General features: G+C 36.4%; 5 protein-coding genes, 4 long non-coding RNA genes and 1 pseudogene across 30 annotated transcripts; 6 read left to right on the forward strand and 4 right to left on the reverse strand.

Annotated features, from left to right (window-relative positions):
• The first annotated feature begins 8,645 nt into the window (after nucleotides 1-8,645).
• On the forward strand, nucleotides 8,646-9,904 carry LOC113046360 (uncharacterized). The gene is made up of 3 exons (XR_003276073.1): nucleotides 8,646-8,737; nucleotides 8,955-9,011; nucleotides 9,370-9,904. It is a non-coding gene; the product is annotated as an uncharacterized LOC113046360 (long non-coding RNA).
• An 11,101-nt stretch (nucleotides 9,905-21,005) lies between these two features.
• On the forward strand, nucleotides 21,006-29,511 carry LOC113045308 (stonustoxin subunit alpha-like). Its single transcript, XM_026205603.1, has 3 exons — nucleotides 21,006-21,050; nucleotides 21,538-21,635; nucleotides 24,941-29,511. Exons 2-3 carry the CDS (start codon nucleotides 21,542-21,544, stop codon nucleotides 26,971-26,973), a joined length of 2,127 nt encoding a protein of 708 aa, XP_026061388.1. The 5' UTR covers nucleotides 21,006-21,050; nucleotides 21,538-21,541; the 3' UTR covers nucleotides 26,974-29,511.
• A 10,474-nt stretch (nucleotides 29,512-39,985) lies between these two features.
• Nucleotides 39,986-64,655, reverse strand: LOC113045317 (uncharacterized). Of its 3 annotated transcripts, none has more exons than XR_003275975.1 (3): nucleotides 64,463-64,655; nucleotides 47,525-47,621; nucleotides 39,986-40,721 (listed from the first exon to the last, which is right to left on the reverse strand). It is a non-coding gene; the product is annotated as an uncharacterized LOC113045317 (long non-coding RNA). The 3 variants fall into 3 exon arrangements; XR_003275974.1 differs by having other exon boundaries at nucleotides 39,986-41,263; XR_003275976.1 differs by having other exon boundaries at nucleotides 39,986-41,263; nucleotides 64,588-64,630.
• On the forward strand, nucleotides 49,266-52,413 carry LOC113045309 (frizzled-8-like). The gene has a single exon (XM_026205604.1). The coding sequence runs from the start codon at nucleotides 49,992-49,994 to the stop codon at nucleotides 51,717-51,719; it is 1,728 nt and encodes a 575-aa protein (XP_026061389.1). The 5' UTR covers nucleotides 49,266-49,991; the 3' UTR covers nucleotides 51,720-52,413.
• Nucleotides 52,502-55,819, reverse strand: LOC113045311 (tripartite motif-containing protein 16-like). Its single transcript, XM_026205605.1, has 7 exons — nucleotides 55,719-55,819; nucleotides 55,041-55,629; nucleotides 54,873-54,967; nucleotides 54,522-54,756; nucleotides 54,192-54,333; nucleotides 53,423-53,482; nucleotides 52,502-53,315 (listed from the first exon to the last, which is right to left on the reverse strand). The coding sequence occupies exons 2-7, from the start codon at nucleotides 55,623-55,625 to the stop codon at nucleotides 52,786-52,788; spliced, it is 1,647 nt and encodes a 548-aa protein (XP_026061390.1). The 5' UTR covers nucleotides 55,626-55,629; nucleotides 55,719-55,819; the 3' UTR covers nucleotides 52,502-52,785.
• Nucleotides 56,418-64,469, reverse strand: LOC113045310 (tripartite motif-containing protein 16-like; annotated as a pseudogene).
• Nucleotides 64,656-66,718: 2,063 nt separating the features above from the next.
• LOC113045314 (delta-like protein C) lies at nucleotides 66,719-68,691 on the forward strand. Its single transcript, XM_026205627.1, has 5 exons — nucleotides 66,719-66,982; nucleotides 67,087-67,326; nucleotides 67,716-67,776; nucleotides 67,939-68,178; nucleotides 68,394-68,691. Exons 1-5 carry the CDS (start codon nucleotides 66,932-66,934, stop codon nucleotides 68,597-68,599), a joined length of 798 nt encoding a protein of 265 aa, XP_026061412.1. The 5' UTR covers nucleotides 66,719-66,931; the 3' UTR covers nucleotides 68,600-68,691.
• Nucleotides 68,692-69,560: 869 nt separating this feature from the next.
• Nucleotides 69,561-102,790, reverse strand: LOC113045312 (muscleblind-like protein 1). Of its 19 annotated transcripts, none has more exons than XM_026205607.1 (11): nucleotides 102,625-102,787; nucleotides 88,969-89,139; nucleotides 88,371-88,613; nucleotides 87,734-87,973; nucleotides 86,271-86,324; nucleotides 85,287-85,440; nucleotides 83,931-83,966; nucleotides 74,661-74,752; nucleotides 74,103-74,147; nucleotides 73,463-73,534; nucleotides 69,561-72,349 (listed from the first exon to the last, which is right to left on the reverse strand). In XM_026205607.1, exons 1-10 carry the CDS (start codon nucleotides 102,646-102,648, stop codon nucleotides 73,478-73,480), a joined length of 1,116 nt encoding a protein of 371 aa, XP_026061392.1. In that variant the 5' UTR covers nucleotides 102,649-102,787; the 3' UTR covers nucleotides 69,561-72,349; nucleotides 73,463-73,477. The 19 variants fall into 19 exon arrangements, with proteins under 19 accessions (XP_026061392.1, XP_026061393.1, XP_026061391.1 ...); XM_026205608.1 differs by having other exon boundaries at nucleotides 74,103-74,129; nucleotides 85,287-85,443; XM_026205606.1 differs by having other exon boundaries at nucleotides 85,287-85,443.
• Nucleotides 75,452-79,615, forward strand: LOC113045316 (uncharacterized). Its single transcript, XR_003275973.1, has 4 exons — nucleotides 75,452-75,721; nucleotides 76,414-76,457; nucleotides 79,067-79,163; nucleotides 79,349-79,615. It is a non-coding gene; the product is annotated as an uncharacterized LOC113045316 (long non-coding RNA).
• LOC113045315 (uncharacterized) lies at nucleotides 93,184-98,699 on the forward strand. 2 transcript variants are annotated; one of them, XR_003275972.1, is made up of 5 exons: nucleotides 93,184-93,920; nucleotides 94,757-94,804; nucleotides 94,964-95,124; nucleotides 95,645-95,787; nucleotides 96,495-96,558. It is a non-coding gene; the product is annotated as an uncharacterized LOC113045315 (long non-coding RNA). The 2 variants fall into 2 exon arrangements; XR_003275971.1 differs by lacking the exon at nucleotides 96,495-96,558 and adding an exon at nucleotides 96,654-98,699 and having other exon boundaries at nucleotides 93,185-93,920.
• Nucleotides 102,791-111,156: the final 8,366 nt, after the last annotated feature.

Raw genomic sequence — 111,156 nt, forward strand, 5'->3', positions numbered from 1 at the left:
TTGTGAACTGGATCAGTCTGATTCATGAAAAATCCGAGACTAACGTCAAGTGGTTCCCTGAAAAGATCTGACTCATTGCAACTCAAATTGTAAATACATGGTCACATACACTGCATTACTTCATGCAGTATAACCTGTGATTTGGTTTAATGTTCAGTGTGCTCATCATCAGACCATCAGTGGGAAACTAAGCAATAATCAGTAAATAACAAGTGAATAAAAATTAAATACATTTGAGGTAAATCAGATCTGATCAATTTGTAATGTCTGAATGTGTTATTGTGCTTTCCACACCCTTAAAACCTGGGATTAGAAATTCTGAGGTAAGGATGCATAAATACTCTGTTATCCTTAGTCCGATACATTTTTACCTCTTAAAACCAGAGTTGCATGTCAGTCAGTGTTTACAATCATGACTGTGTGAATGGATAATGCACACATACACATACACCAACATGCACGTACACACAGACAGGGGAGTGTGTGCAGTGCTGATGACTCATATTTTCTGTGGTAACACTCACACTGTTTGTATTCAGGCTAGCCCACATGCTCTCTTTCATTCTGACAAAGATATATTTTGCAACATACTCGAAATCACAGAGATTATTTTCATGGCAATTCATGACAACACACATAAACACTAGACAACCAATACAAATAAGTTAACCACAAATGCACAAAAAAAACAAAAAACAAAAACATGCAAATTCATATAGACAAATTAAACAGTCTAAAATGACAAAATTGTACTCACTCTAGGCACGGTTCAAAACACCTAGTGTGAGTACACCCTTAATCACACATATTCCCACAAACTGCACTACACCCCACCACCCCCCCCCCCACCCCCCAAAAAATAAAATAAAACTTTTATTTGTGTTATGTGATTATGTGATTTTGAGTACTACACCGTTGTTTTGGCACATTGTAATTTGAAAAGAAAGTAAACATAGATGATGTTGGAAGTGACCTAGAAAATGTGTGAAGAAAAAGCTGTATGAAGCTATAATATTCACAATGTATTTGTAATAATTTTACAAGCAATCCATTTCACAATTCAAAACAAGATTATTTTGCAGCATAATGCACAAATGTTCAAATCTCTACACGTGGTATACATTACAATCTAAATAATGTAATAATAATATTCCTATTTGTTTATATGGTACATAAAATAATCTGTTGTTAGTGAAAAGCAGACTGAATATATGTTTTGGATATTTTTACTCTATTTATTGAATTAAACCTTTTTAAAATCTATTTGTCAATGCTTATTTGGTTAAACCTATTGGTCCTTCTAAGCCATTTCAGAGCAAATACACAAATATTGATCATGTGACTGATTAAAACACACATCATTCAACATTAAAATGCCGTAGGCTGAATCTCACCACAAACACATTTGTTAACAAGAAGTCACCTCAGGGAAAACTTTATTGTGTTAGTGTGCCATTTTCCCATGATCCCTCATATTGAGCCTCACATAACTCATTGCTAATGAGATGGAATTTAAATGAAGTAAACAAAGCTGTACAAGACATCACAGGTTTGAATACTCATGTGAATTTATGTGAGAGCATATTGTTCTATTACTAGACTAGTGAGACTCTCACACGTGTGATTGGGAAATGTTCTTTATAAGGGATTGACATTGCAAAATTGAAAACATTATGAAATTTGCATCATTATTGTGTCTCATTGTGTAGGCCTTTTGCCTTTTGCATTGTGTTTGTTTTGTGATTTGTTTCTTTGTGGTTGTGTGGATGTCTGTGAAAGGAATAAAAAAAAAAAAAAAAAACATGATTGTGTGTAGTACGTGTGTCTGCTCTGTTCCAGCTTGCTAATGTTATTATGTAATAATGTTCAGCAAGCATATGCACACCTAAACCTGTGAGCAGAGGTGGTGTTAATAGCTGACTACATGTAATATGGATTATGAAATCGGATTCCTAAAATGAAGTACTTGTAATGAGATTTAAGTTAATTAGATAGCAGCTCTCAGTGATATGTGTCTGGTCCCTGCTATGATAGCAGCAACATTCACAAATATTTACAGAATAAGCGGGAACACAGTGTGCTTGTAGCTTTCTCTATTTCTGTTTTATCACGTGACAGAATGTCTAAGGCCTTCTCAAACCGTACATCTGAGCGTTCTAATCTGAGGCCAGTTATGTATCAAACTAAGATTATTGTAGGACAAAAATTAATGCCATTTTTAATGCCAAGTTAGCATTTTTAGACATTTGCTCATTAACATTTTTTTTTCTGATCAATGATTAATAACCACAAACATCCTGGATTTTATGTTTTTTAAACGAAAGAATACAGCTGCAGTGCAAAGGCCCTCAATGAAACGGCTCCTCCTAAGTTTACTATCATGCCTGTCTGCAGGACTTTAAGTGGGGTTGGAGGTGGAGCAGCTCTATTTAAAGATGTCTATCAATGCAAGCGAGTGTCATTTTGTTCAGTACTTGTCTTTTGTATATCTAGGTATTGTGCTGAAAGGTGCTCCAAGCATTCTGTTTATCATTATTTACAGGCCTCCAAAATACTCTCCAGCATTTGTTGAAGAGTTCACAGAACTGTTATCAATGATTTCCTCACGAGTTTAACTGTTTTGCTATTGCAGTGGATTTTAATATTCACATATATAATTCAGAAATAAATTATAACTTTTTTAAACACAGTATGTGCATGGACCCACACATAATAGAGGACACACTATAGATACTCATCAGTAAAGATCTAAACATTTCATCCATTGTTATTAAAGGAGCACTATCTTCTCACTTCTGTATTTTCTTTGAGATATTGATCTCCGCTACCACTGAATCCAGATCTGTCTCTGTCAGAAAGAGATGTATTAACGAGAACACTAGAGCGCTGTTTTATGAAGACTATATCTTTAACATTAAGCATTTCTGCAGACTCTGTTGATCATCTCCTTGATTCCTTTAACTCAAAAGTTAAGAATGTTATTGATGACATTACACCTGAGAAAGTCAGCAAGAAGACTTGCAGACAAAAATCACATTGGAGAAATCAACAGCAGTACAGAGTATGAGAAGACAATGCAGAAAAGCTGAGCGGATGTGGCACTGGTCACAGCTAGACAGACCTTAGTTTCAGTTGTAATCAAAGCAGGAACTAAATCAGCATACTTTCATCTCAAAAACACTGAAAGAATCGGATGTTTTGTTTCCAGTCAAAACTTGAAGAAACTTGTTCATGCCTTTATTACCAGCAGGGTGGACTATTGTAATGATGTGACGAGTGGGGCGGGGCCGAGAGGCGTGGGAACAAAGCGAGACCGGTGGGTCAAGCAGGCGTCGCTCATCTCCAATCACTCCACCTGCCTCACCCGTTCACGCGGCCCTCGGCCCCGCCCCACTCATCACAAATGGTCTCCTCACCTGCTGCCAGGATTCTGACAAGAAAATCTGAGCATATCACACCAGTCCTCAGGTCCTTGGATTCCAGTTACATTTAGGATTGATTTTAAAGTACTTTTACTTGCTTTTTCTTCACCTAGGACCTAAATGCATTGCAGATGTTCTCAGTGAATATAAACCTAACAGACCAATCAGATAATTAGGATTGAGTCAGTTAAAAACACCAAGGGTTCACAAAAAACTTTTAGCTATTATGCCACCGGGTTCCAGAAGAGATCCGATATGTTACAACATTAACCACATTTAAATCTAGACTCAAAACTCTTCTGTTAGCTGTGCATTTATTGAATGATCACTGTGTGACGTCCGAACTGATTGCACTGTATTTTCTGTATAAATGTTTATTTTTTAACTGTTTAAAATTCATTTTCCATTTATCATTCAATTTAATTCCTTGTTTAATTGTTGCAATAATTTCTTTATGATTATTTTACTTTCTTTTATGTAAAGAATTTTGAATTACCATTGTGTATGAAATGTGCTATATAAATAAACTTGCCTTATATTTTAAAATACACATAATCAGACTATAGTTACTTTTATATGGATTACATGATTACATATTATTTCTGTCAAGACAACTCTCATAGGGACTGGCATGGTAATGTACATGACAATGTTAATGTGTTTGGTCTTGGCGGAATAGATCTACTAAGTTTCTGCTTCTGCGGCAGAGCAAGTACCGAGATTTGCTACTGCCAATACATCCACAATGGCTGCTGTAAGCATGTAATAAATATTGCTGCTGCACATATAACACATATGAATCCCGCCATAGCAGATCTATACAGGTGGAGCTGGGGAAGGTGAAGGGTTTCTGCAGTGCGCTGCAAACTTCTACAGCAAGCAAATGCCAGGTATTTGAATATTAAGCAGAAAGCTCATTGGCTACCTATACAGGAAACAACCAATCAGCTGCCATGTGACAATTATGTTACCAGGTCAGATTGAGCTAGACCTATCGGACTACGCCATCTAGAGTTTCATGCCAGAACTAAAATAAAATATTTTATTCAGAATTGATTGATTCTTCCTAATTCCTCTTTTCCATCATTTACATTTTCCTTTCTAAAATAGCCGACCACTTGAATACACTCAGAAAGGCTTCCAGTTTTGTGCACATTTACACAAAGACTTATCAGTGTTAAATCTTATTGTGTCATATCATACTGTACATTTTCCTTTCAAAGACTCATTTGTTTTCAGACTAATAAAAGAAGAAAATAACAACCAGTCAAATGGAGAAAGAGAGAGTTACTGAAAATAAGTTTACCACGAGTCAGTCCTCTTTCATTGAGTCTAACAGAAGTGTCGTGTTTATACATACACCAGGGACATTGAGCATAATTCAGCACATTTTTCAAATTAGTGTTAGAGCAGTTATTGAGTGTTTGGGCTACATCCTTGAATTCAGCTAGTCCATTAAACACATACATACTGCTACACACTTGATCAGACTTGTTTAAAGAGGGCGTTTTGTACTTTCATAAAAGTACATTCCTTTTTTGTAGCAGCTGTTTTGTTTTGGAGGTAATTAGTCTGTACTAGAAGTAGATTTATGCAAACATACTGTAAATACCTAAAACGCGAGACATTCTCTTGTTCTGTTATTACTCTAGTCCTAGACTTTAGAACATCCACTATAATAATAAATGTGGTTCCAGTCTGGGCTTGCCATCATAAAACACACAGAACCAGTTAAGTTGCCTTAAGAGAAATACCTCCTTTTGTGATCCGAGGCTTCACATCTATCAAAAGAAGATTGTGTGGATGTTTGAGAGCTAGAAGTGGCTGTAATGTAAGGACGGCTTAGAAAATGTTCATTTCAGATTATTTCATGTCATCTAAACATTTCTTCAACAACATGAATTGACCTGTAATTCTCTCCCTGCTAATATTTTTAAATACACAATATTACAAGAAAACCATTAATTTGAGAACAGCAGAGAGAAATGAAGAACTGTGAGATATTTTTGATTCCATAGTGGAAAAACAGAATTGCAAGATGTAAAAAAGGGAGGGGTGGGTTAGGCGTATTCAAATATTTATATTCTGTATGCAAAGAAATGCCTGAATTGATGTGAAATGTGCAGTAGCCTGTACAAAAGGGCACACTGCTCTGGCTTCTGTATCACACAGTGCAATGCACTTGTCTTAACCGTCCATTTCGAGTGTGATCTGGAAGCAATATTAGCAACATTAATTAAATACTCATTGATTGAACAGCCAAAAATGATATCAAGATGCATTTTAAAAGCTACCTTGTTTAAAAGAACTTTATCCTCTTTTATTTATGTCCATTAAAAGTGCAATTTTAACGTAATTAAAGTCTATGTCTTTAGTCAGATTAAACACATGTAAAGATGTCTTCATGATGTAATTTTGACTCAAAACTGTCATATGAAGTTCTCATAACCGTCATAGTTGTGTTATGTAGTTTTTTTCTCCTGAAAGAATAAATCAGAAATATTGTTTTGTCAGCTACTCGTAAACAACAGTAGGCTACAATCTATTAAATGTACTACTTCTATCCCTCACATTCAGTCTGGTTTTCATGCATTACAAACTAAACAGGGCGCTACCCTGACTAGTCTATAACAAGGCAAGGCAAGTTTATTTATATCACATTTCATACACAACGGTATTTCAAAGTGCTTCACATAAAAGAAAAGAAAATAATAATAATAATAATCACAACAATAAAACAAGGAATTTAAAAACTTTGAAATTGATTTAAAAGGTTTAAAATTAATTTAAAACAGTTAAGAATTGAAAATGATTAACAAGGCAATTTGTATAGAAGTTGCAATGCATAGTCAGCGTTGCAATGCATAACTCAAATTGTTTACTTATTATTTTATACGATATCTTTCAGGATGATATGCTTTGATGTTCCTTCATTGAGTCAAACACTGCCGTTATAAAAGAAACTTGTATTATTTTTTTAGGAAAGCTAAAGCGTTTCCAAGAATCCCATCGACCCACACGCAACGGGCATGACAATGTTCTCCGTTAACCTTCTGAATTTCCTAGAATACTGTATGTTGCCATCTTGTTGCCATGCAACTTTTTGTACAATGAACTTGTGCCAACTGGCCCGCAGCAATGGGACAGACAGGTGCTGACAGGTGCACTGAATACTACACTACAGCAGAAATAACAGGACTCACTGTCCCGTACCCTCACAGTCTGAAAAACTGGTGGGATGGATCGTGTAGTCATGTTTCTCAAACGTTATAGTCTGTCTGTCTGTCTATTTATCTATCTATCTATCTACTGTATGCAAATTGCTCCTCTAAAATGATTAATAGAATCATACTAATCACACTATTTTGTGGATATGCCTGCCCTCAAGCAATATCTCAGTGGTGTGTGTTGAGTAATCAGAAAGTTCAGTAACAGCATGTTCTAGTTCAGACACCTCACTGTAATTGTCCTAATGGAAGCAAGATGAGCTATAAAGCAGCCCTGTGTGTGTGTGTGTGTGTGTGTGTGTGTGTGTTTGTTTGTTTTCTAGAGGGGGAGAGAGAGGTGATGACACATCTCTCTCTCTCTCTCTCTCTCTCTCTCTCTCACACACACACACACACACACGTTTTTGTGAAAAGTGGGGACATCCCATAGGCGTAATGGTTTTTATACTGTACAAACTGTATATTCTATGGCCCTACACCTAACCCTAACCCTCACAGGATTTTTTTCTGCATTTTTACTTTCTCAAAAAAACTCATTCTGTATGGTTTATACGCATTTTGCAAATTGGGCACATGGGTTATGTCCTCATAAGTCACCCTCTCCTTGTAATACCTGTGTCACACCCATGTCATTATACAGAGTTGTGTCCTGATATGTCACAAAAACAAGAGCACACACACACACACAACACACACTGTGTATTTTTTATTTTTTTTTTACTGGAATTACTGTCCTTGTTTGTTCCATAATGTAGGGAATACACACACACACACACCAGAGTCATCAATAAAATGAGAAGCTGAAGCTCTAACAACACTGTGTCTGTCTGTTGTAAATATTTCTCACTCGTAATCTGTTAATGTGTCTTTAATGTAAATCAATGACATAAAAGCACAAATAATATTAATGTTGGATAAATAAATACAACAAATTGTGATGATGATGATGATAATTAATATAATTTTTATTGTCAATTTATTTGTAACCTAATATACAGTATTATTTAATAATTTTTTATTTGTTAGTATTGCTAGTGGGGTTATAACTAAACCTAAAACCCATTAACAAACAAACAAACAAACAAGTAAATACATGAATAAATACTTATACTTGACTTAAAAATTAAAAAGTACTAAAATAACAAAAAGTAAATATACAAAAATTAATAATATTAATAAGTAATAACAAAATTACAAAAACACAATAAAATGAATGCAACTTTAAACCTTAAAATGAAAAAAGAAAATATAAAAATAAAATGTAATTCAAAATATTAAAAACAACTATAATAGTACATCAATGATAGGCTACTAAGTTACACGTAGATAAGTTACACTGTTGGTATACTGTTGATTAGTTTTTTTTTTTCTCATTCATTAATTGTCAGATGGAGAATGTCTCATAATCAGAATTTTTGGGTCTTCTGTGTTTGGGCATTGGTATTTAATTTTTTACATACATTAACGATGGATGATTTCCATGCATTTCATGTAGCTAAAATGAATGGAGTTTTCAGAGGTTTATTTCAGGGAACTGGCGCCCTCTAGTGGGTCAATATTGTAATTTTTTTTATTTAACCTTTATTTTGGAGACTAAAGTGGAGTGGAGCTCTTGCCAGTAGTAGGTGAAGAACTTCAAGTATTAACAAACATAAAGATCACAGGAACTAATCTACACTTTTATCTCCTAAAAATATTTATATTTATTTGCATTGGCTTAATGAATTTAACCTATAAAAAAGAATTACTTATTATATGGTCCCTGCGACAACATTGCTTGATATTCATAAGTGCATTAAGTGAATTTTATTTTTGTTATTTTTTATAGAAAACACTAAAGCTGGCAGTTAACACATCTTATATAAAGATTGATCTGAATAGGAAATGTTAAAATACCCAACCTCTCATGTCCTCCACAACACTGCAGTCTCATTGGCTGATCAGTGACAGCATGTCAAATTACAGCATTCCCCCCTCTCAGCACTGTATAAAAGTGCCTTACTCTAGTAGTTTACACACACACACACACCATCTGCATCTGGAGGAGCCAAGACACAAAAACACTACTGAAGTACCAAGAAGAAACGGGTATGTTGTGTATATATATATATATATATATATATATATATATATATATATATATATATATAATTCTATTGTATGCAAGTTCTACAGCCCATATTTTTGATAACTCTAATAAGGAAAATGACTGCTTCAATTTTAAGAACTAAACATCTGTTTACTACTACTGAATATGCAGCATATATCAAATTTTTCATAACACAAGCATCAATTTCTCCTTTAGGACACAGAAGGCAGAAACTGAGAAATACCCGAGGAAAGAAACATTCATCAGTATACGGTAAACTTTATAGCCTATTTTATGAAAAATACTATATAACATTTCTTACAGTAAAAAAAAAACAAAAAAACATGCACTTATGACCTCAGAAAATGGCATATTAATTGCAGTTTTCTTTCTTTAAAACAATTCTTTTAGAATTCTTTTTTTATGATTTTTTTTTTCATTTAATGGGAATTTTAAAGTAAGAAAAAATATGCAGTGGGCTTCCATGAACAATTCAAATCTTGGCCAAATTTCAGAAATGTCATTTTGTTGCAGCATATTTAAAGCACGTTTTAATGTATTTTGTGAATTTCTAATACTTTAATGAACAAATGTTCCTCTCTCTAATGGTATAACATCTTTCCATCTTCAGAAGACTGAAAATGGGAAATGATAACTCGGGTGAAACGAGGCAGCGTAGGAGAGCTGAACAAGCTGAGGCGGAAAAGTGGAGAATGCAGGAAGACTATAGAAGACTGCAACAAGATGCAGAAATACAGAGACTAAGACAGGAGCAAAATGCAGCGGAGGAAAGATTGAGAATTCAAGCAGAAAAACAAGAACTCCAGGAACAATACCAAAAAGTTGAAAATGAAAGAAATATACAGAGAATGAAAGAAGAAGAGAAGCAAAAAATCTACAAAGAGAACAGATTTAAAGAGGAAGAAGAAAGGAAAAGAATTCACATAGAGAAGGAAAATGCAGAAAATGAAAACAAGACAGTTAGTTAAACTGTTTGTATAGTTTATTAATAGGGGACATTTTCATCATACAGAAAGATATGTGCACATCTCCTAAAACATTTTTTAGATTTTTCTTATTCCATACATCTAGTGTAAAGCACTTGGAAAACTTTTTGTTTTTAAAGATGCTATCAAAATAAAGTTCTACATCTTATTTTCACCACCACACAAGAGTATGTTTTTTTTTTCACTTAGGTTTTGAATTTGTTTGACAGGCATTAGAACTTTTAGACTTTCAACAGATTTGTTTTGCAATTGACCTAGGAGCTGAACCTGACACACACACAAAATCATAAAAGACAATGGTTTATTATTTGGAAAATGCAATTTACTTGCTGCTGATCAAAAAAATCAATTTCAGATGTTCTTTTCCACATCCTCTTATTAGACTGTAAACTACTGGAAGTATAGTGTGCACTGCTAAGCACTTGGTAGAAATAGTATCTAGCACTGAAAATGATTGTGGTTTGTGAAGTAAGTACAAAAATACATCTAATAATTATATTTAAAAAAAATATAAAAAAATAAATGAAAAGACAGGCGGGCAAGTGCATAGCAGTTTCTGTAAAACATAGTGTTTGTTAATGTATAAAGAAACTACATTTAAAAAAAAAATCACAAAACTTGTTTCAAATTATTTTTGAGTAATGAATCGTCTCATTTTTAAATAAAATGAATAACAAAATAAATGCATAAAAAGTGAAAAAGAAAAGCATTTATTCTAAATTAAAATCTTTACTATCATATAATACTATCATATATATCTACTACTATAATATAATAATATTTCACAATACTGTTTTAGTGTGGCTTTGATCACATGAACACCTTGATGAACATAAGATCCGTCTTTTAAAAAAAAAATCTTAACTGATCCCAAACTTTTTCATGCTGCCCACTGCTCCGGGTGTGCGTGTGTGTGTGTGTGTGTGTGTGTGTGTGTGTGTGTGTGTGTGTGTGTGTGTGTGTGCACTCTGGATGGGCTAAATGCAGAGCATGAATTCTGAGTATGGGTCACCATAATTGGCTGAATGTCACGTCACTTACTTTATACTTCTCTTCAACTCTTGGTAACACTTTATTTTACGGTGTCCGTTACAGATGTTACATGTACTTATACAAATACTGTATACAGGCCACCCAGGCACCATACAGACTTTATTAAAGAGTTTGTGATTTTATATCCAGGTTAGTGTTGGCTGCAGATAAAGTTTTAATAGTTGGTGATTTTAATATGCATGTTGATAATGAAAAAGATGCATAGGGATCAGCATTTATAGACTCTGTGAACTCTATTGGAGTTAGACAACATGTTTCAGGACCTACTCATTGTCGAAATCATACTTTAGATTTAATACTGTCACATAAAATTTATGTTGATGGTGTTAAAATTATGCAGCCAAGAAATGATATCTCAAATCATTATTTAGTTTTGTGCAAACTTCATAGCTAAAACTGTAAATTCTACTTCTTGTTACAAGTATGGTAGAATTAGAACCATCACTTCTACCACAAAAGACCAGGCACGTGCACACATAGACATCAAAGGGGGCTTGAGCACCTGCCCTTTTTATTCCTGGAGAGAAAGTGCCCTTTTTTCTGGGGTGCTTTTTTTTTTTTTTTTTTTTTTTTTTTTTGAAAAAATAATATATATTCCTGTTTGCGCACAGCTTACCTGTCAAACAAATATATTTATTGAAGAATAGTATATCTAAATATCAGGTCAGGAGTTCTGAAGCACTCATTGAGCTGATGATACTGCGCATGTGTGATTCAGTGTGAAGCAGACTGACTCACAGCTCGTCTGAAACGAACTGGTTCTTTTGGTGATTGATTCTGAACTGATTCTGTGCTTATGTTATAAGCGCGGGTAAACTGAAGGCTTGAATTAAGGGCAGTCATCGCTAATGACATTACATCGAGCGCAAAAGAACCGGTGAACCGTTTTTTTTTTTCAACTGGTTTATTTGATCGAATTGTCCGAAAGAACCTGTTCACTTGAGCACCTGCTCCTTTGCCCCAAAAGTGCCCTTTTGTCAAAGCAAAATTTCCTCTAATTTTTTTTTTTTTTTTGTAATAACATACCCTTTTGTCAACGCCCAATCATAATATTATTACAATTTATTAATAATAATTTAGTCGTAAATAAAATGACCAATATGTTGACCTTTCACCTGACCGGGAAAATTCCTCACACCGCATGCGCATTTTTAATTGCTCAAAGATATTTTCAGAACCTTGGCAGCTGGTAAGTGGTGTTTCATTCTCAGCGAAGTGATTTTGATGTTTATATACTTATTATTATTTTACAAGAACGATGTGATGTGAGAACATGCAGATATGTTGTTTATATTGCTGTGTGTACTGTGTAGCCTGTAGTGTAGAAGTAACACTAACGTTAGCTGTTTGAGGGAGAAAAGTTTCACAGGCATCGAAGGGTCTGGTCTTTTTTATGTTATTTGACTAAACTTTTATTATATTACAGTACTTATTTATTTTTTAACACGTTGAGTGCCTTAAAAATAATTATCACAACACTGGTAAGACTTATTCAGATTTTCTCATTCTCTGAATTATCATTATAAAAATAAAAACAAATCAGGAATTAATTATATAATTATATTTTAAATGTGACGCAAATATATATTTTTTCTACAATAGCAACAGTGCTTTCAACAGCAAGACCACTTTAGCCTGTAAACTCAATAATATCTCTCTGGAAATAAATGTAAAAATATCAGTGTCAATAAAAATGCATAATATACCTGACCTGCCATCAAAGTGCAGTGTGAAGGATATGAATAACAAATGTAGCCTGTCATTTGTTTACATTGCAAAGGTGTTCAATTTTAGACAATTAACAACTGCAACAGTAATAATAATATTAATCACTATATTCCAGTGGATCAGTTTTTTATGTTTTGTATCAATATTTAAGGTGGACTTATTGATTAGGTGCAAGAGTAGTAGTGATGGTTAAAATAATAGATTAATGCTGAAACAGAGAAGAAAAAGCCATCAGGTTGGGACAATTTAAGACATTTCAGTTTCTAATCCCAGAGCTATTATTATTTTAAACTTAAAATTGTCTTCTCTATTGTTTCTTTGCATCAAAGCATTTGCTGCTGTATCAATACATAACCATCCATATCGATACGTGAATCCGCAAGGAATTCATCACAATATATTGCTGTATTGATATTTTGAACAGCGCCATTTAAAGCCTTGTTCCATGTGCCCCTTTTATACTTTGAGCACCTGCCCCTCCAAAGGTCTCTGCACGGCCCTGCAAAAGACTACTTTGTAAATAATCTTCCTGATGTATCCCAATTCCTTAGCATATCCAAAACCTCAGAACAACATGATGATGTAACAGAAACTATGGACTCTCTCTTTTCTATCATTTTAAATACAGTTGCTCCTTTACGCTTAAGAAAAGAGCATGACACTGTGGTATAATGAGCATACTCACACCCTAAATAGAGCAGCCCGGAAAATGGAGCGCAGCTGGAGGAAAACAAAACTAGAGGTATTTTGTATTGCTTGGTGGGAAAGTAGCCTATCCTACAGGACAACATTAAAAACAGCTAGATCTGATTACTTTTCATCTCTTTTTGAAGAAAACAAACATAACCCCAGGTATTTATTCAATACAGTAGCTAAATTAACAAAAAATAAGGCATCAACAAGTGTTGACATTTCCCAACAAGACAGCAATAATGATTTTATGAACTACTTTACTTCTAAGATCGATACTATTACAGATAAAATTGTATCCATTCAGCCGTCAGCTACAGTATCGCATCAGACAGTGCACTATAGATGCCCTGAGGAATTGTTCCACTCATTCTCTACTATAGGAGAGGAAGAGTTGTATAAACTTTTTAATTCATCTAAAGCAACAACATGTATGTTAGACCCTATTCCATCTAAGCTCCTAAAAGAGGTGCTTCCAGAAGTCATTGATCCTCTTCTGACTATTAGTAATTCCTCATTGTCATTAGGATATGTCCCCAAAACCTTCGAACTGGCCTCTCATCAAAAAAACACATTAGTGCATTAGCATGGTTTAAATCGTACTTATATGACCTTCATCAATTCGTAGCAGAGAATGAAGAGGTATCATATTGATCACAAGTGCAGTATGGAGTACCTCAAGGCTCAGTACTAGGGCCATTACTCTTCATGCTTTACATGTTACCCTTGGGATATACCATCAGGAAACACGGTGTTAGCTTTCAATGTTATGCTTACCCATGTACTGGGTTAGGGTAACCAAGACTTTTCATAGCACTTCCATATTATTGCTCTTCTGTTGGTTTTGATTGCTTCTATTTTATTCATTTGTAAGATGCTTTGGATGGAAGCATTTGCTAAATGACTAAATGCAAATCTGTGTTTATATCTATTATAAAAAATGTAAAATAACTAAACTCAGCTCTGCTTTACATCGGTTTGTTATTGACTTCCATGTCTTGAATTAAAATAGTTAAATGCACAGCTAGACATACATTATCCCTTGCATACACACACACAGCATATATATATATATATATATATATATATATATATATATATATATATATATATATATTGTTCACTTCATTGATTTGCACTATATCTGTCATTTACCTTGCGCTGCTTTATTTAACTTTATTTTTAACTTTTATTTTTATTATATGTCTTTTTTTATAATTCCCTTATTGTATAATTGTATCTACATTTTATATTTGATCTAGTTATTTTTTTTAGGCTTTAATGTTAATGTTATCTGTATGCACCGGGGTCTGAGAGTAACGCAATTTCGATTCTCTGTATGTATGTACTGTACATGTGGAAATTGACAATAAAGCAGACTTGAACTTGAACTTGAATATACACTGCCATTTAAAATCTTGGGATTTTTTTATGTTTTTTTTTATTGAGTCTGTTATTCTCATCAAGGCTTTATCTATTTGATCAAAATACAGAAAAGTAAGTTGGGGTAAGTAAGCTGATTTTTTTGATGGCCTGAAGACAGAAATTCCCGTAATCTGAATAAAGGTTTGGAAAGCAAAGAATCAGTAAAATTGCATTCAAGAAACAAAGAAGCCAATAACCACAAACACAGAGATAGAGGATCTAAATACAAATAACAGCTGAAAAGACTTTTTTATAAAAAAGGAACCAAAAACTTGGATATTGCTACAGTCACACATGGGACATAAGAATGAAAGTTCAAAGGGGTCATGAACTGCAATTTTTTATAGCATTTCCTGAGGTTCATTTTTAATGTTTTATTTAAAAAAATGTTTTATCATAATTTAGAAGATTTTATCACATTTTCTATCCTGTTTTTGATCCTCTGCAGAATGGTTTGTTTTTGTATTTGCAGTGCACATTCAAGACTCACAAGTAAATGGACAGATGGACGCTGCTGTGACATACTCATACATAATCAATATAGGTAATTTGGGTTAAAAATGCATAAATAATCAGTAAGGCAAGGCAAGGCAAGGCATGGCAGGTTTATTAAAGTGCTTTACATAAAAGAAAGTAAAATAAAAAATTAACAAAAATAAAATAAGGAATTTCAAATTTGAAAATTATTTGACAATCTATTTAAAATGAATTTAAGTCAGTACAATCATTTCGGGTTGCATGAAATACATGCAATTCATAAAATACAGTGCAGTCAGTTCGGACGTCACACTGTGCTAATTCAATAAATGCACAGCACAGCTAAACAGATGAGTTCTGAGTCTAGATTTAAAAGTGGCTAATCTTTTAGCACATCTGATCTCATCTGGAAGCTGATTCCAACTGCGGGTCGGTCAGTCACTTCATGCCTCATGTGTTTTTAAACTGTGTCGGCTCCCACACTTTTCACTCTGGCCTGATTTGAGGGGAATAATGGTGCTGTTGGATTCAGAGCCATCAGTGAGTTATGGCAGATGATAATCTTTAAAATGTGTAGTGCTGCAAAAAAAAAAAAAAAAAAAAAAAAAAATCGCACATGAAAACCAGTGACCAAATTTGTTGCTAATTATGGCTAATTAGTTGGAAATGGTGACATCCACTGAACAGTATGCAAGACAGAACACATCTGAAAAAAACGAGAAGAGACGCTGAACAAAAACTACTAAAGTCGTCCAGAACAACAGATCATTTTGTAAGCACCAAAAAGAGGTGTCTAAGGCTCTGTTACGGGGGCTGGTTAGGTACATACATAAGAGGACATAGAAGATCAACAAAAAGGTATTTTATTTAGAATATTCAGGAGACAGGAAACTAAATCCACATTAGCTCAAAAAATAAACCTTAACGAGAATGGACAAAATGCTAAACAGAAAGAAGACTTTAAATAAGGCAGCTGATGAGGGGAAAACATGTGGAGGGAGTTACTAACTAATAATGACTAATGAGCTAATTAATCAAAAACCATATAAACAAACAAGGCAGGAGAAAGGGAATCATTAAAAAATAAACCAGAACAGATCATGACCATAAAAGGCCCATCCTCTTTGTACTGTATGCATTGTTAGTATTTTTGGGCAATATAATTTGGAATCCATATCATGTAACTTGTCTCATGTGTCAGGTAACAAATTATTTGGGCTGGTAAATGATTAACATTTTTAATATAATTAATTACATGATGTGGTGAATTGCACATCACATTTGGAGAAATTACTCTGAAAAGATCATTTAAAGTCATTGTTGTGTACAGCATAAAACGGAGATTACAAAAAGTAGGTTTAGCAAGAATTATTTTGTTTGATAAAATGTATTGTGTGTGTGTGTGTATGCTCTTGTTTTTGTGACATATCAGGACACAACTCCGTATAAAAAGTGTGACGTGACATACAGCCAAGTATGGTGACCCATACTAGGAATTTGTGCTCTGCATTTAACCCGTCCAAAGTGCACATACACAGCAGTGAACACACACACACCGTGAACACACCCGTAGCAGTGGGAAGCCATTTATGCTGCGGCGCCCGGGGAGCAGTTGGGGGTTCGGTGCCTTGCTCAAGGGCACTTCAGTCATGGTATTAGGGGTGGAGAGAGCGCTGTACATTCACTCACTCACAAAGCTCCCGTTCCACCACATCCCAAAGATGCTCTGTTGGGTTGAGATCTGGTGACTGTGGGGGCAATTATAATACAGTGAACTCATGTTCAAGAAACCAATTTGAAATGATTCAAGCTTTGTGACATGGTGCATTATCCTAATATATATATAAATAAATATATATATATCATACTCCATTTCATACAGTCGATTGATGACTAACATGAGGCAAAGCAACAACTCACTGCATGATGGAGCCTAGAGAATTTCCCTAAAATTCAAGAATTCCCATATGAGATTGTGTCTCATATTTACAATCACATAGTTAAGAAAGATCACAGGAGAAGTAGGCTAAGTGCAATATCACATGAGTGCAAATGTGATACTCATCTCATACAACATTTAAAAAAAACAAGTTAATATTGAGCAACCCACAGTGGCATTTCATTTCTTAATCCATGTTTTGAATGAATTTGGTGAACCATTTGGCTCGTTCAGACCGATCGGTGTATGACAAAGTACCGCGAGAACGATTCAAAAGCATCTGCTATCTAAAGCTCTTGCGATACTTTGATGTCACACACCGATCGGTCTGATGGTGATGATCCACTTTAAGTGGAACAAGCCTAATGATTCAATGAACCATTCATAAAGAACCCTTTACTTCACTCCTAAATGAATCAGCCATTTGAACGAATCGAATGAATAAATTAATCAAGGACTTAAGACATTTACCACCACCTACATACCCATCAATTGCTGTAAAGCTTGTTTTAGTCACCACTTTCCCATGTTTACGAGATTAGTATAAAAAACAAAAGATGAGATGGATTTGTAAGCAATGTCTGATTACTGTCAAAAATAACCAACTGTGATTTGTCTAGAATAGAACAGGCATAGCGGTATGTCCGGTTAATGGGGATCGGCCTTATTAAACAACTCAAGCCCTCTTCATGGAATAAATCTTTAATTAAACCAGCAATGGAGAAGATGTAAATCAGGTATAGGTATTGGATATCAAAGAGGACTCCCACAATGACTGAAAATGCAAAGCTTCTTCGATATGCCAATTCTGGTAGGTCTGCTGGTGCAAATTTATCTGGTGCAATTCTACTCTCTACTCAATGTGTTTAACATTGAAAACCTTAAGATCAACATTCTAAAGCCCAAACATCACGGCTGCAGCAGTTACTTGGAATCCCATGGAAGGCCATTCTAGAGTGGAAGCAAATGTTTTCCGATTTTAATTAAATATAAACTTTTTTTTTTTTCATCAACTACATTAACTTGCAGAGATTAATGTTTCACCTCAAGGCTACCTAAGTAAATAAAATCAATGCTATAATTAAATTGATTGATTTCATGAGGACTTTAACTTCAAGCCTAGAGGCAGTAGTGCATTCCTCTGAAGCAGTTGTGGGATGGCATCAGTAACCCAACCACGGTCAATCTACACTGGGAGTTCGAGCACAACATACTGTATAGACCATACTTCATTGCGAGGAATAACAGAGTGACCATTTCTGTGTGAAAATTGTCATGTCCACCACAGCTGAGTTTCATCTTCCCTTTTATTTACTTTCTATCTGAGACTGAGATGTCTAATATTGAAACACCACACTCTGTTCCTCTTAAGAATTCCTACTCCTAATGTGCGTGTTGCCTTTTTTTTTGGCCCAAATGTATTGTTACGTGCTAGCTTTATTTTTCTTTAAAGTCTAGGGGAACTAGGCATAGCAGTAACAAAGTTTTGGAGAGAGAGAGAGAGCACAGGTCCTTCTTATCTCTAGTCCCAGTAACACACATCCCAAAACTAGTAAACTTAGAAAAAGTATTTATTGAATCAAAAGAAAAAGGATAAGAGGAAACAAACTTCAGGAGGGGGCAAAGGCCAAAAAACAAACAAAAAGGTTTCTAACTCAGTTTTAACCATAACTTACCTAAACATTGAAACAAAGAGTAAATAAATAACAAATAAATTTCCCTTTCTCCCGAACTACCCATAACGAGGAGAAAAGCAGATTCAAACAAAAAATAGCACCCACCTCCCTACAGGTTTCCTTAAAAGAAAACCTTAAGTTCTAAACAAAACCATAAATCTCAAACTATATCTACAATTGCCCCAATAGTTCACAGATTTCCACAAGATAAGATGATGCTATCTGGAACAAGGAGAAAAGAAGTCCATGTGGCAAGTTGGCATCTGCAACACTCTCTCTCCCATTGTTGTGAGATGGTGCTGGCTTTATATGCTGACGTTCTCCCGACTGCAGCCAATCAATGGAGCTGAGGTTAATGGGCAGCAAATCAACGACAGGTGATCCCAATCACCAGCATGAGCATGGTGGCAGTAGACATGAGGAGAAACAAAAACAGACCACAAAGCACATTAAATGATTACAAATAAAATACGTCTTAGGACGCAACAGTATTCATAAAATACAACTATAGCAGATGTAACAAAAAAATTACTTTTAACACAATTACAATTGTACAATATTTCCAAGAGTGAAAAACATTCAAAATGTTTCTTAATGTTTGTCTGATCTAAAATGTTTTCTTTAAATGTTTCCAATTTTTTTCTTTCTTTTTTTCTCATAGATTCATTTTGTTATAAAAAAATGTTATCCATAGTCTTATCTTGTTAACCATAAGAGTAATTGACAAGTTTTAAATGAATACTGTTGTGGTTATATATATATATATATATATATATATATATATATATATATATCAAAATTACAAATGGTCTATGTATTTTTTAAATTGACTGTCATTGACAAATTTTGAAAGTTTTTGTTGTCTGTCTATCTTTAAATCATCTGACTTTGAGATTAAGTTGATTGTTGATCATACATTATGTTGATTATTTTATGACAAAAGATGTCCACTAGACTTAACTATGATTGTTTCAGTTAACCATAAATGTATTGCTAAAAGTTTTTGATACGTAGTATACTGTATTTTAGCGAATAGATGTAGTGCATTACAAAGCATTTGTGCCATCTATCGTCTTAAGAAGAATGTATGCAATTGAGATTTATTTACTTTTATATACATCTTGATGTGTCCGTGTGCATGCATCGTTCTCTACCTTCAGAACATCTGTCCATAAACTAAATAGATAACATTTTTGCATCTGCCTGTTTTGATTTTATAGAATTACAAATATTGGTCATGTTTTGTATTTTTGTAACATTAAAGCATTAATTAGCCAGGGAAGGGAATGTTGCTCAAAAGCACATCAATGTCAGTCCATCACATCATCATAAGTACATTAAGACATATATTCTGAAAAATATTTAGCATGATCAAGTAGCTGTTGTTATGGCCTACAACTCTTTCTATCTATACACACACAGATAGATAGACAGATACACAGACACAGAGCAAGTGGATATTTATAAAGAACCTGTCATGATTTTCAGGAAAAAGGAAGCAAAACTTGGATGTGACAGTGTCACACGTGGACTCAAAAATGTAGCTTTATGAAAGATTTTTTATAATACAAAAATCCAGAAGTAGTGAAACAGGATACCAGCAATCAGCAAACATACAGGGACTTAAGAAAAAGATTTACACAAAAGTGTATGGATACAATGCTCAAAAACACACCGATATCCATCACAACATCACCAGTCCTTCAAGACATATCATTAAAAAAAAAAAATGTAATCAGCGCTCTAAGCATACTGTAAAGTGCTCTACGCATACTGATAAACAAAATGAAGTACAGAAATGGTTTATATAAGTTCAATGGCTGTAACTAATAATCTTGCAATAAACAGTTTACACTACTGATTTTTATTTATTTAAGCAAACAAATACAATTAACAAAAATTAAAGCTAAATTTTGACCAGATCTGATACTGCTCTATTTAAACTTTTTGTTAGTTTTTTCTGTTTCATTATATAGCTGTGACTGAAATACAAAACATTTTGTTTCAGTTTATACATAAAGATCTTTGTACATTTAAATACCTATAAACCTTAGTTTACACACACATATATATATATATATATATATATATATATATATATATATATATATATATATATATAATTATTATTGGTTTCCCGTCAGAGTACACACATCACAGTCACGTCTACGTAATTGTATTATTAAGAGACTTCTCACTTGCCCAATCAGACTGTTTTAAGGTGTGGCCTTAACTCTATAAAACCCCCAGCACTCAGTTCACAATGATCAAGGTCTGAAACTTAGACTGAAAAGGACAAGAAGGTACATACAAAAAGGTATGTACTATTAAATGATGTTATCTCTGAAATGCTAAACTGGGGCATAAGTGCAATTTGGTCTCCCTTAGCAAGCTCAATAATTTCTCTATAGACTGCATACTTTTATTGATTAATTGTTATTTTTGCAGTTGTTTATACAGGTGGAAAGTGCCTTTTCACCATGCCCTCAACAATTATATTTAAATTCATTTTATTAATAGCTTTTATGGTTGCACTTTATTTTACAGTACCTGTACTAAAATGTACTTATAGTGTACTTACAGTGTATTTATCTAAGAAAGTTCTGGTAACACAAGGTAACTACATGGGGTAGGGGTAGGTTCAGGGTTAGTACCTAGTTATTACATAGTTATTGTGATTACTATAATAAGTACATAGTAAATACATGAGGAACAGGACTGTAAAATAAAGTGCTACCGCTTTTATTATCTTACACTTGGCGTAATCTTTAAATATTATTAAGGCTTATTTTGTCAACTTTTAGAAAGATGTCGGACTCGGAGACCATTGAACTGGCTTGTCTTGGCCGCCCTTTTCAATTAGGAATGCTTTATGACTGCCGGAGAGATTGCCTCATTCCAGGTAAAAAACATTTCCAGTATTTCAATTAGCTTAAATTATATGTTTACCAATGTTACTGATTTTTCTGTCATGACAAAATAAACAAAAACTACACAAAAGTCAAAGTTTAGGTTTATAGTGAAATAGATTAATAGTTTGTGATTATAAAACTGTTAGTTTCTAATGCAAAAGAATCATATTTCAAGGACCATTTATGATAGCTTTGCATTTTTTTATATATAAATTTTATTTTGTTAATATTATGACTATATGTTATTATTATTACTTGAAATATTACTGTGTGCACTGTGATAAATGTCCAGGACACTTCAGGATCTTTTTAATTTACTCTGAATGAGTGATGCTTTACTTAACTGAATTGTGGATGCCACTGACATTGCTTGAAGAAGAAGTTCAAGCACCAACATAAGTGTTAGCCAATCAGATGCACCATAAACACCATAAAATTAATGTGATTAGTTGTTGTCACTATTGTTACATAACCACCCATCTAGGGTTGGGGAGTTAGTAACAAAATGAAAAAAAAGAAACTACTACTCAAATTAAATTAAATAATTGCATCAGCACCCAGCTTCAGACTCACCCTCAATCAACTATTGATGCTGATGCCCTGTGTGAATGTACCGTAACTGAAGGGGCTGCTATATGCTTGCTAGGGATTATTTCATCATTATGTTATCGTGGACTCGCTCTTTCGTATCATACAAACGCAGCCGCTGCCATTTTGCGATGATAGTTTTGTACACTGTAATTGATTACAAGATAACAAAAAAACTGATAAAATCTTAAAGAGTTTTTTTTGTGTATCGCAATTATTTAGTGAAAGTGACGTGACATCCAGCCAGGTATGGTGACCCATACTCAGAATTCGTGCTCTGCTTTTAACCCATCCAAAGTGCACACACACAGCAGTGAACAGACACACACACTTTGAACACACATCCGGAGCAGTTGGGGGTTCAGTGCCTTGCTCAAGGGCACCTAAGTCGTGGTATTGAAGGTGGAGAGAGAACTGTACATGCACTCCCCCCACCCACAATTCCTGCCGGCCCGAGACTTGAACTCACAACCTTTCGATTGCGAGTCCGACTCACTAACCATTAGGCCACGACTTCCCCATTATGTGGTGAAATGCCATGAAATAAGTGGTATGACTGTACCATATCCCAAATATTAGTCTAGTTTGAACTTACCTCTTGCTAGCAACTGCTCTCTTCACTTTGCTTCACTTTAGTTTTTATTAGGTGGCCTTAATTACTATGTAAATACATTTAAATTAATAATTTGATACAATGCACTTATTCTGTGCATACATGTTTTTACATTGTACTTATATTTCAAAAAATACCTGCATGTGTAATGAATTTCTGTAATACATTTATAATTACACTGCTGTCCCATTCCTGACACATTAACCCACCCTTAAACCGATCCATCCATACCACTAAAGCAGTCCCTAACCTAACCGGTATCCCACCTCACCTGAAGCAAAAGTGTTTTGCAATACAATATGAACACAATAAGTACATTGTAATTATTTCTTGAAGTAAGAACATAGTAGTTAAGGCCACTTAATATGACAAGTGACCCAGTTCTACCTGTACCTTGAATCTGATTGACTGAGAGGTCTTTCCAAGTATGAGATATTCACCCAATATTACCACGGGAGCCACTTCACCATTTGTATCACTCAGCTTGCAGCACTTTAGAATTTCTCACAGTGATGGCCTAAATAATTTCTTGCCGCTCAACAGAGCAACATACAGTACATATAAAAACTTGTGATGTGTTGGATCACAAAATATCAGGGAGTGAGATTTATTTGATTGTGATGCGAATATACACCTTCAATACCATGACTTAGGTGCCCTTGAGCAAGGCACCGAATCCCCAACTGCTCCCCAGGTGCCGCAGCATAAATGGCTGCCCACTGCTCTGGGTGTGTGATCACTGTGTGTGTGTGTTCACTGCTCTGTGTGTGTGCACTTCAGATGGGTTAAAAGCAGAGCACGGATTCCAAGTATGGGTCACCATACTTGGCTGTATGTCATGTCACTTTCAGGAGCATTACAGTGAAGCTTTATGCTTGATTTATTTGTAACACATCAACCTCAAAATCTTTTCAGCTTTCTGTTTCTGAAAATTGTATGGCATAGCAATATGAGAGCAACCAAAATACTATCAAAACACTCCAATGCAGCCCCAATCATGCGAAAGATAAAAAGCCGCACAGGAAACAAAAACCTCTATAAATTATATATAACTTGCCAAATGCTGGCCAAAACACAGAAATGTCGATTCGCACAGGTCTAATATTATCACAGGACCTCTGTGTTCAGTGAAAAATAATTTTTTAACATTACAAATTACAGACATGGGTGACTTGCATGGGATTAAGATCACAGACAACCTCCACAAGTATTACACATGAATGGAGGTCACCAGGTAATATTAATCCCGTGCGAACAGGGCTATAGTCACGCAATTCTGATGTTGTTAATCATAATAGAGTGATTTTTCATTTGACATTTCCTTTACTTGTCCACTAAAGCCACAGCCATATCACCCTGCCGCCCAAGACTGGTTGCCCACTGAAGTTTATTTCTCTCTTCTGAAAACTTTTTAGAAAGTGCTTATGGACTAAGATATTGATTTTTTTTTTTTTTTTTTGGGGGGGGGGGGGTCATGCATTCAGAGTTATTTACACTGTTAAAGAGTTGGATTCTCATGCTAAGAAAAAGGCAATGTTTCATAAAACAACTGACAGTTTAACAGCAGGACCAAAGCTGGTTTGAATATCCACTGAGGAGAGCTATATCTTTGTTAAACTATCCTTTCATCTAATGGCGGAAAATAATTTAACTAAAATCACCATCACAAACACATTCTGTTCCCCAATACTAAATACTATTATTAAATACTAGTATTATTTATATAAAAAATTATTTATTGAATAATTGTATCTAATAAACAACTACAACAGCCATCATAAAAGTTGCTAGGAAATACAGTTAAAAGTACAAAGGCAGGCACTGATTTACAGCATTGAAGTTACATAAAATATAACGTGATTATATTTTACCATCAGCCAAAACCATTTGTTCTGTAATAAATAATAGAGCAATGAGACCAAAGACCAAAACAAATTATATGTACTTTTTAACCACTTAAGTTTAGAGACATCAGAGCCAGCAGCAAATTCCAGCAAATTTTTAAATAGATGTTATCTTTATTAACAAACTGCATCTTTGAAGATTAAACAAGTGTTTATTTTGTATAATTATATATTTATTCATTTATTCAAGGAATAACCCTTTGGGATGCTGAGATGCTGCAGAAGAATATTAATGTACGGCCACAGCCAAACACTGACTTTAAAATTATTGCCACAGATTCAAGTGAAGACAAAATCAGTGCTCTTAATGTCACTGCATCTCTTGAAGTCAGCTTTTTGGGTGGATTAGTTAGTGTCAAAGGATCAGGAGAATATCTAAATGACAAGAAATCATCTAAACATCAGTCTCGAGTCACGTTACATTATCATACAACCTCACGCTTTGAGCAGTTAACTATGGAGCACCTTGGGGCAGGGAACGTAAAGCACTGCAATATATTTCAGGAGGGCTCAGCCACACATGTTGTTACGGCTCTACTGTATGGAGCTCAAGCATTCTTTATTTTTGATCGCGAAGTTTCGTCCAATGAAAACCATCAAAAGATACAAGGTGAACTCCAAGCATCAATCAAAAAGATACCTTTCATATCAGTAGAGGGCAAGGCATCTTTGAAAATGACTGAAATGGAACAAGAGAAAACTGACAAGTTCAGCTGCACTTTTCATGGAGATTTTGCTCTGGAAAACAATCCAGTCTCTTATACTGATGCCATCAAGGTGTACTCGGAGCTACCAAAACTGTTGGGAGAAAATGGAGAGAATGCTGTGCCCATGACCGTGTGGCTTTACCCTCTGAAAAAACTAGACTCAGCAGCCGCTCAGTTAGTCAGGGAGATCAGTGTTAGCCTAATACGACGAGTCCAACGAATCATGGATGAAATGCACAACTGTGACATTCAGTGTCAAGATCTGATGAGGGACAGTATTGCCATTCAATTCCCTGAAATTGCAGCTAAGATCAAAAAATGTAAAGACCTCTGTTCAGATTATAAAATAGTTTTTCAGAAACATCTCTGCAGGGTTCTTCCAGCCATAAGGGGTGGAGGTAAAGAAGAACAGGAGCTTGCTGATACCCTGAATGACAAAGAAAGATCCCCATTTCAGGGTGCTCTGGTAACCAAGTATCTAAATGAGCGAGAGCGAGAGATGAACGTTGTTAGATCGTACCTTGACATCATGAAAGATGTTCCTGCTCTTTCATCCAGCAACGAATTGGACAAAGTTGTCTTGAAGGCATCCAATAACAATGTGATAGCTTTTGCACTCACCTCCTTAAATGAAAAGGAACTTTACCTTTCAGACATGGAGAATTACCTGAAGGCACAATCTAGTAACAATGGAGAGCAAATAAGTTATGATCAAAACTCCTCAAAGAAGACAGAAAAATGGTTTTCTTCAGGAGATGCAACTACATTGACCAGGGAAACCATACAGGCCTTCCTAGATTTCAAGGAAGCCAATAAAGGAAGAACCAACATTGAATTTTGCATTGCATCAATCCCGGATGAACTCAGCACTGCCTCTTCAATTCATGTTTATGAAAGAGGGAGACTCATCAGTTCACAGTATGAGCTTCCCTCAAAACCACCAATGCCGGTTTTCTTGAGTGCTGAGCATGACTGCATACATCTGCAAATCAAACCTCCTGACCGCGGTGTAAGCTGTGTGGACTCGTACTGTATTTCATATCAGTCTGCACAGAGCTCTGAATGGACAGAGATGTATACTGATGGGGTTTCAGATCAGGTCACCGTCAAGCAGTTAAAACCACAGAAAGAGTATTGTTTTACCTGCAAGGCTGTGTGCCGTCCAGGAGTAAGTCTGACAAGTGACACAACATCCTTCTTCAGGACTCGTCCATGTGCTCCTCCCGGAGCACCTACAGTGAAACAAGTAGAATCTGAGACGGCAACTGTAGTCTGGGATGTTCCTACATCTGTGGGTGAGGATGTTCTGGTCACCGGATACGTGTTGGAGTTCAGAGAATGCGCAAAGGATCAGGAACATGAAAAACCTTGGAAGTCTGTCAAATCTACAAACAGGGAGTGCACTCTTCAGGGACTGAAACAAGACACGGCTTACACAGTCAGAGTTTTTGCAAACTGTGGTAATGATGGAGTGAGTCTCCCCAGTCCTGAAACTGTGTTTTCGGCCAGTTTTTAAGGTTAAAGAAACAAATAAGGATGGGAGTGCATTGTTCTTGAATCAGTCTCAACGAATAAAAAAGGCCAATCCAACAATCCATTCACTGAACCTACACCAAAAAATGGCAGAGAAAGTAAGTTTTAATCAGTATGTTTTCGGAAGAAAAGTGGAGGATGTGAAAAACAAAGTAATTCTTCTTTTGGGATCAACAGGTGCAGGAAAAACCACTCTCATCAATGTGATGGTCAATTACATACTAGGTGTAAAATGGCAGGATCCATATCGCTTTAAATTAATCAATGAAGTGACCAATCGCACACAGGCCGAGAGTCAGACATCTATCGTCTCATCTTTTGAGCTGTACAATCAGCCTGGGTTTCAAATTCCTTACTCCCTCACAATTGTAGACACACCAGGATTTGGTGATACAAGAGGAATCGCGCACGATAAACTGATTACAGAACAAATCAAAAGCTTTCTCTGTAGCCCTTTGGGAATCAATCATATTGACGTCGTCTGCTTCGTTGTCCAGGCCTCTCTCGCCCGCCTTAGTGCCAACCAGAGGTACATCTTTGACTCAGTCTTGTCCATTTTTGGCAAAGACATCGCAGATAACATCTTAGTTTTAGTGACATTTGCAGATGGTAAAGACATCCCAGCTCTAGAAGCCATCAAAGCAGCAGATCTACCCTGTCAAAAGAATAAAAAGGGACAACCCACCCATTTCAAGTTCAACAATTCAGCTGTGTATGCTGAAAAAAAAACAGAAAAGCCTACAACCCCTCACAACGATTCAGATGATAATGATGATGATGATGATGATGATGGTGATGGAGGAGATAAACTGACAGAGCTTGTCTGGGTAAAAACGTTTAAACAGATGAAAGCTTTTTTCAAGACACTTGGGGACATTGAAAGTAAAGATCTGACAATGACTATAAAGGTCTTGGAGGAACGAGAGCGTCTTGAGAAAGCCATGGCAAGTCTGACCCCTCAAATAACCGCTGGTCTTTCTAAAATGAGTGAAATCAAAAAATTCAAGCAATGTTTGGAAAGTGAGAGTGACAACATGGCACAAAATGAGAATTTTGAACAAGAGGTAGAGGTGATGAAAGCAAACAGAACCCCTGTGAACTGTTTTACCATGAACTGCAACACTTGCTTCTTCACATGTCACTCCAACTGCTTCCTCCCTGCAGAAGATGCTGTGCAAACTTGTGCTGTGATGGAGAATGACTACTGCATTATCTGCCCTGAAAACTGCCATTACTCTGCTCATTCAAGGGAGAACTTCATGTGGACATATGAAACAAAAATAGAGAAAAAAACCATTAAAGAGCTAAAAGACAACTTCATGGCTGCTAAAGGAAGGTTCATGGACTCGAAGCAAATGCTTGATGCACTTGAAAACGAACTCCATGGAATTGAGGACAAACTAATGAAGCTGATTAAACTGTCCTCTGATTGCTTAAGAAGACTAGATGAAATTGCGCTGAAAGCAAAATCTCTCTCCACAGCCGAATATCTTGAAATCCTGATTAAAACCGAGAAAGAGGAGAAAAGTCCTGGCTTTGAGGACCGCATTGTTGGACTCGAGAAGATGAAACAAGAAACCCTTATCCTGGAAAAGATTGCTAAAGGAGAACGTTTGATTGAAAGGGAACGCAAGATCATGGTGGAGAGAGAGAAGCGAATGAAGACTGTTTCCCAGAAAATTCTGAAAATCAAGAAAGCTGTTAGTGCCTTACAGACAGAGAGCAATCAGGAAACATACGATCAAAAGGATGCAAGTGCCTGACTCGATGACCAGGAGATGTCCTAAACAAAATCAAAGCTGATTATTATAAGAGAATTAGGTTTTTTTTTTTTTTGTTTTTTTTTGCTTAACATGGTGTTGCTCAACAAACACGAATGCTTTATTTGCATGTGGATCAAACTTTATCAATAAAAGAGAACATCAATAAAACGGAATTTAAGAGTAATTTTAAGCTGTTTTTTGTCTCTTTAATGATGCATGCTTTTTTGGCTTAAATGCTTTGTAATAGTTCTCTTTAATGTTTAATCTTCTGAAATCATGCAAACATTCAAATACTTTAAAATACTATAATTTTCTATTAAAAACAATGCATGATTTCATGATTTTACTTCAAGTTTGGGACCTTCCCTTTAAACATACTTTTGCTCACTAACAGTTTATTAGCTAGATAATTAGCTAGCTCATACTATGTTATAATTCTGTGAACTGACAAGAAATCTATAGAGATGAATACATGAAACCCTGTGAGATAACCATTTTAAAACATTTTAAGATTACTTGATTTGTTGGCTTGAAAATGATGTAATTCAATGATGTTATGTGAACAAATAAATGCAAGCAAAAGTGGACACACTATATGCATTACACATAAGATGTTCTGAAATTGATGTAAATATTCTAATCAGATTATTATGAGAATATATATGCAATAAAATGTACTTCTGTAAAGGTGGAACCTGGGTCAATCCTGTTGTACAGTACCTTCTGAGATCTGCGAAATATAAATAAACATAAAATTATATGTGTTTTTTTTCTTTTGTAATTTAAGTATTTATGTAAAAGTGTATGACAGACTTTATGCTTTGTCAAGACAGGTAGAACAGTTTTTTTTTTAAAGTCAGACAAATTAACAAATAAATAATAGTGTTTACAAGCTCACAAAATGAGTGTTATAGTATTTACAAACAGATAATATTGTTTTTTAAAACAACACTGTATACTGTATAAAATACTATAATATATAAATAATATTTTTCTTAAACTAGCTTTAATGCTGTCTTTACCATCAGGGTTTCAATCAGACATTTTTTCCCCCTGCAATACAATGTATTTCCTCAAGAGCAATGTTAGATGGCGACAAACTATCATCAGAGAGTTAGAAATGCAAACCAGTCTCTGTTCACATAATGGGACAAACTGCATTATGAGTCCTTGAAGAAAAGAAGAGAAGTACAGTAAGTACATTTTTTTATTTATTTATTTTTATTATATTTAACCAGGAAGATCCCATTGAACTACACTATCATCAAGATGTCCATCAGAAAATACCATTTTAAAAGAAGTACATAACACCACACAATAAACAAACACAAAACACCAGTGTCTAAAAAAACAACACAAATCATATCCAGCGTTTTAAACATTTGCACAGTCCTGTAAAAGTAAACTTTAAAATGTTTTATTTTTAAACAAAGCGTGAGATGGTACAGATTCCATATGCAATTTATCTTGAAGCTCATTCAATACACAATTTAAAACATAATTTTTTATATTTCTCTTTTTTATATAAAAAAATATTTCCAACAATATCATTCCTCTTTGCCATTAATATTACAGTTACAGTCTAGACTCTGCTATCATTATTATTTTTTTAATTGAACGGTTTTTAAAACTATGGGCGAATTCCAAATGGAAGTGAACAGTCCTATGCACCTACCTAAACTGAATTATTAGGAACAAACCTAAACTTTGCTTCAAAATGCATCACAAGAACTCGTAAACCCAGGATCATGTTTAATAGTAGTCTTTAAACTATTATATCAGTTGAGATGAACAGTAAAAGTTTGGTTACTTGCCATTAGAACATGATAACTTTTTTTTATATGAATGCAAAACTACTTACATTTGAAGCAAACTGGAACAAAGTGTCTTGCTCAAGTACACTACATATGATAAGGAAGTAGGACTGCATTTTTCATCAGCTCTCTGGTTAAAAACCTGCTGAAGAGACTTTCTCATTAAATGTGTTCCTAGTGCATACTCTGATGATACATATAAGGCTCTGATGGTGCTTGATTAGTTTAATCTCCAGCTGAAGTGCTGCACTACATGCAGACAGGCGCTCAATCACTTCAGCTTAATAAACAAGACCACCAAACACAGGAAACATCCAATATAAACTGACTCATTACCGTGCCAACAGGGAAACCAGGCAGGAAATGTCTCATGAAGCTCATTCCCATCTGGCTTATGGATGTAAGGACATAATAAAGCTAATGGACATGTAGGTCAAATTCTGTCAAATGATTATTCATCTTTACAACAATGAGGACATCATGAACTCACAGTTTGAGCAGGAATGTATGTGACCGGACGGCGACGATTTAAGACTTTTTGAAAGGAGAGGAACAATTCCACAGGATTTCTCAGAGATGGAATCCAAAATAAAATGAAAAACAAACGGATGTAAAACTCATTGAATTGAAAAACCCAATGGAGAGAGAGACTAAATGGTCTTTTCTGATGTGTATATTTGTTTGGGAGTTTGAGGGATTATTTATTTTGGTTTGGTGAGGTCACATGTTGTCTGTCTTCCTGTTATAGTAGCTGTTTCCTGAGGTGTTCGTCGAGTCAAAATGTATTTCTAGTTTAAACCAAAACCACCAGAGAGATGCCTTGTGCAGTGTTTTAATGTTTTTCACTATTAGACTCTTCATATCATCTCATCTGCTCTTTTTAGAGTTTTTATGTGTATGCATGAATGCATTTAAAAAATCTAATTTATCTAGAATTATTTATTTGAAGTAAAAGATGACCTAAACAAGAAATCGCATCCAGAATCCTATTATGTACATACAAGACTAATGTAAAGGGGCTGTATTTATCATGGTGTATGACATTTTCTGTCAAAAGGCTTTGATCCTTGGATGGTAACGTTATCTGTCCATTTACCATCCAAATCCATCTTCTGTCACATATTTCAATCTTTCTCTCACTATCTGCTAAATTGCACTGGGAATCTCAGAGCATTTTGAATCCAGCAGGAGGAGGATGATATACAGTCTGCTGGAGAACATCTTCTTAAGTGGCAATATTTTAAAAAGATAAGGCAACCTCGTGCAGATATGCTGTGGAGATTTGCAGAATGTCATCTCACAGGTTTGGTGGAGAATTCAGATTTTGCATCTTCCTATAATGAACTTGCAGACTGATACAACCATTTTTATTTTATTTTTTTGTATAGTGGAAGATGAGCAGTGGATTGGAAACATTTACTATACATTCTGAAAATATATAATAATTTATGAGACAAAATGTTTGCAGTGTTCACAAAGGTTTACAAAAGTGTTTACAATAATACCTACAGGAAATAAGAATTAAAATTGTAATTAAAAATTATATATATACATATGCTATGCTACATAATGTTAAATGGCACTGAAGAGTGAGAGAAAGAATGATGTGCAGGCTGTGACATACACATAGATGACATTACAATACCATGACTTTACAATACCATGACTTAGGTGCCCTTGAGCAAGGCATCGAACCCCCAACTGCTCCCCGGGCGCCGCAGCATAAATGGCTGCCCACTGCTCCGGGTGTGTGTTCACAGTGTGTGTGTGTGTGTGTTCACTGTTCTGTGTGTGTGCATTTCGGATGGGTTAAATGCAGAGCTCAAATTCTGAGTATGGGTCACCATACTTGGCTGAATGTCACTTCACTTCTTCACTTCTTCACTTCTACATTGAGACAGAGACAGGCAACATCGAGGAGCCAAGAACTGAACCGTCCAGACACACAAAGAACACGCATGTAATATTTAGCAGTGCAAACATAAGGCTTGCAGTCTGTGTGTTTGTATGACTTTGTGAATTCTAGCTAACACATGTTTGGAAAGAACAGATTCAGAGGTGAGTGAGAAATGACCGGGGGACTGTTCAGATTTTACAGCGTGCAGTGAAAAACATACTGCATTTAAAAACCAAGCTGCTAGCAGAGATGCAAACACAAGCAGTTTCTAGTTTAACTAGAGTATAGCACTATAGCGATGCCAAGGTCATGGGTTTAGTACACACACACACAGACACACACACACGTGTTCAAAAGTCTGAAAATTAGTGAAAACAAATCTTTGAAAAACATTAACAAAGAATGAAGCATATTTGAAGAGCCTGTTAAATTTGTGCGACTGAGTTCATTTCTTTCATTTTCATTGTTTTTCTTCTTTTGTAATTGCATATTTTTGATAGTTTCTGAAAAAGTTACGTTCATTTTTATTGAACCAAATGTAATTCCATACATTATTGCGTATATCAATAAAAGGAAAAATTATGTCTGAGAAGGCTTTCGATTCTGTTGGTTGGGAATTTCTTTGTTATACTATACTCATCACCAACAGTTAGGATAAAAATGAATAGCAGTCTGCCTAATTAAATAGTTTTACTAAGAGGATATAGACAGGGTTGCCCCATCACTCCTTCTCCTTTTTGAACCTTTGGCTAACATGATAAGACAGGATGGTGGTTCAGAGGGGATATTTATAGGAGGAGTAGAGTACGAAATCTGTTTGGTGACAACAAAACCCAGTCTTAGAAGTGCCTTTGTTAATGGACATCTTAAAGTTATATGGAAGCTATTCTGGAAAAACACTCAACATCCACAAGGCTCAGGCTTTGAAACTAAATTTTGCTCCCACACAAGAATTAATAAACAAGTATAATTTGAATTAGAATTTACTACATATTCAGTATCTGGGCATATATTTACCAAAGGATTACAATCCAAATTATAATGTATTAAATGTCAAAATTTAAGATGGGCATTGCTTCATCTAGACATGGGCAGCAGGGTAAGATCTATGAAGATTGTTAACATATTAACAAAATTATTATATATATTAACAGCACTGCCAGTTGGAATCCCTCATAAACAACTTAGAGAATGGGACAAACATATCTCTACTGCACTTTTTCTGTACAGAGACCAGATGCTCCGATAAGGGTGGTTTTTCTAAATTCCTCCAGACGTTTATGGATGCATATGAAGATGAAAATATCAAAGGGGTCAAATTGCATAGTGCTTTCTCCTCAATTAATAAACTTTCAATAGACCATGTCGGACAGCAATGGGAGAGAGACATGAGGTTCTCATGACAAAAAAAGTTCTTTGGGAAGCAGCACCCTTCCCGGAGGGAGTGTGGTTCTGTATAAGCTTACTCTGCCAAAATTGTTTGGTTATGTCCATATATTTAGCCTTTTAGACTAAGGACAGGACAATTAATATCTAGGATAATAGGCTTGAACGTATGTGTCATGTTTCTAGGGGCCACTCCAGAGGGTTTGAGTAAGTGTGATTATTATCTCTTAAAGATTTATTTTTATTATTTGCATGTAAGAAAGCTGTTGGCTCAAGAGAAGTCCTCCCTATATGGAACTTCTTCTAAGTATTGTAATGTCAGTCAAATATGCGCTATGGAAAATTTACCTTCTCCCTTCAGTTACAGAAGAACAAAAGGGAAAATTATTGGAGGAAATGGGATTGTTATACTTTAAACAAGCAATGGCTAGACTTCCAAAGTGCACTTCAACTTTCTGCACTAAAACAGAAACTCTGTCAAAAAATTAAGTATATAAAAAAAAAACATTTAGAACACGTAAAATACTATGAAATACAATTAAAACACAATATATGATTTAATGCACTTTCACTAAACAACCAAAGCCAAAGTATAAGTGTCAGCCACAGTTGACTGCCACAACTACTAAACTGACTATAATAATAATTATAATAATAATTTATAATCAAGTTTCAATTGGTTTGACAAAAAGCAAATAATACTCCCCTTAGAAAAATACATAATTAACATAGCTATCGTCTTGAGTAGTTTGTAGATGTATGTTTGTGTTAGACAAGTGCTAGATAAAGCTTGCTGTCTCTTTAGTTAACATAAGTCCTTATTACCAGCACAATACAGCTTTACAAATACACAAACATCTGCTGACAATTAGAGTGAGGTGGTTGTCAAACAGTGATTATCAGCCTCATTAAGGGGGAGGCGAATCTCATTATCAGTGTTTAGAGTCCTGACGACATAGATTAGTGTCTCGCCCCTCGAACACACACACAAACATAGACCACACAGAGGGGTAATGAGTCCTGAATACACAACTCACTTGACCAATACGTTAGAGTAACCCTCCTGAAAGCTTCTTCCAATCAAACTCTTTAACAAACATCAATACCATTCCAATGACATGATAGGCTAATTACATTATTCTAATGTCTTCAAATGCTATTTCACTTCTTATTTGGGAAGCTAATACAGTGTTCATTGACTTTTTTTTAAATAACATCAAGGTTTTATTTTAATATTTCTAGGAATGCATAAGACATATTTCAGTATAATATTCCTCCAAAAGTTTTCAAAAATTGTAATAACCACCACTAGTTTATTTTAAATCTTGCTTCTGCGATAAAAGGATTTTTCAAGGAATACCTAACTCTCTGTAGCCTGTAAATGTTTTTGAGCACATTAAAATAATATGTAACAAAACTATAAAATACTTCATTTTAAAATAGTTTGGAATGTACCATGAGACACTGCAAGAAGTTTTCAAATGAATTTCATTGTACCTACAATTACTTGAGATGCAGAAAAAGCTGTGAATTGTAAATAAATGTAAAATTGTAAAGCTGATTTCATAATACACAAGTGCATCAAACACCAGAGGCAGACAGTGAAGCATTTTATATATTTTTACTCTGCTTTAAAAGCATACTTTTCAAGTGTCTGTTCATCAATGTTTTTCTTTAGAAAAATTTACTTCACAACATTCCAAAGCATAATATTGTACTTTTACTGCACTACATCTCATATTAAATATCCTTTAATACTTAATTACATTAGAAATCTATTACTTTCTTACTTTTACTCAAGTAAAAGTGATTCAAAGATTTACTTGAGTACAAGAAAGTACTGCATTTTGAATTTTCTTAACTATTAAAGGTAAAACAATCAACATCTTTTATTTATGAAATGTAGTGCAGTAAAAAGTAAGACATTATGCTTTGGAATGTAGTGAAGTAAAGTTTTCCAAAGAAAAACGCTCTGATAAACTACAGATAGGCCTACATTTTAAATTTACTTGATTAAAGTTAAAATCCTTCCCTACTCTTCGCCTCTGTTAAACACCGTTTCATCAGTAACTGCAAACAATGACATGAAGAATATAAAGAAGTTCAAACTGTTTGATCAGTAGGCCTACATGGATGTGCAATATTTCAAATAGGCCTCTGTTTCTTATATAATCTGTAACGTTCATAGACAGTAAAAGAAATGGACACAGCGACCCCATTGGAACTCAACTGAGACAATTGAAGCCCATTTTTAGCATTTTTTTAGCACTTCCGTTTCTGACGCGCAGACTCAAACGAAGCTTGACGACGTCAGCAACCTGTCTGACAGATGTAAATCTTCTAGTAGCTGTGCGTGCAAACTGCCATCGTTAATCTTGCAGATACGGAGAGCTTGAGCGGGGAGCTCTTTGTCGTGAGTGAGCAGGAGTAAGTATTCTGAATAATTATTTTGTATAGTATTTTAAAATGTAACGCCAGTACGCCATATTAAATTAACTGCCTGCGAGCTTCTCCTCCTGTCTGTACGGTAATGCGACAGAGAGTCGAGTGGTTATGACGCAATCGTTAGCCTATTTTTTACAAAAACTGTTTCTACGGGCCATAATGTAAAATAGAAGGTAATGGAGCCCTTTATACATTGTCGTGTATCTTTAGAAATAAATAATGGACAAACGGAGTCTTTAAACGCCTCAGATGTAAAGTTATTCGCTGTCAAATTGACGCCAAAATGAATGGGAGTCAATGGGAATGCTAACGCAAGTGAAGTTCTGCTAAAAGATGGCAGCACGCAGCCGACTTCAACTTCCGGTCGACTTCCTTGCCGCCTGGTAACGTTACTGCACCACGATTTCACGACTTCAGCCTTTTATCTGCTGAACTGATTTGTTTTTGATTGCTTCCACTGTCTTCATCTGTAAGTCGCTTTGGATAAAAGCGTCTGCTAAATGAATAAATGTAAATGTAAACTGTTGAATTTATCACTGATTCACCTGTGAGGCAGAAAATAAATGTTTAGATTTTTTTATGCTTCTACACATGAGTAGTACTGTACAATAGGCCTACACATCCCAAAACTTCACAAATTAGAAATTCTTAAAATTCTTTTCAGACACCAGTTTCTTGTTGCATTCAAATTGGTTGTCATAGTAACGACACTAATGTTGTGGAGATTAGGGATTATGGGGATTTCGCCTGGTGTCGAATTGGCTAGAAACGGCCCTGTTTTAAATAATACTATAATACCGACTGATTATGGTATGAATGATTGTAAACAACAGCAACAACATAATGCAATGAGTGTTTTGGTACTTTAAGTGCTTTTGTTTGTAGCAGTATTTTGTTCGTTAAGTGTCTTTACCTTCAGTACACCACGCACAGGCAGGTGTTGATCAGAAATACTTTCTTCATCCCTGGCAAACTAGTGTAGTTGTATACACTTCATCTAATACTCTCGTCTCAAGTGGGTTTCGTTCTGTTCAATATATTGAGAAAGGATTCGGACCGAACCACGAATCGATTCATTAATCGTTAACCGCTTGTTAACCCCGTTTTCTGACTCAGTGAGAAGAACCGACTCAAAAAGTGACTCGTTCGTGAATCGGACATCTGATTACAAACAGTCGGCCTGTACGACATGACGTGGGCCTTATATTGTCAAAGGAAAATCATCAGCTTTTTAGTTAGCTTATAGTTTATAAGTAGTTTTTATATAATTGCAAATGTTTGTATGAGTAAAGGAGTGTATGTGTGTGGTAGGTTGTATGGGAGTATGTTTTGATGATGACCTTTTGATGTTTAGTTTTCCTCAAAACAGTATAAAAAAATAAAAAAACAGTATAAAAAAAATTACCCCTGCCCAACTTAAATTAAGGACACACACACACACACACACACACACACACACAAACCTGAGGTAGACAAAATGTTGCTCTCTTCTTGGTAATTCCCAATGTCCCGATTCTCTCATTATACACCTTCACCAAATAATGTATATGTGTTGGCAGCGGTTAAAAGCACATCCTTAGAATAACAAACCTACTGAGATGAGTTTGATTACATATATTAGCACAATAATGTGACAAATTAGACACTCACATCAACCTAAATACAGAACATGGACATACATTTTAAACAAGAATGTTTTTCGAAGCTATATGCTAAAACTTTTGCAAAACAGACACAGTCTCTATGTTTCTGGGCAGAGTGCCAGTGAGAAGCTGTTGACCTGGGGGCCAAAAATAACCCAACGCTTGTCAAACCTTCAGATGACTGTTAGTTTTCAATCAATAAAGCACAAGACATGGAAAATTTACATTAACTGTTGGTTTGCCAACATTTGCATTTGACAGATGCTTTTATCCAAAGCATTGAGGGAACTATCTCAGCTGCATGTCTAATTTATATGTTGACATCAATCAAAAGAAGCCAGATGAATCATTCAGTCCAAATGAATTCTCATGAGTCTACATCAAGAACAATCAATAGCCATTCACAGGTGAAGGTTGAGTAGGTTGATGTTCTTCATTTGCTGAAATGCAAATTGCACTTGGAATTGTCTCCTACAATGCAATACACTTTCCATTTTCATAAAAGATTCAACCAATTATTTAACACTGACAAATCAGTTAGAAAAAAATATATATTGATCAAACAATGGGGGAAGAAACTCGTCCCCCTCTATGTGAATAATGGTATAGCCTTGGTTTCCAATTTCCAATTCCAATACAAACACCTTTTTAAAAAAAATTATCATCTTTTTCTTGATACATTATTTTAACTTCCAAAACTTAACATGAAATTGGATTTAAAAAACAAACAAACTACACGACACACCATGACAGTACATAAGCAATATTAAAATGCAAGCTGGTCATTCTGCCAGAATAATCAAGGCTGTCTCTGTCACCCTGAAATTGTTTACAAAAAATATATATTTTTGCATATTGTTTTAATTGTAAAAAACAGTTGTCTATACAATATTACTTCCAGAACCATTTTAATAGTGTGAAGAACATTTTCTGAATCTAAAGACACTTTTTTCACTATAAATAACCTTTTGTGCAATGGAGAGATTTCATGGATGTTAAAGTTGGGTTAGTCTATATTTGACCCAAAGTTGAAACAACCCAGCATTTTTTAAAGTGTAGATAGTTAGAAAACATTTTTTAAAACACTCCTCCACACAATATCTTATGTCATGCAGAGTATAAATCCATCAAAATACATTTAGTCTGCCTCTCTCTTCTCATGGAAGAGTCAATCATGAAGAAAGATGTTTATTGGTCTAATTAAGCAGACACATTCACAGATTCTTATTCCATGCCATTTAAAAGGCTTTAGAAAGGCAGCGAGAGATGGAGAGAAGGCTATTGTGGAGACATAAATGTGTCTGTCTGAATATGCTGCCTAATTATGTCCTTTGAGACCAGGACAAGAGGAAAGGGGAAGGAGAGAATGAAGAGGGGGAAACGCAGGATGAGGAAGAGGGAAGAGAAAATAGAGGGGGAGGAGAGACGTGAGTGCCTCGAGGAGTCTGAGAAACAGAGGTCTTAAGCCACAGATGAATGGAAGAAGACAAACTAAACCGACGTAAGAATGACGAAGAGAGAGAGTTGGGGGAGGGCCGGACAGACAAAAAGAAAAAGAAAAGCCATTGAGAGGAAATAAAGAACACTAAATACACAAAAGTAAAACAAGAGCAATACTTTCAGTCAGCCTTTCTGGTATAAAGTTGAGGACTGTATACAAGAGACTTAATGACAAAGTCACACACACACAATGTCTCATTTAGAGATTAACATTGAATGCAGCATTTATTTATGAGGTACTTATATATATATATATATATATATATATATATATATATATATATATATATATTTTTTTTTATATATACATATCAATATTTTAAACATATATACTGCATGTGTGTATTTATATATGCATAATAACTATATATAGTACAAACACATTATGTAAACAAAAACTTCGCAATTTATCATTTTACATCACTAATATTTTTTCTTTTCTTTTTTACATTTAGCATGATTTTCCATTTTCTGTCTCAAGATAAGCACATTTTCCCACACCCACCCTCACTATACACCTGACAGTTTTTTTTTTATCACTGCAGTCCTGAATACTGTACCTGGAAACAGACTTACTTGCCTTGTGAAATGTGAATACCTGAGAGGAAATTCACATCAGTCTACAAATATGTTGATAAAACTAGTGCAGGATTCATTTTGAAACAATTTTAACAAATAATTAAAAAAGAAACAAACCTCACTATTAGCTATTTCTTAACATCCCTTTATTGACTTTATAAAATACAGTATATTCAATATATTAAATATATATTTAATATAAAGTCAATCAAGCCATGTAAAAATGAGTGAAAAATAATTAACCAAAAATTCCCATTCTTTTTTTTTTCTTCTGTTGAACACCAAAGATATATATTGATAAATAAATTAATAAATGTTTTTGACTCCAGTGTTCTTCATCCTCTTTTTGTTCTGTAAAAGGAACAATCTCATACAGGTTTGGAACCACTCTTAAGACAGAAATGTCATTTTTGGGTGAACTATCCCATTAAGACATTTCCATAAGAACTATCCCATTTTTTAAATCTGAAAACTGTATTTAAAATGCAAACACATACTATTTAAATCTCTGCGTACTACTAGTATTCAGTAAGTATGCCATTCCAAACACAGCCTCTCATATTCTCTCTCTTGGTATTCACTGCATGGTTTGTAGGCTGATTGGATTTCTTCATGACTGTCCATGTCCTGCTTTCGCAGCCAAGGATGAACTGGGCATCTGGTTCACGGGGATCAACAGTCTGGATGCACAGTCAGTTTTGCAGCTGTAAAATCCCAAAGGAGACATGCTCACATAAAACAGCACAAACATTGTGGTTAATGGTGAAGTGAGATTTTTTTTATTTACATTGCCATTATTTAATAATCTCATGCTCAACAAACTAGTATAACATAAATATAAATATATATATTTTTATTTAAAGATGTCCTTGTTACACATTGCATGTACCTACTATTATATGATAGCAATTAATTATGCATAAATAAATGAAAGTAACCCTAAATCAAACCTTTACCATATAATAAGTACATATAGATCTTCAAATCTGGCCCATAAGATCCACTTTTCTGCAGAGTTTAGCTCTAACCCTAATAAAACACACCTGAGCATGCTAATCAATGTCTTCACAATCATTAGAAAATCACAGGTAGGTGAGTTTGATCAGGCACTGGCCCTCCAAGACAAGATTTGAGGAAACCTGGTGTATTGCATGTTTTGTTTGGAAATCCCATAACCGTGTGCGTGTGTGTCTCAGACTAGACAGCCAGGTGCCGTCTGGGTGGGCTTGTTGCCATGGTGAGGAATCTGGTGAATGCATTTGAGAAAGGTAGAAAGGGGAAAAGGACAGCGAAGATGTAGGAAGATTGTTAGCGGAGCAAACATAACAGTGGATCACTGCTGCTTAATGTGGAATTGAGCCAGAGTTTGTGTGTGTGAAATTTAAGGTCATTTCACGGTCTAAAAAGATGTGTAGTGTAGGTGCCATTTAGCCTTGTTTTATTAGTGTTTCTGGGGTCAACTTTGTTGTTTTTAAGCCATGTTGAGAAAATATTGCAAATACATTATATCTTTACATCTCTTTAGCAGTTCTGTGAGTGTTTTTGTGACACATTTCTATTTTGCTACACTTGTTTACTGAAAGGTTATTTGGGAAACTCAAAATAGTTCTTCAATGGCATTGGTGTTAAAACCCCATTTTGGAACCTTTATTTTTAAGATCAGTTACTTTTGTTATAGTATTCGTCATGATGGAAGCATCTGCTATGTAAATGAATACATGTAAATATTGTCACACTTTTTTCAGTTAATCAAAGGCTGTGTGTTTACAGGCACTTCACGAGTTCACCCTTACATCTAATCTGAAGGCAAATAGTAGGCATATTTTGGCGTGCTGTCCTGGGGGAGGGGTCCGGGCCCGGAGCATAGCCCGAACCCAAATAACTCCCCCATCCCAATTTGGGATAAATAGATTAGAAGTGAGGAGTTGGGGTGGAGGAGGGTTGCCGAAAAACTGTCGTGGGACAGGAGGTAGGAAGACTGGATATATATACGCGTGCGTGCTATAAGATGATTAGCTAAACGAGATGCACCTGTACCAAATTGGATGATTATCTGATCGTGCTTCTCCCGAACTTTGTTAATAAAACCACATTTCACGAGTTCACCCTTACATCTAATCTGAAGGCAAATAGTAGGCATATTTTGGCGTGCTGTCCTGGGGGAGGGGTCCGGGCCCGGAGCATAGCCCGAACCCAAATAACTCCCCAAAAGAAGCTTAAAGCCATAGGACAGCAGCCAGAGAGATAAAATTTAGTTGCCCCCCAAAATATGCGTGTTGGGAAGAAAATGCAGAGCGACCTGGAGAGCCCGTGCAGTGTTCGACGAGAGCTGCGGCTCGCAACGTCTTACCGGCGAGCCCTCCATGCCGCTTATGGGAGGAGCACAATGCCAGATATCAAGAAATGAGGGACTCTTGCTGCCTCCGAAGGGAGCTGCGGCTCTGCTGCACCGGAAGGGAGAGTCCCTCTTGCGGCTGAGTACGAGGCGCGGTTTGTTGCATCTGATGGAGGGCTCTCACTGCGACTGAAGGGAGCCAGCGACTGTATCCCATCGGGAGGGAGATCCCTGGCCGCCATAGAGTATGCAACATAACTCGGACGGGGGGTTCACACTGCGACCGAAGGGAGCCGTGGGTCTGCTGCACCAGAAGGGAGAGCCCCGTCAGATGCTAAATAGGCAATGAGATTGGAGCCGCGGTTTGGCGCGTCGGATGAAGGGCTCCTAATGCAACCGAAGGGAGCCAGCGGCTGTACCCCATCGGGAGGGAGATCCCTAGCCATCGTGGAGCATGCAACATAACTCAGATGGGGGGTTCACACTGCGACCGAAGGGAGCTGTGGGTCTGCTGCACCGGAAGAGGAGCCCTAGTCCGATGCTGAGAAGGCAAAGAGACGCGACTGTTGGAGGGACTCCCGCTGCATCCGAAGGGAGCTGCGGCTCTGCTGCACCGGAAGGGGGAGTCCCCCATTGCGGGTTTATGGAGGCACGGTTTTTTGCCTCTGAGGGTTCTCCCAGCCTCCGTAGGGGGTTCGCAACTCTGCAGCAGGAGTGCTGCCCCGGAGGGGAGAGCCCTGATTGACGCTAACTAGAATACGACTGTTGGAGGGACTTTTGCTGCGTCCGAAGGGAGCTGCGGCTCTGCTGCACCGGAAAGGCGAGTCCCCCTTGCGAAGCGAGGCATGGCTTGATGCGTCTGATGGAGGGCTCTCACTGCGACCGAAGGGAGCCAGCAGCTCTATTCCCCCGGGAGGGAGAACCCTATCCGCCCTTGAGCATGCAACATAACTCAGACGGGGGGTTCACCCTGCGACCGAAGGGAGCCGTGGGTCTGCTGCACCGGAAGGGAGAGCCCCATCAGATGCAGAATAGGCAAGAAGATTCGAGGAACGGTTTGATGCATCGGATGGAGGGCTCCTGCTGCGACCGAAGGGAGCCAGCGGCTGTGTTCCCCCGGGAGGGAGATCCCGGTCCGCCCTTGAGCATGCAACATAACTCAGACGGGGGGTTCACCCTGCGACCGAAGGGAGCCGTGGGTCTGCTGCACCGGTAGGGGAGCCCCGTCCGATACGGAGTAGGCAAGAAAACGCGACTGATGGAGGGACTCTCGCTGCGTCCGAAGGGAGCTGCGGCTCTGCTGCACCGGAAGGGAGAGTCCCCCTTGCGACTGTATAAGCGGCTTAATTTGATGCATCGGATGGAGGGCTGTCACAACGACCGAAGGGGGCCTGTGGCTCTGCTGCACCGGGAGGGATACCCCCATCTGCCGCTGAGCGCGCAGCGCAACTCAATGACAGATGAAAGGCTCACACTGCGACCGAAGGGAGCCACTGCCCAGCTGCACCGGAAGGGAGAGCCCTGTCCGATGCTGAAATAGGCAAGGAGATTGTAACGATGGCTGGAGGGCCCTTACTTTGGCCGAAGAAACGATAACTGAGAGGCTTCTATTATTCAAGTACACAACATGATTTAAGGAGGAATATATAAATTTTTTTTTTTTTTTTTTTTTTTTTTTTTTTTTTTTTTTTTTTTTAATGTCTGATGAACGACAACCGAGGGCATCTATCGGATTATGTGAGAGGCCCCTTTTGAGCTGCTTAAGATTAGGGCTGAAACGATTCCTCGAGTAACGCGATTACAAAAAATGATGTAGGCAAATTCCTCTGCTTCGAAGCCTCTTTTAATTTATTCTAAATCTCACGTCGGGTTCTTTCGCAATGTATTTTTTTTTTTTTTTTTTTTTTTTTTTTTTTTTTTTTTTTTTGAATGAATTAATCAAAATAGGTAATTGCACTTACATCCGATTCACGAATTAATATCTCTAAATATTAAGACGGAACAGTGTTTAAATGTAAATCCTGCATGTTCTGTGTGTCTCTGTTAATGAATGGAGCAGGAGCGCGACTTCCTTTTTCACACACACACTGAAGCGCGCATTACTCTCGCGGTAATTTCTGCGTCTGCTGTCTCACTAAATGAGGACTTGAACACATGAACAACATCTCCAGAACTGCTCTGACAGTCAGTTCATGAGCATTTGACTTTAAGTAAAACTAGCGTCACATCACATACACAGAACTGAAAAGGTACGTCAACCCAACTAAATAAAGGTCCGGGGTCCTGACATTTTATCCTACCCATCAGATTTACTGTGCATGCGCACATCAGTATAATTAAGCAACAACACATTTTGTTACTCGATTAATTTTTTTTTTTTTTTTTTTTTTTTTTTTTTTTTTTTTTTTTTTTTTTAATACCAGAGTCGTTGATGAAATGAGGGTCCATCGTGAATTTAGATTGGGCGTTCCGGAGTTAGACAAAAGCGAGCCTGATGAGGTTGAATTGGAGAATGGACATAAAATATATATTTTTATTTATTTATTTATTTATTTATTTATTTATTTATTTATTTATTTATTTTTGAGGCTCTTGTGGCAGCGAGAATTGCGGCAGTAGGGAAGGATGGAAAGGGCTCCTGCGGGAGCAGACACTGCTATGGCAGTGGTGAAATATAGGTAGAGGCTCCTGCGGAAGCGGAGACTGCTGCGGCAGTGAGGAAAAAACAGAAAAGGCTCCTGCAGGAGCGGAGACTGCTGCGGCAGTGAGGAAAAAACAGAAAAGGCTCCTGCGGGAGCGGTCAATGCTGCGGCGGTGGGGAGATACAGAGAAAGCTCCTGCGGAAGGATGGCTGAAGTGAGGATTGACCATTACAGATAGATAGGGCATGTTAGGAGAGTTAGCTATGGTAGATTAGGAGTTTTAGTGAAAGGGGATGAGCTGGCGTTAGAGGGGTTGGCTGAAGAGGGTTCGAGATAGATATATAAATAAATAAATCGGCCTGACCAATAATAGGTCTTGGTACCCTCTGCCTTCTGGCAAATCTGGAGCTGGAGGCCACTGAACAGAAAAATGGTTAGTAGCATGAGGGAGCGGAAGAGTTGAGGGCGCGTTTACGAATGGAGGCGGCCTCACGTTTGCTTCAGCTGCTGTAGCTGTGGGTCGTGGGAAGGGGCTGGGGTGTGTGATGTCTTGAAGAACCTGTGTAGCCTGCACTGCTAGCAGAAGTAACAGGATGGAAATACTGAGATGTGCAGGCCCGTGTTGCAAGTAAAAGTAGCTTCATGCTTGCTTTGGCTGCTGTAGTTGTTGGCTGATTTGACAATTGCTCAAACCTTGTCTGAATTAATACAGTCCTGTTGGAAAAGCATCTTTTCCTCTTGTTTTGGCCTTTGGGCCCTTTTAAACAGCCTCCGGAGCAGATAAATTTGGGATGCTGTTTTCCTGTTGTAGTATGGACTGTGAAAATAGAGGCTTTGAAACAATGTAGCATGTTTAGTTTTATAAACCATTGTACCAATAGACATGTCTATAGCAGTAACGTTAATTGCAGTAATTCAAATTCAAGCCGTTTCTAAAGACATTTACTTTGCATGCTTTTCATATAACAGTCCTAAAAAGACGATAGAAAATTTACTCACACTTGTTGTTCTGCAGCCAAACACGAGGCAGTAGCGTGAAAAATTCTGAATAATCATGCCAGTAAATGGTGAAATATGTCCTTAAATAATTGATCCTGCCGGAATAATTGCATGAAACTTATGTCTTTATCATCTCAGTGAGGTTTAAACATGCACAGTAAAGCAAATGTAATGTCTTTAGACATTTCGGTGTGGATGACAACTCTGCAAAAAGCCTTTGCTTCGTGGTTAAAAAGTGGCATCGTCATCGGACAAAGTTAAGTCATAACGCCGTTTAACAAATTTTGGCGTCTTCATAAGCGCATTCTATATATAACGTCTATTTAAATTGTTCAGATGAGCAAATCACGAGGTTTTCTTGCATGATTAGCATTTTAATTGTTTGGTCAGACGGTTCATATATTGATCTATATATTCACGTTCATAAATCGGGGATTAAACGTGGAATTTATCTTTTGTATGCTAAATATGTAAAAAATATGTGCACAGTACCTATAACTGCGCTTTACATTTTGCAAGATTGACATGCTAAATGGCTAACTGACCCGGTTTACTCTCATCTTAACAAAATTGATAAGAGTTCCTTGCGTTTACGAACGACATGTATCTGTTTAATCAACTCGACATGTATACCGGTTTAGTCCTTTCGTTCATGAATGAGAGCTCTCGATCTCTGAGACTCATATGAAACTCGCTCATTGTGGATGACAACTCTGAAAAATTCTTCATGAATGAGTGTAAACCGAGAACGATTCGTTCGCCTAGAAGATTCATTCGAAAAAACGATTCTTTCACGAACGACATGCCACTACAACAACGCACGGTCTTCGCCGCTAGTGGAGGCAGCATCGAACTGCGCCACGGCTGAAAAAGCGAGAGAGGTTTACTGCGCTGAGAACTGGAGCACGGCTGCGATCCAGCATTATAATAGAGCCCGGTCCTGGCGAGAAAATCGTGTTGCCGAGTGAGGCGAGCTCAAGGATTTGCACGAGCTTTTGGCCACAACGTGTGGCTTGGCGAGAAGAGCAGCTGACGCGATGACGCTTGTTGGTGTTCGGCGGATAGATATCTTCGTCGGAAGGAAGATTGGGCCTGTGATAAGATGACGGACAGCGCGAACCGAATGCTGACAGAGCGAACCGAATGCTGACAGACGGTCTATGCCGAAAAACTGTCGTGGGACAGGAGGTAGGAAGACTGGATATATATACGCGTGCGTGCTATAAGATGATTAGCTAAACGAGATGCACCTGTACCAAATTGGATGATTATCTGATCGTGCTTCTCCCGAACTTTGTTAATAAAACCACATATAGTTCCCACCCAGACAAACACATTTACAGTGTGACAGACAACAAGTCAATGAGATTGCTAATGACTTCCCATATACATCACACGAATGAATATATTTTCTTAAAGTGTCATTATATTTAAGTGTCATTAAGTATTCTGCATAAAGTACAAACAAGAAGGTTATTCCATAAATGCTTCCTGTGTTTGTGTGTGTGTCTGTGTGTGTGTGTGAGCTCACCTGTATTTCTGATACACTGGTCACACAGACACATTCTGACTGGAGAGTCAGATAAACTGAATGCAGTGTGTATCCCGACTCATGGGAAATTTATTACCTGCAGAGAGTGAGAGGGGAAAAAGTTGTTAACTTGTGAGCCTATCTGTGTTAATCAGTACAGGCCCTGTTAGGCTGCAAGACTTCAAAATATCCAAAATAACAGAGCACCAATAAAACCAATGAAGCTATACAGTAGTTTGGAAAACTGGGACAACAAGCATAACCACAAAAAACAAACATTGGTTTCATTTGATAGATCATCAAATAATTCTCAGACTGGGGCAAGTTGGCACATGTCATCATTGCATAGGTGTCAACATTGAACATTGAAAATAAGGGACATTTCCCGGAATCCATCCCCAAAATAAGGGATTTTTTTTTTACACGATTCTTATCCACAAACTTAAAAAAAAAGCACTAATCATTAACAGTCTAAAGAGTTTATAACTACACAATATATATTAAAGAATGACAGACCAATTGATATGTTAAAAGTGATTTATTTATGAACAAGGTAATATTAATAATAATATAATATTAATAATAATTTCGTGCTGAGAAACGTCGTTTTTCCCGACAACGACAAATTTTGCAGTAGGCATAATTTGGACCTACATGGCTGCTTGTCAGGTAGTGGAAGGTGGACTCCCATTTACTCAAATATCGACATAATTTTGGTTGGCGATTAATTCAGTGATTTTGGCATTCGGCGTCCTAATCCATCATCGCACATCACACTCATCTACTCTCTCGAAGTTCACTTCCCGCTACTTTTCCCCTCTTCCTCCCGCCCGCTGGCGCCGCTGTAACTGTCTTCTTCTTCGATGGTGGCCTAAGCTACTGCCACCTGCTGTACTGGAGGTCAAGCAACCCAAGTGCAAGTCACTTCACAGACACAGATAGATGCGTGTTCTGAGTTAACCCATAGTGTAAAATTACGGGATATTTTACGGGAAAATACTAAAACGGGAAGACAGCGGGAAAAGACCTAAAATACGTGAGAAACCCGGAAAAAACGGGAGGGTTGACAGCTATGCATCATTGTCATCATAATTTGTTGTCAAAACAATATTTTGATATTTTGTATGTTACATGTTATTTTTACTGTATTTTACAAATCACTATTTTTAAAACTTGCATAAAAACCCATAATATATGATATTCATCAGAAGGTCCACATGAAAATTTGCCTCAGTGAAAAGTCAAAATATCTCAAATTAACTTTATTCTCTGCAGTAATGGCTTTTTCGGAGCCAAATATTTAAGGTGTGTGGCTATAGAAAAATTCACTTTCATAAATGAACCTACACTAATATCCACTGGAGAAAAAGTCTTCAACGTCGTAAAACAACGGTCTCACCTATTTCTCTATAAATAGCCTAATTCAGTTTGTTTTGGACTTGTACCAACTAATTAGCACAATTAAAAAAAATGTCTGTTTGTATGCATCGTATCCGCAGTCTGTTACACACAGGAAACCCGGTGCATTCACGCTTGCACCACCCAGCTTGTCCCGGCTTGTGGGGTAATTGCCCCCCGCCGAGGCGCTAAACGGAACATCAGCGACGCAATTAGAGCGAACATGCTCTATGCATGTATTAAGTCTGTTCAACCAGTTCCCATCTCATCAAGGAATTACTATGTAAATATTTATAATACATCTTCAGTGAATGAATTAAGATTTATTTACATCTACTTAATCGTTAGAAAACTTTTTTTGTTGACAAAGTCAATTAAACGTTTCTAAAATATTTTAAAGTGTAGGGTTGGTATCCAAACAGATTTTGAGGGCACTCTATAAATGTCAAGTAAAACCTTGCAGGAATTTGGGCATTATTGTACTGGCACGAAAAGTGCATTTTATCGTTTTAGTATGCCAGTTTTGTCTCTTTGGTACAGCTCTTGCCTTTTAGTCTACTTCTTAATCTAATGATGTAGACTAAATGCGAGTTCAACTATGCAATAATTACATTTTGCGGGGGATATATTAGGAACAACCCAAACATGCCATGAGACTTGTTTACAGCCACAAATTCAGTGTTTGGACATAGGGTGGGATGTAAACAGAGGTGAAATAATATAAGACATACAAACCGTTAGTAGTTCAAACATTTACTCAAAACTCTCCGGGGATGCTTAATTAAATTATCGAGAGGTCCCGCCTCTGGAGTTCTATGATTGGGCGCTGAGAGAAGGAGGCGTGTCACGGCTATCCTTTATATATGGACACACGCTCCACTATTTGACAGCCAAAACAAACTAGACGCTATAGTGAATTACACTTGCATTCAGATTATTCTACTGCAAATTTGAATACATTTGATCAGTTTAATTAAGTGTTATAATTAAGTAACCAGACAACATTGCTCACATGCAAGCGCATCCTTTGTTTAGAAGACCGGGAGCTGGTGCGTGCAACTGACCGAGGATGGACTCGCCTACGCAGGGGTCCCACTGGCCTCCACTCGCGCTCTGTTTCCTGCTATTGTGGAGCTCCGTGTGCGCTCGTGAGCCGGTCTGTCAGGAGATCTCTGTGCCATTGTGTAGAGGGATCGGTTACAACTACACCTATATGCCCAACCAATTCAACCACGACACCCAGGATGAAGCTGGGCTCGAGGTGCACCAGTTCTGGCCCCTCGTGGAGATCCAGTGTTCCCCGGACCTGCGCTTCTTTCTTTGCAGTCTCTACACGCCCATATGCCTCGAGGACTATAAGAAGCCTTTGCCGCCGTGCAGGAGCGTGTGCGAACGGGCAAAAGCGGGATGCGCGCCTCTGATGAGGCAATACGGTTTCCCGTGGCCGGACCGAATGAGATGCGATCTTCTCCCTGTGCAGGGAGATCCAAGCACTCTGTGTATGGACTACAACAGGACTGATGCTACAGCCTCACCAGCAGCTCCAAAACCAACCAGCCGACCGGGGAAACCATACAACCGGAAAAATAAAAGCAGTCTTGGATCTACTTCATGTGAACCGGAGTGTCACTGTCGTGCGCCTTTGGTGACCGTGAGCAGTGACCGTCATCCGTTGTATAACCGGGTAAAGACAGGGCAGATCCCCAATTGCGCAATGCCATGCCACAACCCGTATCTTTCTCCGGAGGAAAGGACATTTGCCACATTCTGGATCGGAGTTTGGTCGGTTTTGTGTTTCTTGTCCACCTTTTTCACAGTTGCCACTTTCCTAATTGACATCGAGAGGTTTAAATACCCCGAGCGTCCGATCATTTTCCTGTCCGCCTGCTATATGTTCGTGTCCGTGGGGTACATAATCAGACTCATCGCGGGCCACGAAAGAGTCGCGTGCAATCGGGATAACGAGATGGACTATATCCATTATGAAACCACGGGTCCCGCGCTTTGCACGCTTGTATTTGTTCTCATCTATTTTTTCGGGATGGCGAGCGCTATCTGGTGGGTGATCCTGACGTTTACGTGGTTCCTCGCGGCAGGGATGAAGTGGGGAAATGAAGCGATCGCACGATACTCGCAGTATTTTCACCTGGCCGCGTGGCTCATCCCGAGCGTCAAATCTATCACCGCGCTCGCGCTGAGCTCGGTGGACGGGGACTCGGTTGCGGGAATCTGCTACGTAGGCAACCAAAACTTGGAAAACCTGCGGGGATTCGTGGTCGCACCACTGGTGATTTATCTTTTTATCGGAACAGTATTTTTATTCGCGGGCTTCGTGTCTTTGTTTCGGATACGGAGCGTTATTAAACAAGGAGGAACGAAAACGGACAAACTCGAGAGGTTGATGATTCGGATCGGGGTATTTACGGTCCTGCATACGTTCGTTGCAATGGTGATTGTGGCTTGTTACGTTTACGAACAGCACAATCGCGAAGCGTGGGAAATCGCGCATGCGTGTAACTGCCCGTCGGATAAAAAAGCTCAGAAACCGGATTACGCCGTGTTCATGCTCAAGTATTTCATGTGCCTTTCGGTGGGGATCACGTCGGGTGCGTGGACGTGGTCCGGTAAAACTTTGGACTCGTGGCGAGCCTTTTGCACGCGCCGCTGCTGCACCTGGGGCAGTAAAGGCACGAGCGGTTCGGTGTACAGTGACGCAAGCACGAGACTGACGTGGAGGTCCGGTACAGCAAGTTCGGTTTTGTGCGCTCCAAAACAAATGCCACTGTCCCGAGTGTGATAAAAGCGGAACTTCATAAAAGACTTTGCAAACGGATCAACTGCTGCTTTCCTGAAATGAAAGATGCCTTTTACCAGTATTTGGTGAATCATAGCTCATGCCTGTGTATGAGGTTATGAATGTGCCTTAAAGTGCCATACGGGTTTTTATATTTTCTTATGTATTTATATTTAAAATGTTATTGTTAAAACAACGACATAGAATGTTTAAAATGTATACAAGATTGTGTGTATTTATCATTTACTCTGACGGAAAACTATTTTGACAATAAAACACTATGTGAGATATAACGTTTATTAATGTTTATTTAAGCTCTATTGCTCTCAAACATTCATACCTGTGTGAAAGTGCATGAATGTCTGTCGATTGCAACTAGAAGGACAATATTTGGCCTTGCTCAAAAAGAGATTAAAATGATTCATTTTTCTCAGTACAGGTATGGGGCCTATATACAAATAAAATATTAACTAAAAAAATAATAATCACACTTGTAAGATGGAGAATTAAAGGTGCTTCAATACAACATGCAAAGTTTGTGATATAATTTGTCTGTTGGATTATAAATGGAAAATTTAGTTTTAATAAAAAAAATATAGCCTAATCCTAAAATCATTATGCACAGAGGCAGGTTTGAAATATAATACAGACTTGATATGGCACAATAATTGTAAAATTATGTAATTATGTAAAAAAAAATATATATATATATATCTTTTTTGATCTCCATTAAAACGATACAAGTGTTTACATTTTGCATTACAAATATAACTGCCATCACCTTATGACCTATTATGCGTTATGGAAGAAAGAAACACATAATGCAGGTCACCATCAGCCTATACATTAATGTTAAAGGAAGGTGCAACAAAACGAAAACAGGCTACAATCTGTTTTCCCCAGCAAATACACATGAGTGCAGGGGAAGAGGAAACCCCGAATAAGAGTCTTAAAGGGACAAACACCCAGACCATTACAACCTTTGTTAAACAGGTTAAGCGAGTATCGGACCAGACCAAACATCCCACATGATGTTTAAACTTATAAAATGCACAATTATTCATTAAATCTATGGAGATGACAGTTTCACTGTTGATCCCAAATATATCCTAAACCCTGGATATAGCGGTTGAGTAAATGTTGTCTGGACTCTGTGGATGAGGGTCATTGTGTCAGAAACGCTGTAGAAGGACAGAATTCCTACACTGTGATCCACATACACTCCAATTTTACAGGAGCTAGAGATCACAGGGAGTTCAGTCTTTATGCTATTGTGACAGAATGAGCAACAGGATTTAGAGCAGAACAATCTCCAGGACTGATCATTCAACCCAAATCCACACTCAAAACCACTTCCCTTCCTTCTGATGCTCTTATATGACACTGATATATTTACCCCGGACATCCCACTCCACTCAATCTCCCAGTAACAGCGTTCACACACACTCTCTCTACACAACACCTGAAAAAAATCATGAAATCGGTCTAGATGCATTGGATACCGCTGATCAACCCCAATAAATGTAGCCACTCGATTGCCTTCAGACAGACGGAGATATTTATGTGCAGTGTTTGGATCAAGGGTGAGCTGGCGGAAATCTGGGGAGAATAAAAAACTGATTTACACCAGGAAACGTAAAAAAAGTAATTTTATAAAAATCTCTCTGGATGTTTATTGTCAAGAGAAAGTGAATTGCGAGACTTACATTGCAAGAACTCAGCTCTGGTTCTAAATTCAGGGGTGGAAATTATCTCGACATATGTCACTAATGAAACAAGAGACATTTATAATGTTAAAAATCTACAAAAATTCCAAATAAAATTATTTTATTTGTATATATATATATATATATATATATATATATATATATATATATATATATATATATATACATTGGGGCTCGAAAGTTTCACCCCCCAGCTCTTAATGCATCTTGTTTCCTTCTGGATCATCAGTGAATGTTTGAATCTTTTTAAATAGTTGTGTTTGAGTCCTTCAAATGTCCTCAGTGTGATAAGATGCATCTCAAAATCATAAAGTCACTGCTGGAAAGGGTTCAAATATGCAAAGATGCTGGAAAACTGAAGAATCTGCAGGACCTTAATGATTTTTCTGAAGAACGCTGCTCAGTTTAACTGTTCAGAACAAACAAGGGACTCGTGCACAACCATCACAAAACAGAAAGACAGTCGAGGATCATCAGGTGACCAAACACAGAATTAAGAACCAAGGGTTCCCAAACGTTTGAGTGGGGTTATTTTAATAATTTCAGCAATTTTTTCGTCTTGTGGACTAAATGTTAAAATCTTTTATGTACAATATCTTACTCAGGACAGTACTAAATAAAATATAACATGCATTTAGTATGATCTCTCTTATTTTTTGAAAATTACTTGCATTTTCACAGATTGTGCAAGGGGTGCCCAAACTTTCGAGCCCCACTGTATATAGGTAATTAATCTCCACTACTCTACCTCTATGAATGATTTTCTCTATTTCTTCCTTACAGAGATCCTCAAGCATAGAGATAGATTTTCGCACATCATCATAAGAAAAGAAAGAACTGATATTGATGTTTTCTGTACATGCAGGAAGAACAGCGAGAGACTGGAAACTCTACAAAAACATGGAACAAATGAATACAATTTTCAAGTGGTCAGCACATTTAGATTTTTTCACTATTTTCAGACTCAAAAACAAATTTAGCACAAACCGATTCAAGATTATTTAAAATCCTGTTGACCAACAAACATCTTCTTGAAATTTTAATAACATCCTAAAGCTCCATTTTTCAAATCTGTTACCTGTAGGAAATGGATGTGATCGTCTGTGTTTAAAAACTGCTCCAGCTCAGTGTCTTTCCTTCTCAGATCATCAATCTCTTGCTTCAGTTGCTCTAAGAGTCCTTCAGATCGCCTCACTTCAGTCTTTTCTCGATCTCTGATGATCTGTATCACTTCAGAGCGTCTACTCTCAATGGAGCGGATCAGATCATTAAAGATCCTCTCACTGTCCTCCACTGCTACCTGTGCGGAGCGCAATTAGAACATTAATATAGAGAATCATTCAGTTTAATCTGTTAGCCACAGTGGGCTTCAGTGGGACTGCTCTTCTATCATCCAGAATTAATGCTTCTCCTTTGTTAATAACTCACCTTATGAGTATCTACAGCTTCTTGCAGCTTCTGAAGCTCCTTCTCTTTCTCCTGGATTCTCTGCTGAAACTTTCTTTGTATGTCCCATAATTGATTCTGTAACAGTAATAGACAACATGTAGCTCCAGCATCATAAGACCCTCGCTTTACTAATAGTAGTTATCCATACCTGTTTCTCAGTCCTCTCTGCTTCAGCCGAAACGGTGTTATGATTTTTATGTTCATCCATCGTGCATAAAAAACATATACACCTTTGGTCAGTAGAACAGTAAACCTCCAGCAGTCTGTTATGTTTAGAGCAGATCATCTCCTTGAGTCGTCCAGTGGCGTTAACCAAAGTGTGTTTCTTATTTTTAAAGAATCTTTCATGTTGTTTAAGGTGATTTTGACAGTACGAGTTTAGACACATCAGACAGGACCTGACGGCTTTGTATTTTCTCCCTGTGCAGATGTCACACTCCACATCTCCAGCTTGACTGGAAGAAGAAAAAGCTGTTTGGACCTTTGTTGTCTTCAGTTTCTCCACCATTTCAGCCAGCAACACATTCTTGTTTAAAGCAGGTCTTGTAGTGAATGTGTGTCTGCACTGAGGGCAGCTGTAAACTCTGTTCTGATCATCTTGATTCCAGTATTCTGCGATACAGTTCATGCAGTAGCTGTGTCCACAGGGGATGGTCACCGGATCCTTCAGTAGATCCAGACAGATTGAACAGCTGAACTGATCCTGAACCACTGAAATACTGGCTTCTGCCATTTTTCTGCATGTACACAAAAACAGAGTAATACAGCTGAACAGCACCTGTGGAGTGTAGACCTATATGAGGTGTGTTTTGTAGATGTGACTCACCTGAAAAATTAGGAATCGAGTGAAAGCTTCTTTACTCTGGGTTTTTATCAAACCGAAATGTTCCCTGGTTCTGCGTAAAAATGAAAATGAAACTAGCTTCGTTAGAGTAAATGCAAATGCAAAATCAACCAGTAGAAGGCGGTAACACAGACTCTGTAAACGCCTGTGTTGTCAGTGCTCATTTTGTCAGAAATGTTCACAATAGCATGTTAAAACAACTAATTAAGTTTTAAGTCATTAAGACAAAACACATCTCATTTATATTATCTGCATTGCCTTCCCAGAAGTGTTCATATTTCATTTAGATTTACATTTAAGATTTAAATTTCATGTTTTATGTTGGCCTAAAAGAACCTTTATTGAAAACTCCAATTACTGTCACTCTATTATCCAACGATAATAAAGCATGACCTTTTTTTTTGTAAAATTTTCAAACTTCAGTCATATCGAAATTGTCCGAACTGTACATCACTGTAATACAAATATGATGTCTAAACTCAAAATAGTACTACTACTAATACTATTACATACATTATATAATATTTTCAGATAATTTAATTTAAAATGATCATAAATGAAATACACAGACAAATCAGTGAAATGCTTTGGTGTTATTTTGCTTTATACAACTGTGATTTGACTTACAGTATTTCTTAGTTGTCATTGTCAGCAAAGCATTTTCATCTCTAATCATCATTCCTCGCATGATTTTACAGAACAGATCTTCATTGCAATTTCTCTCTCACACACACACACACACACACACACACTCTTGTATCGCTCTGTTTCCTGTACAGTTTGTGTTGTAGTGAGGTATCTAATGAATCCACTTTCTAGTTTGGTAAGCTGTATTTGGGATTGTCACAGGAAGGTTAGAGGGAGCTGCTATTGTATTGTATGACACTGTTTTTCACAGAACCTCGACAGAGGACAGTTTCAGTGTTGATCCAAAATTGATCCCAAACCCTGGATAGAGCGGTTGAGTGAATGTTGTCTGGATTCTGTGGATCAGGGTCATTCTGTCAGAGACTCTGTAGAAGGACAGAATCCCTGCACTGTGATCCACATACACTCCTATTCTAGATGAACTGTAGACCATAGGGAGTTTAATTGTTTTCTGATTGTGTCTGAATGTGCACCTGGAGTCAGAGCAGGACAATCTCCAGGACTGATTATTAAATCCAAATACACACTCAAATCCTCCCCCCTTCCTGCTGATGCCCTTGTACGACACTGAGATTCCCACGCCAGACATCCCACTCCACTCCACCTCCCAGTAACAGCGTCCACAAATACTCTCTCTACACAACACCTGAGAAAAACCATGAAATCGGTCTGGATGAACAGGATACTGCTGATCAGCCCCAATAAATGTAGCCACTCTGTTCCCTTCAGACAGACGGAGATATTTATGTGCAGTGTTCAGATCCAGAGTGAGTTGGCGGGAATCTGAAAACAAATTTGCAGCATTTTAAATATTACAGTACATTAAAATAAGTTTATTATCTTTTTATGTTCATTCTAATGAGAAAGATAATTATTTTGATTTGTCATATGTAAGGGAAACAGGTCAATTTAGCTCAAAGGGAATCATTTAAGATTTTAAAGGGAATTTGAACAGAATCACTGTTTCACGGCTGGTCACGGAGACGCGCCTGCGGTTCAGTGAACGAGCCGTTTAACATCAAATCTGCGCTGGATACTAATATCCAAACTATAGTGAAACACTATCAATTAGCACAGTAACAAGATCGACAGTTTAAGACATTAACTTGTAAGCACAAAACACAAGATACTTCTCTTTTCAATATGAATAAGGCTTTATTAGATAAATCTAAGACATATAAACTAATCTAACACATAAACGCACGCACACACACACACAAGTTGTAGGAAGGTCGAAAGTTAAGGAAAGATGAGTTTAAGAGAATGGAAATATGGAATCCCAAGTTTACAGCAATACGTTAAATTGCATAGACATGAACAACCATCAATCACGTAATTAGCGCTCGCATTGAGTTCCTCAATGGGGTTAAAATTATATTAGATACACCAGCACAACAAATATCTGGGGATACGTTGCCTTCGTTTGCTGTGAAAGGGACTCCAGTTGAAAGGGGTATCCCGGTGTCGCTGATTGGCTGGAAGTTCAGTAGTGAAGTGACGTCTTGGGAAGCCCGTGGTTGTTGGGCGTTGGCTGAAAGTGCCAAGTCGTGTTCGCTGATTGAAGTTGAATGGACGTTACAAAACTTAGCTCAGAACACGAAACTCTCAAACGGAAAAGAAAAGAAATAAAGTTTGACGAGACTAGGTTGTTTTCTTTCTCATTGTGGCATAGTAGCAGCAGGCAGGCACGCTGGAACTGCGCTCAAAGAACAGTGATGACTAACCGCATGGCTAGATGCTAAAAGCTAAGAGGAGGCATGACTGATAGCACGAGCAAGGCTGGAACTAAAAGCCGACATGGCTAATAGCAGCAGCTAGGGACTAAAAGCAGACTAAAAGCAAGGCATGACTGATAGCACAAGCAATGCTAGAACTAAAAGCCGACATGGCTAATAGCAGCAGCTAGACTAGAACTAAAAGCAGAAATTTAATCGTATCCAAAGTATTTAAACTTTCTTGTTGGCCACCCCTCAAATGTTGCCTTGACCAATCAGATATGTTCTTGGGGTGGGTATCATAAATCATTTGTTTATCTTACCAAGCATGTGGTTCTTGCCTCACAGGGTCTAATTTTGGACATGATTCCTATAACATGATTATGATATATTTTACAAATAAATGATTGTCAGGACAATATCAAGCAAGAAAATGCGATTATTTCAATACTAGACATGACTATGTATCCTATAGTTATCAAAAGACATACACAATAAGTGATTATACATGATAGTCAAATGTGTGGGTTACACGTAAATGAATATGGAGGTAAGCAATGGAATGATTCATTCATAAGTCTTTTTTGAGTTCATTCTGGCCCATATATAAATGTATAAAAAGGGTTTCTTTGCCATTCTCTGGCAAAGGACTTTTCTGTGAAGACAAAGGTTTAAAGCCCTTCCCCCTTAGGAATTTCAGTCTGGTTTCACTGGCTGGGGGGGGAAGTCAATGCAAGTATTTAACTTGATCTCCTGGGTTTACATGTGATGTCCAGCGTTGCATTCCAATCACGAACAATAAATTTGACAATCTCTTCTTCGAATTAAAATTGTCAATAATTGTTCTATTGGTGTTAATGTTGAAAGCTGTTGTGTGAACAAGTTGGTTGGTTGGTTATCTTGCTTGGTTCTTGTGGCACTAGAACTGATTTATGACTTCCTGAGGAATTCAGCTCATGTTTCAATGCACACAGCTCTGATAGACTCTTTGATTTGTCTGATTTGACTCATTTCTGCTACACATAGTTAAAGTTTTACCGTATAAATGTTTTCTACAATTAAGTGTTAGATGAACAGCTTGCTCTATTGTTTTTCTTTCAATTTTCTTAAAATAAAAGCCTCTGCTAAATGTAAATACTGACATGGTAATCACTCATTTATTTCTCTTCAGGACTGTATCAACACTTACACTGCAAAAACTCATCTCTGGTCCTGAGTTCAGAGGTGGTAATAATCTCCATGTGTGGTATAACTAAAACCGAGAAGCAAAGTATTATTCACACCGATAGATAGAGAATTTTATACATTTCTCCTAGTACTTATGATATGATACATTATTTCAAACAAATTACTGAATTACAAACTTTAACTTTACCATATATATTTTCGGTTGCTTCCTTACAGAGGTCCTCAAATTTCTCTCTTAGCATAGAAACAGATTCATAAACATCATCATAAGAGAGAAGTGAAGAGACATCAATGTTGTCTCTAGCCACAGGAGGAACAGAGAGAGACTGGAAACGCTATAAAGGGACAAAATCAGAACAGATTTCATTCACAGTAAGATACACTCTTACAAAACAAGGTTCTTTATTTAACTCCAAAGAACCCTTTATGCGAAAAATTATCTTTTGGCAAAAAGGGTTCTTTGGGCTAAACCATGCTTTATGTATTCTTATACATTAGGCTACTTAAAAACATTACACGGTACATTATATTTTTGTTTTTATATTTTAATTTTCCTTTGACACACTTTTATTCCAAAGAAGATAAACTTAAAATGTACGTCTGCACTGTCCAGGTTAATAGAAAATAATTTTCATGTGCACTGAAAAAAGGCCTTCCTGAGGAATTTTCTTAAAATAAAAGCCTCTGCTAAATGTAAATACTGACATGGTAATCACTCATTTATTTCTCTTCAGGACTGTATCAACACTTACACTGCAAAAACTCATCTCTGGTCCTGAGTTCAGAGGTGGTAATAATCTCCATGTGTGGTATAACTAAAACCGAGAAGCAAAGTATTATTCACACCGATAGAAAGAGAATTTTATACATTTCTCCTAGTACTTATGATATGATACATTATTTCAAACAAATTACTGAATTACAAACTTTAACTTTACCATATATATTTTCGGTTGCTTCCTTACAGAGGTCCTCAAATTTCTCTCTTAGCATAGAAACAGATTCATAAACATCATCATAAGAGAGAAGTGAAGAGACATCAATGTTGTCTCTAGCCATAGGAGGAACAGAGAGAGACTGGAAACGCTATAAAGGGACAAAATCAGAACAGATTTCATTCACAGTAAGATACACTCTTACAAAACAAGGTTCTTTATTTAACTCCAAAGAACCCTTTATGCGAAAAATGATCTTTTGGCAAAAAGGGTTCTTTGGGCTAAACCATGCTTTATGTATTCTTATACATTAGGCTACTTAAAAACATTACACGGTACATTATATTTTTGTTTTTATATTTTAATTTTCCTTTGACACACTTTTATTCCAAAGAAGATAAACTTAAAATGTACGTCTGCACTGTCCAGGTTAATAGAAAATAATTTTCATGTGCACTGAAAAAAGGCCTAACATCTAAATTAACTGGTTTACTCAAGTCTACTATCACTGAATCAACCTATTAATTTATACCATATTATTCTAAACACACTGTAATTTGTTGTTGTAGAGGTTCCTCTATCAGAGAGCACTTTTAAGGTTTTACAACCACCTTATCAGCGTGCTGAAAAGTGGAAGTGAGAGGAAACATGACCAACGTGCTACAACAACTCAAAAGGTACATTATCTATTTTTTTCTCACAGTACCAACTTTGGGAATCTAGTCAATCAGCTAATCTGAAGTTACTGATATCTTTTTTCTTCTTCTACTTTTCACATTTTAGCATGCAGGTTCTTATGATTAACTGATAAATATTTTGAAAACACCACACTCCTCTCTAGTTCAAGTAAGTTTTATGATTTGATTTAATTCTGAGAGATTCTTTCTTTCTCCTGCTGTACTGTCCTCTCCATAGGTCTAATAAATGTTTCTCTGACTTGTATCTCCATCTTTAGCCCGATTCAGACGGTAATTGTTTCTTATGTGGATGTCTGTAAAAAAATAAGTGTTATATATCACCTCAATGATAAAACTCACGGATTCGGATGGCGATCTATTCAAAGAGGAGGAGTTCTGTGATCCTACGAACCTTGAGAACACACTGCTCACGTGACCAGTCACATAATTGTCTGCTGTAAATAAAATTAATTTTATTTACAAAATGTATTATTATTATTCCAAGCATATTTTACACTATATAATCCCATTAATTATGATTATTTAAATCTCCCGTTTAAAAAGATGCACTATATTTATAATTATACGCAATAGTTATGTAGCTTGGTGTTCGGGAGTCCTCAAAAAGGGATTAAGCACTGAATTTTGAATCAACGTCTTATAAACTCAGAGATGTGGATTTGGATTTTTGGACGGCAATTAAGTTACCAAAGGACCTAAATGCGGTCAGGGATTTTTACGGGGGTGGTGAGAACAAAACACTAACATCCTGGATTCGGATGGCAATTAAATCACCGACTATCTCCTGTAAATGGTGAAAATCCCTTACATCCCACTGAGAATCAATTACCATCCGAATACTCATCACAAGGACAGTTAGCATCAAAATGGATGTGTCACTGACCAATAACACAGACATCCCAGAAGTATCGGTTTACTGTTTACTTTTTATTTAGTACTATGGAGCATCCAAAAGCCATCACTCAGTTAATTTCAATCAGCAATATTTAGCCCCTACCAATGCTGAAATTCTCATGGGTCTACTTGACATTTATTTAAATGGTAATGACCTGGTGGTGAGATGCAATAATATACTATTTGATGACAAACATTTCACATTCTCATTTTACGAACGCATTTATTTATTTTTAATTAAGTTAACTTTCAATTTATTTATTTGTGCAAGTTAACATCTTTTGATTGATCCCTTAAGGCCCGGACGCATCAAGCCGACTTCAAAGAACTAGGGCGACGAAAGCCGACGGTGTTGTTGCCTCACATCGGTAGCACCAGACCAAAAAGCTGCACTCGTACACGCCACACAGACTATAGCCAACGACAAACTAACATGTGCGTTCTGCGCATGCCTGAGAGGAATGAGTGGTTCATATCAGCAGCTATTAATAGTATATATTCGTCATTCAAAAGGAAAACCGAAACAAAGATATACGAAATGTAAACAAAGCAGCGCTTGCTTACCATTTTAAATATCAGTAACATTCGCAACATTAATAATTTAAAGTGGCTCATGTTGTTATGAAAACATTGTACCGCCTTCATTCACATGCTTGTTTTCATCACCTTTGCCCCAACGTCCCCGACACCCCGATTCAGCATGTTGAAGGCATCCAACGGTTCGGCTAGTTTGGCTGGTCAGCTGCAGTCAGGCTCACATCGGTGGCAGTTTGCCTGATTCACATGTTGAATCAGCATCTGGGACGTTGGGGACGTCAGTGAGAGTGGGAGCTCTGATTGGATATTCAGTTTAGCGAATGAGTAAGTGCAGAGAATTAAGGCAAAAGTGATGAAAAAAGCATGTGAATGAAGGCGGTACAGACAGAAGGCTGTTTAAATGTTATGTGATCTTTCCCAACCATTGTAATACGTGAATATTTTCATAACAACATGAGCCGCCTAAAATTATTCAAGTTATTAACGTTACTGATATTCAAAATGGTAAGCAAGTGTCTCTTTGTTTACATATCATATATCTGCATTTACCTAGTATATCTGTTTTAGTTTCTCCTTTTGAATGATGCGTGTTCCAGCGCAGCTTTTGGTCCAACGATGCCAACAACACCGTCGTCGTTTGTCGCTGCTAGTTCTTTGAAGTCGGCTTGGTGTGTCCCAGCCTTTAAAAAGGGTTCTGTATGGAAACTTTTAGGGGTTCCATATATGAAGTGCCTGATAGAATCTTTTAAGGTTCTATATAGAACCTTTTCTAGTAAGAGTGTAATCAACAAAAAAAAAGCCAATAAATAAGAAAATCTGTTACCTGTAGGAAATGGATGTGATTGTCTGTGTGTAAAAGCTGCTGCAGCTCAGCATATTTCTTCCTCAGATCTTCAATCTCTTGCTTCAGTTGCTCTAAGAGTCCTTCAGATCGCCTCACTTCAGTCTTTTCTCGATCTCTGATGATCTGTATCACTTCAGAGCGTCTACTCTCAATGGAGCGGATCAGATCATTAAAGATCCTCTCGCTGTCCTTCACTGCTGCCTTTGCAGAGTCCTGTTACGAGACAAAGACAAGTCTGAAAAGAGTCCTGTAAGAGCCTAAAAAAATTCTTAATCCCCACAAAACTCACTTAATAAGTCTTCACAGCCCCTTTCAGCTCCTGAATCTCGTTCTCTCTTTCCTGGATCCTCTTCTGGAACTTTTTTTCTATGTCCCAAAGCTGTTTCTGTAACAGTAACAAATAACATGAAGCTCTTACTGTACTGGATCATAAATGTATGTGCAACTAGCATTTGCAATAACAATATGTGCATTTCCTACCTGTTTCTCAATCCTCTCAGCTTTAGTTGAAATAATGTGATGATTTTTGTGTTCATTCATTGTACACAACAAACAAATACACTGTTGGTCTTTGCGACAGTAAACCTCCAGCAGTCTGTTATGTTGAGAGCAGACCATCTCCTTGAGTTGTCCAGTGGCATTAATGAAACTGTGTTTCTTATCTTTAAAGAAACTGTCATGTTGCTGTAGGTGACTCTGACAGTACGAGTTTAGACACATCAGACAGGATCTGACGGCTTTATATTTTCTCCCTGTGCAGATGTCACACTCCACATCTCCAGGTCCAGCATAACTCTGAGCAGGATGAGCCATTTGGGCTTTTGTCTTCTGTAGCTTCTCCACCATTTCAGCCAGCAACACATTCTTGTTTAAAGCAGGTCTTGTAGTGAATGTGTGTCTGCACTGAGGGCAGCTGTAAACTCTGTTCTGATCATCTTGATTCCAGCATTCTGTGATGCACTTCATGCAGTAGCTGTGTCCACAGGGGATGGTCACCGGATCCTTCAGTAGATCCAGACAGACTGAACACCTGAACTGATCCTCGCCCAATGAAACAATGACTTCTGCCATTCCACCGCTTGTACACAAAAACAGAGCCACGTGGAACAGCAGCTAACTTTCTGGTTATGTGTTCTAGAGACTGGTGCATGCGTTTAACAGCGTGAAGGCATTTGTTAATGCCTCAAAAGCGCTTTATCGATCAACCCAGTAAGTTAATGTTTATACGAATTTGTTTGCAGACGGGCTGACAAAATCACTAGCCTACCTGAGCATATGCAGCAAGCGCGGTTAGGAAACAAAAACAGACTGCGTGACTGCAGTGCTGGCGAAATGTTATGATGGCGTGCAGAGCAACACAAAATAATTATCAGACGCTAGAGTAAAGTTTACCAGCGCTGCATTCCGCGTCAAAATATCTTCTTCTTCTTCGGTTTTATGGCGGGTAGCACCAAAGTTAGGTGCATTATCGCCACCTACTGTATTGGAGTGTGTGAGTGTGTACCAGCGTTGAACCTTTCAAAATGTGAGATTAAAAAATAAAATAATAATAATAATAATAAAAATAAATAAACCCACTTTTTTCTAAATTCTCTTAATCAGCTCAGTTCTCTTAAGAAACAAAATTAAACTCTCTAATCCATAAGAAAATATCATTTTAATATTTAGGTTATCCCCTCCCATCTTTCGAAGTTTATTTTTCATCGTTTCTCGTTCATTATTATATTTTTGACAAACACAAATAACATGCTCTACTAATTCATCCATTTCACAGTGCTCACATAATCCTGTAGGATGTTTATTTATTATTTTTAGTGCTGTAGTGCTGTTGTTATTGCCATCATCTCCACTGTGTATACTGATACATGATCTGTTGTTCTTCTACTTACAGAAATGTTTAAGCATGGAATACTGAAAGCAAAACCTGTTCTCCCGGTGTTAGGATCTTTAGATCCATCAGTATATACTGGAGCAAATGCTTGGTATACATTTTGTAGTCTATCTTTAACAACAGCTACAATGTTTTCAGATTCTTTTTATTAACTCCAGCAAATTGAAATCTAGACTGCAGGAAACATCCAAGGTGGCGTTATTGATAACGGTACTGCAGGAATAAAACTATTCTGACTTAAAATCATTTGCGTCAAAATATTACTCCTTTTGTCCCTTTTTGACTTTCCTCCGTCACCCATGAATTCGGATGTACGTCATTATGTGTAATACGAATGCCTGCTATACGGAAGCCCATTTCCGCCACTGAATAAAAAATAAAAATGGCAATTGCAACTTTTTATATCACAATTCTGACTTTTTTTCCTCGTAATTACGTTATACAAACTCATAAAACTATGTTTTCTTCATCTCAAAATTGCGAGTTAAAAAGTCATAATTGTGAGATATAAACTCGCAATTCTGAGAAATATAGTCTGAAATACTAGATATGAACTCACAATTCAGATTATTTCCCCCTTATAATTTAGAGTTTATATCTCGCAATTCTGACTTTTTTTCCTCAGAATTGTTTGATATAAACACGCAATTGCAAGTTATAAAGTCATATATCCTTTTACGTAGTTCTGGGTTTTTTAGTTTGTTTACTGTACACCAATTACAATTGTTACTTTAGGCTCCATTTGGAGGATTTTTTGTCTTGAAAGAAATGTTGCAAAAGGCTGTAGGCAAAGTCAAATTACCTGTGAGTAACGCGAGTTACGTAATCAGATTACTTTTTTCGGTTAACTAGTATTGTAATGCTTTACTTTTTAATTTACAATAAAATATCTGAGTACATTTTTCAAAACAGCGTTTTCCCATTTATTGACTGCCAAGTCTCTTGTCTTCATCTTGGGAGAAATCGAAAGTACAGAGGTGTTGTGTGCACTGTGTGAACATGATAGTTCTAGATTAAATGTGAATGTCCATTAATCCATCCCACTCAAAAAAAAAAAAAAAAAACAGATTTATTTTTCATCAAAAATGAATTAAAACAATGAAATGCAAACTCAGAATATGACGCAAACCTGCAATAATTAAAATATATTAAATAACACAAATGTATCTAATCCCATTTTATTAACCAGTGTCTTTGCTGGTGACATTTGCTGATCCATTTCAACCATGTACTCACAAGCAAACTTTTTAGGGAGTAACACAATATTGTAATGAATTACTTTTAAAAGTAACTTCTTCCCAACACTGCCTGGGATATAGTTAGAGTAGTGTAAAATATACATATATGTGACTATCCATTGTTTAGTTTTTTTTTTTCAGCATGATTTAACTTAAAAAAAAAAAACCTTAATCTGAAAAAGGTAAATTTCCATTTTGAACAGTATTTATTTGAACTGTCCTAGCAATATAGCAGTTGTCCTGGGTTAGCACAAATAGCCTATATTTGAAAAACGTAAAAAAAAATTAAAAAAAATTCCCCACCCCATTCATCAACTACATCAGAACCAAAATTTTCATGTGGAGAGTTTGCTAAAAAAATATTACTGATGCATTAATGATTGATTAATGTTCCCAGACCTTCGCAGACAGCACACTACTCCCACTCTGAGATCCCTATTTAAACAAGCACTCTACATTCTGGAGCTAGAAATGTGTGCATCTTTACTTTCTCAGTTCAGCCAATATTGAGACATTTAACCCAGTTTACATTTTAATTTCCATTTAGTTTCATATTCGAATATTGTCAGAGGCCGCTTTCAATCAACAGCAGACAATAAGATTAGAAATGGCTCAGCTTCTTTCAACATGCTTCTTAGTTTTGATATCAGTGCAGCTGGTGAGTATGTGATGTCATGATTATTTGAATGTAATCGCTTTCTTAAATATAAATGCTTGCATGTATGAGCAGTGCTGATATACAATCTTATACATTTTTTATAGGTCAAACCCTTTGCTGTGTTGGAGTTAAAAGTGAACTCTTTCACAAATACCAGCAGCAGTTTGTGTGAACAGTCCAAAGACTGTCAGGTTTTTTTCAATGTTTGTCTGAACTACACGCAGGACGTCAAATCATATAGACAGGCATGTTCAAGTGACACTGGACTGACAGGACCATTCAGCTCAGACCCGAGCTCCATCACTACTGCACAAATACATTTGCCCTTTAACTTAAAACGGCTGGTAAGTAGCTCAAGAGTGAACATTAAAGACTGCATGTTAGGCTTTAAGGGTAATATAAAAAAATATATGATATGGAACACAACAAATATCATTAAGTAACAAAATAGATTCTGAAATAATCACATCTTTCACAGTTATGCCTAATGTGACATTTTTGTTTATCCAGTCAGGAGACTTTGATCTGTGTTCTGCCGGTTTTAAGGCAGCCCATATAAGGGAAGCAGGAAGAGTCAGATTGTCATGTGCGAATGTAATGTTAAAAAATGCTGCTTTTGGCAACCAACATCTAAATAGTTTACAGTAATAAAGCCTTGGACAATTGACAACAGTGTCCTCTGCTAATTTGTTATTGGATAATGGTTGTTCAAGAACAATTTCTGTCATTACAGGGAACAGCCACAGTGATAATTAAAGCATGGAATGAAGAGTCTTCCAATAATCAGCCAACAGGTATATCTTCTGATTTTGTGTTTTATTTAAATACAAAAAAAATAAAAATGTATATATATATATATATATATATATATATATATATATATATATATATATATATATATATATATATATATATATATATATATATAATAATTATACATCATGATTTATTTTCAGAGAATCTAGAGATTGGCTACTTCGCCACCAAAATAGATCTTACTACTAGTCAGAAATGGTCCGTGGGAGAGCAAAGTGAGCTACGATTTTTCTACCGTGTGGTATGCTATGAATTCTACTATGGCGATGACTGCTCTGTTTTCTGCCGTTCACGGGATGACTATTTCGGTCACTTTACCTGTGACGATGCTGGAAAGAGAAATTGTTTGTCTGGATGGCAAGGAGAATATTGCACAGAGCGTAAGTGATTTTTTAAATTTGTATTATTATTTATTTATTGTTAATGTTGATATGCTTTAAAAGCTCCACATATTTATTTATACACGTTATTTCCTTTTAGAAAATCTAATTAGCCTATGTAAAAAGCAATAATAGTAGCCTAGTACATTATACATTTGTTTTTATTGTATTTTTGAAAATAATGCACATTTATTCTAATTTCTTGTTTTTAACAGCTATCTGCTTATCTGGATGTAGTGAGGAACATGGTTCCTGTGGTGTCCCTGGTGAGTGCAAATGCCAGTATGGATGGCAGGGCCCCCTCTGTGAGGAGTGCTTACCTTACCCAGGGTGCCAGCATGGCACCTGCAAACATCCCTGGCAGTGCATGTGTGAGAAGGGATGGGGTGGCCTGCTGTGTGACAAGGATCTTAATGTTTGAATTTATATATTCAGTGTTTTCCTGGTTAGGTGTGTTTCGTTTAGGCTATAATGGGCTGTTATGGTTGAGAAACCCCTTGAAATAAACTAAACTAAATAAATATAATGTCCTATTTCTTTGGATTAGGTTGCCATGTTAGCAACAGTGTTTATGACATTTAAAACGTATTAAATACACACGACTGAAAATTGGGTGCACCTTCTTTTCTCTCATAAGGGCTAGTATGACATTTAGGCCATACATTCAAAAGCAAATGTGCCATAAAACAGAATAACCATCACACCTGTCACAGCCAAAACATACGATATTATCATGACACTTTGCTCGTAGATGTCAGAACTACATCATCTGACAGCAAAAAGCACCTTTCTCCATTGAGTCATTCACAAATATGAGGACTAAAACAAAGAAACAGAACTTCAAAATGATAAATGTGATTCTAAGCAACTAAAAGGCATGTGGAATTCAATATACAGCGCCCTCTACAACATTTTGTGACTAGAAATCAATTAAGCAAACCACATTATACATGAAATATGATCTCCCTTTAGAACGGTTTTCCCTCCTTGCATTTAGGAAGAAGAGAAAGTGAAACACCACAGACACCTTTTGAGCAAATCCATTTTGTTTTATTGATTTTTTTTACTCATAACAGTAAGAGTCAATTCTAACAATAATAAATGTGCATAAAACAAGTCTTTTAGAATGCAGCACAATATCATACAGCAACTATAAGCAAAGGGCAGGTGTAGGATTCGATGGAGCAAGTGCTTTCAGCAGGCAGGACCACCTGTGGTTTGTCGTCTGCAATGGCCGACCGGCTTTTAGGCATTGGGTTTAGTGAAGGAAAGTGATGCTTTGGTTTAATAGCTCTTGTGCAGCAACCTCAAATGAGTAAAACGCTGACCTCAGTGGAGGATTTGACGGTTACATTCATGTTGTTTGTGTTTTTTTGTGTGTGTTTGTGTGTGGTTGGTGTCCTTTCCCTGCTGAAGGCACGTTAACAAGTAACAAAGCAACTGTTGTTGTGTTAAGTGGACGTCTTTTGCTAGCATCTAGAGTCGGTTTGAAGGCCTTTTTAATAATTGTACTGTTCTTACGGTTATACTCGAATGGATTATCAGTGAACGTGCCTCAATTCAGGCTCAGATATCGATCGAGGTACTTGATTTACACAATGCTGTGGCAATGATAGTTATGGTAACTTATCTACGTACTTATCTATTATGAGAATTTTTTACTCTGTAAATTTTTCTTCTTCATGCAGTTATTTATGTCCATCATACGACAAATACTGTGTTTTTGAAGGTGTAGTATCTTTTTGTTATGTACTGCCAATTTTTGACTCTCGGTCGTGTCGGTATAGTACTGTATGCAGGCAACGCAGAGGTTTATTTTTATTTTATTTTTTATGAACGTGATGGCCGGAAATGATAATATAAGAGCTGTGCCATATTTCTGCAAGCATCATTTGTTAGCTGGAATATTACTCTGATTCTTAAATTATCCTAAGAAAATTTCTCATAGTTATAGAATCTTTTATTATTCAAAATAAGATCTCAATATTATACATGTTCCTTTTCTTTTCTTTATATTGACTATGTACAGAAGTGCAAAAAGTCAACGTTCGTCCCTTAAGTTATGGCTCTCTCTCTCGTTTGCAGCTCGAGGCCCGACCCTGTGACCTCCCTCCTTTGTTTTACATTTTTAAATATTCAGAAATATCAGGAGCAAAGTTGCTGCAAATTATGGCCTGACATTGAGGGATCTGTTTTTTTTTTTTTTTTTTTTTTTTAATATTACAAGACGATTTTTTTTAAATTCTGAAATGCATACAGTAGAAAATAACTTCTTTTACTCGAGCATATACAATTGATACTTTAACCAGCTAAGTGTAGATGTGGTCTTAAATCGACACAAAATAAAGGGTTAAAATATCAACCTTACCGTAGTTACAAATAATCTCTCTTTCTGTCGCTTTACTCTTTTTTTTTAAGACAAGATAAAACATTTTGTTCAATAAATTCAAAACCAAATTCCTTGAAATTTCAAACATTCTACAATATAAGCTAACATAAAGAATAAAGAATACAACACTACTAGCTAAACATTATGAATTTAACATGATGTAAAATAAAGTGATAAACAATAATTAATTTCCTACATTCTAAAACAATTCTAAAAAAAAATCTTTATATGCAAACAACACAATATATTTCTAACAAAGGCTTTGAAAGAGTGAACGTTAAGTGTAACATGATTAATATACATGTAAAATAAATGTGAAGAATAAAATCGAATCCGCTGTAATTTCCCATTTGTGATTGAGAGAATATTTGTGTGGGTTCAAACACTGAAATATAAGGCGTTAAGTGAGGAAACGGTAATGGCGTGCATCCTTTCAAGTCTGTGCACCTAAACCAAGCTGAAATCCAGATTCTTTTCATCTCGAGTTTAGTTGTGTCGCTAAAACCCTCGCCAGTAACTTGGGTACCTTGAATGATCATCTATTTCCTGGTTTACAAGCAGCCTTGTTTGTAAAACGAAGCTAGACAACTTCCGTGATCAATATAACCAGTCAAAACATATTTAAATAAAAAAATCAAAAGAGGAACAAAGACTTTGGCACAACTTAATGTTAAAAACATCTCATTATATTCTTCGTTACTCTTTTACGTCATCCAGCGGTCATGTACTATTCAAAAACAACTCAAAATCAACACAGATGAGAACTGAAGACAAACCCTGACCCAACACTAATCTCATCTTTCCGTGTACCTAGTCTCGAACTCACAATCTGTAACTAAACACTCAAGCATGAATTTTAAAGTCCTCACACCGTTACGGTAAAGACTGGAACGCACTCGCTCTGTTTCCACATGCGACTGCCGAATCTACGCTACCTTGACGTTTTCTAACGTGACTCTCATTCTCTCGATCAAGGCAATATAAAGAAACAGGGCATTAGGAACAAGGCAACCCTGTTCTCATAGGAGTCAAAAAGGCTTCATAGTTCTACAAGGCCTAATGAAGAATGATCAACAAATAAAAATGGCACCTTTCATAAAAAACCCAAACAATTATGTATAAAAACAAGCGCTGTAAAAACATTAATCTCTGGTAAACATAATAACACTGTTGATATAACACTCTCGATCCGTGTCTGGTATTCAGCCGGTGGTTATGGTACATAAAGCTTGCAAGAATGTGCTTCTGAAAAGTCTCAGGTGATCAGTTTCTACCCAAAACATTCATCTGTCAATCTCGACTCTCCGCTTACAGTCTAGTTGTAGAAGCCAGAACTAAAGATAGAGAAAACTACATACGATTAATTATTTTGCAGGATGTTTTGTGCCATTTTGACGTTCAATTAGCTTTTCGATTTAAGGTGCACCTTTTGTAACTTTGTAAACCTTCAGACAAATCAAGAAAATCAAGGTGTGTATCACAAAAAATATCTCTTGGTCTACTAACATGCCAAAACGGTGTTGAGTCAGACATGAAAATAACTTTTTCTACTAATCCGACTTGAGAGTAAAAATGCCATCCTTTGGGACATAATGATGTAGTTCACTCAAATTCTATACATCATGTGGAAGGACATTCAGTTTCACCCCGGTAAAACCCTACTATGACATATGACCAAATTCTTATCCTCATTTTATATTCTATCCGGTGGTGATCTTGACGTAAAAAAAAAATATTTTGTTTGTTTGCCTTTTGTCCGGGGCAACAGCGCATTCCTTTGATCTGTGGAAAAGCAGAAAAAAATGCATATTTAGAACACTTGAGAATAATTATTAAAGTCAAAATTTGACAATTCAGTCATTAATTAAATAATTTCGAATGTTGAAGAATATTTTCCATACAATGACAAGTTAAAAAAGTGACTTAATCATTGTATTCTACTGCCAAATTTACACAGCTGAATGCTGCCCAGAGATGGCATGAATGCATTTACATGTTTAATTGCATGCTGTTATGGGCTGAGGTGTGTCAAAGCAAGAATAAAAGATCATTTGGAGAATGCTGGTAACCAAACAGCTGATGGTAGCCACTGATTTACATAGTTTTCTTGTCTATATTATGGAAGTCAATTGCTACCATCAGTTGTCTGATTAACAACATTCTACAAAATATCTTCTTTTGTGTTCAACAGAAGAAAGAAATTCGTACAGGTTTGGAACAACTTGAAGGTGAGTAAATGATGGAAGAATGATAATTTTAGGTGTACAATCCCTTCAAAGGTTTTTTGAAAAACACTTCAAAGCATCGGGCCAATTCCTAAAACCCAGTTGTAGCCAATCAGCAGGAGGGGGCGTATCTTGTAATGATAGAGAGAAGAGAGCGCTCAATTTGAGATAACAGGATGGATATTAGCAGATCGTCTATAAATAGAGAGAGATGGCAGATAAAAAAGGAAAATATCAGAGGAGCAAAACATATATTTATATATATTTAAAAAAAAACTACAATCAGGCAAGAGGTAGGACCTGCGTAAATACTGCAGCAGCTTTCAACAATTGGAGAAAAACTCAAGGAGCAAGAAGGGCTCGAATCGGACACAGATGTTGCATTGTTTCTTCTTGATAGATGAGTAACGTGAGTAACTTATCCGTGTTGGCTTTTTTTGAATATGCTTCACTTGTTGCCATGGTGGTGTACGTACAAGTGGGATGGAAATTTCAAAATAAGGGCGTGGTCCTGTTGAGTTATGGGCGTGTTTGTTTTGGTGCTTTCAAATATCAACATCATTTGGCAAAAATCGCTTAGTGCACCTTTAACTAAGCTGTGTAAATATGCAAAAAGTGCTCTGAAGCCATATAATAGTTTTTGTGATGAATTTCAATAAAAATCACTTACTGTTGTGGACTGGAACTACATCTGTGTCAAGTACTTGTGACTAGTCAGATGCTCTGCAGATATTATTGGAATCTGATGGTGAACGGAGAGAAAAATGAATGAAACCAGATCCATTATTACCTTTATTTTTGCAAAAATCCTTTCAGATTCTAATATATTCTCCCTCACCCTCACTCCCTCCCCATGACAGTCAAGAAGAGAATGAGTCAAACACAACACAAATTCAGAAATGCCATTCAAGAGAACGATGAACCGTAGCTTATTAGTATAAATCTTTCTCAAGTGAGACAGAGAGAAGACAGTGAATTCTCATGCACATTCCAGTTTTCCAACTTGTTGACCTTCACTTTTTATTTCAAGAACTGAAGGTATTCAAAAAGTTGCTTTATAAATTCTACAAACATCTAATGTTTCAAACCATGGAAAACCTCACCCATTTTTTTATTTTATAACTGTATCGTTTAGACATGTGATAGTATTCATATGAGAAGTATTTAAGCTGACTGATATTCTATTTGTTCCTTGATCAACAAAACAACAAAGTGAAATAGAAAAAAACAACAAAAAAAAACATTTTTTCTTCACAGCCGGCAAATATGTACCTGAAGCAAAAGCCTAAGAAAAACTACCTCATACATACCAATTGCATGTATTCGTTGGTAGTCAGCTTTGATAGAGAAGAGTCCTCAAAATAAAAAAGGACAAAAAAACAAATTAAAATGCTATCTATAACCATCAACTATAACAAGAAATGCTACTGTAACGTTGCTTTAATAGAAATTCATATTTTTTTCTTGGGCTTCAATTTTATTTTTACACCATTTTTACAGCACTGAGGTAATTTCAGACTAGTTTTTAGTGCATTTTGTGCACAAAGTCTGTACAGAAGATACTTCAAACAACTCAGTTTACACATGCATAGTCTTTGTAGTGCAGTCAGAGTATGCAGCTAATGTATACATTGAGAAAATTACAGGTCAAATAAACTTTTTCACTGTGAATCTGTTGTTTGAAGTACCACAAAAAGTGTACGACTTATCAAAAACCTGTGTAGGCCAACAAGGGGGAGAGTTCACTATAAATGGCCCCCAGCACTCAGAAACATCCATCAGACAGAAAGAGAAAGGTAGAGAGAGAGTGTGTATGTGAGAGTGAGAGAAATAGAAAGAGAGAGAGAAAAGGCTATAAAAGAGCAAACCTGATTGGCTGATGCAGATGCGAAGGGAATACTTGTGGCAGATGTGGTTGCTGCGGACACAGCGGCCGGGGAAGCGCCGTGCATCATGGGAACTTTTCAGAGGGAAAATGGTATAAGCACACATACAGGGAGTGTGGCCAACAGGTGCACAAACAAAATGAGTGGGGGGACACAGAGGGGTATGGGAAGAAAAGTGAGCATTGGAGGTGATATCTGCAAACAGCAAACCAAAAGTGGTGGCAAGAGAGACTGTTCTACAGAAGACATAAGGACGGGTAAAGTCTCATATGAGCTACAAGGAGAAGGAAACAAAGGCATGGCATCTCATAAACTTTGCATTTAGGTTTCAGCTTCCATGTACTACTTTAACATTTAAAGCTGCGGTAGGTAAATTTTGACGCTCTAGCGGTTAATTAACAGAACTGCTTGAGTCTTGTGGAAGAACATCGTAGCCGGAACTACTTCTCTCTGTTTATGTCTGTGAAGAATCACAACGGTACTGGGTTACTCCGCCGCGGTACCCCCGAAGCAATCTAAAATAGTCTGAATATAAACACTTATTATAGGTGCACCCTAGTGATTCAGGACAAGCTAAAAACACGGTTTGGAAAATGGATTCATGCACTGTAAGACCGAACAGTAAAGGTTTGATAAATAAAATGGGTTGTAATAACTTAAAAATTTAAAAAAGTTCATTAGTCTCAAATTTTCTGTGTCATGTGTAAATTTTTTTATTTTTAAGTTTACAGTGCTCAAACGCTTTAATTGATTTTTGTCATAGCACTATCCCGCCTGACGTCACATCCATGTGCATTCAACGCACATGCTCATCTGTGCCTGGGAGAGAGTTCGCCATTTTGGTCTGCTTGCTCGGGTGCGTTTTTTTTTGGTCAAGAAAAGTTGAGAAAATATAGCGAAACAGGTTTCACAGTGGCATTATTCTGTGAATACACGCGCTGTAGCATGCAGCAATTTTACGAAGATCATCGGACAAAGTTTTATTCCGTTTTTACCACGCTGTCTGCTGTTATATCGATTTTGGTTTTGGGAGCATTAATCTGGTAAGTAATCTATTAACACTATATTTGACTGTCGTTTTACAATTATCTGCACACTTGGTGTCTTGAAAGTAGATTTATTTTATGCCTTTAAAATTATATATGATGTCCATCGCAAACTAGCAAACCGGTAATCATTGAATTCGGGCATGAAATTAACATGACATAATCCTTGTTAAACATAGTCACAGTTGGGGTTCGCGTTTCGCGGTAAAATAAATAAAAAATCATTAATAATTGTGGTGACGACCAACAAACGTGATGTGCTAGAGCAGGGGTTTTCCTACTTAGAAAAATTGGGTGGTCACAGTTGTCCCTATATTTTTTTGGTAAATATAGATATTTTGGAACGAATTCGTTGGCTTGGTGTGTTTACCAGAGTGTCAATGTTAAAGCACAGATTAAAACAAGCTACCTTAATTACGTTTTTTTACTTTAACAAGTTGTATGCATGTTTAATTTTTTTTTTTACAGAGTTTGTTACTTTAACTTGTATTGTACCACAGTGATAAATGCATTACATACTGTGTTAGTTTACCAATGTCCATGCAGAAGTGCGTGTTATTAAGATTATCTATTACACATTTCTATGCTGGTATTTAGCTTTTAACACTTTAGAAAGCAGACTGTATACTGATAAGTGTTTTTTGTGAACATTGCAACCTAACTAACTTTTGAATCTTCATTTTTTTTAGGTTAAAACTGAAGCAGCTGGCCAGCATACAGCGTTTTCAGTACGGTATGTTGAAAAACTATTAACAACAATGGAAACATTGCAATATAGTGACTAAAATGTGAATGCGGACAGTGTACATAGAACCATTTAAGCAAAAATCCAATGGCTTGGACGTGCAAACTTTGTGCTGCTGCCTTTGATAAAAGGACATATGTACTGGAACATTATCGTTTACATCATAGCAGTGTTTCCTCAGTCAGTCCATTACCATGTGTCCATGATGACTGTGTTCGCACATTTCAGACTGTAAATGCATTAAAAATACACTTATCACGAATACATACTCAGATGGAGCATGATGTCAATCCAATGGAAAGGGTTTCATTCATCTGTCCTAAATGTGGTTTCAAGCAGCCATTTAATGGGAAAACTATCCTCAGTCATTTAAGGGCACATTTAAAACAACATGAGATGGTGGATTGTCCATATAAAGACTGTCACTATTGCAGTAATGTGTATACCTCTTTCAATGCCCACAAAAGTAGGCATCATCCAGATGCTGATGCTCATTTGTCAAATTTTAAGAATGATATTATCTTAACAGAAACTGACAGCCCCACAATGCTGGGTCAAGTTGAAGCTGCTGACTTTCCTCAGAGTCCTCCTGAGCATGAAAGTCCTGACTATATTCCTCTTGAGTCGACTTATGATACTTGTGAATTGCAAGCTCAACTAAAAAGCAACTTGTCGTCTTTGTTCTTAAAAATGCACAGTATTCTTCATGTTTCAGAGACGGCAATACAAGACATAGTTGAGAATTTGGGGCAGATATTCTTACTGTCCAAACCTCTTGTGAGAGACTCTATTCTGACGGTTCTTCAAGAACACGAACAGTCAATCAGTGATGTCCTTCTTAATGATTTAGTTGAAGCTATCATGAAAAGTAATGTTTTTGTCAGGGCAACTGCGGAAGGTGCAGAGCTGTCTACTTCTAAGCGAAGGAAAACATTTGTGAGAAGCAACTACCCTCTGGTAATGCCAGTACAATATACTGTAGGTTTGAGAGAATGCACAGTGGTATATGTTCCAGTACTACAAATGCTTCAAGCTATGTTTAAAAATACTGATCTTAATGAAAAAATTCAAGGCAACCCGTCATCACCAGGAATGTACATGTCTCATGAAGATGGAACCTATTTTAAAGAGAACCAGTTTTTGGCAGAAGCAGGAGAGCTGAAATTGTCACTCATTTTGTATATGGATGACCTTGAAATAGCAAATCCTTTAGGCACATCCAGAAAAATCCACAAGCTTTGTGCAGTATATTGGTTGCTTGCAAACCTACCCAGTAAGTATAGGTCCAGCCTACATGTCATACAGCTAGCGCTGCTATGCAAAGTATCTGACGTGCAGAGGTGTGGTTATGAAAGTATCCTGTCACCTTTGTTGAAAGACTTGCAAACTCTTGAACAGGATGGCATTTTCATTAAAACCCTTGGTCAGCGTGTTCAGGGCACTGTGTTGTGCGTTGCAGCTGATAACTTGGCTGCTCATGGTCTTGCAGGCTTTGTGCAGTCTTTTCGAGGACAATACGTTTGCAGATTCTGTTGCTGTACTACAGACCAAATACAGATCAGCGAAGTTTCTGAAGGAGAGTTCAGCATGAGAAAGAAGGAAACCCATGATCTACATGTCCAAAAAGTTGTGCAGGAAGAAAATGTAGCTCATTTAGGTGTTGTGGGTGAGTGTCCTCTTAGCAAGGCTTTGCAGCATTTTCATACCGTTACAGGTTTCCCGCCAGATATACTGCATGATTTGTTTGAGGGTGTTGTACCTGTTGAGTTGGCTTTGTGCATCCGTGAATTGATTCGGCAGAAGTATTTCACGCTTGAATATCTGAACACAAAGATTCGCACATTTCCGTATCAGCATTTTGACAAGATTGATAAGCCACAGCCAATCCCAAAGAGTTTTGTTACCAAACTAAGTATTGGAGGAAATGGACATGAAAATTCTGCTTTGCTGAGATTATTACCCTTGATGATAGGAAGTAAGGTCCCAGAAGGCAATGAAACATGGGACATAATAATGAACCTTAAAGAAATTGTCCAGCTTGTGTTATCTCCTTCTTTCACAGAGGAATCCCTTCAGTACCTGCAGACCAAAATAAGTGATCACAGACAGGCTCTTAACGCTGTGTTTCCAGAATTTAATCTCAGACCAAAACACCATTACATTGAACATTACCCGGAACTGATCAAGCGTTTTGGGCCTCTGGTTCATCTGTGGACCATGAGGTTCGAAGGGAAACATCGTTTTTTTAAAAGGGTGATGCATGACACACAAAATTTTAAAAATGTCTTGAAGACTCTTGCTGATAGACATCAGTCCATGATGGCTTTTCATATGAATGCCCCATCTTTTTTCAAACCCCAAATACAAACCAGAAGTGTTACTTCTGTGCAGGTTACTACTCTACCTCAAGTGGCGGCAGACTTCATAAAGACCAAGACAGACAGCCAAAATATATATAGCACATCAGTGGTCTCCATAGATGGCACAGATTATGCGAATGGAATGTTTGTTTCTGCAGGACAGTCAGGGGGACTTCCTAATTTTTGCAAGATTGAACGTATACTTCTTGTAAATAACTCGGTGTCATTTCTGTGCAGGTCCTACGAGTGCTGGTACATTGAACATTTAAGATCATTTAAGCTGACATCATTGGACAACTTCTCTGTGCATGAGCTATCAGAACTAAATGACACAGTAAGTCTCCCAGCATACAACATTGATGGACATTTGGTGTTAACACAGAAAAGGTTCATTTTGATCAAACACCTGGATGTCTAAAATGCATTTAGAAATGTTGACTTACAGTCATGTTAAATGAGGTTGGGAAAAACAAGGACAATCTTTTTTTTTCTTTTCTTTTCTTTTTTTTTTTTTTACAGGAATGGAAGCGCAGAACTTTTTCCTGCATGTCCATACATCCACTGACATTGTGAGGAAGATGACTTTATCTTCACGTCCAGCATCTGTGGAAGAGCTAAAAACAAAGATAAAAGAGAAATTTGATCTCACCATTGACTTTACCCTATCATACCAAGATCCTGACTTCAATGGGCAACTATGTTCCCTTTTAGACATTGAGGAACTTCCACAGAAGGCTGTCCTTATAGTGGTGCGATCTGAGAATGATGCTAGTTCTGTAGCATCTGATGACACAGTAATATTGCCACATGCAAGGATTCCAGAGAGGACTGAAATGTGGCCTTGCATTTTTCAAGTGCCCACTTTTTCTTTTGAAGTAGAACTTGTACTTGCTGAGGGAAATGCTGCATACGAGACAACAGGAAAGACTTTGAAGTTAAATAGAGGACAAAAGCACAACATTCTTGAGACCCTAGCAGAACAAATGCATGGCTATAAAGCATACCCTAATGTTAAGGAAATTTCTATGGTAGCAGAAGCCCTTGTCAACAAGCATCCCTGTCTAAAAGAGCCAGGCTCTTGTGCAGGTTGGTATGGATGGAAGAACAGCCTAACATTTAAGATGGGCAACTACCGCACAAAATTAACTCGTGCTGGATCTCAGGAAGTTGCTGTAAATTCTGGAAAGAGGAGTAAAAACTACCCCCAAAAAGATGCCCCTCACACGAACATCAAAAGACCAAAAAGGGCAGAGATTAATTTCCTTCCAAATTTCCCAAGAGGTGAAGATGCTTCAAGCCTCGAACAACAAAGGCAAAGAATTATAGATGAAGTTCAGATGGCTGACAAAAATCTTGATCACAAAGTTAATGGACAGCACTTTTGCTTTGCGGCGCAAAGAGATCGTCTGTAATGAGATACCAGTTGATGAAATCCTGAAACGATGGCCTGCCCTTAAATTAGAGTCGCAGGTACAAATATTTTCTTTATTATAACTATTCAAGATCTTTACATTTTAATTATTTGTTGTGGTTGTGTTGAATGTTCAAATTTTTTCACAGATCTGTGCTGAGTTTCACAGAGTGACGAATGTCAACCTAAAGAATCGTTTCTTTGCTCAACTGGACCAACATACCCCCCGGCTTCAGAGCCTGTTTCGGAAAAAAGCTTCTCGGACAGGAAAAGCTTCTGAACTCCTGGATGAGCTCTTCAGGATTTATGACCTCCAGGTCAGTTGGTGTAATTCTTAATGCCTGGTAAAGGTGCTTAATTATCTTTAGTTGAACTCTAATGGTTGGTTCATGAATAGTGTCGTGAGGCTATACTGATTAGCATCTGTACTGAATGATTATTTATTTATTTTTTTTATGACGATGAAAGGATCAAGTTGATGTCCATGTTAGACGTGCTGTGGTACTCCGGGCTCTCCCTCCGTATATGCATGAGAGTGATGTTAGCTTTTTCAAGATGTGGGACGTAAGTGTTCATATTCAGCAGTGTCTATAGTTTATTAAAATAATTGCCGTCACATTTGAACCCACCTATGATCTGATTGTGATTTAATAGATATGTAGGTTGTGATTGTGTTTGTCTTTTTTGGACTGTCCTGGTATTTGACTGCAGGTTTGGTGTCAGCTTTAAGAAAAATTTTAGTAATGGGTAATTGTTTCTCTTGTTTTCTTTAGGTGGAGCAGACTGAAGAACTGAACACCAATGATGTACCACTTGGGCTCCTCCTAAGCAATCAGACATCATCAGATGCCCATTTTTTCTGCCCAGAGAGGATTGCAGTTCTGATTGAGGGTAACATTGTTATTGAGTCCTCCACACTGGCTGATGCATTCGTCATTCTATTTGCACTTACATACACCCTGCACCTTAACTATCCAAAACAATTGCTCAACACATTTGACTTCGTCCAAAAGGTCTTGATGGGTCTTGAGGATGGAAAGTTGAGGCCTAGAGTTTTGAGTCTGAAAAATGACCTGTTAGCAGTAGTGTAAGCACATTTGTTTTTCTTGCTGTAAACATCTAACAGATGGGTTTTATAGATATTGTTGCTGAAGTTTTAATGCCATAAAGTTGAATGAAGTCCTGTTTTGTACATTTTTGTACTTGTGTAATATGTTTGTGTATCTAATACATATATTTGTATTGACAAATATTCTAAATGTGTCCTATGGTGTGACAACAAACAATGTGGGGAAAAACATTATTTAAAATAGTTTAATCTCTTTAATGGTATTTGTAACTTTCTCATGCTATTTGTTTAATTGTTATTTTTTATATCTTTGCAATGTCACACCATAGGACATATTTACAAATATAATACACTCAGGTAATTTTGAAATTGTGGAATGGTGTGGTGGCAATAGGAATTTGCACATAGGGTTAACTGCAAGTTAAATGATGGCTTCCTTGCAGCAGGCAATTGCACACTGCCATGCTGTTTTGTATATTAAACCTCTTACAGAATTGTTTTATATTATAGTAGTTTTAATGTTAAATGCTTGTTGAAGGACTGAATGTTCGCATAGGATACTTGCACATTGGTGTGACTGAGAGATTCTGTATCTGTTTACATTGCAGTGCACAAACTTCAGCTTTATTTTGTGTACGTAACAAAACACTAAAGATAAGCTTTATTATACTTATAATATTTGTAATACGTGTTACACTTCATTCATCTTTATTTTATAATTTCAATTTGTTACAGTTAAATGTTTTAAATAATTGTTTTAGAAAACGTATAGTGATCCGGATGTTGAGTAATGTCGAGGCAATTTGGAAAGTTTACACATGGCACATTCATGTGTCTTGAGCATTTTGTATTTGTTTACATTGCAAGAATATGAGATATTTCAAGAACGTCATATTTGGTTAATAAACAAGTTACTTGCACCAAAGTGTCTCTGTGGTTATTTTGCCTTATTCAAAATTTATAGTTTTAAATTATAGGAAGATTATAATTCTAGGACTGTGTAAGAGTCCCCAATTAATGTAAAAAAAAAATAATTAAAAAAATAAGTTAACAAAAAAATGAACAATTTGATTTTAAGAATGCAAATATTTCATTTTAAAACTAATGAAAATGTTCAAGTTATCTGTACCCAATATAAATATGTACTGTAAACTCAAAATACCTAGTTACAAGCAATAACAGTATATGGTAATGGACACTTAAAAATATATATTTCATTGAACTTAAAAAGATTAAGTTAATTTGACTTAAAATTTTCGATGTAATCTGTTTCAACAATTTTTTTGAGTTATGTGAACTTGTCGGGTTTTACAGTGTGGTGTACTCGCTTATTATATACATTTTTCGACATTTTGAACACAAACAAAGTTACGGACCGCAGCTCTGATTGGTTGTTTTTTACCGGGAGCGGATGACTTTCTGTAAATGGCAATAGGATCACTGGGAGGAGCCAGAGGAGCTTGATTTTTTCACAGATTATCTGTCTCATATTCTACTGTCAGGACATAATGACAGGTTTAACAAATATGTAAAAAATACATTTTTACAAAAGTTACCTACTGCAGCTTTAATCCTTCTCGCATTTTCTGTTACTTGAACATCATGCTCAACACTGATTATCTGAGCCACAAACAACTGCAGTGAAAAACAGTATCAACTACAAAGTTCAATTCATTGCATGGAGTTAAAGGGATAGTTCACCTCAAAATGGAAATTTTGCAATTATTATTATTCACCTTTAGGTTATTCCAGAAATACAAAATTAAATACTGTATTACATATTATAATATTATACTATGTGCAAAGTTTCAATCTCTCTCTCTCTCTCTCTCTCTCTCTCTCTATATATATGTGTGTGTGTGTGTGCATGTGTGTATGTGCACACTATAATTCCTATGATACATTTTATATTATATTAAAACATTGTCACACTAAAACACGTAAAAAAAAAAACAATTAAGATACTTTTATAATGGTAATGATCAAATATTAATTATATTTAACAAAAGTACATTACCAAACAAAGAGCATACATATATAAATTGTACAGCAATTGTTATACTATAATATTTATATTATTATGATAAATTATACCATACTGTACTCAAAATTCCTCCTTTTGTTTTTCATAAATGTGAGTAAATTATAGAATTAAATGTTATATTAAACGTATGTTTTTTTTATTTTTAGGTGAAATATCTCTTTAAAAAGCCACTAAAAACTCACAAAACAATACACAGAATGCTATAATCACAACTCACAGTGAAAGAAACCATATTTGTTTGTATTTAAAGTCAACATGAAGTCAAAATGTAATTTTGCATAATGTATTGGTGTATGCTAATGCAAAGATAATTTTTTAGCCGACTTAATCGCCTAAATTTTTTAGCTGATCAATCAAATCAAGTTCTTCCTCTACATATCTTCTTGAATATTCTGTTTCACTTGGAAGTATGTCATATTACTGAAGTAAACTGCATTGCAGATGCAGTTTCATGTTGACTTTAAATCGCAGATGTTCATAAGTGAAGCGCTCACAGAGATGCCCACTTATCAATGCCTGTTTGTAGGCTATTTTGAGGGCGTGAGAACAACTAAGAAGAGGAAGTCTAGAAACCTACCCACACTCGCTGCAGGGGTCATGCACAATATTGAGCCTGCCCATCATGCATTGCAACAGGAAGTGGATTGGAAAGGGAGAAGAATCACAACAGCCCATCACAAGGTTGGTTAGAGTGAAGAAATCAAAATTAAAGGAAGACAACAATCATTAGAGTGATACAGCATGATGTTCATAAGAGACCGATTAGTTGATAAAACCGTGAACTCAGAAAGGGAGCACATGTATTTGCTAGCTCACAGAACCTTGTGTATGTGTGACCATCACCACAGCAGATGTTAGTATGACTGAGGGGCATCCTAGGGTTATTGGCAACTGTATTTCGCAGTGAAAGCCATGAGCTCAACTACAGGTGTGTTCCAGAGTAGAAATGGGATACAATGATGAAGTGATATAGAGAAATTGACAGCCAGCCCCTTTTCTTATTGCTCAGTTTACTGTGCATAAATTGCAAGGTTCCCACAAATTTTGACCAAATGGTTTTCTATGACATTTCAACTGGATTTAAATTTTTAGAATTCTTTTTAATTTAGTAACTACCTACACCAGGTATAAACAACACTCCATCCCAGCAGTTTGATGGAACCAAAAAATAAAAAAATTAATTATTAATGAAAAGATCTGTCTGTCTGTCTATAGTAATGGTATAACAGTATGTATAGTATGGTATAGTACATTATACAATACTAAATATTTATATGATATATACTGTATTAACAGCATTTATAGTATTATAATGGCAATCATTGGCATAATATTATATTATAATATAATTATTGTATTATATACATACATAAAGTGTATACTATATATAAATGTGTGTATAAAGTAATTGTAAAGTAGTAGAACATGTATACTATTTAAATAAATATTATATACAATTGTGTTTATTTTATGTATTTTTATTATGATGTGTTATGCTATATTTATAAAACTAGGGTTGAGTATTATTACATTATTACTGCAAATTATATCTTACAATATAAATAATTTGTTGGATTGTAAATTAGAAATATTGATATTATAATAAAATGATTAGTTAGGGGTGAGTATTACTACATACTACATACTATTATATATATATATGTGTGTGTGTGTGTGTGTGTGTGTGGGTGTGTGTTTTATTATATATACTACAATTATATATACACTACATATTTATATACATATTATATTTTACTATTGTATATTACTAAACATAAAGAAACCTACTATGTTACTATTTTTTTTGCGTGGCTGTGGGAACCCTGTCTCTTAAAAAAAAAAAAAGGTTATCCCATGTCTTTGTGCATCCCTTATAGTTTAGAAAGGTGAAAGGTGAGATCAAGAAGTGGTCAGGGTTGACGGGAAGCCCTACCTGACGGAATAAAGGCAGCTTGCTGCTGAAACTGCATGTTGGCCAAAGCCTGCTGGTACTGGAGCATGCCGTGACTGAACATGCTCGTGGCACCGTTGGCTTTCTCAAGCGCAGGTCGCTTTGGTAAAGGCGGCATGACACTGTGAGGAATTCCCTGCTTCGATAAGACCACAGGGAAGGGGGGTGGAGGAAATGGGGAATGGGTCGGATGTGTAGAAGAGAGTAAAGACAGGAAAGGAACAAGAAAAAGACAGAATTATCATCAGAGGGCAAAACATCACAGGGCTCGATTTCTGACAAACAAGCAAGCAAGCGGCAGCTAATACATGTCTACGGCACAAGCCAAAGCCAAAGAGCCAGTTTCTCTCGCTATAAAACTGAGCATCTGTGATTTACATTATTAGTTTAACATTAGGAGAGTTTTAATTCATTAACATTACAACATCCATACTGCTAACTCAATGCAAATGAAGCAAGCGTAGCACTACTCAAATGTATTGCAGACAAAGGTGACGAAAATAACTAAAAAGGAAAAGAAAAAAAGGAAATTAAACTGCACTGCTCACTCCATGATAAGTGTGAGAAAGAGACTAGATCTTTTCTGTTGCTTTAATGGTTGAGCTTTAGTATTCTTCTGCTGCTACCCCTCCCATAGACTCATGCATCCTAAACATGCATACTGAACATAAACATATAGAAGCCATGTCACTAGAGTTTAGAACATCTGGCCCTGTCCTCACGCCCTGGAATAACACTCGTGTGATGATCTGATTGCGGCAGGCGAGCATGTCTGGTTTCTCGTTACACATCTGCTCAATATGCTTGCCGCAGTCAGTTGATCACACGACATGGTAACACAGAACACAACAGAGGCACTAAATAAACAGAAAACAAAAGGACTATGCTTGCAAATTATCTCTCTTCTTTTGTTAATGCACTACAATAAAGCAACATGCCAAGCAAAAAGGTGAAAGGTCATAGTACCAGGTCAAAGGTGGCTTCGAGGGGTCGCTTCAGTGATTTGACAGCCGACTGAGTCTTAATTAGCAGGCAGCGAGCACATGATGGCAATGGGCCAATGGGGTTCAAGCGCATTAACATAAACAGCAAGCAGAGGTGCATCATGGGGGCAGCAGTGCATTTTGGGTAGGTGAGAAAAAAAACAAATAAAAACAAATCATTGGAATGCAGTATACAGGGGGATATCAGGACTAAGGCATGCAGAAATACAGTCCATTCTGTTTTAGAAAACTCTGTACTGAGATTCAATTAACAAGTACATCAATTATGGTAACATTTACAGGGTTTCATTGACAGTAAACATACTTGTAATACATCAACAGTGGATAAACATTGCGCTGGATTGCAAACATACATTTAAATTACTAGGACGGTGCCCTCTGCTCGACAGGATGATGAAATTACATACTCATGCAGTTTAAAAGGGAATGGCAATGACTTGTTGTAGGAATATTATACCTTATACAGAACTCTATCAAAAATATAATCCATAAGAAAAATTATTATTTATTGTTAAAAACTACTGAAACTTTTTTTTTTAGAAACCTGAGATCAAATATATACCAAGAACGTGTACACCAAAATTATTTAGAATTCCTTATTTAAAGAGTACTTTTTTTCTTTTTTAATTAACAAGTTTTTTTTTTAAAGGAATATTTCAAACAAAAAAGTTTGCTTAAAATGTACTAATCTAAATGCTATCCAAGATGAAGATGAGTTTGTTTCTTCATCAGAACAGATTGCAGATCACTTGCTCACCAATGGATCCTCTGGAGTGAATGGGTGCCGTCAGAAAGAGAGTCCAAACAGCTGATAAAAACATCACAATAATCCACACCACTCAATCAATTATTGTCTTAAGAACTAAAAGATGTGTCTTTGTAAGATACAAAACCATTATTAAGGATGTTTTATTCTAAACCAAAATACCAGTCTATAAATCATAATAATGCTTCCTTAAGGGAAAAAGTCCATCACCTATTGCCCTCTCACATTAAAACAGCCCTTTATGATAGTAAACTGTGCTTGATCTGTGCATACTTCTCTCCTAAATCAGACAAGATGACATTTTCAGTAGAAAAAGCTCAATTTGAAGTTACATGATAAGTTATTGTTATGTTTTCATCAGCTGTTTGGACTCTCATTCTGACGGCACCCATTCACTGCAGAGCAAGGGATGTAGTGCTATGCTTTCTCCAAAATTGTTTTGATGAAGAAAAAAAACTCATCCCCATCTTGGATGGCCCGAGGGTGAGTACATTTTTCATTTTTGTGAGACAAATTCCTTTAAATGGCATAGAAATGTCAATGTTAACCCAAGGTCAAATACAAACCATCTAAGAAAGTGTTAATTCTACAAACAGTATGATGCATGAGAACAGTATTACATGAATATGTGTGTGTGATGATGTAGAGGATGTGCTCACCATGGCAGCGGCGGCCGTGGCCTGATTGACCTGGTGCTGGGCCGCTTTGATCTTGGCCTGCAGGTGAGCAGGAGGGTGGAAGTATTTGCACTTGTCTCTGGAGCAGCGGCCCTTTATGTAATCCATACACACCGTCACTGTGTTATCACCGGGGTCGATCATTGTGCTGTCAGCAGGGTGAGCAAACCTGCAATCCGTCTCTCCACGAGAGCAGTTGCCACGCTGGTATTCACGACACACCTGAAAACACACACAGCTGTAATGCATCGCTTGGCATACTGAGAGACTAAAAAATCTGTGTTTGTATAAAATCAACATTTTACAGAATTGTGGATTAATTAGCCAAGGTTTCATAAATAAAGAGACTCTGTAATCTTTAATTTAATTATGTTTAGAATGGCATGCTACTACTGAAACAAAGTTATATGCAGTATTGTGAACTTTGTGTATGCATGTTTTTCCATTCAGTGGTCAGCAGAGGGCAGCAGCCCCTTTATTTCTTAGTTACTAGCATGCATAGTTGTAACTTACTTGCATGCACACAAATATTAAGATTTAAATGTGTATATGTGTGAAAGAAAGAGATATTGATATTGGCAGTGTGTGATGATGTCATGGCTCTCTGGTGACCTCATACCTCCAGTCGGTCGGTTCGGAGGAGTTTCTGGGCGGCCGCTGCTGAAGCAGCAGCAGCTGCGGCGTTGGCAGCAGACGGCATAGCAGGGCTGCCCGCCATCAGCACAGGTGCGCTGGGCAGGATCTCTGCAGGCATCAGCCCAGGAGACACTGGGCCCAGGTACGGATTAAACGCAGCCGCGGCGGCCGCTGCAGCAGCTGCACTGGCGTTGGTTGCAAGGCTTGGCGTGACCGAAAACATAGGCTGAAACAGACCGAAAGTAACAATAAATGAAACTGATATAGAGACACTGCTATAAACTGACTCTCTGTTTCTGTGGCTCATGCAAATGATATAGTCAAGGGTCAAAAAATAAGCACTGTTATTTGACTATTATCCAGACTTACAAAAAGTACCTTGGGAGTACATCATTTATTGTTATTAATAATTTGAGGCATTATATATATTGCATTTTTTTTGTGATATATATATAATAATAAAATAATAATAAAAATAATAAAAGTGACAAAGCATAAATAAACCTGAACAAATTATTAGACTAACATTTATAAAAAAATGCTTCTGTATCTCTTTTGGGATCATTAGAATGGAGCCTAACCATTGGCTGAAGCTGACTTCCTGGCATGATGGCATTGGCTAGCTGCATCTGCTGGGCGAGCATTGCCATGTTCTTCTGCTGGATCAGATTGTTACGCCCATTAATCTCCAGCTGTGTCTTCAGGTGAGGAGGAGGGTGCAGGTACTTGCAGTTCTCTCTGGAACAACGACCCTGAGAATAACAGAGAGAGAGAGAGAGAGGAAACATACATATTAAACCTCATGTTTTATTGTGATTTAAACATGACTTTTATGTTAGATTCATACATGTAAAAAATAACAGTCTTTGAATTCAAGTAAATTAATCATTTGTGATTTACTAAAACACAAAATTACCAGAAAACATTACAAAAAAAATAATACCTTTACCAAATAATGCCTAATACCAAAAAACCTTTTAACCAAATTTTCTCAAATGTGTTTATATAATTTCATTATATTTAAGTTTAACTCGATGCACTAAAAAGAAAAAACAAAATACATACTAAGAAAAACAAAAAAAGAAAACTAAAACTTAAATTAATTAAATTTACAATATAAAATTAAAAAAAGAAAATAATAAGTTCAAATCAAACACAAAATATACTACTAGAATGATATGTAAATGATGGTAATAATTATATTGAAGTTGTATCACTGTTTTAAAGCAAAGTAGACAAATTTTCACAAATTTGAAAAAAAAAAACACTATAGAAAAGTATAGTAACACAGATCAACATTTACACCTAATATGGGTGTACACCAATCATACAATGTTTGCTTTTGAAAATGAACTGAATAATAAATGGCATGCAACTGGCATCTCCAGTTCTGGTTCATTCTCTCTGTTTAACAGCAGATATCCAGCTGACAGTACTGAGTGCACGGGAAAGCCTTCTGCTCTAATGCATCTTTAAGCCCACGTGGAATCGGCCCTGACAGGCTGTCACTCAATCGATTAGCTGAGTATCGCTTAACGAGTCACATCAGTGCGAGAGAAATTCATCTGACGAGTTTATGGATCTACAGTAACCCGTGTGACCCCACATGCACTCGCATGATGAGTGTCTTTATCTGGACTGCGTAGGTGAGTATGTCAGAACACCGGCCGGTCATTACCCTACTGTTTTATTTACAGCAGGTAAAAAAGTTTTAATTTAAATTATATAATAATAATTTTAATAATAATTACAAGTTCTGAATACAGAATGTTTTATCAATTCTTGTAAAAAAAAAATTGTAATCAATAAAAAAAAAAAAAAAAACTATACTTTTCAGTTATAACAGCAGAAGTAGATGCACAGTATAATAGTTAGACCATAAACCAAAAATGATAAAGTGCCTTTCAAAAGTTTGAGGTCAGTAAGATTTTATCATGTTTTTGAAAGTATCTTTGCTCACCAAGGCTGCCTTTATTTGATAGAGAAATACAATAATATTGTGACATTATTTTACAATTTAATATGGCTAATAATTCTGTTTTGATATTTTTTTTTTTTTATGTAATTTATTCCTGGCATGCAAAGATGAATTTTCATCAGCCATTACTTCAGTCTTTATGACACACGATCCTTCAGAAATCATTCTAATAGACTGATTTCTTTGTGCTGCTTAATATCATGTAGAAATCCTGATTCTTGATTCTTTGATGAATAAAAAGTTCAAAAGAACAGCATTTATTTGTAACATTATAAATGTCTTGTCACTTTTAATCAACAAAATAAACATAATAGCCTGCTTTCTTAAAAACACACACACACACACACACAAAACCACACACACTTCCACGTTCATGCACTTTTACACTAATTTCAGCTAGACCGAGTCCATAATAAGTGTGGGACCTGTTGTGTGCGAGAGGTCAGGTCAGTCAATTCGAGGGGAAAATAGCAGGGAGTCAGATGTCCCTAAATGTGAAGCCCTCTCTGGGTTTGTCTTCTTCTTATTTATTACAAGTCTTGATTTGACTAAACACCTGCCCAACAATCACATTTACACAACACATTAGCAGTTTGGTTACATATGCACTCCAAAATAAGATGCTAGAGCATTAAGATTATTATTTGTAGTCTAATATGAACACTTTGTATAACTGGTCAGTGATGGACCACAGAGACAGAGGCTAAAGCAGATAGCAGAACATTCTGGAAGTGTGACGCAAGTTTGCGCTCCTATCTATGCAGCATGTAGAAAAGAAATAAAACACACACATACTCGGCTGTGAGCCGGCCAATCAAAGAGTGTCTGGCTGGTATTCTGTGAGCTGAAGTTTCTACCATCTGTTTAAGACATTAGTGAAGCTGGGCTGTGAGAAGATGAAGACTCTCTCGAAACTCCGGCTTTAGTTCCTTCTGCATTTCTGCAAACATGATTCATGCAAGTGTCTCAAATTCAAAATATAGTTTTCCAATTCAAATCTTCACATTTTACTACCTTAGCAACTGTTGCTGTTATTATTTTATTTTTCAAATAAATAATTCTCATTTTACAGACGAGCCAAAAATATGGTAAACAATGACGTTTTGATTACAATTATGGCATTCAACTAGTTTTAAATCTAAAACATCAAATTAAAATGCTGTGCAGTATTTAATATAAAAAATACACAATATATTTCATTTTAATTTGCAACTAATAATTCATTATAATAATTATACATACTATCATATGATTTTATTTAATAAATATAATGGTTTTATTTAATACAATTAGTTTTTCACACATTTAGACAATGAACAACCAATGCAATATAAAAATGCATTATTATTTTATTTAATAAATTATTTAATAATGTTTTAATTATTACAATTTATTTCCCACATGTTTAGATACTGATCCACTAATTAACTTTACCAGCTTGTTAAAATGTTATGAAAAGCTTTATTTTATTATTTTTAATAATATCATATATATATAATATATATAAATTTTCTTTTATTCTAAATAATTTAATAATATTTTTAAAGCGTAATACAAATCTCTCTCTCTCTCTCTCTCACACACACACACACACACACACACACACACACACACACATATATATATATATATATATATATATATATATATTATATATATATATCTCACATATGAAGTCGCTGGCACTTAGTATTTGTCAGCACAGTTAGATACAAATGTGTCTCTGTGCAGTGAAAATGTTTAAAGGATCTGTGTGTGTGTTTTATGCGGGTCTGTGCTTGTTGAAGGGTGTGTGGGTGAGAGCGTTCTGTGAAAGGTGTAACACTCTACTGAGTGTGTGCCAGAGATATTAGCACTGAACGCTCACTGACCTGCGGAGAGGAAGAGCAGAAGAGGAGGCAGGAGGGGAAAGAAAGAGAAGAGAATCAAGCTGAAGGATAATAGAAAGACGTGCTTATGGGAGGTGTGTGATATGGGGCGAGCCGTGCATGTCAGGGCTACCGGAGTTGAGTTACATTCACCCCATCTAACCCCACTCACTCCGTCCGTAACCTCCTGTAGTACAGCGGCACAGGGGCTCAGGTCACATGACACACACATGTAAGGACATGATTCGTTTAACTAAAGAGCCATTCAGTGTGAGAAAATGTTTGATCTAGAGTGAGATCTGGAGCAATGGAGTACTTATCCAACATTACCGTTTTATCTGTCATTTTGTACTTCCCTGTGCTTAAGAGTAGCTGAATACGTTAACATTTCACTTCAAGTTGTATTTTGTATATAACTGTGTATGTCACAAAAATAAAAAACTTGAATTCTGATTTTTTTTTTCATTTAACCCCAAATGACAGATTTTCACCAAACTGAATCTTCCTTATATAGTTGCAAACACTGAAGCAATAGAAAATGTAAAACAATGATATAACCCATTGTATGGGTCACCATACTTGGCTGAATGTCACTTCACTTTATTAAGTATTTTGGATACTTTTAATATTAATATGAATAATGCATTCTTTTGTTGCATAATGCAAATGCATTTTTAAAGAATCAAGTAATATGCAAAATCATATACTCTAATAGCTCTGTCTGGCAACTTCATGAAGCACCTATCATATGTTTTTTGCATGTGCTGTTTCTATTTTTTTTAATCACAGAGGTAAAAAAACCTCCTGATGCGCATGGCAGGAAACGCATTTGAAACATGATCCTCAGTCAGTGCACTACAGACAGCCCTGTCAGGGAAATCAGAGAGGCTGGAGAGAAAGTCATTCGTGATCGTCACTCGGCCAACTGACAGCTGATGGAGAGAGAGAGAGAGAGAGAGAGAGAGAGGGGATGCAGTCTTTCCAGCAGGTTGTTTAGGTCACTGCTTGCATATGGCAACATGTAAGCACTGAGCCAAAAAACAGAGAGTATGTTCCAGTCACCTCAGGTTTGGTTTCTATGCATATGCAGGCATCTACAGACACACCATTAACGCACATATAGTGAAAAAGAAGGTCATTAGCACAAATATAGAAGTGCAGCTGAGTGCATATCAATCAACTGTCAGACAAATGTTTGTTATTTTTAGATATTTCACAGGTACTTCTTATCAAAATGTTGTGAATTATACTTCCATGCAGACACACTTGTAGCATTTTTCATCCTTGAAATCCACTTAGTCAACTGTCAGTGTTAGTAAAAGTTTCTTGCACCAAAATGGATTTAGTTTTACGTGACTCTCTCTACACTCTTAGAAATGAAGCATGGGTGTAGTTAAATTTAAATACTAGTTTTATGGTAAAATTACTGAAAGTATTATGTTTATATAGTAAAAATAAGAAAGTTTCATTGCATTAAATTAATAGTATAATATTTCAAGTCTACAAAATGTCACAGATTTAAACCAACTTAACCAGATCATTTTAAACCTACTAGCAGTTGAAGATTGTCCCAAAGCGCTTTCCGTACTTGCAATTTCGCACATGCACGGGAGGAAGCAAGAAGCATCCATTTTCCATCTGCCCTTGGCCAATTTTTTTAAATCCGTTATCATCCATAAATTATTTGGTAAGTATAACGTTTTTTTAGTAATATATTTTACAATTGCACATTTGTGAAATGTTTTTGTGTGCTTAGATGTATACTTTGTTGATAGTTTAAAACGATTTCTTGCTAGCTTAATTAACACAGAATTAGCCTGTATCCTTGTCATAGTTAAGTGTTAGAAGTGGTCATTAAATTACCGAAATATTAGAATTATGTGTAGTTATTTTAGTTTAGTTTAGTTGTGTTGTAATTTAGCTTTAAACAATGCGCTTTATCTTTTTATTGATAATTAACATTAGCCTTATATAGCACATGGCATAGCCATGTTCTTTTTTTAATGTTTTTTTTTTTTTTTAGCTACAGTTTTAAACTAGTATTGTTCTTGTTTTGTTTTTTAAACTCCATTATATTATTAAATTAGTGCTGCAATGCGCATCTCGTCAGTAAAGCCAGTAAAGGTTTTCTAATCAGCCTTTAATTCCATCAAGTGCCTGATTTCACATAGATCAGCTGTTACTAAACAAAGTCGTTGTTAACTGAGAAGATGCGCAAATCCACGTTCATTTTCAGCGTTTATTGGCGCATCTTCTCAGTTAACGACACTGTGTAGTAACTACTGCTCTATGTGAAATCACGCACCTGATGGAATTAACCCCTGATTAGAGAACCGGCTTTACTGAGGAGATGTGCATTAACTATAGGCTGATCGTGATCTGAGCAGCCTTACTGTCTGTTATTAAGGCGGGCATACACTGTACCCATCATGAGATGAGCCAATCAGTGGCTCAAATATAATTGCTATAGATTTGGAAGGGATTCTATATCATTAACACTTTCATGTCTTTTTTTTTTTTTAGGCTCTGAATGTGGAGGTGCAAGCAGTGTCCTGAAAGTGAATCTACAAGGTACCAATTACTAAAACACTATAAATTAATCCATGGCCATTAGGGTCAGGGACACTCCAGATATCCATGCACATATTATGAATGCCCATGCTCATTCAAAACATGGAATGCACTTAAAACTTATTTGAGTTGATGTCATGTTGATGTTTTACATTTAAGGACTACAGAACAAGTAATATTGAAAAAGAAGAAAAACCAACAGGTAATCAAAAGTAAAATGGAAGGAACCTTTGCCTATAGAAGACAGGAAGTTGTTGGAAGATATGCCCTTCATAGCAGAGTTCAAAAACAGATGGCCAGGCCTGTTTTCTGAGAGCCAGGTAAAGTATTATTCATCATCTGTATTTAATTTAAATACGTGGAATTAATGTCTAAATAATGTATTTGGGTATAAAACAAATGAGCACATATTCAATTGACAAAGGTTTGGAGGCAATGTGGTAAGAATCCATGCATGTGGTTGTTCTACTCTATATTACAATGCACATTACACATACATCCATATAAATTGGTTACAGATACATTGAACCACCAACTAAAAACATTTAGCCAAAAGCAAACTCATGTTCCCTCTACACCAGGGGTGTCACACTCAAGTTTCAGAGAGGGCAAAAATTAAGAAATGGTACTGAGTGCCAAACAGTCTCATAGTGCTGTCTTAATATTATTATTATGAACACCCCAGCTCCACTTTTAAGGCAAACTGGATATAATTGTACCACGGCCAGATGTAGCCCACAGAGTTTGAGTTTGACATGCCTTATCTACACCATATGTGATCATTTTAAATATATTTGTTTTAACTTAAGAGACTCATAGTGAATTTGTGTTTTAATACAGGTAAATGCAGAATTCACCCTCATCACCACTAAACCCTTATGTCCCGACTGGATCATTACTATAGCCAGCTATTGAGGGTATTTAAAAAGAAGTGGGGAACAGCAAGACGTGATATCGACGTAATCATCGCAGAAATGGACATGGTATGTGTTTTGGGTGTATTGGGCTCTGACCCCTGGGGGTTTAACATTTACTCTAAACATAATTATGCTTTTTTTTTATTTTATTTTTTTTTATGGTCTTTAACCTTTCTATGGAAAGATAAATTATTTTCGAATACAAATACTATACTATTTACAAATATGATTTGCTATCCACGAATACAAAATTCTATGATTTGTACAAACAGATATAGTTCTGTAAATGTTTTTAATTTATAAAAAGGATACTTTATATTTTGTGCACATTTATCATGAAATGTCAGTTGAACTTCTGCAACTCTGCTTGTGAATTGTTGAATCTGCTTTTCTGAATTGCCTGATGCAATTTCTCATTCGTCCATTCAATTACGTTTATTTTAGTTCAAACTGAACAGTATTGCCTCCTTCAAGGTGTCAATGGTATAAGCTTGAGAAACACTTGAGCTATTTATGTAAAATGTGGCTCGCTAAACAGTGAAATTATTTTCTCAAAATGATGTCCTTAAAAGGAATGAGTGTGTGTCAGGCAATTGACAAATGCAGATTCAACACCACAAACTGAACTGCAGATTTACAACTGACATTTCATGAAAATTGCACAAATCAATTAATTAAAAGCATGGTAGAATAAGGTCATAATAGATTTGTCAATGTGATAATGGCAGTTTCCTCAAATAAAATGTTCAAAATCAGTTGTTGGTTTCCCACAGAATCCCAGTGTTGAAGTATGACGGACATGCATCCTAAAGGCGTTGTGCGTCTACTTAATTGAAAAGCCTGTGTTCTCTAATTGTAAACTTAACATCTTTTGGGTTTGTTTCTAGTGTCATAGATGCATAATTAATAATGGGTCTCTTTCTTTGTCATAGGCTACTGAGGATATTGGTATTGATGCAATGATGGAAATGGAGAGACTGGCTTTGGGTGTCTACATTGTTCGATATGATGGAGCAGATGCTTCAGATCCACCTGAGGATGTTGGCGTCGTCATTGAAGGCTGCACAGTGCTGCGAGATCTGAGAGAGGTTGCAAATGGATGTGCAGTCCTGTTTGGCTTGATTCTGTTTAAACTGAGCTATCCAAAGGAGCTGCAATAAACATTCGAATTTCTTAAGAAAGTGTTTATGGAATTGGATGGGAACAAGCTCTCCACTAAAGTGCAAGGTCCTCAAAAACAAACTGCATGAGTAAAATCACCTGCACCAGACAAGACTGGACCCGGCTTTGGACACTTTAGTTGTGTTTACTGTTACTTTATTTTTGGACTGCTGCTTGACAAAATAAAGCTATAATCAATGATGGTTTGTAATAAGCAGACAGGACTGCAGTTGGTCATCGACTTGCTTGGGGAGGCTCAGTTCTTTGGATTTTGGACTGCTGCTAGACAAAACATCTAGCAATCTAAAGACAATGTTGGTTGTTGTAATTGGCATTTAAACTTCTCTTGTTTCTGATTTCTTCAGAATCAAAAGATGTGAAATACAACAAACACTGGTTATAATGAAACCATCTCAAACAATTTAAGGTGAAGATTGTTTTTTTGTTACGTAAACATTGCTGATTTTCTATTTCTCCTTTTAATGCAAACTATAAACCTTGTATTTTTCATAAAAATGTTCTTGATAAGTCAGCAGGTATGTAAAGTCTGAACATAGTATGTTCTAACGGTGAAGTGAGAATTTTTCTGCAGCATAAATCCTCTTGATTTTAAACTTCAGTTAATTTAACCTCCCTCCATATAGAAAACAAGGATTTGCCTCTTTAGTTTTAATTTCAGTAGGCAACACCTGTTAGACATTGTTGACGTCAAAGTTCCAATTTACTATAAAGCTATATTGGGATTGAACATTATCAGATGGTGAAGATTCACAAACAAGTTTTATATTTTTGAATTATTATTTATATTGGTCTATTTGCATTTTATACGTGGATTTATGTTGGTGTCTTCAATTGTATTTTTACACTTTGTATTTGTATGTAAGTTTTGCTTACGTATTTGTAATAATTTTATCAGTCATGATAATCCCAGATATATTAATGTACCTTGAAGGTCAACATTACTTTGACTTATACTTCAAAACCAAAGGTGAATAAAGTTAATTAAAGTGACTTGAGTAGTTTTCTTTTTAAACCGAGCAAGTATAATCAACACAAATGGATAACATTAGCTTATTTCTGTTTAATAGATAGAACTTAATCAGGTAATGTTAGTTCAAGCTATAGTCATTAAATTCAAGACAATAATTTACATTTATTCAAAATAATTGTGTAATGTACCATTTAATTAACACCGTTATGAACGATTTACTTAAAACATTATGTTACAATTAATTGTATATTACCTTTTCCATTTAAGCAACTAAGTTTTGTGGGACCGGTTGACATAACTTTATTAATTAAATACAACATTTCATTTCTTAGAGTGTAACTCTTTGAATTAAACAAGAAACAAGAAGTGTCCTATCATCCTTGTAAACTGGCTGACGTTCCCTTTTACAGCTGGACTAAAGTTCCAGACAAAAAGTCTCAACCATCTCAAGTTACAAAAGGTTTAGCTGACTGTACAAGGATAAGAGAGAATTTTATTCTAAAGGCCCCCTTTAAACCCCAGTCCATTTATGATACATCATCATATTCAATTTGCTTAGTTTTTAGTTAATAGTTTAGTTAATTATAACATGACCATTTTAGATTTGTCTTGCATTGCTCACTTAAACAATAAACAAGTTAAATTTCAGTTTTACAGCTGAATGACCAAAATGTATCAATATCCTGTAGCATCATCTTGAACATGGATAACATTCCTAGCACATATTAAATGTGTGTGTAATTTAAAGGGATGGAGGAAGTTCTCATCCTCATGTATAGTGTCAGCCGCTGCTGTCCCGCAGGAACAGAGTCCCTTTGTACTTGCACTGACTTACAGTTTACTGGCGGACGTGTTTTACAATGTGTGTGTGTGTGTAAGTGCTCAATAGTGATCTAACTATTTCCCCCTCATTCTGTGCCTGTATATTACTGAAATAAGTCCTATTCTTCATTTTCGCTAATGAAGTGAATTAATTCTTATGGAAGCCCATTTCCTCCACATAAGAAAAATAAATCATGCTTTGGTAAATCATAATAATTGTTTTTTTTATTAGATAAAAGTAAAAAAAATAAAATAAAAAATAATGTATATCTTTAACTTTTTATGTCAAAATTATGATTTTAATAATTAATCATTTTGAGTTTTATCTCATAATTGACTTAGCATCATATAATTTTGCATTATCATTTCTTGTCAATTTAAAATGTTTAATCTTAAAATTCACTACATCTCATAATTTTGACCTTTATCTCAAAATTGACTTATCTGATAATCTCGCTTTGTCATTTAATTATGACTTTTATCTCATAATTACAGCTTTTTGTCATAATCTTGACTTTTCACCTTAAAATTCACTACATCTCATAATTTAGCTTTTTATCTCATTATTGACTTAGAATCTTGTAATTTCACTTTGTCATTTCTTGTCAATTTAAACTTTTGGTCATAACAGTTTTTTTTTGTCATGATTTTTGATGACTCTTATCTTATAAATTTAAACTTTGCATGTCGTAATTTTGACTTTATCTCATAATTAACTTTGTATCTAATAATCTTGCTTTGTCATTTAATTATGACTTTTATCTCATAATTTACATTTTAAGTAATATTTCTTACTTTTTATCTCATAATTATGAATGTCATACTTTAGATTTTTAGTGCTGTAATTATGACTAATTTATGCAATTTTGTCTATATCGCATCACTGACTTTGTATCTCATAATCTTGACTTGTATCACAATTTCAAGTATTTAAAACATTTTTATATCGTGAATTTATTATGTTATAAATATGATTTACCAAAGCATGATTTTTTTTCTATTGTTTTGGAATTGGGCTTCCATACATAATTGTTTTTGTTTAGAAGTGTATGCTAATATTATTGCTCATACTTAGACTCCTAACTGTTACATCTTAGCGTGTAAATAAATGAACTAATTTTGTGCTAAAGATTTAAATGATATCTCAAATCATGTGCCTTTCTGAAGAAAAATGTGCTACTCTTTTGCATTTGTATCATTTCACCATCGCAACCACACAGCAGCACACTAAACCACTCAGATCAGTTTAGCAACTCTAGCATCAAGATGGCAAGTTTTACACCATATTTCTTAGAAAAGTGTAGTTTTTTTATTGTTCATCTATTGCTTCATCTGTGACTGCAGTTTTGTGGTTGACGGGGAAAGAGAGAAGCAGAGAGAGAGAGTCAGATCTTGGTCAGCTGTCATGTTGGCTGCCGGTGCCAACTCTTTTCTCGTTAACAGTTTCTTAGCCTCTTTATTTTTTCTCGCTACACACCCCCCTCTGACACCGCCAAGGTTCTCACGGTGCACGTTTGTTGTCCTTGTCTCACGCCTGTCGAGATTTACTTACACATTTCTCATGCGACTACACGCCTGGCTCATCCGGAGTGAAAGGGTGGGGTCAAAGGTCACGGAGCTGTCTGCAGTAATTAATGTCAGTCGGATATGTGTACTTCCAGTCACAGATGTTTGTTTGTCTATCATGATAGGGGACTTTTTCCACTGACGTCTATTGAGATAATAATATTTTCGGTCCCTAAACCTAAAACAGGTTTGTGGAAGCGTATCTTACAAAAGCATTTTTATACTCTCAGTCAGACATGAACATCACAGGCTGGCTCACATGTAGGCTATAACTGGCTATAACTGACTCTCTGTATGATTATCTTATCAGCATAAGAATTACGTGGATCTCAGTAACAGGATTAAGAGTGTTCACAATGGATTTAGGGCGCTACAGCCGATTAGCAGCAATGTGAGCTGTCCAGTGTGACACAGGATTAGGATTATAATCCCGGGATTATCCGTACAGTCTCCATGGGATTATCCCCCCCTCCCTCCTTCACCCTCAAAGTCAGGGTGATCTCATTCAGGTCCTGTGCAGGGCTCTCCCACTGATAACTTCTCAAATTCAGCTGTGGTCTGCACTCTCAACACTTTTTATAGCTATTATTATTAGAGATGGAACATAAAAGGGTTTAATATATACAAAATAAAAATATGTAAATGGAATGGAGCTAAATTTAAATTTTTATATTCATTTGATCAGATCGTCAAAAGTCGTCACAGATTTTTACACAAATTTGGATTAAAAATGTATTTACGATTTGATCCATTTTCATTCACTTTCTGGACAAAATATGCAACAAAGTGAGGTCATAGTGAGAATCATATCAACATTTATCATGTTTATTATTGCATACCGCATACCATTTCACATACTATTTTAATATAAACAGATATTAGACAGAATAAACGGCTAAGAATGCAGTAAACAGTATTGCATTTCAATCATAGCTCCTATGAGACCGCAAACTAAACTACCACAGAGATCCTGTTTCACTCCGAAGGGGTTTATTTTGGGACAATGACCAGATGACAATATATTACCCTGTGTCTTCTTAGTAAATAAACTAATGAAATATTGATTTTAAATGATTTTATACAGCCACATGAAACGAGAGATGTAAAACTAAAAGAAAAAAAAACGACTCAAATATAACGTTTAACAGACATGTTATATTTAGTGTTAGGTTATATTATAAAAAACATTTACTGCAGAATGCAGCGACTGACCAATCAAAATGAAGAGCAGCTGTATAATCAGTAACTACATATATATATATTTTTACAAGCATATATTATCAGATTCATAAACATAAAAAAAATGTTTCAACAACTGACTTCTTTCATCATTATTCCAGGGCTTTGATAACTGAATTCAGTGTGTTTTCGATCCTTTTTCATAAATACACATCAGAATGAGCTGGGCTTAGAGGGCTCTGTTGCTAGGATACCATGACCACGACAGACACAAGGTTTGTGCAAACAGTCTGCGGAGGGCTAGTCACATCTTCACCATCGCTTATCAGTGTGTTTTTCGAAACACAACCTCACAAATGTCTGTAATTATATGCATTTCACCTTAATGCGATACCTCACAAACACAAAATGCACATAAAATGTGCACAAACATAAACTTGTCTGCTAATGTGATATGGTGTGTGTTGTGATCCCTGCGCTAATGAATAATGCATTTCGACTGATACGTCGAGGTTGATGATGCCTTTCCTATCAGTAAGAGCTTTGATGACTCAGCCTGTTCAGCTCTACAGGAAGTGCAGAGTCCACTACGAGCTGAGTCACGCAGAGATGAAATCACTCTCTCACAGCAACACATAGAGCTGGGTAACCAGCACACACACACACACACACACACACATACAAACACTGAAGTAGGTCAGGGTCAAGCTGTTCCTGATAAGAGGCCTATCTAACTCTTCCAGGACCCAATTTTGGTTTAACACTCATATGCATGTCCTCCAGTGCACATGACTCCCAGAGTGCATTGCAGTTGAGGAAACTTTATTTAAGTAGTGCACTAGTATGCAAAAGTACTCTTTAGTGTAAATATTTTAATAATGCAAAAAAAAAAAAAAGGACAGAAAAGGAGGGAGCAGGAATTGAATGATTTTGTTATAAAGACACATTGGGACAGTATGTCAGATACACATTTTTCTCAGTCTTCTGGTCAGGTTCATGCTTTGTGTGCGTGTGTGTTAGATCCCAGTGCTGGCTTGTATCTATGGCGTGATCCAGAAATGAAAACGTCCTCTGTGGATTTACTGCGCTCATGTTTATGCTTTCAAACAGCCATTTATTCTGTAATGAATACCCAGTGTGTCTGTGTTTTCTGTGAGTGTACATTCCATGAGTGTGTTACTAACAGTGGTTGGGCTGCTGTGGGGCATTCGCTGCTGTTTCCATACATGGTGAGACTGCTTCAGTCCTGTTCTCCACTGCTTGTTGAGTTGGATCACATTTGTTGAATGCTACCACACTCACAGGACCACTCAGTGATCTATCTATCCATCTATCTATCTAATAATAAAAAAGAGACAAAGTGAGAAATCAGAGTTATTAGTGTAGCACAGTCCATATAATTAGATTCTGTAAGAAGCTTATAAGACATTTTTGAGTCCATGTTGAAATCTCAGAATTTGGTATCATGCCAAATCTGAGCAAGTTTGAGACATAATTATCACTTTTCATACACTACCTAAAAAACAAACAAACAACAACAACCCTGCACTAAACCTGTTTGCTGCCTGGGAGAAACAATTGAGATATTAAAGAGTTCTCATTAACTTCATGACTGAGTAATCTAACAGCTGGAGCCTTATATTAGTGTCTCAGAACAATAAAGTGCCTTTAGAGTTCAGCACAGTAGCAGATATGTTTAGCTTTGGGTTTTAATAGGTGTTTAGTGTAGTGAAACCCTGATGTGAGGGTTGTGCTTGCCACTAACAAAATGTAAACAGAGCGAGTCACACATAACTAAAAAGACCCTCAGGGTCTCAGACTTTGGAATGTAACTTGGTGTCAAAAATAGCCATATACAGACAGATTGAGCACACACACAAACACACTGGAGTTGATACAGGGTCAAAGAGATGACGGGCTCTTTAAAGCTGTGAGTGTGTGCAACATGATTGACCCGGCCGCCATGAAGACTTCTGTAGAAGCTGACAGAGTTTGGCTGAGCACTGGAGCTGTATTCCAAAGCGCTGAGGTCTTCAGACGCAGTAGATCAGCTCCTATAAACATTGCTCAGTGGTTGCTCGCTCTAAGCTTAGGGATAGATTTTTGTTTCAGTATCAAGTCTTCCATAAAGTTTCTTGGGAGAACTTTCTTGGGAATAAATTACACTGATATTTTAGCATTATTTACTATTATAGTACTTATTCATATTTTGTAATGCCTTTAAATTGTTATTTTTCAGTTCATTTTAATTTTAGTACGTTTTAGTAATTTTATGTGCTTTTTCATGTATTTATTTTTTACATTTCTATATAGCTTTAATTATTATTATTTTAAAAAATGTTGTCCTTTTATTATTTTATTATTTTAACTTATTTCAGTTAGCTGCCAGGGCAACATTTATCATTTTTATTTTAAAAGTTTGTGTTTTTTATAATTTATTTTATTTGAGCTATTTTTGAATTTCAACTTATACCTCAGTTATTTGTCAGGGCAACATTTCTAATTTGTATTTTATATTTTTATATTTAGTCCTAATAAACAATAATAACACTGATGAGACTTCAAATCAAACGAGCTCCAGTTACCAACAAAACATAAGGTAATTGCACAGAAATGGGCTGGCATCCATTAAAATATTAAACTGTCGTTGTCTGTCATTTCTCTTAGGTGTATCAAGCTTGTGGGAGAGAACACATTGAATGTATACAGAAATAATCATAGCCGTTGAGTCAATTTGAAAAGAGAGCAGACAGGAACATTTAGCCATGTGTCTGCTATATAATCACAGCTGCCTTCATTTAAAGGGAAAAAATGTGTAAAAAACCATCTAGAAAAAAAAAAACAAGAACTCTTGCTCCAAAGATTATGTCCATTAGCTGTGAGAAATCTTTGCTAATGGGCTTGCAGACTGCAGTTTTAAAGCTGGTATAGTCATACATAATGCAAAGCACTTAAAATGCAATTAACATCTGCTTTTTGTCAAAAAATGTCATAAAGTCACGTTAATGTCAAGTGACATCACTGTACACAGTAGCATTGGCCAGAGATGCAGGCTTCCACACCTCACCACTGAAATCACAAATGACCTCTCTTCTCAGCATTAAGCCTTTGAAACTTAATTCTTCTGAAGTCCTCATGTTATGCCTTGTTCTGTCTGTCTTTTCTTTGGAAAATGATCAGTTTTTAAGGGCAGGGCACGTTCATGCTTGATGGATGAATGCTAAGGCAAACCTGAAAGGTCCTTACAGCTAAATAAGTCCAGGCTTAAAGCTGAAGGGAGTTGCTTTTTTGCAGCTAATGGTGAAATGTTCAAGAAACCTGTTTGACAACAATAATTATTTTAACAAGTTTTGTGATGCTACTGGCACAAAATTACACATAAAAAAAGAGATCATGTGACACTTGTGCTAATTAATATTTCAGAAGCTCGAAAGAATCACATTTATTTACAGATTTGGTTACATTCTAAAAATTGCACCATCATTTTTGTTAAAAGAAATTGCATTCATGCTGATTAAAAATAATAATTTCTTTAAACGTAATGCTCCCAAACATTCGAATAGTAGTGTATTTTGTGGGTAATAATGTAGGATACCTATATTTTCCCATAGTCATAATAATGTACATAATTTTAGTTAGAATCCATTTTCTTTTTACTTAAAGGTACAATATTGTAAGTTTTCACCGTTAGAGATCACATTTTCAAAACAAAAACAAAGCCAAATCTCGATGACGGGGCATGGAACGATGGGAGATGCCATTTTGACAAATAATTTTCACGGATGATATTTGCTTACCTGTCTATAAAAACACACACGAGCGTAGTCTCTGTCCAGTCCAAGGTTTTTGCGAAGTTCGCTCCATTTTGGAAATGCTACGCCGATATTTATTCTATTTATTTCTGTGTTTGTCCCAATGCCTTCTCGCCTCAGTTGGTGAATGTCTACATTTTTTTAATTTTCCATACTTACCAAAGTGTAATCGTGATCCATGATAACGTAAAGGCACAACAGTGGCGTGCTGCATGCGGTATAACTTACACTTCCGCATTTCTCCACAAACATTGATGTAGAATTCATAAACATAAACCGAGGATAGCGCGGATACCGTGTCATTGATAGGCGACTATGACCAGGGACAATCCATTATTTAAAAACTGGAATTTCTCTGGATTTACAAATCTTTGGGGACTTTAAAGATAATGCATGTACACAGCTGCATGAAATCTATAACACTGCGCAAGTGGTTTTTGGATATTTTATTACAAAAATCTTACATATTGTACCTTTTAAAATCTAAGTTACATTACGTTAATTCAAATAGCTGAAAATAATTCTTAAATTTTATGTTGCACACGTCAAACCTGCAAACTAAATTAATTACATTTATTAATGATAATCATCACAAGAGATAAATCTGCCATTATTTAATTCAGTTCATTAGACTAAATGTAGTCTGTAGGCAACAAATAAACCAGAATTCAATTGAAGTGCGGTTGTGTACCAGCAAACAGTGCCATTAATCCGAGAAGACCCCTCTGGTAAGTTGCATAATTGCACTAACTCAGGCCAAAATGGAGAGATAAGTGTTAAACGGGAGTACTGGTCCTCCCTACTACTGGTTGATCTCCACTTCACCTGTCTTGTCGGATTTGAACTCATGAGGGCTGCTGGGAAGGGAATGCATATTTGACTATATTCAGTCAAATGATTTGCATGATATGCAAATGCACTGTTGAAAGCCTAGATACCTATTTGTGTTGTGTTTTTGGATGAGTGTGTGTGTTTGTCTGCACCAGGGTGTTTTAGATGCCTGGTCATGTGATACCTGTTCTAATTATATCATCTAAAAGAAGGCCATCCACGGTCTGCTCTAATCGTTAAGCTGAGAGCTGCCCTCATAAAGCAGTGACATACATAAAACCACTACATGAAACAGATTTAACGTGTAAAATGGGACCTACATTAACTTCCGTCAAAAGTCTGTAAAGATTTTTTCTCTTCTAAAAAATGGGCTCAAAGCGGAAATGACGACATTAAACATGACAAAAACTTTTTTCCAAGTTTCAAATGCATACCACACATTTACATAAAGTCACATGTTTTTGGCCTCACAACGAGGTGTTTTCATGGATGAAGATGCACATATATGGCCCGTTTTGACCCACAGTTAGATCTTCCTGTTTCTCTGTTCCCGCCAAAACCTGTGCAGTGGCCATCTTGGCTCTGTGAGCCATATGGCTGGTCTGTTTCTCGTTAAAAGATGAGGAAACTGGCCAGCCGGCTCTAACATCTCTCACCCACGTCAGCTTCACTCACCAGCCACTTTTCCACTCTATGATCTTCCATTTCGCTCGGAGCAAGTGTAAAACAGCACCAAATCCATAGCCATTCCTCTCTCTCTCTCTGAAAATCACTGTTATTTTTTACAGGCTCCTTTTCCTTCATATTAAAGTACTTCTTTTCTGTTGGTTTTATTTACTTTGTTGTCACATTCGCTCTTTCTCTCTGTCAGTCTGGCAATATTTATACAGGCAGAGATAACAGATCTATCATTCTGTCAGATGGAACGGTGATAGATAAAGCTGAGCTGTGTGTGTGTGTGTGTGTGTGTGTTCGTGTGGACTTTGGCCCATGGCAGTCAGCGTCAGCAGCCTCACAGTGTGCTTTTCATCCAGCCAGCACGATTCAACATGGCCAAAAGAGCTGTCACACACACACACACACACACACACACACTAGACAATGTTCTTCTGTCCACATCTGCACTGAAACAATTTCTTTAGATCTTTACCTCTCTTGCTCTCTGAGACGCACACAAGCACATGAGGCACTAGATTCACGACTCTCAGTGGCATTTATTCACAGTAGATCTTCTCATATGACTCAAGTCGTCTGACGCAAAACACGTGTTCAGAGTTCATCTGTTTTTCACTCTTCCTGTGAACTGTACTGTGGCTCTACCAGAGCTGTGGAGTAACAAATGTTCTTGTCCTTTAGTTTGCATTTATTAGGTTCAAAACAAAAGGGCAACGAATTAATGTTTATTATATTTAATATATAAACCATTAATACTTTTATTCAGCAAGACAGCATTAAACTGATCAAAAGCAACAGCGAAGACATTTATAAATGTTACAAAGGTTTCAAGTGAAAAACAATAACGCTGTTCTTCTGAACTTGTATATTGGATTCCACAAAAACATTATACAGAAGTTTTCATAAAATCCTGATTTGTCATCACGTATTTGAAATCTAATTTCTTAAATTAAATTTTTTTTTGAATTAGATTTCAAATATATTAAAACAGAAAACACTTCGTTTAAATTGTAACAATATTTAACAAAATGAATGTATTTTTGATGATAAATGCAGCCTTGGTGAGCATAAGAGAAAAAAAAATCTAATCTATTCTAATATGATTGGATAAAAACATGCATGCTATTATTTTCAACCTATAGTGGGTTTTTGTAAATGCTGTATATTTTGGAAAGGGTCTCGACTACTGCATGTGTCCAATATAAACAAATGTCTCTGTGTGTATGTATGTGTGAATGAGTGAGTGTGTGTCTGTGGAGGGGAACATCTGAAACATTGCCAAGGTTTCCCAGCAGACCTGAGATTTAACTTGAACCCCCCCTGCCAGTGTCTGTGTGTGTATTTGCTTTTCTCCTGCCGTGTAAAAATAGATGGAAAATTACAAAGTGGCATTCCCTACTGCTCTGGAAGGAAGTGGTCATGCGCGCACACACACACACACACACACACACTTACAGTACGTGGAGTTGTTTGCAAAGTCCTGGTGATAAAACTGAACACCTAATAAACTCATAACTGACGTTTTTAATATTTCAGCAAATTTAAACATTTTAATAATTCAGCACATGTGGTCTTTTTAATATTTAAATATATTTAGTTTTATGAATAATTTAGTAACTCCACACTAAGCCAAACACTGGACGACGTGAACCAGAATAATGGATTAGTGGAACTTCACAGGAGCTCCTTCTGGACAGATGTGACATAGGCCATAATTCATTTATCAAAGCATAAGGCGTAAACTGGAAAAACCTTTTAGACATGCATGCTAAGACAAATCACTATTATTATAGCTCATGTGTTGGATTAGATGGTTTGCAAATCTCATTTCATTTGTGCTACGAACATGAATGATACATCAGATTATGTGTATTAATGAGGAAAAGTGTGTCTTTGATGGAAGATAAAAAAGGGGAAAACCCATAGATAAAGGAAAACACCCATATTAACAACCTAGCAACCAACTAGCAATACCCTAGCAACCACCCAGCACACCTTAACAACACTCTAAAATGTTGTAAACAACTTAGCAACTGCAGAAATGTCCAGCTCACATCTTCTTCAGAAAAAATAAAATAAAAATTTAAAATAAGTGAAAAAAACTTTTGATCATTTATAAATATTTGTTTGTTTAACATTTATTTCTTTTAAATAAGTTATACGTTATATAAGAAATGTTTTAAGATGCTTGTTTTACTTTATATAAAATATGATGCTAATTATAAAATATAAAATACTAATTGTTAATCACTTAAACATATTACAAGCTAATAATTAAACAAAACAGCAACACTTATCAAATTCACATTAGCAGTGTTTATAATTTATCGTCAGAACATTGTGACTTTCATATGAAATAATAAGAGATAAATGAACAAGTGTCCATCTAATAAAATATCTGTTATCCCTCTATAAACACCAAACAATTCATGTATCTAAATGGCAGGACCCTAGTTTCTTCTGCTAGGCATAACAGACTTCTCTGTCTTTCTGAGAGGGCCAGTCTTGGGGTCCTCACTGATGGATGTGGTTTTGGTGTTATAGAGGGGAAAGCAGAGGGATCATGGAGGAGGATCAGATCTCTGTGGAGTTACTGGCTGGTATCAGGCTGTTCATCATAAAGGATTTGGATCTGAAGAGAGCAGACCTCAGGACGGGAAACGGGAATGACAGAAACACACGCATTAGCTTCTGTGAGCGGCCTCTCTGTATATATGAGCTCATATTTTTGGGATTTGTATTATCACCAGTGGTTTTGTGCTGAACAGTCGAGGGGTTTAAAAAAACAATATAGCTATACAATTATCAACATTAAATGAAACGCATTATCGTGAACGGCAAATCACCAGAACCTTCAGTTTTGAGAGCTGAATGTCCTCTTACTCATCCAGGCTCGGGTTCTGGTGGTTTCCGAGTGTCTCTTTGACTCGACCAAATGAGGAACTGAACCAAAGCTGCAGAAAAGAGCCAGACCTCAGCTGGTCTTGTCCAAACATCAGAGATTCAGTGTGTTATTACAAGGCAGCAAAGCACAGAATAATCAGTTTATGTTTAGTCGTCTTCTGTGAGAGACTTGGATTTGAACATTGTTGAAATGTGTACGCAACTTTAAGAGTTTGCAGGAACTGTTCTATGCAGAACATTAAGGATTCCTATCATATAAAGGTCAAGGCTTATTCTTTTTTGTGGGCAGTGATCATCAGTTTCGATAACAATCATGACAACAATGCTTGTGTGTTGCCTCCAATATTTTCTTCCCATAGGAATTGTGGTCTAGACTACTACAATTGTAAAAGAAATTCCCACATAAATGTCCCTGCACTTTACAATGCAGATGATTTACATTTTATATAGTGTGGAATGCTCATGTTAACATCAAAGTAGGAAGAAGGAATTTATGGCTAAAGCCTGTGCTGTGTCATTCTGAGGTGAAACACCGAGCCATTTATACAGCCAGATAATATGGAACTAATCTTGCTTATTTTCATGTTGATAAAAGTGCTATTGACTAGTAAAATGGATAAACTAGTAAACCTGGTAAAAGTATATCATCTATATATAAATAAAATTTCTATAATTAATGAATGAATAAGGTCTGAACATTTGCATTACAGGGAACCATTCTCTAACACAAAAAATTGTTGAGGCCTAGTAGTTGGCTCACATGATTTGACACATTAAAGGGTTACTCCACCCAAAAATGAAAATGTTGTCAATCACTTACCCCATGTCATTCCAAACCCGTAAAAGCTCAGTTCTTCTTTGGAACACAATTTAAGATATTTTGGATGAAAACAGGGAGGCTTATGACTGTCCCATTAACTGCCAAGTAAATGACACCGTCAACGTCCAGAAAAGTATGAAAGACATCATCAGAACAGTCCATCTGCCATCAGTGGTTCAACTGTAATGTTATGAAGCAATGAGAATACTTTTTGGCAGTCTATGGGACAGTCACAAGCCCCCCAGATTTCATCCAAAATATCTTAAATTGTGTTCCAAAAACAAACTAAGCTTAAACGGGCTTGGAACGACAGGGCTAAGTGATTAATGACAACATTTTCATTTTGGGGTGGAGTAACCCTTTAATCCTGTCCATGTGGGCAACATCTTTAATTTTTACTTCTCTTCCCGCTCTGCCTTTTCTGTCCTTTCTCAACCACCATAGCCATAAAAAGAATGTGGCAACAATGGTAAATAAATAACAATAACAAAACATAAAACAATAATAAGACATTAAAAATAAAATAATAAAAGGTCAGAAATAAAACACACACACAGACATATAGAAATAATACATGTAAAAAATGTGTCAAAAATAGAGCAACCAATAAAAAAAAAAAAAATGTAGAGATGAAAATAAGAAAAAATTAAATTAAAATACATAATAAAAATAAA

This window comes from Carassius auratus, chromosome 27 (assembly GCF_003368295.1).
Source record: "Carassius auratus strain Wakin chromosome 27, ASM336829v1, whole genome shotgun sequence".
NCBI classification, from domain to species: Eukaryota; Metazoa; Chordata; class Actinopteri; order Cypriniformes; family Cyprinidae; genus Carassius; species Carassius auratus.

Excerpts from the sequence above, each read along its gene's own strand:
- LOC113045308 (XM_026205603.1), top strand. The coding sequence starts at position 21,542 with ATGTCGGACTCGGAGACCATTGAACTGGCTTGTCTTGGCCGCCCTTTT. Across the intron at positions 21,636-24,940 it reads GAGAGATTGCCTCATTCCAG|GAATAACCCTTTGGGATGCT; the intron begins GTAAAAAACATT and ends CATTTATTCAAG.
- LOC113045309 (XM_026205604.1), top strand. The coding sequence starts at position 49,992 with ATGGACTCGCCTACGCAGGGGTCCCACTGGCCTCCACTCGCGCTCTGT.
- LOC113045311 (XM_026205605.1), bottom strand. The coding sequence starts at position 55,625 with ATGGCAGAAGCCAGTATTTCAGTGGTTCAGGATCAGTTCAGCTGTTCA. Across the intron at positions 54,334-54,521 it reads ATCACATCCATTTCCTACAG|AGTTTCCAGTCTCTCGCTGT; the intron begins GTAACAGATTTG and ends ATGTTTTTGTAG. Across the intron at positions 53,316-53,422 it reads CAGAGCTGAGTTCTTGCAAT|ATTTCCGCCAGCTCACCCTT; the intron begins GTAAGTCTCGCA and ends TATTCTCCCCAG.
- LOC113045314 (XM_026205627.1), top strand. The coding sequence starts at position 66,932 with ATGGCTCAGCTTCTTTCAACATGCTTCTTAGTTTTGATATCAGTGCAG. Across the intron at positions 66,983-67,086 it reads TTTTGATATCAGTGCAGCTG|GTCAAACCCTTTGCTGTGTT; the intron begins GTGAGTATGTGA and ends CATTTTTTATAG. Across the intron at positions 67,327-67,715 it reads CCTTTAACTTAAAACGGCTG|GGAACAGCCACAGTGATAAT; the intron begins GTAAGTAGCTCA and ends CTGTCATTACAG.
- LOC113045312 (XM_026205606.1), bottom strand. The coding sequence starts at position 102,648 with ATGCCCCACAGCAGCCCAACCACT. Across the intron at positions 88,614-88,968 it reads GAAGTCAGCTTCAGCCAATG|CCTATGTTTTCGGTCACGCC; the intron begins GTTAGGCTCCAT and ends GGTCTGTTTCAG. Across the intron at positions 73,535-74,102 it reads CCAACGAATACATGCAATTG|ATTCCAATAATATCTGCAGA; the intron begins GTATGTATGAGG and ends GTTCACCATCAG.